Genomic DNA, 144,179 nt, shown 5'->3' with positions numbered 1-144,179 from the left:
AGGCGCCCTTTAGGTGTGATATCATTACAGTTATGCTTTAAAAAACTTTGTTTAGAAATACATGCTGATTGCTTCTCAGCCTTTTGGCTAAGATCAAGTGTAGAAATACATGCTGAAATATTTTGTGGATGAAGTAATTTAATTTCTGGGATTTATTTCAAATTACTTTGGGAAAGGGGAAAGTGGGTCGTGGACATGTATGAAACACAAGGGTCCATGAGTTGCTAACTACTGAAAGTGGGTGATGTCTACATATTGGTTCACCATAGTATTCCTTCTAGTTTTTTTTTGTCTGAAATTTTCCTTGCTAACAAGGCATTTTTCTAATCATTATGTTATCTGTCAAAAAAAAAAAAAAAAAAACCTTCCTTGACTCTATATTTTCTACTTCAAATCCTCTTTCTTTCCTTCATGGCCAAACTTGGAAGAAAACCTGCCCATACTTCTTTTTGTCTACTACTTCCCTTTACAGTGATTCCAGATTTCCTTCATTTTGGCTTCTGTGTTTACCAATTTGGTGAAAGGCTTTTTTGTTAATATCACTGGGTTTGATTGCCTCATTATAAAATCTCTCATCCCAATAAATAAATAAATAAATAAATAAATAAATAAATAAATAATAAAAATTCTCTCATTCCTCTGCTTCTGTTCTCTCTCCGACCACTCCTTCTCAGGCTTCTTCACTGGCTCACTTCTTTTCACCCCTTTCTCTGCTCAGAGTTGGGATTCTCCAGGGTTCTGCCTAGTTCCCTCCTCTACTCACATGACAAACACCCTCAGTGATCTTAGTCATCCCCATGGCTGCTAATCGATAAATACAGTTTACCCATTAACAATATGGGTTTGGGGCGCCTGGGTGGCTCAGTTAGTTAAGCGACTGCCTTTGGCTCAGGTCATGATCCTGGAGTCCCGGGATTGAGTCCCACATCGGGCTCCCTGCTCGGCAGGGAGTCTGCTTCTCCCTCTGACCCTCCCCCCTCTCATGCTCTCTGTCTCTCATTGTCTCTCTCGCAAATAAATAAAATCTTAAAAAAAAAAAAAAACAATATGGGTTTGAACTGTGTGGGTCCACTTATACATGGATTTTTTAAAATAAATAGATTGGAAAAATTCTTGGAGATTTGCAACAATTTGAAAAAACTCACACACAAACTATGTAGCCTAGAAATACCAAAAAAACAAAATTAAGAAAAAGTTAGGTATTATTGTAAGAATACAGGATATAATACATATAACATACAAAATATGTGTTAATCAACTGTTCATATTATTGATATGGCTCCCGGTCAAGAGTAGGCTATTAGTAGTTAAGTTTTCAGGGAGCCCAAATTATGTGTAGAGTTTTGACTGTACTGGGAGATTAACACCCCTAGCCCTTGTGTTGTTGATCCCCAATGTTTCCCTTCTAAATGATTAGCAACATTATTATTTTCGTCAGCTTCTGATCCAAGCCAGAAATCCTATACTCTTCCACTGCATTCACGCAAGGTATCTGTTGTCCTTTCATTCATTCATTCATTCATTCATTCATTTATTCATCCTGCCTGCGGATTCTATTTAGATCATAGAATATGTAATTTAAAAGGTGTATGTTTAAATAAATGATAAAATATATCTGATTGCATCATCTCTAACAATTTATACTTATTCATCCTAGTAAAAACTATTTTGGGGGGTATTTTCCCATTAGGAGAATGAGGGATTGCTTATATTCGGGGGTCACCTTATATTCAGGCATATATGGTATCTGTGATGACCATCCATACTACCTTAGGAGTGAGCTCCTTTTATTCCTCTTGTCTGGATGATTGAAATAACATGTAATTGGTTTCTAGGCTCTTCCACTTCCATAACACCTACCAGAGTTGGCTTCCAAATGTTTATTTTGTCGTCACTCACCTGCTTAAAACTTTCCCATTGCCCAAGTCTTCTACAAAGTAATTTTTATACACTTCTATAATAACACCTGTAATGGAAAAATACTGTGAACTCTTACCTCTAGACGCATAATAGTATGACCTAAAGTGGACAGCTTGGAGGCATGAGATTTCTTTAAAATCCTATGTTTTGTCAAAAAATAAATAAATAAAGTTATCCTTGTGTAATCTAAAATATTAAAATAGATTTTTAAAATTATTATTGAATATTAGTATTATTACAAAAGGATGTGCCAGATAAATTAAAATACTGCCCAACATTTCCATGCATGCTGGGAAACCTTGTGCCAATATTTGAGAAGAATGACCTATAGAATGAACACAAAATTTCTGATTTCATTCACAAGGCCCTCTGTGATATATGGCTCTATCTTACCTTATTAATTTTCTTTCTTGACACTCCCTTCCCATTTTTGCCCCTAGATCACTATGCTCTAAGCACTATAGCCAATGTTAGATCCCTGAATTATTTTATTAAAAACAGAAGGTGCACCTGGGTGGTTCAGTCAATTGAGTGCCCAACTCTTGGTTTTGGCTCAGGTCATGATATCCCGGGTGTGGAATCGAACCCCATGTCAAACTCTGCGATCAGTGTGGAGTCTGCTTGTCCCTCTCCCTCCTCCTCTGTGCCTCCCCCTACTCTATAAATAAATAAATAAATAAATAAATAAATAAATAAATAAATAAATAAAATCTTAAAAAAAAACAGGACAAAAACCCTAGGAGACAAAGAAGAGGGACAGATGAACCTATGTCACCTTCATTCCATGCATGAACTCTTTTGAAAATTTTTTTGAGTATTTTTGACACACAGTGTTACATTAGCTTCAGGTGTACAACATAGAGATTCAAATTCTCCAATATATTATACTATGCTCACCACCAGCATACCTACTACCTGTCACCATACAATGCTATTACAATATCATTGACTATATTTCTTGTGTGTCTTTAATTCCAGTGACTTCATTCCATAATTTGACACCTGTATCTATCACTTTGCTTCACCCATTTTTCTCATGCCCCACTCCCTCCCCTGAAGCAACCATTGGTTAGTTTTCTGTATTTATAGGTGTGATTCTACTTTTTTTATTTTGTTAAGTTAGCCACCATACAGTACGTCATTATTTTTTTATGTAGTGTTCAATGATTCATTAGTAGTGTATAATACCCAGTGCTCATTACAACACGTGCCCGCCTTAATACCCATCACTTGGCTCCCCACCTCCCCTCCCCCATCCCCTCTGAAACTCTCAGTTTGTTTCCCAGAATCCATAGTCTCTCATGGTTTGTCTCCTTCTCTGATTCCCTCCTCCTTCAGTTTTCCCTTCCTTCCCCTATTGTTCTCCATGCTATTCCTTATGTTTCACACTTGAGTGAAACCATATGATAGTCTTTCTCTGCTTGACTTATTTCACTTAGCATAATCCCCTCCAGTTCCATCCATGTTGATGCAAATGGTGGGTGGTCATCTTTTCTGATGGCTGAATAATATACCATTGTATATATGGACCACATCTTCTTTATCCATTCATCTGGTGAAGGGAATCTATTTTTTTGTATGTCTTTTCATTTTTTTTTTTTGGTTATATATATGAGTGAAATCATATGGTATTTGTCTTTTTTTGACTGATTTATTTTACTCAGCATAATACCCTCTAGGTCCCTCCATGTCATCACAATGTCATAATTTCATTCTTTTTTAAAGCTACATTATATATATATATATATATATATATGCCACATCTTCCTTATCCATTTATCTATTGATGAATACTTAGGTTGCTTCCATAACTTAGCTATTGTAAAAATGTTGAAATAAACATAAGGGAGGGAGAAAAAAAAGATGGTGGAGGAGTAGGGGACCCTATTCCAACCAGTCCCCTGAATTGAGCGGGATATCTACTAGACCACTCTGAACACCCACAAAATCAGCCTGAGATGTAAGAAGATATATCTGGATCTCTACAAACAGAATATTGAAGGGGATTGGTTTCAAGGTATGAAGCAGAGAGCCGAGATTCTGCAAGCAGACATCAGAAGATAAATGGAAGGAGGAGGGAGCTGTCAGGTTCCTGCACTGCAGGAGCACAAAAGCCTCCCACACTGAGGACGGGGCACAGACTTACATACTGGTAGCTATGGGGAAAGGACTTTAGGGCAGCACCCCCGGACTGAAACCCAGGGAGGTGGGGCTACACATGCAAACTGGGGGCAACTGGTGGTTTTAGAAGCACAAAGGGCAGAGATGTACCTGGACCTGGAAGCAAGAGTTGGGAGTGCTGCTGAGGGGCACACAACCCAGGACGTTGCAGTTTATAGAAACACAGACAGAAATGGAGATAGTGTGGCCTAGAGGGCTCATTGAAGAACAGACTGCAGTCTCTCTGTTCTGAGGCAGAAAGTTGGAAACAAACTCTTCTGCTCTGAATCTCAGAAGAGATGCAAAAAGCCACCAAGGAAAGCCTCCAGAGCACAAAAGCCCCGCAAAACAGGTTTTCACTGAGCCCGTCCACCTCCATAGGGAGCAGGGCAACTCTGCCCAAACAGGGTTGCCTGAGTAACAGCATGGCAGACCCCTCCCCCAGAAGTCAGGTTGCAAGAGCAAGAGTCCTACAACCCTAAGGTCCCTACAAAACAGGTACCGCTTGCTAAGGTTGTGGTCAATAATTCAGTCTCTGTACATTCTTTCAATCACCCCTCAAGAGAATGAATAAGAGGAGGAAGCCCCAAAATAGGAAAGACTCAAAGATTGTGACTTCTGCCACAGAATAACAAATGGATACAGATATAACCAAGATGTCGGAAATGGAATTCAGGATAGCAGCTCTGAAGACGACAGCTAAAATGGAGAAATCAATAAATGGCAACATAGAGTCTCTAAGGGCAGAAATGAAAGCTGAACTGGCAGAACTTAAAAATGCAATCAGTGAGATCCAATCTAATCTAGATAATCTAACATCTAGGGTAAGTGAGGCAAAAGAATGAATTAGTGACTGAAAAGAGAAATTGATAGAAAAGAAGGATAAAGAGGAAGCCAGGGATAAACAAATCAAAATCCATGAAAACAATTAGAGAAGTAAGTGACACCATGAAACATTCCAATGTCAGAATTATTGGGATCCCTGAGAGGGTAGAAAGAGAGAGGGCTAGAAGATATATTTGAGCACATTGTAGCCAAGAACTTCCCTAATCTGGGGAATGAAACAAACACTGTGTCCTAGAGGCAGAGAGGACCCCTCCCAAGATCAAAGAAAACAGACCAACACGCCAGCATGTAATAGTAAAACTCCGAAATCTTAGAACCAAGGAAACCATCGTAAGGGCAGTTAGGGAGAAGAGAATCCTTACGTACAGAGGAAGGAACATCAGAATAACGTCAGACCTATCCACAGAGACCTGGCAAGCTAGAAAGACCTGGCAAGACATATTCAGGGTACTAAATGAGAAGAACATGCAGCCAAGAATACTTTATCTGGCAAGGCTGTCATTTATTTATTTTTATTTTTTATTTTATTTATTTTTTAATTTTATTATGTTATGTTAGTCACCATACAATACATCATTAGTTTTTGATCTGGTGATCCACAATCCACTGTTTTCTTATAACACCCAGGGCTCCATGCAGTACATGCCCAACTTAATACCCATCACTGGGCTAACCAGTCGCCCCTCCCCGCTCCCCTCTAAAACCCTGTTTGTTTCTCAGACTCCATAGTCTCTCATGGTTCATCTCTCCCTCCAATTCCCCACCCCCCGTCATTTTTCCCTTCCTTCTCCTAATGTCCTCCATGCTATTCCTTATGTTCCACAAATAAGTGAAACCATATGATAACTGACTTTCTCTGCTTGACTTATTTCACTTAGCATAATCTTCTCCAGTCCCATCCATGTTGATGTAAAAGTTGGGTATTCATCCTTTCTGATGGCTGAGTAATATTCCATTGGATATATGGACACATCTTTTTTTTTAAGATTTTATTTATTTATTTGAGAGAGAGAGAATGAGAGAGAGAGCACTTGAGAGGGGGGAGGGTCAGAGGGAGAAGCAGACTCCCTGCCGAGCAGGGAGCCTGATGCGGGACTTGATCCAGGGACTCCAGGATCATGACCTGAGCTGAAGGCAGTCACTTAACCAACTGAGCCACCCAGGTGCCCTGGACCAAATCTTTATCCATTCGTCTGTTGAAGGGCATCTCGACTCTTTCCACAGTTTGGCTACTGCGGACATTGCTGCTATGAACATTGGGGTGCATATGGCCCTTCTTTTCACTACATCTGTGTCTTTGGGGTAAATAACCAGGAGTGCAATTGCTGGGTCATAGGGTAGCTCTACTTTTAAATTTTTGAGGCACCTCCACACTGTTTTCCAAAGTGGCTGTACCAACTTGCATTCCCACCAACAGTGTAAGAGGGTTCCCCTTTCTCCACAACCTCTCCAACATTTGTTGTTTCTTTCCCTGTCCATTTTTGCCATTATAACCAGTGGAAAGTGGTATCTCAATGTGGTTTTGATTTGAATTTCCCTGATGGCTAATGAGGATGAACATTTTCTCATGTGTCTGTTAGCCATTTGTATGTCTTCTTCAGAGAAGTGTCTTTTCATATCTTCTGTCCACTTTTTGAATTGATTATTTGTTTTTTGGGTGTTGAGTTTGAGAAGTTCTTTATAAATCTTGGATACCAGCCCTTTATCTGTAGTGTCATTTGCAAATATCTTCTCCCATTCTGTGAATTAAGGCTGTCATTTAGAATGGATAGAGAGATGCAGAGCTACCAAGACTGGCAGAAACTGAAAGAATATGTGACCACTAAGCCAGCCCTGCAAGAAATATTAAGGGGGGTTCTATAAACGGAAAAATACCACAAGAGGGATATAGAACAGAAATTTACAAAGACAATCTATAGAAACAAGGACTTCACAGGCAACATGATGACAATAGATTCATATCTTTCAATAATTACTCTCAACGTGAATGAGCTAAATTCTCTCATAAAATGGCACAGGGTTGCAGATTGGATAAAAAGACAGGACCCATCCATATGTGTCTATAAGAGACTCATTTTGAACCTAAAGATACACCAGACTGAAAGCGAAGGGATGGAGATCCATCTTCCATGCCAATGGACCTCAAAAGAAAGCTGGGGTAGCAATTCTCATATCAGACAAATTAGATTTTAAGCTAAAGCCTGTAGTTAGAGACACAGAAGGACACTGTATCATTCTTAAAAGATCTATTCAACAAGAGGATCTAACAATTGCAAATATCTACACCCCTAATTTGGGAGCAGCCATCTACATAAGCCAGCTGTTAGCCAAAATAAAGAGTCATAATGATAATAATATGTTAATTTTAGGAGACATCAATATTCCATTCTCAACAATAGACAGATCATCTAAGCAGAAAATCAACAAAGAAACAAGAGCTTTGAATGACACACTGGACCAGATGAACCTCATAGATATATACAGAACATTCCACCCTAAAACAACAGAATACTCATTCTTCTTGAGCACACATGGAACTTTCTCCAAAACAGACCACATACTGGATTACAAATCAAGTCTCAACCAATACTCAAAGACAGTGATTATTCCCTGCATAGTCTCAGACCATAATGCTTTATTTTTTTTAAGATTTTATGTATTGATTTGGCAGAGAGAGACACAACAAGAGAGGCAACACAAGCAGAGAAAGTGGGAGAGGGAGAAGCAGGCTTCCTGCAGAGCAGGGAGCCCGATGCGGGGATCAATCCCAGGACCGTGGGATCATGACCTGAGCCGAAGGCAGATGCCCAATGACTGAGCCAGCCAGGTGACCCTTTTTTTTTTTTTTTAAGATTTTATTTAAGACCATAAAACTTTACAAGTGGAACTCAATCACAAGAAAAAATTTGGCAGAATTTCAAACACTTGGAAACTAAATACCACTCTGTTTAAGAATATTTGGGTCAATCAGGAAATGAAAGAAGAACTAAACAATTCATGGAAACCTATGAGAATGAAAACACATTGGTACAAAGCTTTAGGATATTGCAAAGGCTGTCCTAAGGGGGAAATACTTAGCCATCCAATCCTCACTCAAAAAAATAGAAAAATTCCGAATTCACCAAATAACTGTACACCTTAAAGAACTAGAGAAAAAGCAACAAATGATGCCTAAGCCATGCATTAGAAGAAAAATAATTAAGATTAGAGCAGAGATCAATGAATTAGAAACCAGAAACACAGTAGATCAGATCAACAAAACTAGAAGCTTGTTCTTTGAAAGAATTAATAAGATCAATAAACCACTGGCCAGACTTACCCAAAAGAAAAGAGAAAGGACCTAAATTAATAAAATTATGAGTGGAAAGGGAGTGATCACGACTAGAACCAAGTAAATAAAAACAATTAATAGAAATTATTATGAACAACTCAATGCCAATAAATTAAGCTACCTGAAAGAAATGGATGCGTTCCTGGAAACTTGTAAACTACCAAGACTGAAACAGGAAGAAATTATCAACATGAATAGGCCAATAACCAGTAACAAGATTGAAGCAGTGATAGAAAACCTCCCAAAAAACAAAAGTCCAGGGCTTGATGGATTCCCTGGGGAATTCTACCAAACATTCAAAGTGGAAATAATACCTATTCTCCTGAAGCTCTTTCAAAAAATAGAAACAGAAAGAAAGCTTCCAGACACATACTATGAGGCCAGCATTACCTTAATCCACAAACCAGGCGAAGACCCCATCAAAAAGGAGAATTTCAGACTGATATCCCTGGTTAATATGGATTCCAAATTTCTCAACAAAATCCTAACTAATACGATCTAACAATGCATTAAACGGATCATCCACCATGACCAAGAGGGATTTATCCCTGGGATGCAAGCATGGTTCAACATTTGCAAATCAATCAATGTGATAGAACACATTAATAAGAAGGGAGAAGAGCCATATGATCCACTCAATTGATGCAGAAAAAGCATTTGACCAAATACAGCATCCTTTGATTAAAACACTTCAGAGTACAGGGATAGAGGGAACATTCCTCAAGTTCATAAAAACCATCTATAGAAAACCCACAGCGAATATCACCCTCAATGGGGAAAAGCTGAGAGCCTTTCCCTTAAGATCAGGAACACATCAAGGATGCCCACTCTCACCACTATTGTTCAGCAGAGTACTAGAAGTCCTAGCAACAGCAATCAGACAACAAAAAGAAATGAAATGTATTCAAATTGGCAAAGAAGAAGTCAAACACTCTCTTTTCGCAGATGACATAATACTTTATGTGGAAAATCCAAAAGACTCCACCCCCAAATTACTAGAACTCATACAGCAATTCAGAAATGTGGCAGGATACAAAATCAATGCACAGAAATCAGTTGCTTTCTTATACACTAACAATGTAACTGTAGAAAGAGAAATTAGAGAAACGATTCCATTTACAATAGCACCAAAAACCATTAGATACCTCAGAATAAACGTAACCAAAGAGGTAAAGGATCTGTACTCTAGGAACTACAGAACACTCATGAAGGAAATTGAAGAAGACTCAAAAAGATGGAAAAACATTCCATGCTCATGGATTGTAAGAATAAACATTGTTAAAATGTCTATGGTGCCCAGAGCAATTTATACCTTCAATGTCATCCAGATCAAAATTCAAATGGCATTTTTCAAAGTGCTGGAACAAACAATTCTAAAATTTGTATGGAATCAGAAAAGACCCTGCATCACCAAGGAAATACTGAAAAAGAAAAACAAAGCTGGGGGCTTCATGTTGCCTGATTTCAAGCTATATTACAAAGCAGTGATCACCAAGACAGCATAATACTGGCACAAAAACAGACATATAGACCAATGGAACAGAATAGAGTGACCAGATATGGACCCTCAACTCTATGGTCATCTAATCTTTGATAAAGCATGAAAAAATATGCAATGGAAGAAAGACAGTATCTTCAGTAAATGATGCTGGGAAATTGGACAGCTATATACAGAAAAATGAAACTCGACCATTCTCATACTCCATGCACAAAAATAAACTCAAAATGGATGAAAGACCTCAATGTGAGACAGGAATCCATCAAAATCCTAGAGGAGAACATAGGCAGTAACCTCTTTGACATCGGCCACAGCAACTTCTTTCAAGATACATCTCCACAGGCTAGTGAAACAAAAGCAAAAATGAACTTTTGGGACTTCATCAACATAAAAAGCTTCTGCACAGCAAAGGAAACAGTCAACAAAACAAAGAGGCAACCCACAGAATGGGAGAAGATATTTGCAAATGACACTACAGATAAAGGGCTGGTATCCAAGATCTATAAAGAACTTCTCAAACTCAACAACCAAAAACAAATAAGTCAAAAAATGGGCAGAAGTCATGAACAGACTCTTCTCCAAAGAGGACATACAAATGGCTAACAGACACATGAAAAAATGTTCATCATCATTAGCCATCAGGGAAATTCAAATCAAAACCACATTGAGATACTACCTTACACCAGTTAGAATGGCAAAAATTGACATGGCAAAAAACAACAAATGCTGGAGAGGTTGTGGAGGAAGGGGAACCCTCTTACACTGTTGGTGGGAATGCAAGTTGGTACAGCCACTTTGGAAAACAGTGTGGAGATTCTTCACAAAATTAAAAATAAAGCTACCCTATGACCCAACAATTGCCCTACTAGGTATTTACCCCAAAGTCACATATGTAGTGAAAAGAAGGGCCATATGAAACCCAATGTTCATAGCAGCAATGTCCACAATAACCAAATAGTGGAAAGAGCTGAGACGCCCTTCAATAGATGAATGGATAAAGAAGATGTGGCCCATATATACAATGGAATGTTACTCAACCAACAGAAAGGACGAATACCCAACTTTTACATCAAAATGGATAGGACTGGAGGAGATTATGCTAAGTGAAATAAGTCAAGCAGAGAAATTCAATTATATGGTTTCATTTATTTGTGGAACATAAGGAATAGCATGGAGGACATTAGGAGAAGGAAGGGGAAAATGAAGGGTGGGGAGAAGTCAGAGGGGAGATGAACCATGAGAGACTATGGACTCTGAGAAACAAACTGAGTGTTTTAGAGGGGATGGGGTGGGGGGATAGGTTAGCCTGGTGATGGGTATTAGGGAGGGTACATATTGCATGGAGCACTGGGTGTTATACAAAAACAATGAATCATGGAACACTGCATCAAAAACTAATGATGTACTGTATGGTGACTAACATAACATAATAAAGTAAAATAAAAAAAATTTAAAAAAAGAAAGAAACCTAAGGGAGCATATATATTTTCAAATTGTTTTTTTTTTTTCTCTTGATAAATAACCAGTAGTTGAATTGTTGGATTGCATGGTATTTCTATTTTTAATTTTTTTGAGGAAAGATATTTCATGCAAAGCAATTTTTTTATTTCAATATCTTTATCGAAAATTATATCCCTTTGTGCCTAAGCAATCTTGAGATAGAAGAACAAAGTTGTAGATATCAAAATTCCAGATTCCAAGATGTACTACAAAGATGTGGTAATCAAAACAGTATAGTACTGGCAGAAAAATAGACACATTGATCAATGGAACCAGATAGAGAGCCCAGAAATAAACCCACATTTATATGGTCAATTAATCTGACAAATAAGGCATGCTTATACAATGGGGAAAAGACAGTCTCTTCAATAAATGGTGCTGGGAAAACTGGACAGATACATATATAAAAAAAAAAAACTGGATTACTTACATCATACATAAAAACAAACTCAAAAGAGATTAAAGGTCTAAATGTGAAACATGAAACCATAAAAATAGAAGAAATCACAGACAATAATTACTTTGACATCAACCATTGAAACATTATTTGTGCCAGTACCATACTGCTTTTATTAGTAGAGTTTGTAGTATATATTAAAATCTGGAATTTTGATAACTCCACCTTTGTTCTTTTCAAGGTTTCTTTGGCTATTGGGGGTCCTTTGTGGTTCTATACGAATATGGGGACAATTTGTTTTAGTTCTCTGAAAATTGCTGTTGGCAATTTGATAAGGATTACATTAAATCTGAAGATTGTGGGGCACCTGGGCGGCTCAGTTGGTTAAGGATCTGACTTGATTTTGACTCGGGTCATGATCTCGGGATCGTGAGATTGAGCCCCATGCTGGGCTTCATGCTCAGTGTGGAGTCTGCTTGAGATTCTCTCTACCCCTCTCCCTCTCAAATAAATAAATAAAATATTTAAAAATATCTGTAGTTTGTTTTGGGTTGTATAGACATTTAAATAAAATTGATTCTCCCAAACCACGGGCATAGAATATCTCCATTTGTTTGTGTCATCTTCAATTTCTTCCATCAATGTTTCATAGTTTTCAGAGTACATGTCTTTCATCTCCTTGGTTAAATTTATTCCTAGGTGTTTTATTATTTTTGGTGTCATTGTAAATGGGATTGTTTTCTTAATTTCTTTTTCTGCTACTTTGTTAATAGTGTTTAGAAACACTACATATTTCTGGGTAGTAATTTTGTATCCTACAACTTCACTGAATTCATTTATTACTTCTTGCAGTATTTTTGCTGAAGTCTTTAGGATTGTCTATGCATACTATCATGTCATCTGCAAATAGTGATGGTTTAACTTCTTTACCAATATAAATGTCACTTATTTATTTTTCTTCTCTGTGACTAGGATTTTCAGTACTATGTTGAATAAAAGTGCTGAGAGTGTTTAATCCTGATCATAAATGATAAGTACTCAGTTTTTCACCATTAAGTATGTTGCTAGCTGAAGATTTTTCATATATGACTTTATTATGTTAAAGTATGTTCCCTCCAAATCCACTTTGTTGAGTTTTTATTTGGAATGGATGTTGAATTTTGTCAAATTCTTTTCCTGCATCTACTGAGATAATCATATGATTTTTATCCTTTGGTTTGTTAATGTGGTGCATCATATTGATTGATTTGTAGATATTGAACCATCCTTGCATCACTGGAATAAATCCCACCTGATCATGGTGAATAATCCTCTTAATGTATTATTGAATGCCATTTGATAATATTTTGTTGAGGATTTTGCATCTATGCTCATCAGTGATATTGGCCTATAGTTTCTTTCTTTCCATCTTTCCTTTTTTTTTTTCTGTGCTTTCTTTGTCTGCTTTTGGTATGAAGATAATCCCAGCTTTATAGAATGTATTTGGAAGCTTTTTCTCCTCTTTTTTTGAAATAGTTTGAAGAGACTAAGTATTACGTCTTCTTTAAATGTTTGGTAGGATTCGCCTGTGAATACATCTGGTCCTGGAATTTTATTTTTTGGTAGATTTTTTATTAAAAGTCAATTTTGATACTAGTAATTTGTCTGTTTAGATTTTTTATCTTTTTCTGGTTCAATTTTAAAAGATTGTTTCAAAGGCTGGGAATGTGGTAGAGTAGGAGTACCCTAAGCTCACTATGTCCCAAGGATACAACTAGGCAACACTCACAACAGCTCACATAACCCAGAAAATGACCCAAAGACTGGCAGAACAAACTCCACAACTAAGGTTAGAGCAGAGGCCACATCAAAGAAGGTAGGAAGGGTGAAGACATGGTTTGGGAGAAAAATGGACCATGACCATCCATGGTTGGGAGGGAGCTAAGGTTGCAGAGAAGGTTGAGAAACAGACTATCACATTGGGAAGCCTGCATGGGGAAAATGAACCTCTATAACATTTGGCTTTGAAAGTGAGAGCTGCTGAATTTCATGAGGTCTTACAATGAGCATCCCTAAACACTGGAATTTTAAAACTCAGTGGGCTCAGCTCTTGGAGAGTCCAGAGGGCATTGGGATTCTGCATCCTTGCCTTTAAAGAAACAGCATGACAAGCAGCCCATTCAGTTGCAGTGTAGAACCAGCAGTTTGAAAGATACCTGGGACATATGAGAGTGAGAGTTATTTATTCATCTCAGAGCATGTCCAGAAGAGGCAGCGATCACAGGGAGACCCCTCCAGGAACAGAGGAGCTGGTAGGTACCACTTTCCTCCCCCAAACCCTAGCATAAACACAAGGCCACCTATGGAAAAGAGTGCGGTGCCAACACTTGCTACCGAACTGGATTACACCAAGCCCCCCCTCCCATGCTTAAGTGGATTTGCCCTTTCAAGTCATGCTTGCTTCAGTTCCTGCACTGCAGAGCACCTCCCCCAGAAGACCTATGCAATCTCTCACCAACACCATGTCTCCTGACACTTACACTTTGTAAGGCCTTGGCTCTGGTGGCAGTAGTGGCAATGGGTCTTATTTCACAAGCAGACCATCATGTACATTGTGAAACTGTGCTCCACCCTGCTGGGTAACATATGCTACCCACAACAGACAAAAAGAGCCTCTGAACATGACTGAACTGAAGGAAAAATCAGCCAGGACACAATAGCAGAAAACATGCAGAACTCATAGAAGACACCACCTGAAGTGCCAGGCCCTGGAGAACAGGGGACACTGCACTGCAGGGTACTATAGGACCTCATCTTCATAAAGTCATTACTTTCAAGAGTAGGATATGCAGCTGAGACAGAGTTAGACAAAATGAGACAGAGGAATATGTCTCAAATGAAGAATAGGAGAAAACCACAGCAAGAGTCCTAATTGAAACAGATATAAGTAATATACCAGATAGAAAATTTAAAGTAATGATCATAAAGATACTCACTGGACTTGAGAAAAGAATGGAGGACTTCAGTGACACCCTTAACAAAGATATAAAAAAATAACATATCAGAGATAATGAATACAATTAATGAAATTAAAAATACACTTGATGTAATAAATAGCAAGCTAGAGGAAGCAGAGGAATGAATTAATGGCCCAGAAAACAGTAAAGACAAGTATATGAGCTGAGCAAATGAAAGAAAATAATTATGCAAATTGAGAATAGCCTTAGGGAACTCAGGAACTCCATCAAGTTTAATAACATTTGCATTATAAGGAGCCCAGAAGAAGAGAGAGAAAAAGGGGGCAGAAAATTTATTTGAAGAAATAATATCTGAAAACTTCCCTAATGTGGAGAAGGAAACAGATATCCAGATCCTGGAGGCATAGAAATCCCCCAACAAAATCAACCCAAGGAGGTACACACCAAGGAACTAGTAATTAACAAGGCAAAAAATAGTGATAAACAAACAAACAAAAATTAAAAGCAGCAAGAGAAAAGACGACAGTTACATAGAAGGGAAATCCTATAAGGCTATGAGCAGATTTTTTAGCAGAAACTTCACAGGCCAGAAGAAAAATGACATGATATAATCTAAGTGCAAAATCTGCAGCCAAGAATACTCTATCCACCAAGGTTATCATTCAGAATAGAAGGAAAGATAAAAAGTTTTTCAGACAAACAAAAACTAAAGGAGTTCATGACCACTAAACCAGTCCAGGAGAAATAATTAAGGGGTACACTCTGAGTGGAAAGGAAAGACCATAAATAAGAGTACAAAAATTTGGAAGCACAAAAGCAGTAAATAGATATATTTGTAAAAATCAGTCAAGGGATTCACAAAAGGATATAAACTCTGAAACCATATACCTAAAATGTGGGGGGAGAGATATAAAGAATGGATTCAAATTTAAGTGACTTAATTTATACTGCAAATGCAGAAGATTTTATATATAAATCTAATGGCAACAACAAATCAAAACTAAGTATTAGATATACAAAGAAAAAAGATGAAGAAATACCAGTATACCACTAAAGAAAGCCAGCAAACCATGAAAGAGAGAAAGGAACAAAGGATCAGAGAAAAACTACAAAGGAAAACAACAGAACAATTAACAAAATGGCAATAAATACATATCTATCAATAATTAATTTCATGGACACTTGGCCTGCCTCCATAATTTGATTTGGTTATCATAAATAATGCTGTTATAGTTGTGGCATCTCTCTCTATCTCTTTATATCTATCTATATCTATATCATCTATATGCCATGGAATATTATTTAGCTATAATAAAGAATGAAATCTTGCCATAAGTGAAATAAGTCAGTCAGAGAATGACAAATACCATCTGATTGCACTCATATGTGGAATTTAAGAAACAAAACAAATTAGCAAAAGAAAAGAGAGAGAAGTCAAGAAATAGCCTCTTAACTATTGAGAACAAACTGATGGTTACCAGAGGAGAAGTGGGTGGGCGGGTGGGCGAAATAAGTGATAGTAATTAAGGAGTGCACTTATTGTGATGAGCACTGGGTATGGAATTGTTGAATCACTGTATTGCACACCTAAAACTAATACAACACTGTATGTAAACTTCACTGGAATTAAAATGAAATGAAATGAAATAAAACAAAACAAAACAAAATAAAACAAAATAAAATAAAATAAAAAAATATTAACTTTGAATCTAAATGGACTAAATGCTCCAATCAAAAGACATAGGGTGACACAGTGGGTAAAAATTCAAGACCCATCAATATGCTGCCTACAAAAGACATTTAAGATATAAAGACACATGCAGAATGAAAGCAAAGAAATGGAGAAACATTTATCATGCAAGGTAATTTCAAAACAAGCCAGAGTAGCAATGCTTATCAGACAAAACAGACTTTAAAACAGAGTGTAACAAGAGGCAAAAACAAAGGACACTATATAATAATAAAGGGGACAATCCAACAGGAAGATATAAATAATTGTAAATATTTAAGCATCCAATATGGGAGCACCCAAATATATAAAACACTTAATAACAAACATAAAGGAAATAATCAATAATAATACAATAATAGTAGAGGAATTTAACACCCCACTTCCAACAATAGGCAGATATTCTAAACTGAAAGTCAGCAAAGAAGAGTGGCTTAGAAAGACACACTGGATCAGATGGATTTAACACATATATTCAGAACATTCCATCTTAAACCGTGGAATACACATTCTTTTCAAGTGCAAATGGAACATTTTCCAGTATAAACTACATACTAAGCCACAAGACAGTTCTCAACAAATTCAGAAAGTTCAACGTCATACCATGCATCTTTTCTGTACACAACAGTGTGAAACCAGAAATTAACCACAAGACAAAATCTAGAAAGACCACAAACGGAGGTTAAATAACATGCTGCTAAACAATAAATATGTCAAACATGCAATCAAAGAAGTCAAAACCTACATGGAAACAAATGAAAATGAAAAACACAATGATCCAAAATCCTTGGGATGCAGCAAAAATTGTCCTAAGAGGGAAGTTTATAGCAATACAGGACTACCTCAAGAAACAAGAAAAATCTAAAATAAACAATCTAACTTTATGCCAAAGGAAGCTAGAAAAAGAACAAACCCCAAACCAGCAGAATTAAGAAAATAGTAAAGATTTGAGCAAAAATAAAAGATATAGAAACTCATAAAGCTCCAGTAGAAACCAGGAAGTGGTTCTTTGATAAGATCAACGAAATCAATAAACCTGCAGTCAGACTCATCAAAAAAAAAAAAAAAAGAGGATTCAAATAAACAAAATCACTAATGAAAGGGGAGAAATAACAACCAACACCACAGTACAATAAACAATTATAAAAGAATACTATGAAAAATTATATGCCAACAAATTGGACAACCTAGAAGAAATGGATAAATTCCTAGAAACATATAAACTACCAAAACTGAAACAGGAAGAAACAGAAAACTTGAACAGACAATCACCAGCAAAGAAATTGAATCAGTAATCAAACTCCCTACAGGGGCACCTGGGTGACTCAGTTGGTTAAATGTCTGCCTTTGGCTTATGTCATGAGCTCAGGGTCCTGGGATCTAGCTGGTGGACTCCCTGCTCAGTGGAGAGTCTCCTTCTCCCTCTCCCTTTTCCCTTCCCCCTAGCTTGTGCTCTCTCTCTCAACTAAATAAATAAAATCTTAAAAAAAAAAAACTCCTTAAAAACAAAAGTCCAGGACAAGATGGCTTCACAGGCAAATTCTACCAAACATTTAAAGAAGACTTAATACCCATTCTTCTCAAACTATTCCAAAAAATAGAAGAGGAAGGAGAACTTCAGAATTCATTCTCTGAGGCCAGCAATACCTTGATGCCAAAACCATATTAAGACACTACATACACACACACACATACACACACAAAAGGAAAACAGGCCAATATCCCTGATGAACACAGATGCAAAAATTCTCCACAAATAGTAGCAAATCTAATTCAACAACACATTAAAAAAGATCATTCACCACAATCAAGTGGGATTTATTCCTAGGTTGCAAGGGTGGTTCAATATTCACATATCACTGCTTCTGAATAGCTTTCCTCTTCATGTCTGGGAGATAGTGCAGGGTATACTACTCTGAGTTTGGGGAATATGGAGGGAGGAAGAGCATTGAGAAAAAGCCAGAACCATCTTTAGGATTTGATATTTGTTAAATACCACTCAATTCAGTAGAGAATGTCCAGGGTATGGCTTCTAGCAGATGAAAGGAGAACAACAGACAAGTCACCCCACTCAGATAAAAATGATTTGGTGGAGAGGGTATAAAGGAAGTTCAGGCCTTACCTTCCTTATCAGTCATAAAGACAAACATAAAGTGTCGATAGAGTTGAGTCAATTTCCTGAGGAGGAAGGGAGGGTGTTGGGCAATAATTAATAACATCTGACAAAACTGTTTCTAACTGGCCAGCATGGGTTCCTAGGGTAACTCTTCAGGATTCTGTGTTATGCAGTTCATGTCTGGTTGTCATAGCAAGACAAATGTAATAATAACTATACTTTCCTCATTCAGGTCACTCACTCATCAGAATCCCCCACTCATGGGAAAAACACGTCTTGGCCTTTTTTTTTTTTTTTTGCAAGCTCTACTTCAAAAGGGTTCTCCCTTCCTTTTCTAGGCAAGGTCAGGTCAGCTGCAGGAAAACAACTTCATTATTTCTCTCAGTTTCATCCCTACCCGCCTCATCTCCTCTCTCTGTCTCTGTCTCTTTCACACACACACACACACACATGCACACACACACAGAGTTTCAGTGATGCCTTTCTGTGCTAAGCTGGGAGATTGACATACTCCTACCATAGGTATGATATGGTGTCTAAACAGCCCAGCCTAGAACATCTAAAAAAATCAACTCTGCCAACTGCCTATCATATGCCAGGTATTGTACAGTTTTTAACAGAATCCCTGTTAACAAAACTTGCTTGGGGGATTTTTTAATTGAGATATAATTGACATATTAGTTACAGGTCTACAACATAATGATTCAATATTTGTACATATTGTGATGATTGATAGATATAATCAATCATCATCTTATAGATGAACAAACTGAGGCTTGAAAAAGGCAAGGGAGGCAATGGAACTAGAAACCTATGCCAAGTATCTCTGGTTACAAAGCCATATGCTCTGTGCATTATAACTTTCCATTGTGGAAGAAACAGAGCAACAGGGAGATGCTATGCATGTTAAACTTTCATTTATCTTATTTAATTCTCACAACAAAATGATGAGTTGGCAAGTTCTGTTATCTCTCACTTATGAAGAAACTAAGGTTCCTACTCACTTCCATACACATAGAGTAAAATTGATACACTGGATAGATGACTAGGATAGCCCTATATAAGGTGTTTTAAATATTTGTACAAGAAATGACTAACAACAAGAATGAATAACTGTAATAACCAATCTTACATGAATCTTATAGCCATAATCTTGAGTGAAAGAAGCAAGATACAAAAGACAGCATAGCAAATGACTCCATTTATATAAAATTTAAAAATAGGCAAAACTATAGTGTCAGACAGAAAAGCAAGGAAATTATTTATTATTCTATATTTTCATTTATATTTCCTCCTCTGCTCATTTGCTCCCTCACTCTATCTTTTCCTCCCTCTCTCCCCATCACTCTGTCTCTTTTATTTATATGGTATGTATCTCAAAAAATACATATATTTTTTACTCTATTAGGTCGTAGGGAATGTCCTGGGACTTTCCTGAAAGGAACTTTACAGCATCCATCTTGGGAAACACCACATCCTAGGTTAAGGCATGATGACTGTGAGAAGGCCAAGATGTGGTACACGTAGTAGGTGCACAATAAATAAACGTTCCCTTTATTTTCTTTACTTTGTGGCCCCAGTCAGACTCAGATGGTAACACAAAAAAACATAATGCCAGGTAATTTGAGGGGATATGTGCTAGGTTATTTTTGGAAGGATATACCTTCAAAACCTACAAATCTATCATTGTCAGAAGATGCTTCAGAAAACACATCAATCTGTCATCTGCTTCAAGTTCTCTTTTTTGTGATGTGACAGAGGAAACAAGAAAGGAGGTCTACCTGGCTATAAACTTTTTTAAAAAACAATAGTCTATTGCTTCAAAATCTACTTTATGTTAATTTTCCCTACATTCAAGTCATTTTAACACACAATCACGAGAGTTTAAAGACATAACATAATAACATCGAAGCGAGCAGTTTTTAGTACATATTAAAATAACTTACCTTCTTTGGCTAACACTGTTTGGTACAAGGTACTCCTGTTCTGGTTATTAAAAGACAGTGTAATACAAGAACTGAAAATACCAGGTGACTCCATTGAAACAGATGTGAAGCTCAGATGACTACTTTCATTTGGTGACTGTAGGCAGGTATCAGCTATTGATGTGGCTGTGCCTGCTGGACTAAACTCCCATCACCAATGCAGTAGGTAACTAGAGAAACTTGTGTTTGAAGCCTAGTTTTGTCATGTACAGGCTGAGTGAACTTGGGCAAGTTGCTTCATCTTTCTAGGTCTTAGTTTTCTCATGGAACCCAGCAGGACCCCTGCTGACTATGAGAGAAGGGTAGGTAGAAGGATCCTGCCAACAAAAAGTGAGCTCCTCTACCAAGGAGACAGGACCAAGAATAGTAATTCTTTCATCTCCACCCCTCCACTTCCACTGAGAATACCCACTCAGGATATTCCAGCAGGGCCCAACATCACCATTAGCCTTATAAGGGATGAGGAGAAGAAATGATTAACAAAAAAGCAAGGCCTTCTCCTGGTCAGATTGCTGAGCCTGAGGAAGCAAATATGGATGCATAAAAATGCTTACTGAATAAGACCTATCTATCTTCCCAAGGAATGAGGCAGGCTTTCCTGGGACATGATTGGCTTAGTTATTTGTGCCATTGTAGCAACATAGAAAGCAAAGCAGGAAGGACATTACAAGAAAACTAAACAATAAACCAATCTCTTATGAACATGGATGCAAAAATACTAAACAAGTTTTTATTAAATTGAACCCAGCTTTATATAAAGCAAAATGCATCACAAGCAAGTGGGTTTGTTCTAAGAATGAAAGGGTTGTTTAACATTCTAAATCATTAACAGAAAAAGAAGAAAATTATGATCATCTTAGGAGATACAAAAAAAAAAAAAATTGAAAAAACTCCAAAGCCTATACATGATAAAAACCCTTAGCAGAGTAGAAATAGAAGGGAACTTCTTTAATATGATAAAGAATATATATAAACCTACAGAAAACATCACAATTAGTAGTGAAGTATTGAAGCCTTCCCCCTGAAATCAGGGATAAGTAAAGAATGCCTGCTATCACCATTTTGATTCAGATTTATATTGAAGTTCTAGCCATTGCAATAGAATGAGAAAAAGAAATAAAAATAATAAGGATTAGAAAGGAAGATATAAAACTGTTATTATTCTCAGGTGACATATTTGTATATGTATAAAATCCAAAAGAATCTAAAAACTATTAGACTTGATAAGTAAGTTTAGCAAGTTCAGTCAGTATACAAAAATATTTATATTTCTACATACTAGCTATATATAGAAACTGAAATTTGAAATAATGTCATATACATTAGCATCAAAATTACAAAATTCCTAGGAACAAAAATTATGAAAAAAATTTAAGACTCCAGGGGCACCTGGGTGGCTCAGTTGTTAAGCATCTGCCTTCAGCTCAGGTCATGATCCCAAGGTCCTGAGATTGAGCTCTGCATCAGGCTCCCTGATCAGCAGGAAGCCTGCTTCTCCCTCTCCCCTTCCCCCTGCTTGTGTTCCTGCTCTTGCTATCTGTCTCTCTGTCAAGTAAATAAATAAAATCTTTCAAAAAATGTAAGACTCTACTGAAAACAATAAAACATTGTTGAAAGAAATTAAAGAAGGCCAAAATAGAGAGATCCAGCATGTTCATGAACTGAGAGACTCAGTATTTTAAAGATCTACATACTTCCCAAAATAAATATATTGATTTGACACAACCCCACACAAAATCCCAAACACTAGGTTTGTTGGTTTGTTTGCTTTTTTAACCAAATTTGTCAAACTCATTCTAAAAATCATATAGAATTTCAAAGGGCTAGGAACAGCCAAGGCAATCTTGGCCACGGGACTTACATTATAAACCTAACATAAAGCTCTAGTAAATAAGACAGTTTGGTATACTGGCACAGGAATAAACAAACTGACCAATGGAGCAGAATAAATAGTCCAGAAACATACCCACACATATATAGACAACTGATTTATGATGAAGGTAACACTGCAGTGTAGTGAAGAAATAATTGTCTCTTCAATAAATAGTGCTGTGTCAGTTGGATTGCCATATTGGGGAAAATGTAAACCTGGACCCCTATAACACCATACATGGGAATCAATGTCAGATGTATTATAAAATTAAAGGTTGAGGGTAAAACAATAAAACATTTAGATAAAAAAAAATATGGAACATTTTCATGATCTTGGAATAAGCAAAGATTTCTAAAACAGGACAACAAAAGGTCTATCCATAAAGATAAAGTTCAATAACATGAACTAAATTAAAATCACTAACTTCTGTTAATTAAAGATGTCATGTCAAGAGAAAAAAAAAAAAAAAAACAACTCCCAGAGTTGGAGAAAATATGAACAATATATCTGACAAAGGGCTCATATCCAGAATATGTAAAAAATATCTACAAATTAATTTTTAAAAGACCATCTATTAGAAAAATAGGCAAAGGGGCGCCTGGGTGGCTCAGTCATTACGTGTCTGCCTTTGGCTTAGGTCATGATCCCAGGGTTCTGGGATCAAGCCCACATTGGGCTCCCCACTTGGCAGGGAGCCTGCTTCTCCCTCCCTGCCTGCTGCTTCCCCTACTCATGCTCACTCTCTCTCAAATAAATACATAAAAGCTTTAAAAAAAAAGGGAAAAAAAGAAAAAAAAGGCAGATTTGGAAAAGTCGGCAGAGGAGTAGGGGACCCTATTTCAACTGGTCCTCGGAATTGAGCTGGATACCTACCAGACCACTCCGAGCAACTATGAAATCAGCCTGAGATGTAAGAAGATCTGGATCTCTACAAACAGAGGATCACTGGCAGTTGGTTTCTAGGTACGAAGTGGGGAACCTTGATTATGCAGGCAGATATCAGAGGATAAATGGCAGTGGGAGGGAGCCTGGCCGTGGGGATCCCACACAGCCAATGAGCAACAGGCTCCCACACTGGGGATGGGCCACAGACTTGCAGACCAGTAGCAGTGGGGAAAGGACTTAGACAGAAACCTGAGCGGTGGACTGTGCATGCAAACTGGGGGCGGCTGGCGGTTTTAGAAGCACAAAGGGCAGCAATGTGCCTTGACAGGGAGGCGAGGACTGGGAGCACTGAGGAGGGATGCACAACCCAGGACACTGCAGTTTATAGGAGCACAGACAGAAATGGAGATAGTGTGGCCTGGAGAGCTCACTGAAGAACAGATTGTGATATCTCTGCTCTGAGGCAGAGGGTTGGAAATGGTCTCTTCTGCTCTGACTCTCAGAAGAGATGCAGAAAGCTGGCAGGGAAAGCCACCAGAGAACAAAAGCCCCAAGAAAGCGGTTCCCACTGAGCCCATCCTCCACCACAGGTGGGGCAGGGCAACTCTGCCCAAACAGGGTTGCCTGAGTAACAGCACGGCAGGCCCCACCGCAGAAGACAGGCTGGGAAAACAAGAGGCCAGCAACCCTAAGGTCCCTAGACAACAGGTGCATATTGTTTGGGTTGTGGTCAATAATTTGGACTCTGTACATTCCCTCAACTACCAATCAACAGAATGACTAGGAGGAGGAACCCCCCAAATAGAAAATACTCAGAGATTATGATTTATGCTGTAGATTTACAAATGGATGCAGATATAACCAAGATGTCGGAGATGAAATTCAGGCTAGCAATTGTGAAGACAATGGCTAGAATGGGGAAATCAATTAATGGCAACATAGAGTCTCTAAGGGCAGAAGTGAAAGCTGAATTAGCAGAACTTAAAAATGTTATCAATGAGATCCAATCCAATCTAGATAATCTAACAGCTAGGTTAAGTGAGGCAGAAGAGTGAATTAGTGACCTAGAAGATAATTTAGTAGATAAAAAGGGAAAAGAGGACGCCAGGAAAAAACAACTAGAATTCATGAAAATAGAATCAGAAATAAGTGACACCATGAAGTGTTCCAATGTCAGAATTATTGGAATCCCAGAGGGGGTGGAGAGAGAGACAGGACTAGAAGATATATTTGAGCAAATCGTAGCTGAGAAGTTCCCTAATCTGGAGAATGAAACAAACATTTGCATCCTAGAGGCAGAGAGGACCCCTCCCAAGATCTAGGAAAACAGACCAACACGCCAGCATGTAATAGTAAAACTCACAAATCTTAGAACCAAGGAAACCATCTTAAGGGCAGTTAGGGGGAAGAGATTCCTTATGTACAGAGGGAGGAACATCAGAATCATCTCAGACCTATCCACAGAGACCTGGCAAGCCAGAAAGGGCTGGCAAGACATATTCAGGGTACTAAATGAGAAGAACATGCAGCCAAGAATACTTTATCTGGCAAGGCTGTCGTTTAGAATGGATGGAGAGATGCAGAGCTTCCAAGACTGGCAGAAACTGAAAGAATATGTGACCACTAAGGTGGCCCTGCAAGAAAAATTAAGGGGGGTTCTATAAAAGGAGAAAGACCCCAAGAGTGATATACAACAGAAATTTACAGGGACAATCTATAAAAACAACATCTTCACAGGCAACATGATGAATTAATTCATATCTTTCAATAATCACTCTCAATGTGAATGGCCTAAATGCTCCCATAAAATGGCACAGGGCTGCAGATTGGATAAAAAGACAGGACCCATCCATATGCTGTCTACAAGAGACTCATTTTGAACCTAAAGATACATCCAGACAAAGTGAAGGGATGGAGATCCATCGACCATGCCAGCAGACTTCAAAAGAAAGCTGGGATAGCAATTCTTATATAAGACAAATTAGATTTTAAACTAAAGACTGTAGTTAGAGACACAGAAGGACACTGTATCATTCTTTTTTAAAATTTATTATGTTATGTTAAACACCATACATTACATCATTAGTTTTTGATGTAGTGTTCCATGATTCATTACTTGCGTATAACACCCAGGGCTCCATGCAGATCATGCCCTCTTTAATACCCATCACCAGGCTAACCCTTCCTCCCCCCCCCTCCACTCTAGAATCCTCAGTTTGTTTTTCAGAGTCCATTGTCTCTTATGCTTCATCTCCTCCTCCGATTCCCCCCCTTCATTCTTCCCCTCCTGCTACCTTCATTTACTTCTTTTTTTTTTAACATGTAATGTATTATTTGTTTCAGAGGTACAGATCTGTGATTCAACAGTCTTGCACAATTCACAGTGCTCACCATAACACATACCCTCCCCAATGTCTATCACCCAGCCACCCCCTCCCCCCCCCCCCCCACCACTCCAGCAACCCTCAGTTTGTTTCCTGAGATTAAGAATTCCTCATATCAGTGAGGTCATATGATACATGTCTTTCTCTGATTGACTTGTTTTGCTCAGCATAACACTCTCCAGATCCATCCACGTCATTGGAAATGGAAAGATTTCATTCCTGGAGATGGCTGCCTAATATTCCATTGTATATATATATACTAAATCTCTTTATCCATTCATCTGTCAATGGACATCTTGGCTTTTTCCACTGTTTGGCTATTGTGGACATTGCTGCTATAAACATCGGGATGCACATACCCCTTCGGATCCCTACATTTGAATCTTTGGGGTAAATACCCAGTAGTGCAATTACTGGATTGTATGGTAGCTCAATTTTAAACTCTTTGAAGAACCTCCATACTGTTTTCCAGAGTGGCTGCACCAGCTTGCATTCCCACCAACAGTGTAGGAGAGTTCCCCTTTCTCTGCATCCCTGCCAACATCTGTCATTTCCTGACTTGTTAATTTTAGCCATTCTGACTGGTGTGAGGTGATATATCATTGAGGTTTTGATTTGGATTTCCCTGATGCTGAGCGATGTTGAGCACTTTTTCATGTGTCTGTTGGCCATTTGGATGTCTTCTTTGGAAAAATGTCTGTTCATGTCTTCTGCCCATTTCTTGATTGGATCATTTGTTCTTTGGATGTTGAGTTTAAGAAGTTCTGTATAGATTTTGGATACTAGCCCTTTATCTGATATGTCATTTGCAAATATCTTCTCCCATTCTGTCAGTTGTCTTTTGGTTTTGTTGACTGTTTATTTTGCTTTGCAAAAGCTTTTTATCTTGATGAAGTCCCAATAGTTCATTTTTGCCCTTGCTTCCCTTGCCTTTGGTGATGTTTCTATGAAGAATTTGCTGTGGCTGAGGTCAAAGAGGTTGCTGCCTGTGTTCTCCTTTAGGATTTCGACGGACTCCTGTCTCACATTTAGTTCTTTCAACCATTTTGAGTCTATTTTTGTGTGTGGTGTAAGGAAATGGCCCAGTTTCATTCTTCTGCATGAGGCTGTCCAGTTTTCCCAACACCATTTGTTGAAGAGATGGTCTTTTTCCATTGGACGTTCTTTCCTGCTTTGTCGAAGATTAGTTGAGGGTCCATTTCTGGGCTGTCTATTCTGTTGCATTGATCTAGGTGTCTGTTTTGTGTAAGTTCCATATTTTCTTGATGATGACAGTTTTATAATAGTGCTTGAAGTCTGGAAATGTGATGGCACTAGCTTTGTTTCTCTTTTTCAACATTCCTCTGGCTATTCAGGGTATTTTCTTGTTCCATAAAAATTTTAGGATTATTTGTTCCATTTCTTTAAAAAAGTGAATGGTATTTTGATGGGGATTGCATTGAATGTGTAGATTGCTCTAGGTAGCATTGACATCTTCACAATATTTGTTCTTCCAATCCATGAGCATGGAATGTTTTCCCATTTCTTTGTGTCTTCCTCAATTTCTTTAATGAGTATTTTATAGTTTTCTGAGTATAAATTCTTTGCCTCTTTGGTTAGATTTATTCCTAGGTATCTGATGGTTTTAGGTGCAATTGTCAATGGGATCGACTCCTTAATTTCTCTTTCTTCTGTCTTATTGTTGGTGTATAGGAATGCCACTGATTTCTGTCCATTGATTTTATATCCTGCCACTTTACTGAATTCCTGTATGAGTTCTAGCAGTTTTGGGATGGAGTCTTTTGGGTTTTCCACATAAAGTATCATATCATCTGCAAAGAGTGAGAGTTTGACTTCTTCCTTGCCAATTTGGATGCCTTTTATTTCTTTTTGTTGTCTGATTGGTGTGGCTAGGACTTCTAATACTATGTTGAATAGCAGTGGTGATAGTGGACATCCCTGCCGTTTTCCTGATCTTAGGGGGGAAGCTCTCAGTTTTTCTGCATTGAGAATGATATTCACTGTGCGTTTTTCATGGATGGCTTTTATGATATTGAAGTATGTACCCTCTATGCCTATACTCTGAAGAGTTTTGATCAAGAAAGGATGCTGTATTTTGTCAAACGCTTTTTCTGCATCTATTGAGAGCATCATATTGTTCTTGTTGTTTCTTTTATTAAGGTACTGTATCACATGGATTAATTTGTGGATGTTGAACCAACCTTGCAGCTCAGGGATACGTCCCACTTAGTCGTGGTGAATAATCCTTTTAATGTACAGTTGAATCCTATTGGCTAGTATTTTGGTGAGAATTTTTGTATCCATGTTCATCAAGTATATTGGTCTGTAATTCTCCTTTTTGATGGGGTCTTTGTCTGGTTTTGGGATCAAGGTAGTGGTGGCCTCATAAAATGGGTTTGGATGTTTTCCTTCTATTTCTATTTTTCAGAAGAGTTTCAGAAGAATAGGTATTAATTCTTTAATTGTGTGGTAGAATTTCCCTGGGAAGCCATCTGGCTCTGGGCTTTTGTTTGTTGGGAGATTTTTGATTACTATTTCAATTTCCTTAGTGGTTATAGGTCTGTGCAGGTTTTCTATTTCTTTCTGGTTCAGTTTTCGTAGTTGATACATCTCTAGGAATACATCCATTTCTTCCAGGTTATCTAATTTGCTGGCATAGAGATGCTCATAATATGTTTTTATAATTGTTTGTATTTTCTTGGTGTTGGTTGTGATCTCTCCTCTTTCATTCATGATTTTATTTGTTTGGGTCATTTCTCTTTTCTTTTTGATAAGTCTGGCCAGGGGTTTATCAATCTTGTTAATTCTTTCAAAGAACCAGCTCCTAGTTTTTTTGATCTGTTCTACTGTTCTTTTGGTTTCTATTTCATTGATTTCTGTTCTGATCTTTACTATTTCTCTTCTCCTGCTGGGTTTAGGCTTTATTTGCTGTTCTTTCTCCAGCTCCTTTAGGTGTAGGGTTAGTTTGTGTATTTGGAACCTTTCTTGTTTCTTGAGAAAGGCTTGTATTGGTATATACTTTCCTCTTAGGACTGCCTTTGCTGTATCCCAAAGATTTTGAACAGTTGTATTTTCATTTTCATTGGTTTCCATGAATTTTTAAATCATTTTATTTCCTGGTTGACCCATTCATTCTTTAGTAGGATGCTCTTTAGTGTCCAAATATTTGAGTTCTTTCTGACTTTCCTCTTGTGATTGAGTTCTAGTTTCAAAGCATTGTGGTCTGAATATATGCAGGGAATCATCCCAGTCTTTTGGCACTGGTTGAGACCTGATTTGTGACCTAGGATGTGACCTATTCTAGAGAATGTTCCATGGGCACTAGAGAAGAATACGTATTCTGTTGCTTTGGAATGGAATGTTCTTAATATATCTGTGAAGTTCATTTGGTCCAGTGTGTCATTTAAAGTCTTTATTTCCTTGTTGATCTTTTGCTTAGATGATCTGTCCATTTTCCTGATGGGGGTGTTAAAATCCCCTACTATTATTGTATTGTTCTTGATGTGTTTCTTTGCTTTTGTTATTAACTGCCTTATATAATTGGCTGCTCCCGTGTTAGGGACATAGATATTTATATTTTTTAGATCTTCTTGTTGGATAGACCCTTTAAGGAGGGTATACTGTCCCTCCTAATCTTTTATTACAGTGTTTGGTTTAAAATCTAATTTGTCTGATATAAGGATTGCCACCCCAACTTTCTTTTGGTGTCCATTAGCATTTTAAATGTGTTTCCACCCCTCACTTTCAATCTGGGGGTGTCTTTGGGTCTAAAATGAGTCTCTTGCAGACAGCATATCGATGGGTCTTGTTTTTTTATCCACTCTCATAGGTTGTGTCTTTTGATTGGGGCATTTAGCCCATTTACGTTCAGGGTAACTATTGAAAGATATGAATGTAGTGCCATTTTATTGTCTGTAAGGTGTCTGTTACTGTATATTGTCTTTGTTCCTTTCTGGTCTATGTTGCTTTTAAGCTCTCTTTTGCTTAGAGGACACCTTTCAATATTTCCTGTAAGGCTGGTTTTGTGTTTGCAAATTCCTTTAGTTTTTGTTTGTCCTGGAAGATTGTTATCTCTCCTTCTATTTTCAATGAGAGCCTAGCTGCATATAGTGTTCCTGGCTGCATTTTTTTCTCATTTAGTGCTCTGAATATATCCTGCCAGTTCTTTCTGACCTGCCAGATCTCTGTGGATAAGTTTGTTGCCAATCTAATATTTCTATCATTGTAGGTTACAGATCTCTTCTCCTGAGCTGCTTTCAGGATTTTCTCTTTGTCTCTGAGACTCATAAATTTTACTATTAGATGTCAGGGTGTTGACTTATTTTTTATTGATTTTGAGGGGTGTTCTCTGTGCCTCCTGGATTTTGATGCCTGTTTCCTTCCCCAAATTAAGGAAGTTCTCTGCTATAGTTGCTCCAATATATCTTCTTCCCCTCTCTCTCTTTCTTCTTCTTCTGGGATCCCAATTATTCTAATGTTGTTTCATCTTATGGTATCATTTATTTCTCAAATTCTGCCCTCGTGACCCAGTAGTTGTTTATCTCTCTTTTTCTCAGCTTCTTTATTTTCCATCATTTGTCTTCTATGTCACTAATTCTTTCTTCTGCTTCATTTATCATAGCACTTAGAGTCTCCATTTTTGATTGCACCTCATTAATAGCCCTTTTGTTTTCGACTTGGTTAGATTTTAGTTCTTTTATTTCTCCAGAAAGGTTTTCTCTAATATCTTCCAAGCTTTTTTCAAGCCCAACTAGTATCTTTAAAATCATCATTCTGAACTCTAGTTCTGACATCATACTAATGTTCATGTTGATTAGGCCCCTGGCAGTCGGTACTGCCTCTTGTTCTTTTTGTTGAGGTGATTTTTTCCATTTTGTCATTTTGTCCAAAGGGAATAGATGAATGAGAGAACAAAATGCTAACAGGGTAACAACATCCCCAGAAAATATACACTAAAAAATCAGAAAAGACCTGAAACCGGGGGAAAAGAAAGGGAAAGAAAGAAAAGGAAAATGAAAAAAATAAAATAAAAATATAAAAAATATAAAATATAAAAACAAACAAAAACAAACAAAAGAATGATCAGGCTGGTGCATATCAGTGCCACACACTGGATTTTGGGCATATTTTGGTCCATTAGAAGAAAGTGCCTCCCAAAATCTAAAGAAAGAAAAACTTATATATGTACCAAAAAAAGGGTTAATATGTTGAAGGGATGGAATATGACTGTAAAAATGAAAATTATACAAGATTTTATAAAAGGAATTGATAAGTTGGATGAAAAATGAAAGAAAAGGATTTAAAAAATAAAAAGGAGAGAATGTGTGCAGGCAGGAGACTAGAACAAAGTCATACAGTAGAGATTTAGGGTATATTTTGATCTGTTAGTAGAAACTATATCTCAAAATTTTAAAGAGAGTAAACATATATATATATATGCCAAAAATAATGGTAACTACTATGAAGGGATAGAATATGACTTTAAAAATGAAAAATAAAAAATATTTTTTAAAAAAGGGATTGATAAGAAGTTGGTTGAAAAAGGGAAAAAGAAAAATTGAAAAAAAAATGACAGTTAAAAAAATTAACTTTCAAAGACTAAAGGATCATGGTAAAAAGCCATGAATTCTTTGTGCATTATTCCCCTAGCACTGGAGTTCTGCCGTTCTCATTGATTGGTAAACTTGGTCTTGGCTGACTGTTCTTGCTGTTTTTCTGGGGGAGGGGCCTGTTGCTGTGGTTCCTAAATGTCTTTGCCGGAGGCAGAATTGCCCCACCCTTGCTGGGTGTGTGCTAAGTAATCTGCTCGGGTTTGCTCTCCGGAGCTTTTGTTCCCTGCATGCTTTCTGTATGGCTTTGGATTATGAGAATCAAAATGGCGGCCTCACAATCTCTGCCCCAGAGGAGCCGAGAACTCAGGGGCCCCACTGCTCAGTGATCCCCCAGAGAAAAGCAGTCAATCACTCCCATCTCCCCCGCCTCAGGCCGCACTCCATGCTCACCTGGCCTGTGACCAAGCATTTCTACCTCTGGTTCATGACCCCATGTGGAGTCTCCAAACCCAGCAGATTCCTGTGGTCTGCTCCCGTGCCATTCTTCCTGGGGTAGGAAGGGGAATCTCCCCGGATCTGCTGCTGGTTGCGTCCCTGCTGGAAGATCAGGGGCCTGACTCTGCCACGGATCATGGTTTATGGCAACCGATCTGAGAGCCCACTCCTCAGCTCTGTCTCTGCAGTCGGCCTCCTTGCTCCGATACCTGGGAGCTCTGCCACACTCAGGCACCCCCAGTCTTTCTGTGACCCCAATGGTCCTGAGACCACACTGTCCCAGTGAGGGTTTCACCCCCCACTTAGCCACTGGAGTGATGTCCCTCAGCAGAGCCGACTTCTAAAAGTTCTGATTTTGTGCTCCGCTGCTCTATCACCTGCCTGAAGTGGCCAACTGAGGCACCATCCCCCACCATCTATCCTCCTGAATATAGCCTTGGATTCACTTCTCCGTATGTCCTACCTTCCAGAAAGTGGTCACTTTTCTGTTCAGAGAGTTGTTGCTATTCTTTTCTTCAATGTCCTGTTGAGATTGTAGGTGTTCAGAATTGTTTGACCCTATCTAGCTGAATTCCTAGGACCAAACAAAATCCAGGTCACCTACACCTCTACCATCTTGCTCCGTCCCCAACACTGTATCATTCTTAAAGGGTCTATTCAACAAGAAGATCTAACAATTGTGAATATCTATGCCCCCAGCATGGGAGCAGCCAAATACATAAGTCAACTGCTCACCAAAATAAAGAGTCATATTGATAACAATACATTAATTGTAGGAGACCTCAATACTCCACTCTCAGCAATTGACAGATCATCTAAGCAGAAAAATCAACAAACAAACAAGAGCTTTGAATGACACACTGGACCAGATGACCTCATAGATATATACAGATCATTCCATCCTAAAAACAACAGAATACTCATTCTTCTCAAGCGCACATGAAACTTTCTGCAGAATAGACCACATACTGGGTCACAAATCAGGTCTCAACCAATACCAAAAGATTGAGATTATTCCCTGCATATTCTCAGACCACAATGCTCTAAAACTGGAACTCAATCATAAGAAAAAAATTGGCAGAAATTCAAACACTTGGAAGCTAAAGACCACTCTGCTCAAGAATGTTTGGTTCAACCAGGAAATCAAAGAAGAACTTAAACAAATCATGGAAACCAATGAGAATGAAAACACATTGGTCCAAAACCTATGGGATACTGCAAAGGTGGTACTAAGGGGGAAATACATAGCCACCTAAGAATACTCAAAAAAATTGAAAAATCACGAATTCAACAATTAACTCTACACCTTACAGAACTAGAGAAAAAGCAACAAACGATGCCTAAGCCACACTTTAGAAGAGAAATAATTAAGATTAGAGCAGAGATCAATAAATTAGAAATCAGAAACACAGTAGATCAGATCAATGAAACTAGAAGTTGGTTCCTTGAAAGAATTAATAAGATCGATAAACCACTGGCCAGACTTATCCAAAAGAAAAGAGAAAGGAACCAAATTAATAAAATTATGAATGAAAGAGGAAACATCAAGACTAACACCAAGGAAATAAAAACAATTAGTAGAAATTATTATCAACAACTATATGCCAGTAAATAGAGCAATGTGGATGAAATGGATGACTTCCTGGAAACCTATAAACTGCAAGACTGAAACAGGAAGAAATTGACAACTTGAATAGACCAATAACCAGTAACAAAATTGAAGCAGTGATCCAAAACCTCCCAAAAAGAAAGAGTCCAGGACCTGATGGATTCCCTAGGGAATTCTACCAAACATTCAAAGAAGAAATAATACCTATTCTGCTGAAGCTGCTTCAAAAAATAGAAACAAATGGAAAGCTTCCAGACTCATTCTATGAGGCCAGCATTACTTTAATCCTCAAACCAGGCAAAGACCCCATCAAAAAGGAGACTTACAGACCAATATCCCTGATAAATATGGATTCCAAAATCCTCAACAAAATCCTAGCATATAGGATCCAACAATACCTTAAAAGGATCATCCATCACGACCAAGTGGATTTATCGCCAGGAAGAGGAAGGAAGTGTGGTTCAACATTCACGAATCAATCAATGTGATAGAACACATTAATAAGATGATAGAAAAGAACCATATGTTCCTCTCAATTGATGCGCAAAAATCATTTGACAAAATGCAACATCCTTTCCTGATTAAAACTCTTCAGAGTATAGGGATAGAGGGAATATTCCTCAAGTTCGTAAAATCAATCTATGAAAAACCCACAGCGAATATCATCTTCAGTGGGGAAAAGATGAGAGCCTTTCCCTTAAGATCAGGAACACGTCAGGGATGCCCTCTCTCGACACTATTGTTCAACATAGTACTAGAAGTCCTAGCAACAGCAATCAGACAACAAAAAGAAATAAAGGTATTCAAATTGGCAAAGAAGAAGTCAAACTCTCTCTTTTCACAGATGACACGATACTTCATGTGGAAAACCCAAAAGACCCCACCCCCAAATTACTAGAACTCATACAGCAATTCAGTAATGGGAAAGGATACAAAATCAATGCACAGAAATCAGTTGCTTTCTTACACACTAACAATACAACTGTAGAAAGAGAAATTAGAGAAAGGATTCCATTTACAATAGCACCAAAAACCATAAGATACCTCAGAATAAACCTAACCAAAGAGGTAAAGGATCTATACCCTAGGATCTACAGAACACTCATGAAGAAATTGAAGAAGATGCCAAAAGATGGAAAAATATTCCATGCTCATGGATCAGAAGGATAAACATTGCTAAAATGTCTACCTAGAGCAATCTATACCTTCAATGCCATCCCGATCAAAATTCCAATGACATTTTTCAAAGTGCTGGAACAAACAGTCCTAAAATTTGTGTAGAATCAGAAAAGACCCCGAATCACCAAAGAAATGATGAAAAAGAAAAACAAAGCTGGGGGCATCAAGTTGCCCTATTGCAAGCTATATTACAAAGCAGTGATCACCAAGACAGCATAGTACTGGCACAAAAACAGACATACAGACCAATGCAACAGAATAGAGAACCCAGATATGGACCCTCAACTCTATGGTCAACTAATCTTGGACAAAGCAGGAAAAAAACATGCAATGGAAAAAAGACAGTCTCTTCAATAAATGGTGCTGGGAAAATCGGACAGCCACATGAAGAAGAATGAAACTCAACCATTCTCTAACACCATACACAAATATAAATTCAAAATGGATGAAGACCTCAATGTGAGACAGGAATCCATCAAAATCCTAAAGGAGAACATAGGCAGTAACCTCTTTGACATCAGCCACAGCAACTTCTTTCAAGATACATCTCCACAGGCTAGTGAAACAAAAGCAAAAATGAACTTTTGGGACTTCATCAACATAAAAAGCTTCTGCACAGCAAAGGAAACAGTCAACAAAACAAAGAGGCAACCCACAGAATGGGAGAAGATATTTGCAAATGACACTACAGATAAAGGGCTGGCATCCAAGATTTATAAAGAACTTCTCAAACTCAATACCCAAAAAACAAATAATGAAGTCAAAAAATGGGCAGAAGACGTGAAAAGACACTTCTCTGAAGAAGACATACAAATGGCTAACAGACACATGAGAAAATGTTCATCATCATTAGCCATCAGGGAAATTCAAATCAAATCCACATTGAGATACCACCTTACACCAGTTAGAATGGCATAAATGAACATGGCAAGAAACAACAAATGTTGGAGAGGTTGTGGAGAAAGGGGAACCCTCCTACACTGTCAGTGGGAATGCAAGTTGGTACAGCCATTTGGAAAACAGCATGGAGGTTCCTTAAAATTTTAAAAATAGAGCTACGCTATGACCCAGCAATCGAACTCTTGGGTATTTACCCCAAAGACACAGATGAAGTGAAAAGAAGGGCCATATGCACCCCAAAGTTCATAGCAGCAATGTCTGCAATAGCCAAACTGTGGAAAGAGCCAGATGCCCTTCAACAGATGAATGGATGTGGTCCATATATCCAATGGAATATTACTCAGCCTTCAGAAAGGATGAATACCCAACTTTTACATCAACATGGATGGGACTGGAGGAGATTATGCTAAGTGAAATAAGTCAAGCAGAGAAAGTCAATTATCATATGGTTTCACTTATTTGTGGAACATAAGGAATAGCATGGAGGACATTAGAAGGAAAGGAAAAATGACAGGGGGGCGAATCAGAGGGAGTGATGAACCATGAGAGACTATGGACTCTGAGAAACAAACAGGGTTTTAGAAGGGAGAAGGGTGGGGGAATTGGTTAGCCCGGTGATGGGTATTAAGGAGGACACATACTGCGTGGAGCATTGGGTGTTATATGAATGCAATGGATCGTGGATCACCACATCAAAAAGTAATGATGTATTGTATGGTGACTAACATAACATAATAAAATAGAAAAAAAGAAGTGATGCAAATGAAAAAAGAAAAGTAAAAATAGTCAAAAGACTTGAAAACATTTTAAAAATTTATGCAAATTCCCAGTAAGCATACCAAGAAGCGCCTAATTTCATTGGTCATCAGCAAAATACAAATTGAAATGAAATAGAACACTCTGCAGAATGACTAAAATAAAAAAGATGGAAAATACTAAGTTTTGGTAAAGAAATGGAGCACCAGTAATTCTCATCTACTGTCAGTGGGAGTGTAAATTGGTACAAACACTTGGAAGAACTGTTGATAGTATCTTCTAAAACTGAACGTAGTTATACCCTATTCTTAGGTATATAACCAAAAGAAATGGGTAAATAAGCTCATCAAGAAACCTGTTCAGGGATGTTTATAACAGCACTATTTGTAATAGCCCAATCCTGGAAATTCCCCATATACACAGCAACAGTAAGATGGAGAATATGAATAAATACATTCTATACATGGAATACTCAACAGCAATTCAAATGAAACTTCTGCAGTTACATGCAACAATGTGGATGAATCTCACAACCAAACAAGCCAGAAATGGGTGTAAATTGTATGATTCTGTTCATATAAATCACAAAACAGTGAAATCTAATCTGTGTTGTTAGACGTCCTATCAATGGCTCCTTTGGAGGTGTCTAGTGACTAGAACATGGCACAAGGGGAACTTCTGGGATGGTGGTGGTTTTTGTTTTTGTTTTAATATCTGTTGATGTGTTATACTTTAATAAAGGAAGATAAAGAAAGTGAGGCAGTGTATTAGTTTGCTAGGGCTACCATAACAAATTACCACAAAATTGGCTTAAAACAACAGAAATTGATTTTTTCATAGTTCTAGAGACCAGATGTTTGAAATCAAAGTGTCAGCAGGGCTACACTCTCTCTGAAAGCTCTAGGGGAAAATCTTTTTTTGCCTCTTCCAGTTTCTGGTGGCTGTAGGTGTTCCTTGGTTTGTGGCTGCATAACTCCAATCTCTGCCTCCATCTTCAGATGGCTGTCTCTTTCTCCATGTGTGTCTTTCTTCTGTGTGTCTCTCATAAGGATACTTGTCATTGGATTTAGATGATCCAGAATGTTATTTTCCTTCTCCTCCTCCATCTCCAGAACTTTGGATTTGTTATTCGTGTGTGTGTGTGCGTGTGTGTGTGTGTGTGTGTGTGTGTATGAGAGAGAGTGTGCTGGGAGAGGAGGAGGGTCAAGTTCTGAAGGTACTTTCTCCACTTCCCTTTTCAAGAACCAGCTGCACTGGTCTCGGGGGAAAGGAGGGCAGGGAAATACGAGCAAACATCTCTTAACTTCTCATACTTGTGGTTCTCTCCGTTGGTTTTCTTGGTCTCTCTGGGTAAGTTTGACTGGATACTGATGCCTTCTGAGCTCGAGATTCACCTATGAGTCACTAAAGGGCTTCTCTACTGATTAGTTATTAATGCAAAAGATTCAGCCCCAGTTCATACTTTTCCATCCTCTCTTAGGTGCCACTCCCTCCTGTAAACCCCCTTAATGAACTACCATTAAATCAATGTCTAATATGTACTATGTATGATGCCAAGTACATATTGATGAATATAAAGTTTCCCCAGCAGGGACAATATGACAACTGGTGGTGTTTTGGTGTTGAAGAGTGGATTTTAGGTGGGTCTCAGGGGGCTTTTGAGCTTAATGAGGCTGGTTTTCCATAGGTGTAGGGCTAGGGTGAGGGAGATGAGGTTGTCAGAGGGAAGTGGAAGGAAGTGGTTGGATGGAAGCATACATAGGGTTATTGCTGGAGAATCTTAAAGTCCCTTGAAATAAACCCAGAGGTACAGTAATTTGAGGAGGAGTTAAAGTAGAGGTAAGGGTTCCCCCACTTTAGCTGGAGAAATTTGAATATGTTTGTGGGTAGGGGAGCTGGACAGAAGAAGGAAGGTGAGTGATAAAAGTACAGTGAGAAAGCAGTTAAAAATAAAGTATGGTCCAAAGGGGATAAGGGAGAGGGAAGAGGCTCATGCTCTCCTCCTCTCCACCAAGAGGAAAGACCAGGATGGGTGGAGAGAAAGAGAAAAACTTACAGGCTAAGGGAAAGAGGTGGAAGGGCTTCATACATTAAAGAATCTTTTTTTCTGGATTATAAGGAGAGGGGTCCATTTTCTTGGACTGATAACTAGGTGCCAAAGTAAGGACTTTAGGGAAGATGTAGAAGTTTAGAATAGCTGTGCAGGGAGGATGGGGAAAACCTTTGACTGGGAAGGAGAGAAAATATTTCACTTAGTGCTTTAGAACAGTGGTATTCAAAATTGAATAGGCATCAGAATCATCCCAAACAGATTGTTAAAACACAGATTTCTGGGCCTGCCCCTGGAGATTTCTGATTCATTAGGTCTGGAGTGGGACTAGATAATTGCATTTCAAACAAGTTTCCAGGTGATGTTGATTTTGCTGGTTAAAAACCTGATTTAGAGTTCTTGAATCGATTACTATTTTCTGGCTGTATGATTATGAACAAGCTCCCTGGCCTCTCTATATCTTAGTTTCTCATCTGAAAGATAAGGATGATAATCATAGTACCTCTCTTATAAGGCTGTTGTGAAAAATTAAATTAGTTAAGACACATAAAACACTTAGAACAGGGCCTGATAGTAGCTTGGCAGCAAGGTTAAGTACTCAAGATTAGTCCAAGAAGACTGGGCATTTTTTCTGGCAACCTTTCCTCTCTGCCCTATCCTCATCTCTAAGTTCAGGCCGTAAGACTGCCTTCACCTCACTCCTAGGTGCTAACTGTTTTCTAGGGAATTTCTGGAGGGGCCAGCTCCCTGAGGCTAATTTGTAATTCTGTAGCTTCTACACTTAAGCCTGAATCTACTTTATCCTTAGATCATCTATTAGAATTGCTCCAGAGCAGACTGAGAGCTCCATCCTGCCTAGTTAGCCTTGAGACTTGCCATGACAGGTCAGTTTTCAACTTACTGAAGGGTAACACAGCCAAGGCCTGTAAAGCCCTCCTGAAGAGAGGTCTTGAGAGATGGCTTGAGGGAAATCTTAGGTCCAAACTCTCCCTTGGAGGAATCGCTCTGAATCCAGATAAGCTAGAGGCAGACACTAAAGAGAATGACCATGGCTGTTCACACTCCATGCTGGAAACATTATATTAGTGAAGATAAATGGAAGAAGAGACTGTTACCTGGACGCTGGAGACTGAGTTGACTCTTCACTGTGACCATAAATCTGTTGGCCTGTAGATTTTAGCCATAGGTCCTCACTTTGCCCTCTTAAGCTATACAAATCTCATCGGTTCCTTCTATCCTATGACAGACCTTCAGATATTGGCTGAAAGTGACCACGTCTCCTTGAATCTTCTCAAACCAAACAACACAGTGGTAGTGGAGTGGCAGTGCAATGGGTGTCTGGATGAGTCACCAATACCAAGGAGAATAAAAATGTTAGAACCTGCCCTATTGAAATTAGATAAATCTCATATGATTATGAATCTTTTTTTTTAAATTTTATTATGTTAGTCACCATACAATACATCATTAGTTTTTGATGGGGTGATCCACGATCCATTGTTTTCATATAACACCAAGTGCTCCATGCAGTACATGCCCGCCTTAATACCCATCACCAGGCTAACCCATTCACCCTCTCCCCTCCCCTCTAAAACTCTGTTTGTTTCTCAGAGTCCATAGTCTCTCATGGTTAATCTCTCCCTCCGATCCCCCCCCTTTATTTTTCCCTTCCTTCTCCTAATGTCCTCCATGCTATTCCTTATGTTCCACAAATAAGTGAAACCATATGGTAATTGACTATCTCTGCTTGACTTATTTCACTTAGCATAATCTCCTCCAGTCCCATCATGTTGATGTAAAAGCTGGGTATTCATCCTTTCTGATGGCTGAGTAATATTCCACTGTATATATGAACCACATCTTGTTATCCATTCATCTGTTGAAGGGCATCTCAGCTCTTTCCACAGTTTGGTTATTGTGGACATTGCTGCTATGAACATTGGGGTGCATATGGCCCTTCTTTTCACTACATCTGTGTCTTTGGGGTAAATACCCAGGAGTGCGATTGCTGGGTCATAGGGTAGCTCTATTTTTAAATTTCTGAGGAACCTCCACACTGTTTTCCAAAGTGGCTGTACCAACTTGCATTCCCACTAACAGTGTAGGAGGGTTCCCCTTTCTCCACAACCTCTCCAACATTTGTTGTTTCTTGCCATGTTCATTTTTGTCATTCTAACTGGTGTAAGGTGGTATCTCAATGTGGTTTTGATTTGAATTTCCCTGATGGCTAATGATGATGAACATTTTCTCATGTGTCTGTTAGCCATTTGTATGTCTTCTTCAGAGAAGTGTCTTTTCATGTCTTCTGCCCATTTTCTGACTTGATTATTTGTTTTTTGGGTGTTGAGTTTGAGAAGTTCTTTATAGATCTTGGATACCAGCCCTTTATTTGTAGTGTCATTTGCAAATATCTTCTCCCATTCTGTGGGTTGCCTCTTTGTTTTGTTGACTGTTTCCTTTGCTGTGCAGAAGCTTTTTATGTTGATGAAGTCCCAAAAGTTCATTTTTGCTTTTGTTTCACTAGCCTGTGGGGATGTATCTTGAAAGAAGTTGCTGTGGCCGATGTCAAAGAGGTTACTGCCTATGTTCTCCTCTAGGATTTTGATGGATTCCTGTCTCACATTGAGATCTTTCATCCATTTTGAGTTTATCTTTGTGTATGGTGTTAAAGAATGGTCGAGTTCCATTCTTCTTCATGTGGCTGTCCAATTTTCCCAGCACCATTTATTGAAGAGACAGTCTTTTTTCCATAGCATGTTTTTTCCTGCTTTGTCAAAGACTATTTGACCATAGAGTTGAGGGTCCATATCTGGGTTCTCTATTCTGTTGCATTGGTCTGTATGTCTGTTTTTGTGCCAGTACTATGCTGTCTTGGTGATCACTGCTTTGTAATATAGCTTGCAATAGGGCAACTTGATGCCCCCAGCTTTGTTTTTCTTTTTCAACATTTCCTTGGCGATTCGGTGTCTTTTCTGATTCCATACAAATTTTAGGACTGTTTTTTCCAGCACTTTGAAAAATGTCATTGGAATTTTGATCGGGATGGCATTGAAGGTATAGATTGCTCTAGGTAGACATTTTAGCAATGTTTATTCTTCTGATCCATGAGCATGGAATGTTTTTCCATCTTTTTGCATCCTCTTCAATTTCTTTCATGAGTGTTCTATAGTTCCTAGAGTATAGATCCTTTACCTCTTTGGTTAGGTTTATTCTGAGGTATCTTATGGTTTTTGGTGCTATTGTAAATGGAATCCTTTCTCTAATTTCTCTTTCTACAGTTACATTGTTAGTGTGTAAGAAAGGAACTGATTTCTGTGCATTGATTTTGTATCCTATCCCATTACTGAATTGCTGTATGAGTTCAAGTAATTTTGGGGTGGAGTCTTTTGGGTTTTCCACATGAAGTATCATGTCATCTGTGAAAAGAGAGAGTTTGACTTCTTCTTTGCCAATTTGAATACCTTTGATTTCTTTTTGTTGTCTGATTGCTGTTGCTAGGACTTCTAGTACTATGTTCAACAATATTGGCGAGAGTGGGCATCCTTGACATGTTCCTGATCTTAAGGGAAAGGTTCTCAGCTTTTCCCCATTGAGGATGGTATTCAATGTGGGTTTTTCATAGATGTATTTTATGAATTTGGGGAATGTTCCCTCCATCCCTATACTCTGAAGAGTTTAAATCAGGAAAGTATGTTGTATTTTGTCAAATGCTTTTTTTTGCATCAATTGAGAGGACCATATGGTTCATATGGTTCTTCTCCCTCCTCTTATTAATGTGATCTATCACACTGATTCATTTTCGAATGCTGAACCACCCTTGCATCCCGGGGATAAATCCCATTTGCTCATGGTGGATGATTCTTTTAATGTATTGTTGGATCCTATTAGCTAGGATTTTGTTGAGGATTTTGGAATCCATATTCATGAGGAATATCGGTCTGAGATTCTCCTTTTTGATGGGGTCTTTGCCCAGTTTGGGGGTTAAGGTAATGCTGGCCTCATAGAATGAGTTTGGAAGTTTTCCTTCTGTTTCTATTTTTTGAAACAGCTTCAGCAGAATAGGTATTATTTCTTCTTTGAATGTTTGGTAGAATTCCCCAGGGAATGCGTCAGGCCCTGGACTCTTGTTTTTTGGGGAGGTTTTTGATCACTGCTTGAATTTTGTTGCTGGTTTTTGGCATACTCAGGCTGTCAATTTCTTCCTGTTTCAGTGTTGGCAGCTTATAGGTTTCCAGGAAGGCCTCCATTTCATCCAGATTGCTCAGTTTATTGGCATATAGTTGTTGATAATTTCTAATAATCATTTCTATTTCCTTGGTTTTAGTAGTTTTCTCTCCCCTTTCATTCATAATTTTATTAATTTGGATCCTTTCTCTTTTCTTTTGGGTAAGTCTGGCCAGTGGTTTATCAATCTTATTAATTCTTTCAAAGAACCAACTTCTAGTTTCATTGATCTGATCTACTGTGTTTCTGGTTTCTAATTCATTGATCCCTGCTCTAATTTTAATTATTTCTCTTCTAATGCGTGGATTAGGCATCGTTTGTTGCTTTTTCTCTAATTCATTAAGGTGTAGAGTTAGTTGGTGAATTCAGATTTTTCTTTTTTTGAGTGTTCTTAGGTGGCTATGTATTTCCCCCTTAGGACCTCCTTTGCAGTATCCCATAGGTTTTGGACTGATGTGTTTTCGTTCTCATTGATTTCCATGAATTGTTTAAGTTTTTCTTTGATTTCCTGGTTGACCCAAACATTCTTGAGCAGAGTGGTCTTTAGCTTCCAAGTGTTTGAATTTCTGCCAGATTTTTTCTTATATTTGATTCCAGTTTTAAAGTGTTATGGTCTGAGAATATGCAGGGAATATTCTCAATCTTTTGGTATCAGTTGAGGCCTGATCTGTGACCCAGTATGTTGTCTTTTCTGGAGAAAGTTCCATGTGCGCTCGAGAAGAATGAGTATTCTGTTGTTTTAGGTTCGAATGTTCTGTACATATCTGTGAGGTCCATCTGGTCCAGTTTATCATTCTAAGCTCTTGTTTCCTTGTTGATTTTCTGCTTAGATGATCTCTCTATTGCTGAGAGTAGAGTATTGAGGTATCCTACATTTAACGTATTGTTATCTATATGACTCTGTATTTTGGTGAACAGTTGGCTTATGTAGATGGCTGCTCCCATGTTGGGGGCATAGATATTTACAATTGTTAGATCTTCTTTTGGGTAGACCCTTTATGAATGATGTAGTGTCCTTCTGAGTCTCTAACTATGAACTTTAGTTTAAAATCTAATTTGTCTGATATAAGAATTGCTACCCCAGCTTTCTTTTGAGGTCTGCTGGCATGGAAGATGGATCTCCATCCCTTCACTTTCAGTCTGGATGTATCTTTAGCTTCAGAATGAGTCTCTTGTAGACAGCATATGGATCAGTCCTGTCTTTTTATCCATTCTGCAACCCTGTGCCATTTTATCAAAGCATTTAGTCCATTCACGTTGAGAATGATTATTGAAAGATATGAATTTATTGTCATCATGTTGCCTGTGAAGACATTGTTTTTATAGGTTGTCCCTGTAAATTTCTGTTGTATATCACTCTTGGGTTCTTTCTCCTTTTATAGAACCCCCTTTAATATTTCTTGCAGGGCCGGCTTAGTGGTCACATAGTCTTTCAGTTTCTGCTGGTCTTGGAAGCTCTGCATCTCTCCATCCATTCTAAATGACAGCCTTGCCAGATAAAGTATTCTTGGCTGCATGTTCTTCTCATTTAGTGCCCTGAATATGTCTTGCCAGCCCTTTCTGGCTTGCCAGGTCTCTGTGGATAGGTCTGAGATGATTCTGATATTCCTCCCTCTGTACCTAAGGAATCTCTTCCCCCTAACTGCCCTTAAGATGGTTTCCTTGGTTCTAAAATTTGCAAGTTTTACTGTTACATGCTGGGGTGTTGGCCTGTTTTCCTTGATCTTGGGAGAGGTCCTCTCTGACTCTAGGACACAAATGTTTGTTTCACTCCCCAGATTAAGGAAGTTCTCAGCTACGATTTCCTCAAATACATCTTCTAGTCCTCTCTTTCTCTCCACCCCCTCCAGGATTCCAAAAATTCTGACATTGAAACGCTTCATGGTGTCACTTATTTCTCTGATTCTATTTTCATGGATTCTGAGTTGTTTTTCCCTGGCCTCCTCTTTTCCCTTTTTATCTATTAAATTGTCTTCCAGGTCACTTATTCGTTCTTCTGCTTCACTTACCCTGGCTGTTAGATTATCTAGATTGGATTGGATCTTATTGATAGCATTTTTTTAAAAAGATTTTATTTATTTTTCAACAGAGAGAGAGACAGCGAGAGAGGGACCACAAGCAGGGGTAGTGGGAGAGGGAGAAGCAGGCTTTCCACTGAGCAGGGAGCCCGATGTGGGACTTGATCCCAGGACCCTTGGATCATGACCTGAGCTGAAGGCAGACACTTAATGACTGAGCCACCCAAGCGCCCCCATTGATAGCATTTTTAAATTCTGCTAATCCAGCTTTCATTTCTGCCCTTAGAGACTCTATGCTAATTGATTAATTGATTTCTCCATTCTAGCCATTGTCTTTGCAATTGCTAGCCTGAATTCCATCTCTGAAATCTTGATTATATCTGTATCCATTTGTAAATCTGCAACATAAGTCATAATCTCTGAGTCTTCTCTAATTTGGGGGGTTCCTCCTCCTAGTCATTCTGTTGATGGGTAGTTGAGGGAATGTATAGAGCCCAAATTATTGACAACAACCCAAGCAAGATGCACCTGTTTTCTAGGGACCTTGGGGTTGCTGGTCTCTTGCTTTCCCAGCCTGTCTTCTGGGGGAGGGGCCTGCCGTGCTGTTACTCAGGCAACCCTGTTTGGGCATAGTTGCCCTGTCCCCCTGTGGCGGGGGATGGGCTCAGTAGGAATCAGCTTATTGGGGCTTTTGTTCTCTGGCGGCTTTCCCTGCTGGCTTTCTGCATCTCTTCTGAGAGTCAGAGCAGAAGAGACCATTTCCAACCCTCTGCCTCAGAGCAGAGAGATCACAGTCTGTTCTTCGGTGAGCTCTCCAGGCCACACTCTCCGTTTCTGTCTGTGTTCCTATAAACTGCAGCGTCCTGGGTTGTGCACCCCACCGCAGTGCTCCCAGTTCTGCCTCTAGGTGGGGCACGTCTCTACCCTTTGTGCTTCTAAAACCACCAGCCACTCCCAGTTTGCATGCGGGACCCTGCCGCTCCAGGTTTCCATTCTGGGGGCTGCCCTAAAGTCCTTTCCCCGGCACTACTGGTCTGCTAGTCTGTGGCCCATCCCCACACATGAGGCTGTCGCTCACCGGTGTAGGATCCTCATGGCCAGGCTCCCTCCTGCTGCTGTTTATCTTCTGACATCTGCCTGCGGAATCATGGCTTCCCGTTTTGTACCTCGAAACCAACCACCCATGATATTCTGTTTGTAGAGCTCCAGATCTATTTTCTTACATCTCAGGCTGATTTCGTGGGTGCTCAGAGTGGTCTGGTAGATATCCAGCTCAATTCTGGGGACCAGTTGAAATAGGGTCCCCTACTCTCCCACCATCTTTTCTTCCTGATTATGAATCTTTTATAATATTAGTATCTCTTAATATTGTCACTCACAATGATGACTTTTACCTTTTCCTTATTTATTTATTTATTTATTTGTTTATTTATTTATGTCCAGGCATATCATGTTGCAGATTTTTTTTTTGAAATTAAATCAAGCTAAACAATTCTGACATTTTGCACAAATGCTGCTGTAAAGCCTTCCTATAAGTAGGATTTTAGAGTGAACTATCTAAACCTTCTTTTGCATTCTCAGTGATAATTTTTTTAACCCCACAAGGCTCTCTGTGGGTAAGAAGTAGCATCATGCAGTGAAAAGAGCTTTGGATAGCCTTAGAAAACTCAGATTCAAATCTCAACACTTCTGCTTAAGAGTCTTATACTCATATGGTTGTCACTCAATTTTTATATATATCTTTTCTTTCTTTTTTTTCTTTTTAAGTTTTAATTTAAATTGCAGTTAGTTATCATACAGTGTAATGTTAGTTCATTTTTTTCACTTAAAAAATGAAGCTAATAATCCCCAGATGATTAAAGTGCTCTAGTGTTTGTGAGGTAACCTATAAATTGTCCATCACAGTGCCTGCAATAAGTACACATTCAAGAGATTACATTTCTGACCTTTCCACTTAGTAAAGTGGCATAATAATAATACTGCTCTACTGTGGTTATAAAGATTAGATGAGATTTGTACATGTGTACAGAACTCTAAAGGGCTATACTACCCATTATTTTAAAGTAACTGTATTAATAAATACATGTGTAGAAGAGTCAGAGTTGCACAGCCTTCTGGTCAGTGTGTATGCTGAGCTTCCAAGCCTTTGCCTGTGGAGGGAGTAGAAAAAAGACACGGGTTTGTCTACTTGCCTCAGTCAAAATTACAAATTTCTCTCAAAAGAGGTTTGAGTCAGGGCGCCTGGGTGGCTCAGTTGGTTGAGCGACTGCCTTCGGCTCAGGTCATGATCCTGGAGTCCCGGGATCAAGTCCCGCATCGGGCTCCCTGCTTGGCAGGGAGTCTGCTTCTCCCTCTGACCCTCCTCCCTCTCATGCTCTCTGTCTCTCATTCTCTCTGTCTCAAATAAATAAATAAAATCTTAAAAAAAAAAGAGGTTTGAGTCAGGCAAAACAAACAAAACAGAAACTAGTGACAAAAATTAGACTAATAAGTTTAGACTGAAAGTGTGGGAAAATTAGTTGGGGGACAAAAGATTAATAACTATAGTCATCATTATAATTACCATCCTAACAGATCTCAATTATTAAATTCCTGTATCTGGAACTGGGTTAGAAAGCCCATAATGTTCCTCTTTAATATTCCCAGCCACCTTGTTCCTTTTCATATTTTCTAAATGAGGGAACTGAGGCTGTGAGAGGTTAAAGTACTTGCTTAAGATCACACAGAACACAGAATTAGTAAGTGATAGACCTAGGATCCCAATTCAAAATCCAAAGCCACTTTAATGCTCTGCCATGTCCTTATTTACTGGAGCAAGAAAGCATGATGTGGCATGCTTAGAGTTAGGCTCTGGCTATAGTTCTGGATTAAGTTTGTATTTGGCTGTGTGCCCTTGGGAAATTCACTTAATTTTTCTGGCCCTAAATTGCCACATGTGTAAAATAAGGGAAATCATACCTACTTCAAAAGGTTGTTCTATGGGTAATTAAGATCATATGTATAAAATGTAAGGGCCCCAACCTCACAATGTCATAGAGTGAGATAAGAGAGAATATTCAGTGACAATATCTGAGAATGAGGGATTAGAGATATAGAGGGAAGCCAGGAGACCATGATGTTTTCCAGCAAAAGAAATAGTTTCCCAAAGAAAACAGTGACCAACACTGGGAAAAAAAAAACACTGCAAATAAATTTTAAAAATGAGTGAAAATATTCCTTAAAATTTGTCAGTGAAAGAGGTCACTTGTGACTCGAGGAGAGAAAAAAGAGCCAGACTGCAGTAGATTGGGAATCTAAAGGAAAGTGAAGACATGGAAACAGTGAATGGAGATTACTGTGGCCAGAAATTTGGCTGAGAAAGAAAGAAAGTGGAGGCTGTTATTTGAGGAAGAGGCAGTGTGGAAGAAGGTTTGATTTTATTTTGCAGTGGGAGGAATTTGAACATGTTTGTGGATAGAAGGGCTGGACACAAGAGGGAAGGTAAATACTAAAGATATCAATGAGAGAGAGGTTAAAAAATGAAGAATGGTCCATAAAGGGCAGGGGAAGGGGAAGATGCCCATGCTCTTTTCCTGTCCTCCCAGAGGAAAATCCAGAGTGGCTGAAGAGAGAGACAACATTATAAGCATAAGGGGAGGGGATAGAGGGACTTCATATCTAACAGAATCTGTTTTTTGTTTTGTTTTAGTTTGGTTTTGGTTTTGGTGTTGTTTTGTTTTTTGATAAAGAGGACAGGAGTCCATTTTCTAGACTGACAATTAACTGCCAGAGTAAGGACTTAAAAAAAAAAAAAAGGTAGTGGTTTAGAATAGCTGTCCAGGGAAGATGGGAAGAGCCTCAGATTGGGAAGGAAAGATTCTCCTTTTGAGTGTAATAGTGAATAATTCAGGCATCAGCTATTCTTGAGAGTCTTGCGTCAATTGTCACTAGTTGTGGCTCCATGGACAGGCGGGGATACTAACCACTATATTAACGAGGAGCTGTGGCCCCATGGACAAATTACCTCTCATTTCTGTGACTCAATTTCTTCATCTATAAAATAGGAAGGATATGATATTTACCTCATAGGGTAATTGTAAAGATTAAATGAGGTATTGCATCTAGAACCCTTAGCACAGGGCCTGACATACAGAGTTAATCCAAGTGCTGATCAAGTGTTGGCTGTTGTTAGTATTTTGGGTGCAGGCATGGATGTTCTTTTTTGGCTATCTTCTTTGTATGGTCGCTTACCTGGGGTCAGGGAGTTCATTAACATAATAAAATTAAATTAAAATAAAGAAAGAAAGAAAGAAAGAAGGGTGAATTCAAAGGTAACATTCTCCATTCAATTATTTTTTCACTCATTTATTTAACAAAGATATATTGAACCCTTAGTATACTTTAGGTTCTGTTTTGTATGAGAGAATTAACCAGTCAGATGACAGGTAAGATCTCTGACACGTAAGTTCCAGTGAGAAAAATTAGAATCAAGAAAGAATGGCAATGTGGAGGGGGCTACACTCTGGAAAACCTCAGCATTTGAGGGATAAATGGAGAAGGAGAATCTGGGAAAAGTTATAAAGAAAAGAATGAAACCAGGAGATATGGATTCCTTGAAAATCAAGAGTTAGTAAGGAAAAACAACAACAACATAATTTTGGATGTTTTGGAGAATTCAAATAAGACAGGAAGAAGCCATGGGATTGACAGTGAAGAAATTCATGGATGATCCTGAGGAGATCAGAATGTAGAGTGAATTTAAAAATTAAGAGATGGGGGTAAGGATATGGAAGCAATAACTATGGAAAACCCTTTCCAGAATCTTGGCTCAAAATGGACGAGTTTAGAGGAATGATCCAGAGAAAGAGGGGCTGTGAAGATGCCAGATAAAGCAAAGCAGGGTAGATGGGGGAAGTAAGCACAGATAGAGAGATTAGTCTGGAACAGAAAGGAACTCTCATATAAAAGACAAGAATAAGCTTGAAGGTGGAGGGATCAGAAGTTGTTTAGAGGGATTTAGCCTGGTGCTATTCTATGGTTTCAGTGAAACTGGAGAAGTCTTATCTACTAGGAGTTCTGAATAGGATATATTAGTGTTAGGTGCTTGAGTAAGAGGAGTAAGTTTGAAATAGCCATCTTGGGCAGGTGAAAAGAAAGATGATTAAGGATGAAAGAAAAGACTGTTGAACTAAACTATGACTCAACTGAACTTTGAAAAATCCCTGGGCTAGGAGGAGCTCTTTTAAATGTCCTACATTTCTAATTCAGAAGATCCAAGACTGTATATGCCATTGCCTCAGACATCTATGGCCATGATTATCTATACATATCACAAAAGCTGACGAAAGGGCACCAGGAGCTGATCTTGGTATCCAGGTACATACATCCCTATAGATGCTGGATTCCATAGGGACGGCCCCATATGCTTCAGTATCTCCTGGAGCCTCCAGTCTCTGCTTCTGCTCTCTGTTACTAGTCTCCAGAGGGGCTTTAAAGTCCCCAGTGTGTCTATATCTCACATGAGAGGTCACTCTGCGTGCACTGAAATCTAGAATTAGAGGCTGACCTGGCTTTTCTCAGACACAGCCAAGGTGTGTCAGCATTCCCCTAAGTGACCTTAGGTAACCTCTGAGAGAGCTGAGGATGGCATCAGGGAGCCCTGAATCTCTCACTGGGCCCCAGAATAGCATCTCTGGCCCCAGAGATAAGTTCAGGCTGATTCCATCAGTGAAGTGTAATCAGAGAGACCCTTTACCTGGGAGTATTTGGTTTGGGTGACTCCTGCCCATCTTAAGAGTAGGGAATGAGAAATCCCCCAAGAGATGAGCTGACTGAACCTCACTTCTACCACTCAGGTATGGGGGCCAGAGTGGCTCCCCCATAGACAGCACAGCTGAGAGCCTTAAATCTACTCATCCCCACATCCCACCTCAGGTCCTTGGGGGCTGGTGCTGAGGAAAAGTCCAAAAGACCCTGGCAATTCCATTACTCTATATTAGGGTTTTAGGAAAGTTCTCTCTTATAAAGTAAAATTTGAGCAGAAACTAGGAGGAAGTGAGGGAAGGATCCATGCAGATATCTGGGGAAGAGTTGTCCAGGCTGAAGGAACAAGTACAAAGATTGAGTATAGAGAATGCTTTGAGTGTCGGAACAAACAGCAAAGAGGCCAATGTGGTTGGATATGGTGGCCAAGGGGCAGTGGTAGATGAGATTAGAGATATAAAGGTAGGGTGGTGGAGGTGGGATGGAGTTGGGTGGAGTGTAGGCTATTGTTAAGGACTTTGGCTTTTACTCTGAATTAGAAGCCAGCCATTGGAATGGTTTGGACAGACTTGAGCTGATTTGCATTTTCAAAGGATCACTCTGACTGCTGTGCTGAGAATTGACTGGAATGGAGTAAGGTCAAGAGCAAGACCAATTGTAGGCTATGGCAGTAATCTAGCTGAAAAGTGATGGTGGCTTGCAACAGAGTAGTTGCAGTGAATGTGCTGAGAAGTTGGGGGATTCATAGTATATTTTGAAGACAAAGCTGATCAGTTGTGCTGAGGGATTGAATGTGAGATGTGAGAAAAAGAAGAGGCAAGGATGATTCCAGTGCTTTTGGCTTCATAGGGTTTTTGTGAAGATGAGATAAATTAATCCATATAAAACATTCAGAACACTACCTAGTAAGTGCTTGGTGAAGGTTAGTCACTATTACAATATTATTAGACAAGTTATGGTGGAAGACAGTAGTTTCATACATGCTGCCTAAGGTCACTTTCCAAATAATGAAACAACAGCTTGTGGGCTCTGAAGTTTCCCTGGTACCTTTATCTCAGGCTTCCTCCTACCCTCCAGGAAAAGAAGCATTATGGAGTACAAACCTCTTAATCTGTAAAATGGGGATAGTAATCCCTATCTTGTAGGACTGTTGTAAGCTACAACGGAGCACATTTGCATGATTGATAAATGCTAGGTAAATGTTCCATCCTATCTTTTCTTCAAAGAAGAATTTTGATTATGCTGTCCCCTAGCTAATGTACCAACAAATGTCCTTTCAGCTCAGTTCACTCAGGTAAGCATTACCAATGGCCTAACATGGCTCCCTGTTCGTATACTCAGTTTGCTAAGTAGGATCAAACGAGGTAGAGCAGTGTAGCTGAGAGCACAAAAGTTGGGTAAGCCCTTGAGACTGAGGTTGTAGAAAGGCCCCTAATCCTGGCCTTGAATGATGTTCCTATCTTAGCTGGAAGGGACTTGTGTTTAAAAAATAAAAGCCTGGTTGTGCCAGGTGGGGGAGTGTCCCCAGGCCAAAGGGTCCTTCTTGCTCCCAACTAACATTTCTTCATCTGTGAAACATTTCAACATGTGGGGCTCCTTGGCAACTGCAGTTCAATATATTCAAAGTCTTCCTGGCCTCTTCCATTTTGTCTTTTGCATCCTGGTCCTTTCATTAATTTGTTTTGTTCCTTCTGCTGTGTATCAGGCTCGTTCACAGCCCTGCCATTTCCTAGCTGCTTGACATTGGGCAAGTCAGTCTATGCTTCAGTTTTCTCATCTCCTCACTGTGAATAGTACTAGAGTAGTTACAAGTATTAAACGAGTTAATATATGCAAAATACTGAGAAGAGTGCCTGGCAAATAACAAATGCTCTCTAAGAATTACTGTTAGCTCATGATGCTTACCAATTAGTGGAGGGAAAGGACAGTCATTAAACAAGTAAGCAAATTAATTAAATGATTACAGGTTTAATTTAGTGTCAGTAAGGAAATAAACAGGGTGTGGGGGACAGGGGCTAGACTGGCCAAGTGAGGCTTATATCAAGAAGTGACACTCTGCGGTGAAGACTCAGATCCTCCCTTGACATCACAGATTTTAACTTTAGCTTCACAATTTCTCCTGCTTCCATCCCCTTTTTTCATCATCATAGATCAGCCCCTCAGTAATCTCCTAATCGGTATCTACCACCAGCCCTTACTCCACCAATTCATTTCCTATCCTGCAGTCACACCCATTCTTATTAAACTCTAGGACCTAGAATATCCTTTGAACACCTACTGTATTCTCTTTGCTTTATGAACATTAGCTCACTTTAAATTCACAACTTCATAAAGAAAGTATTATGAGCCTCTATCTGCAGATGGGACAACTAAAGCTCAGAGAGGATAAGTCCTCTGCTAAAGAGCCAACAGCTCGTAGATATTAGAACCAGAGTTGGAATAGAGATGTGTGGATTCTAGAGTCTGTATTCCTTCCAGATGCCTTCCTAAACTTGTATTTTTTTCTATTGTGTAATGACTGTAGACCCAAGGAAATAATGATAGCATATACTTATATAACATTTGCCATGTGCCAGGGGCTATTACATGTATTAATTCATTCAATCTTCAAAACAACCCTATGAAAAAGTGATTACTATTGTTCCCATTTTACAGATGAGGATACCGAACCACAGAGCAGTTAAGTAATTTCCCCAAAGCCACACAGCTAGGAGGGGCAAACCTAGGATTCTAACTCAGTTTACCCTCCTTCTAGGTCTGAGCCCACAGTACCAGTCAAAAGGCCACATTCTGGTCCCAGCTCTAACCAGGGGCCATGTTTGGAGTTCACTTAGGACCTATTCAAAGTCACCTCAGAGCCTATTCAGCCCTTTTTTTTTTTCACCAAAGGCATTGCAGCCTATGTACGGAGACCTTACCCTAAGCTCCCAGCATACAGCCTTTCTGCTCACACCAGGTAAGGCCCCTCAGAGTCTGATCATGGCACATTGCTTGGACCCTGCCCCATGCCTTGGCTTAAGCTTCCTTTCCCTCTACCCATAATGCAACTTGGTACGCCACAATTTTTTAGGCCCCTTCACTCTATTGAAGAGCATTTCCCTTCGCTGGCCATATTTTCTCTCTTATTTTTACCTTTTCTCTGTTCCCTTACTACCCATCTAGCCTGTACCTCATAGTTCAGCCCCTCATTCAGTATTGTGTGCTGTTCTCTGACTATGTCCAGTCTGTCTTATCTTCCCTATTCCTCTGCAAGTTCTTCAGGGTCAGGTACTAGTAACATTCCAATACTTCTCCACTGCTGACTCTGTGATTATAAACTTCTAAACTCCCAGAGTGTCATTGCTGGAAAAAATCTCTTAGTCTATCTAGTACAACCCCTTCTTTGTATAGAGACTCTGGGGCCCAAAGAAGGTGATTCCACAATCGAATTCTCCTTAATTTTGAGTGGTCTTTCCCTTGTTTTATGTCTTCTCTCCTCCTGTCCAAATCCTAACTTTCTGAACAAAGGAGAGAAAAAAAAAAAAAAAGAGGGCCAAAGCTGGGAAGTGGCTTTTCCATGTGTCTGAAAATTGTTACTTTTCCAACACTAATTTTCTGAAAAATTCCAGGCCTGCTAACATTCATGTATAGAACTTTGAAAAGCTAGCGGCATTCTACCATGCAACAGTTACAAGAAAAGAAGTCTGCACGGTGCCTCTGACCACTTGACCCTCTCTCTGTTCCCACAGACCAGGCAAAACCTAACTCCCTGTCTGCCCACAGTCCCTAGAGCTTTTTGATTCCTTCCATAGGAGTGGCTTGGTCTCTGTTTACCTCCCCTTTCCCGCCTCCCAACAGCACTGTGTCTGTCTCAGGGGTGGGACTTCTTTGCATAGCCACGCCTAGACACTCGAGTAGCCTAGTAGCTGCTTTGGGAGCCTCAGGGGGGGGCGGAGAAATAGACGTAGCATAAAAGAAAAAGAGAATGGGTTTAGGCTGTTACCGCTACACAGGGATGTGAAATTAGCCTGAGTGATTGCAACGGATTTCATCTACTGTGAGTGTGGTATGTAGGCTGGGGGCTGAGGGGTGGGGGCTTGCTTGGTGCTATGTCTGGCCTGCGCTGAGGTGTGTTTGTCTAGGAATTCTGTTGCTGAAACAAGATCCATCCATCCATATATTTACAGGGTAAGTGCGGGAACACTCCCCGGCATGACAAGGCTGCTCAGATCTGTGGGACATAGGGGTGGAAGTTCAGGATCAGGTTAGGATGACCCTACTGAGGAGCTACAAAATCAGAATGTCTGTGAAGGCATTCCGGTGGTCTGTCTGTCCATCCATTGGTATCCCGAGAATGCTGTCTAAGGTGCCAGGGACCTGAGTTAATAGCCCAATGGCTTTGGAGGGCCAGTGTGCCCCTGTGTAGGCTTTTACTGGACCTGTATGGCCTTTGGGAACATGCCTGGACATGTCCAAACACCCTGAGCACATGGGGTTTAGAGTTAAGGAAAAGAAGGAGGCTGGGAGCTTAGGGGAGGGAGGGGTTGGATCAGACATGTGAAGCATCCCCAGGGAAATTGAGCTGCCAGCCCACCCACGTGGCCCCTGGGCAAGTCAGGGCTTGTGTAAAGAACACTCGGGCTCTATTTGGGGGCTTTCAGTCTGCCCCTTCACCCACTAGGTTTTTACTTGATCCCTCACTCCTGGAAGCTGAGCCCAGAGCAGTGATATTTTGATCCTGCTTTACCCCAAACACTGGCCAAGGTTAAGGCAGCTGTGAGACCTGGGGGACAAAAAGAGACCTGCCAGCAACCTGGGAAAGCAGAGACTGCAAAGTTTGGACTGATGTTAGCAGTGTTGGCCAGTGCCCTGTCATGTAGGGTAACTAAGGCAAGAGAGTGTAGAGCGTCTTCCCCTGTATCACTCTCCTATCCCCTCCTTTACCCCAATATACCTTCAGTCCAACGTAACAGGCTCACTGAGCAACTATGCTTTGTCACCACTATGTGAGATAGATACTTAAAATGCACTGGGACCTGACAGTTTCATCATGGGTATAAGAACAAATATATATAGCAAAGATAGGCTTTAAAGGTTTAGTCAAAATCCTTTGAGGTTGTCAAATAAGGACCACTTCAAGTTGAACCAGGGATAATCAGAAAGACATTTTTGACATTGTCACAACTTTTAAGGCTCCAGAGACAGACTACTTGAGTTCAAATCCCATCCCCACCATTTATTAACTTGTGTGACATTGGGCAAGTAGAACTACTTCCCCCTTTCAGAACTCTGGTTTACTGCAGGCTAAAATGGAGACAATAATAGTGCTACTTCATCGTTTTTGTGAGGATTAAATTAGATAATCCGTGTAAAATATTTGTACACACTTAGCACAGTGACTGCACCAAAATAAGCGCTCAATAAATGTTAACTATTATTATTATTTAAGATGGACCATGAAGCACAGATAGGATTTCAACAGGTGGAGATAGAAGAGAAGGCAATGGAAGCAGGAAAAACAACAGGAACAACTGTTTGGAGGCAGGAAAGATCAAGACATGTGAAAAGAACACAGGCTGAACTGGATTTTAGAGTACAATTAGGGAAAAGTGGAAGTTAAGTTTGCTGTGGTACATTGGTGACAAATTGGAAAACTTTTGGATGCTAGACTTTCTGTTTAATTGGACAAGAACTGGAAAGCCATTGAAAATTTCTGAGCTAAAGAAAAAAAGTCAAATTTATGTTTCCGGAAGAATAATCTGGTAAATATGAGTCAGCTGGATTGCAGTAGGAAAGCACGAGAGGTGGATAAACCGGATGCAGAGAGGGAATGAGACCCTGGAGCTGAAATGGTGGCTTTGGGAATAGAAAGGAGGTAATACATTTTATAAGACATCACAAAGTTGAATCTACAGAATTATAAGTTGATAAACTATATGAGATTTAAAAAGGGGGAATGAAAAAGAATCAGAATCTCTTGGGACTGGCTTAAGCTTTAAAAAGGTTGTACATTCCAATCCCAGTTCCATCTACTTCTCTGGATGGTACAATAGAAAGTATTTCCACTTTCTTTTTTTTTTTTTTTTCAAGATCTTATTTATTTGGCAGAGAGAGACACACAGCGAGAGAGGGAACACAAGCATGGGGAGTGGGAGAGGGAGAAGCAGGCTTCCCGCCCAGCAGGGTGCCCGATGTGGGGCTTGATCCCAGGATCCTGGGACCATGACCTGAGCTGAAGGCAGATGCTTAACTACTGAGCCACACAGGCGCCCCGTATATCCATTTTCTGAGTTAGACAGCTGTGTTCAAGTCCTGAGTCTGCTACTTATCTGCTGTCTGTGATCCTAAACATATTATTTATCCATCATTCCTAGTCAGGATTGTATTTCTATATAGCATTTAGAAATATGTGTGGGAAGCATGATTTGTTTTTAATTTTTAATTTTTAAAGATTTTATTTATTTATTTGACAGAGAGAGAGAACGCACAAGCAGGGGGAGCAGCAGGCAGAGGAGAGGGAGAAGGGGGCTCCCTGCCAAGCGGGGAGCTCAACGCAGGGTTCAATCCCAGGGTCCCAGGATCATGACCTGAGCCGAAGGCAGACACTTAACTGACTGAGCCACCCAGGCACACATATATATAAATGACTGAGGCACTATGGCATTTAGTGCCAACAACGAAGAGTTGTTCTTCCCACCCACTTATAATACCAGCTGTAAGTCCAGTGAGAAATATTTTTTAAAGATTTTATTTTATTTTATTTTATTTTATTTTATTTATTTGACAGAGAGAGACACAGCGAGAGAGGGAACACAAGCAGAGGGGAGAGGGAGAGGGAGAAGCAGGCTTCCCGCGGAGCAGGGAGCCCGATGTGGGACTCGATCCCAGGACCCTGGGATCATGACCTGAGCCGAAGGCAGACGCTTAATGACTGAGCCACCCAGGCGCCCCAAGTCCAGTGAGAAATATTGAACTTCTCTGAGCCTCAGTTTTCTACTCTGAAAAGCAGGGACAATAGTACTTAAATCATAGTTTTATTGGGAGGATGAAGGGAGATAATCCCTGTAAAGTACTAGCACAGTATCTGACATATGGCACGCTTTCATGAATCATAGTTTTCTTTCACTGCAGTTGACTTCACCTTGAAACATCCTTGTTAGTCTCTGAACACTTCCAGAGGGAATGCACTTAGTAATCTCTGAGAGAGTCCATTCCCTTCATGGAAAGCCTTGACTCTTTAAAAGCTCTTCCTTTTGTTAAACTGAACTCATTCTCCCTATGGTTTCCACTCTGAGGTCTTAGTCATTCTCCCTGGGGCAACTCAGAGCAGTCTCTTTATTCTTTTCCATGATAGTTCTTTATAGATCTGAAGGACAGAGACCCGATTTCCTGCATCTTCTGATCCCAGGTCAAAGAGCCCATTTTTCCTACCATTTCTCACATGGCATGTTGTCAAGTCAAATAAGACTGTGAGGTTTTTAGCTATATAAATTGGGGTGATGGTACCTTCAAAGTGATGAGAAACACTGCATAAGGAGCAGGATGGGTGACTGTGACAAGTTCCTTTTATAATTTATTAATTCTTAAGTTCCCATTATGTGTCAGATATTTTCAAACCCATCATTTCACTGACTCCTCACCCCAACTAGGAAAGGTATAGGTCTTCTTATCTTTATTGTACAGGTGGCCAAACAGGCCAAAGAAAATAAAACTTTCTAGAGATTGTTTAGTTAGTGAGTGTCTGAGCCACAACTGGAAGTTAAATTTTTCTTACTCCAAGGTTAATGTCATTCTTTTTTTTTTTTTTTTTTTCATTTTCCACAGTTGTTTGTATTTAAAATATAGGCTGGGCAATTAGGCCAAATTTGACACTAGAGAAAGAGACTAGAAGAGAATGGGTTATCTACTTGCTTTATACTAGTTATTCTTTCTCTGAAAGACCTCATTTAGAAAGGCTCTTTAAGGGAGAAAAAGTCCCTAGTGCCAGAGGAAAGGCAAGCAATACCACTACCAGGGAGCACAAGCTAGGTCATAAAACCTTCCTTTAGATGTCTTCTTGACCTGCTCTACTTGAATGCCTTTTGCAGAGAATGAAACATTTTTTGGAGCTATTTCTCAGAGCTGAAGCTGGAGGTTGAAGCAGAAACTATTTTTCTCTGCTTCCTTTCTGGAGACTAGCTCCATCTATCAGTTTTCCCATTGGATACGTGACAGGAGGGATGTGACTCAGCTTCACCTAGTCTGAAAATAGAAGGCATTTTTCTGTGTTCATAGGAAATATGAGGATGGCTATAGTTTGTCTTGGATTAGAATTAACTACATATGTTTTCTATGTTCCTCACAAGATTGATTATGATTTCTTAAAGGTAGAGACGATGTTTTATTCACCTCTGGTTTTTCCTCTTGCCACCATGTCCTAACAGAATGCCTAGCATAGAAGGCACTTAAGTATTTTTTGAGTGACCAGAAATCCATCCTTCCCTTCCCAGGGTGACTACAGTTATGATATCCCTTAAGCATCCTAAAAGATATCATGACATTTTCAAAAATAAAGCAATTGTCATGTAACATATATGGTGGAATCAAAGACTAAGATGTCTTCACTTACAGGAGATTGTTAGTCACCATGATAAGGTGAGTAAGCCAAAAGGACCACTTCCCTTCCATGGGCCACATCTTCCTGACCCAACCTACATTTTGGAATTTTTTCCTTTGAGCCAAGTTTAGGCAGTGTGAGTGTGGTGGTGGGCGGGGAGAGAAGCTACAACCTAATTACTCACCAAGTAATTAGTCTTAAACCTGGGTCCACCCTTTCTTTAATTATGGGAAATAGACAAGCCACTAAGCCCTGAATTTGGATACTTGGATTGTAGTCCTGTCTCTGCCACTGACCAACTATGTGACTTTGGGAAAATTTTATCCCTTCTCTGGGCCTTAGTCGCCCCATCTAGTTCATCAAGGAATGGGGTTAGTTTGCCTTGAAGAATCCTTTTGGGATTCCATAATATGTTTTCAATTATCTTGTGGTTTGAAGTTTTAACCAGCTGCCAAAGAGGAAAAACAAAACAAAACAAAACAATAATGGAATATGTGATGCCATGAATGTGAATACCGAGGTACCTATTTCTAAAAAAAAAAAAAAAAATCAAGTAGAGCTAGATGGCATTTCCTTATTGGACAACAGGCAGTTGTGGCTAAGAAGAGTTTTAAACTTCCTTCTAACTCTTAAGATTATAGGATTCTGAAAATTGTCTTACAGAATGTGTGTTTACATACGAGATCATAGGCTTCTTGCTATATGTCTCACCTTTCTCCCATTACCCTGCCAAGTCTTATATTAATGTTTCTTCTTTTTATTGGGCACCCTAAAAAAAGGCAAAAAAATATTTTGGTATCAATATCTCATACCCTATAAAGGCAGGCTACATTTTATGGACTGGTTGTCCCATTTCTATTGGAAGGATAAGTGGACCTGAGCTATACTCTGAAATGCTCATCAGGTTGTATGTCTGCTTCTTTATGATATTTTATTTTCTGGCCAGTGAGGAAGAGATAGTGTGCTTGATTGAATTTAGATTGCTTTGGGAGATAGGGCACTGTTCTTACTGACACCTTCAGAAAGATATAGCTATTCCAGATTGCTTGGTAAATTAGACAGGGTGGAGAGAATGTGAGGCAAAAACAAACAAACAAAAAAAAACAAAACATTAATAGAAATCAGAAATTAGTACCCTTGACTGAGTTTTATCCAGTTCCCAGCCCTGCAAAGAAAACATACCATGAATCCAGTTCCCAATTGGGATAACTCAGCCAAAAGCATATCTTCCTTGGGAAGTGAATAGATATTTATCCCCAGTCCTTCTGGTGGGATAACTAGTTTTTGATGATACCATAATTTGATGGTGTCTGTGGTCATTGGTACATTAATAAATGACTCATTTTGGCTAAAATCACAGTGGAGCAAAGTAGGGGCTTTGGATATTGGCTAAGTGTTTGGCCTGTGGCTTGTCTCCAATTCCCTTTTCTCCCCCGCTCTGGGTGGGATAGTAACAAAAATCATAGCAACTCTCACATGTGTAGCACAAGCCAGAGTTTCCAGAGCACTCTCACATGCATTATCTCATTTTCCCCTTGAACATCATCCAGGGCAGTTTCTGTGCCTTTGCTCCCACTTGGGAAGACTGTTTCAACAATCATTAAAATGATATTTTCCCCTCATAATCAGCCCAAAATTTGCAGGTCTTAATTTCATCCCATTCATTTTATTAATTATATTGCTATATTCTTAGCTACACAGTTCTTTTCTCCCCTTCCCTTAACATTTTTTTCAGCAGTTGCTAAATAAAAAATATTTATATATTTTGTAGCTTTTTCTCCTCAATTTATAGTCTTTTAAGTTATGTTTATCTTTTTAGGTTTGTGTGTTTTTGTTGCTGTTGTTCTTGTGAATGTGTGTGCTCACACATGTTTTGAAGAAAAAGTAATTTAATTCATATGGTTAGCATTTCCTTTTGGCTGAGTGGAAATGACCCAGTTCAGTTGGTTATTAATTCTATCTATAAAATGACAATATGCTTTTAATAAGAATTTTTTTGTCTACCCCAGCATCTTTATTCTTACAGAGGCATTGTCTGTTGTTCTGTATACTGGAATAAAGGACAAGGTAAATAGGTGAGGCTTCTTTAATTTTGCACGACTCCCTTCATTCTACTCTGTTGATAATCCTGACATTACTGGACCAGTTGTTGCTATCACTAACAGTTGAAATTCTTTAGTCACTTTGGAAATGGAAAGAGAAGCCTGTTAAAAACTATAATTACCACCCGTGGTATCTGAATCACATCTATGAAGGTATTATCATCTACTCAAACATTAAAAGAAAATTTACTTTTATCACATGCCCACAAAATAAAGTCAAAATAATGCATCCCCAGTCTTGATGATCCTCCACCGCCCTGTACCAACAGTTGATACTGTCATTCACCTCTTACTTCTTTTTTTTTTTTTTAAAGATTTTATTTATTTATTTGACAGAGAGACACAGCGAGAGAGGGAACACAAGCAGGGGGAGTGGGAGAGGGAGAGGCAGGCTTCCTGTGGAGCAGGGAGCCTGATACGGGGCTCGATCCCAGGACCCTGGGATCATGGCCTGAGCCGAAGGCAGACGCTTAATGACTGAGCCACCCAGGTACCCCTCACCTCTTACTTCTTAAAACTTTTTCCTGTACTACCCTATCTGGGTTTTATTCTTTCTTCCCTGGCTTCCTCTTGGTTGCTGCTGGTTCTTCTTCCTCTTCTAGCTTCAAATATGGATGTCCCTCAATGTTTTGTTCTTGATATTTTTCTTTGTTCATCTAAGCCTCCACCATAATTTACCTATCACCTCTCTCAGAGGTTTTGATTTAATTGATCTAGGATATAGGTATTTTTTAAAAGTCCTCTTGATGATTTTGATATGCACCCATGAGTTGGTCTTTTTATGCATTTGACTTATCTCTAAGCCCAACCTATATTCTACGTATTTTAATTGCCTGCTAGGCACCACCACTGACATTTCTTATCCCCTCCATACTTAAAATGATTTGAAAACCTAAGTATATTGACTTTTTTTCTAACAATGAACTCTCTGTTCACACTCTTCATGTCCTTGAGGTTCTTCTGGTTTCCCTCAGAGTCTTCTCTGACTCATATTTTTCTTTTGACTCTCACATCCATGGAATTGTAAGGTTCTAGTGGTGCTTTTTGTAAAGTCTGTTCCCCTCACCATTACTTTCTTTCTATTATTGCTACCACCCATGTCCTGGCCCTTATCTCTTAAGGCTTGGGAAGTAACCCTGTCTAACCATTCTTTCATAATAAAATAAAATTTAAAAAAAAGTACAATCAGATTAACATTCAGGAAATACCTTTTTGCCAAACAAAGATATTAATGATAAAAAATTAAATTTCAGTGACAGTCTGGGAGGACCTCAATTCCCTATTTTAGAGTTCACTGCCTTGGAAAGCATGACAGATTCATGGGTCTTAAATTCCCTGTGGTTTGGCATTGTTTCTTACTAGATAAATAAATACAGAGGAATCTTTTTTTTTTCTTTGAGCCTCAGGGTTTTTTAAAATTTATTAATTGGTGATAATAATCTCTGGCTTACTCCTGGGGTTATTGTAAGAATCCATTGAGCTGACTGATAAGAAACCTTTTATAAATTGTGAAACCTTTCACTGAGGCAGAAGATTGTGATCATTACTTTGTAGTCTTTAACCATTTACTAATTCAACAAATATTTATCTAGTGCCTACTATGTGTCAGGCACTGTTATAAGTATATGAGATAAAGCAGTGTGATCTCATGGTACTTACATTCTAATTGGAGGAGGAGCAGGCTATAAAGTTATAAATAAGATATATAGGATGTTAGATGGTTATAAGTACTATTGAGAAGAATGAAATAGCAAAGGGGTATAAGAGATATGGAAGGAAGTTACAATTTTAAAGGAATGGTCAGAGAAGCCTCACTAGGAAGATGGTATAATGAACTGAAGAAGATAAGGGAGGGAACTATGTGGATATTTAGGGGAAAACCTGCCTGACTGAGGGAGCAGCAAGTGTGAAGAACTTATAAGTTGGGAACAGTCCTGGTTAGTCTGAGGAATAGGAAAGAGGCCAGCATGGCTGGAGTTAAGAGATTAAGAGGAAGAATAGTAGATCATAAAGTCAAAGTGGTAATGGTATAAGAGGAAATAGGCAGATCATCTCATTGACCATTCTAAGGACTTTAATTGTATTGTGTGAGGTGGAGAGCCATCAATAGATTTTGAGATTGGAAATGACATGATCTAGCATGTTTTAAAACTAACTCTCCACCCTCAACCCCTTTGTCTTTTTTTTTTAAAGATTTTATTTATTTATTCATGAGAGACAGAGAGAGAGAGAGAGAGGCAGAGGGAGAAGCAGGCTCCCAAGGAGCAGAGAGCCCGATGCGGGACTCGATCCCAGGACCCTGGGATCATGACCTGAGCCGAAGGCAGACGCTTAACCATCTGAGCCACCCAGGCGCCCAACCCCTTTGTCTTTATCACCCATTTTTTTCTAAAAACAAAACAAAACAAACAAACAAAAAACAATGGGTAGGCCCCAGTTCACTCCCTCACCAAGTTTCCTTTGAATGTGGGAGAGACAAAAAAAACAACCAACCAAACAACAACAACAACAAACTTTTTCTGACTACACCTTATAGTCAGGCAAAACAGACAAGAACCAAAAAAAAAAAAAAAAAAAAACCCTTAAAGTAGTAATTTTCAAAGTGGGCTCCATGTGAAAATCCCCTGATGAACTTTAAAAATTCCAAATATTGAGGCCACACCACTGACTGGTTACATTAGAATCTCAGGAATGGGGCCCAAATATCAGTATTTTTTGAAGCTCCCAAGGTGCAACCTATACAAAGAACCACTAGTCAAAGAGATTGGCCAAACTCATAGTATGAATGGGGACATTAAGTCTAGCCCTGGGGAGGAACATGCTTCTGATGGCAGAGCTGGGCCTGGGATCATTCACCCTACTGAGGAATGTAAAATTCACAGATAGTGGTGCAGGAGGAAGATAAGATACTTGGTAGTTTGGAAGCAGGTTATAAGCAAGAGAAAGCTAGGATAGGAGTGGCCGTAGGTAAGGCCAGGAAATGAAGGGCTGAGAGCTAGCACCAAATATAAAGCAACATCTGGATTATAGGCCAAATGTCTGGAAATAATGAAGGCACTCATTATTATGAGATTAGAAGTTTAATTTTCAAAGAAAGCAGAGTTCTCAAGGCCAGGCTGAGCAACTGCTTTGATTTTTGCCAGTCTTATGCATGTGGGCCACTAGGTAGAGCCACAGGAGAGGAATGGACAGTGCATGGACCAGCTGCTGTCTTCCTCACCCTCTTTAATACCACACCTCCTGCACTGCTCAGGCAAAGGAAATATCTTCCCTGAAGTCCTGAGTTCTTAATTTAGACCTGTCATCCTGTCCTGTCCACCCGTCCTAGATACAAAGAACATGTTTCACCCCACAAGCATGTGCAAGTTGAGAAGAGCAGCAGCCGCAAGCTGTGTCCAAAGGCAGCTGCACCGGCAGCAGCCTGAGTACCTTACATCTACCAGAAACTTGGCCAACATTGATTATTCAGGGCACAGTGAGCTAATGTGAGGATTATTATTAATGTCAGTCTCATTGCTTCTCCTCTTCCCTGTCTACTTGCATTCTTACTCTTCTAGGTTATTGTTATTATTATTATTTATTATTATTATTTTGGAATCAGGACAGAGGGATGGACAGGGAGAGTAGCCACGTGACAAAGAGACAAAATAAAGAGACACTAGTTATATTGCCACTTGTCAGCCCCTCTGGTTAAATCCAATCAATATACCCAAACAACACTAGATAAATTTGGGTGAAAAAAGTTGAGTGGAAAAAAAATCACAGAGGCACATATCAGAATATTCATAGTCGCTCTTTAAAATTTTAATTTTGGGGCTAACTTAGGTGGGTAATAACTACTGGAATAATACAGGGTAGTTCATAATATAGAATTAAAGAACAAGCTGAAGAACCAGCTTTTTAAAAAAAATTGAGATATAATTTGCATACCATAAAACTCACCTTTATAAAATCTATAATTCACTGGTTTTTTAACATATTCACAAAGTTGTGCAACCATCATGACTAGTTCTAGACCAGTTCATCACCCCAAAATGAAGCTTACCCATTAAACAGTCATTCCCCATTCTCTCTTTGCCCCAGCCCGTGGCAACTACTAGTCTACTTTCTGTCTCTATAAATTGTCTATTCTGGTATTTCATGTAAATGTAATCATACAATATTTCTTTTTTTGTGCCTGGCTTAGCATACTGTTTTCAAGATTTATCCATGTTGTAGCACGTCTCAAGTACCTCATTCCTTTTTGCGGCTGAATAATATTTTGTTGTGTGGTTAGAGATGGACATTCAGATTGTTTCTACATTTTGGCTATTATGAGATACTAGGAACTTTTGTGTACAAATTATTTTAAAGTATTTATTTATTTGACAGAGAGAGAGACCCGGCGAGAGAGGGAACACAAGCAGGGGGAGTGAGAGAGGGAGAAACAGGCTTCCCACTGAGCAGGGAGCCAGATGTGGGGCTTGATCCTAGGACCCTGGGATCATGACCTGAGCCGAAGGCAGATGCTTAATGACTGAGCCACCCAGGCACCCGTGTACAAATTTTTACGTGGATATATACTTTCAATTATTTTGGGTATATACCTATGGGTGGAATTTCTGGGTCACATGGTAACTCTATGCTTAACATTTTGAGGAACTGTAAAAACATTTTTCAGAAGGACTGTACAACTTCATGTTCTTTTTTACATTACATTTTGCATTATATTTGTTACAAATTTTTTGGAAAAGACTTTTTTTATTCAGTGTTTAAGATTTTTTTTAAAGATTTTATTTATTTATTCATGAGAGACAGAGGGAGAGAGAGAGAGAGAGGCAGAGGGAGAAGCAGGCTCCCCAAGGAGCAGGAAGCCTGATGCAAGACTCAATCCCAGGACCCTGGGATCACAACCCGAGCTGAAGGCAGACGCCTAACCATCTGAGCCACCCAGGCACCCTTCAGTGTTTAAGATTAAAAACTACAAGATTTTGCTTGTAGCTGATGAGTAAAAAGAAAAAAGTTAAATTATCAACTGATTAGCTAGTTAAAATGTTTTGACTCAGAATAAAATTATTAATAGATATTCCAGTTACTTTGTGTAGGCTTAAGAGTTCTGGAGCAAAATAGGTCTAAACAAAATATATCATCTGAGAGCATAGGGCTAATGAGTATATGAATTACTGAGTAAGAAATCTGATAAAGAGAGATTGTGGCAGACCTTTGATTCTTTTAGGCTTCTAGCAGTTGGTTACCACATGCAAGGACCCAGCAGCCAGTTATTTCACCTTTTTACTTGTCTGAGTTAAACTTTAACCCACTAAAGCAGGAATAAAAAGATACCTTATAGATCAGTTGGAAAACATAAAGCAGTCCCAATTCTCCAGCAATATATGAGGGTTCCAATTTCTCCACATCCTTGCCAACACTCACTTACCTCCCTTATTTTTTATTACAGCCACCTTAGTGAATGTGAAGTGGGATTTCATTGTGATTGTGATTTTGATTTGCATTCCCCTAATTGCTAATAATGTTGAACATTTTTTTCATGTGCTTATTGGCCATTTGTATATCTTCTTGGGGTGATGTATATTCAGATACTCTGCCCATTAAAAAAAGATTTTATTTATTTATTTATTTTTAATTTATTTTAGAGAGAGAGAGATTGAGAAATTGAGAGGTTGAGCGGGGGAGAGGAGTAGATTCCTTTTTCCTCAAGCAGACTCCCCACTGAGTGTGGAACCCTACTCAAGGCTCAGTACCAAAACTCTGAGATCACGACCTGAGCCAAAACCAAGAGCTGGATGCTTAACTGACTGAGCTACCCAGGCACCCCTACTTTGCCCATTTTTAATTGGGTTGTCTTTATTTCTGAGTTGTCAGACATAACTATATATTCTACATATAAGTATTTTATCAGATCTCTAGAATTTTCAGGGTTTTTCACCATTTACATAGATTGTCTTTTTATTTTTTTTATTTTTTATTTTTTTTTAAAGATTTTATTTATTTATTTGAGAGAGAGAGAATGAGAGACAGCACGAGAGGGAAGAGGGCAGAGGGGGAAGCAGACCCCCCGCTGAGCAGGGAGCCCGATGCGGGACTCGATCCCAGGACTCCAGGATCATGACCTGAGCCGAAGGCAGTCGCTTAACCAACTGAGCCACCCAGGCGCCCTGTCTTTTTATTTTTTAAGCGTCCTTTGAAGCACAAAAATTTTACATTTTCATTAAATACAATTTGTCTATTTTTTCTTTTGTTGCTTGTGCTTTTAGAGCTATATCTAAAAAAACAAACAAACAAAACAAACAAACAAAAAAACATTGCCTAGTCCAAGGTCACATATTTACACCTATATTTTTATAAGAAAAATGAAAAATTATAAAAAAAGATTTCTTATAAAGAAAATTCTTATAAATAAGAGTTTTATAGTTTTGTCCCTTACATTTGGGGCTTTGGTCCATTTTGAGTTAATTTTGCATATAGTATGAAGTATCCAATTTGATCATTTTTCATGTGAACCATTTGTCACAACACCTTTAAAAAAAAAAAAGCTGTTCTTTTCCCATTAAATTGCCTTAGCACTCTTTTTGAAAATCAATTGACCATAGCATAACAACTTTATTTATAATGGCCACAAATTGGAAAAAGCCCAATGTCCATTAACCAAAAAAAAAAAAAAAGTATAAATAAATTATGGCATATACATATAATGGGATGCTAAACAACAATGGTAAGGGACAAATGTTGCTGCACACATGATGGATGAATCTCACAGAAATAACATTGAGCTAAGAAAGCCAGAAACAAGGATGTTCTTGTATTAATTCAATTTATGTGAAGTTCAAGGACAGATAAAACTAATAATGGTGACAGAAGCCAAAATATAAATTACTTGGGAGAAGGGGATGGTACTGACTAGGAAGGGCCATGAGACAGCCAGTTGAGGTAATGAAAAGATTCTGCATCTTTATTTGGATAGTGTTTATGTGATTATATACATATGTAAAAATTTTATAGGCCTGTCCACTTGATTTTGGATGATTCAGTCTCATCCTCTGTGACATTTTAGAAGTGTGTCTAGATGTAGTTATGAGACACCTCAGAGTAACCCTAATTTTCTCAAAACCTAATTATTATCTCTCACCTTCTCTTACAATAAAAAGGCAATTACATCTGCCAGAGGACAACTGATGACCACAGGGACGAATTTGACATAACTTCTGAGTTTGCCCCTGGATAATAACATTTAACCATTATTAAATAGTTTTCCTGTATGCCCTGACTTCAAAACAGTCCAGAGTCTATGTTATTTTGTTCTCTGTAATAAAGACAATTTGTTAAGCTTATAATGAGAGACAATTTATTTTGTATTATAAGCAGTTTGACAAAAACGGGGGGTGGGGGAAAACTGTCTGTTCATTCCCTGGATTCTGCTATGAGGATTTAGTAATAAGCCTGTCTTGCCTAAACATATGTCTCAAAGCCTGTGTTAGAGGGATGTGTTAAGATTCATGACAAATAACATTTATTAGATAAATGGGGGTCTGGAAGTCAAACAAAACAGAGTGTTTTGGACACCCAGAGGCTAGAAGCAGCTGCTGTGGAGATTTCAGATGCCTATGTCAGGAGCTTATCTCAAGGGCAGGGCTACTCTTTGGCTTCTGACAATGTTTTTCTGCTTTTGTGGGTAAGAAAAAGATACAGGGTAGTTGTCCAGACCAGTATGCTGGCTCTGTGCCCATGACACTTAATTCCCTTGTCATAAGGCCTATGGGGCCACTGATAGTTTTGGTCCTTACTAAGAAGGGTAGGTATGGAGGGGACTATGTTTATTGAGGCTGACAACTATGGGCCAGTAATTGAAACAACACAAGAGGTAACATTTTTAGTTTGTGCAAAAATGAATTTTGTAGCCCACTTTCTTCTGAATGAAGGAATGAGGAAGAATGCTCCAGTTGATGGTGAGAAAAGACACATTCAAACAAGAACGCCAGCCAGGATGATTCACCCTAACACCACTGGGGACTTTTGAGGGGAAGAGTGATGGCCTCTCAGGGTTCACATTCACTCTCCTCTCTTCCAACATACATACTTAGGATTTTCAGCACTTTGAATAGCCACCTGAAGTTCACCTTGGTATGAGGTTAAGGAACAAGCAAAAGAATCTCACACCACCTTTGTCTTTGAATAGTGCAAGTCGTGTGTATCAATTACTTGAGTCTCCCTCATTAAATTCATCTTTGTAGAAAACTTTGTACTTAACTCTGTCTTATTTTGTGTAGCTTTTTCAAGTCTTTGTAATGGTTTGATGGACCTTATAGCTCATTTAATCCTCCCAAGAACTATATAAGGTAGGTGAGAAACATACTGTCCCCTTTTTTCAAATTAAGTAACTATGGCCAGAAAAGATAAAGTGACTCATCCAAGGGCATAGGTTAAAAGAAGAAGAGTTAGGTAAGTTGAACAACTAATCCAGTTTGCCTGAAACTGTCCCAGTTTTAGTACTGAAAACCCCATATGCTGGGGAAGCCTCTTAGTTCTGAGCAAACCTGGATAATTGGTTACCCTATACCCAGGATTAAACTCTATTTCCCAGCTCTCAGGTCAATGCTAGTGATACTGCCCTATGCCATGTGTATTCTGAGAACTGTTATCTGAGTAGTGTTTCTTCTTCTCTACACCTTAGTGTACCAGGATATTTCTCCATGGTGGGTCACCTCCCCTCCCACTCTTCCCTAGGGCAGAAGCAATGACAGCTAGTGGCCCTCAAAGGTATTCAAGACAGTTTTGGCAAAAGAAAACCATGTTTCAGTTTTCTTATCCACCCAAACAATGACAATAATCCCTATAGTGCTTACCTCTCATGGTTATTGTGTGGATCAAATAATAATGGATGTGAAAGTGCTTTCTAAACTGTTAATAGCTGGTCACATGTGAAAAATTGTGGTTATCCTCTACCCACCCAGACGGAAGCTAGCTCCTTGTCTTACTCTCTTTCCAGGTCAGCAAGTGGTACAACAAGTAACTGTGTGAACTTTGGCAAATTTTTGGCCTCTGTGCCTCAGTTTCCTCATATGTAAGTTAAGGATAATAATAATGTCTGATATGGTGGTGTAAAGTATTCAATGAATTATTTTTAAATATAAAGCATTTAAAAGAGCTCTGGGCACATGGCCAGGGCTATATAAGCATTAGCTGTTTTGGATTGGCTTCCTCAACCCCTGTAACTCAGAGCCAGAGACTATATTAAGTGGACCCATAAACCAAGTGACCCATAAACCAAGCCACCACTTTCCATTTTCACTAGCTCCCTAGTTTTTGTGTTATGTACCCACAGCCTTCCCACCATGGATTGCCAAGAAAATGAGTACTGGGACCAATGGGGACAGTGTGTCACCTGCCAACTGTGTGGGCCTGGACAAGAACTCTCCAAGGTAAGTACCTCTGGTCAGGATACTTATTTCTGTCACATTCTAGGAACCAGCCTCACAACTGAGTGGGTCCAAGATTAAGAGAGTCAACCCCACCTGTGTCTAATCCAGTCTAGCAGGCAAAACATGGAATCCAAAGATTATGATAATAGCAGTGACAGTGCCAACAAAAAGCCCACCTGACCGGATCAGGGTCAGGGGAGGGTTCCATGAGATAATGGCATATATCAAGAGGAAATAAGGAATGCAGAGGCCTAGGAAGACTATTTAGCATTAGGGAAATCTGTCAACAAAATTAGGGTCCACCCACTTGGGATTCGGGAGCCAGATGTTAGGTCTGATCTGTTACAGAGCTACTTTAGATCAGGTAGCGGAGGAAGGCCTCTCTAAGGAGGTGTCTTCTAGGGACAGAATATAGCTAGTACAGAGTCCCAAGGTGGGAATGAATTAGGCATATACAAGGAAGAAGAAGAAGTTTAGTGCAGCTGATGTATGTTAAGTGAAATAGAGAATGGTACACAATGAGGTCATAGAAGGAGGTATGGGCCAAACTATGTGGAGTCTTAAAATCTATGATGAAAAGTTTTCATTTTTTCCCTAAGTACACCAGGGAACCTTTGGGGGGTTTTGAATAGAAGAGTGACATGATCCTATAAGTAAAATAAAATATAGCAGTTATTTAGCCCACATTCCTATCTCTCTATTTCACAAAGTCCCAGAGACACCAACAAATGCAAGCACCAACTCTAATTTTAACTCCTTATGTGTAACATTCTGTACCACAGAGGAGTGTCCACATGGTTGATAAGGAATCCCAGGACCCAGGAAAGGTCATCAGAGGTTAGATCATGTTGGGCATTGGGATGGACCTGATGGACTAAACTGCTTGGCTTAACATAATCTATTTTCAGTATTACATTGATCTTCATGTTAAAAAGTCTTGGCACTCTCATTAAGAACAATCTCTTACAAATGTTTCTATCATGTACATGACTATTATGTTTAAAGCCATCCATGTTTACAAACCTGAACTTCTCCAAGGGAGAAAAATAGGTCTTTCTATGTATCAAACTGCTGTTACCAAACTCTTAAAACATGATCCATGATGAAATGTACATTTGTGTATTTCAGCACCACTAGAAAGCTCAGAGACAATGAATGAGTTGCAATGTTGTGTTCCTGCAAAAACTTTATATGTAAACAGATTGTACTTGTATAGCAGTCTGTACCTGTAAAGGACTTTCATGTAGATTATCTAATTTGGCTCTTAGTCCCACCAAGGAGGTATTAAGAACGCCATTTTAGATTAGGAAACTAAGACTCGGAGAGGATGCATGACTTTCCCAAAGTCAAAATGGTTCAGTAAAAATAAACATGAGCCAGATAAACAAGGGTTTGAGCCTCAGCTTTGCTGTGGGGAAATTAGTTTAACTCTGACTCAATTAGGATGTGCTAAATTAAAAGTAACATAAAGCAGCAGTGACTTGAACCATAAACACATTTATTTATGTAATGAAGTTTAGAGGTCAGGAGACTGTGGTTGGTTGAGCTGATCAACAATGTTGTCAAGGACCCAGGCTCTTTTTATTCTTCGGTTATCTTGTTTTGTCTTCATGCTTGTGTCCTTTTGGTTGCCACAACTCAAAGCATCACATCTTCACAGCATAGTCAAAGTCAGGAAGAAGGGGCAGGGACAAAGTACCTTGACTTTTATTAGGGAAGAAGTATTTTCTTAGAATACTTCCTAGAAGTATTTTCCTAGAAGCTCCTCAGCAGATTCCCCCTTATATCTTATGGGTGCAAATTGACTGCTGTATTTCTAAACTTCAAGAAAGGTTAGGAAATTAATACCTGGCAAATGGGAATGGGATTGCCATAATTAACTAAGGCCAATCAAGCATCAGTTCTTGAGACTGGTCACCTTGCAACTGAGAATGAAATCAATGTGCTATTAGTAAATAAGAAACTGGGCAATAACTTTTAGATAAGGAGCTAACATCACCTGACACAGCCTTGTATTTACTTTTATTTAGTTTTAGAATTCACTCATATGGATTGTAAACATTACTATAAATAAATCTTTACAGAAAATCAACACTATTTCCTCAGGACATATTTTTAGAAGTGTAATTACCATGCAAAATAATGCAGACTGTTTAGAAATTCTTGAGATATATTAACAGATAACACTTCTGATTTTTTTTTTACTAATTTCCATTACAAATATATTTATTTTCAATAGTGCATGGATTTCTTATATCCTAAAAGCCAAACCACACATGAATAATGCATGTTTCTATAATCTATTAATTTTATACCTTCTTTTGTAATGTTAAATTACTAATTTGAGAACTCTCTTTTAAAAGATTTTATTTACTTATTAGAGAGAGAGAGAGAGAGAGCACAAGACGGGGTAGGGTCAGAGGGAGAGGCAGGCTTCCCACGGAGCAGGGAGCCTGATATGGGACTCAATCCAGGATTCCGGGATCATGACCTGAGCCGAAGGCAGTCGCTTAACCAACTGAACCACCCAGGCACCCCAATTTATGAGAACTTTATATTATTTTACTTTTTTTTATTTGATGGGGAAAAAACTTTTTTTGTGTTTATTATTTACATTTTCAATTTTGTGAACTATTTCAGATTGTTTTACTCTTCATTGTTTATTGTTTATTCTTTAGTAGTTTAAGAAACTAGAGTAGACAGACAGTATAGCAGAATATGGAGTGTTTTTTAAATTTTCTTTTTATTATATAATATTTTCAAAAATCAGAAATGGTTTTGAATTTTGTTTCATTTTATCAGCTGTATTGACAATTTCATCTATTCTCCTCTTGACATAATAATTTGATTGTATATATCAATAAATTCCAAAAATTAAAATATCTTGCATTTCTAGGATAAGCCAATTTTGATTGTGATTTTGGGTTGCATATGCTTTTATGTTTTAAAAGTTCATATTTTATAATACATAAATACTTTTATAGCACTATCAGCATCAAAATTTATATAAGAATTGTGCTAACTAGGGGTGCCTGGGTGGCTCAGATGGTTAAGTGTCTGCCTTCAGCTCAGGTCATGATTCCAGGGTCCTGGGATCAAGCCCCACATCGGGCTCCTGGCTTAGCAGGAGTCTGCTTCTCCCTCTCCCTCTGTCTCCCCCCCTGCTCATGCTCGCTCGCTCTCTGTATCTCTGTGTCTCAAATTAATAAATAAAATCTTTAAAAAAAATTGTGCTAACTAGGTAAAATTAATTAAGAATATTGATATTCTTCTAATTATAAAACAGTTTTGGGGGCCATAATCATTTGAGAGAATTACTTTTGCCTCCTAATTAGGAAAGATTCTCAATATAATATTTTGCATGATACTTTATTCTTTTTTAATTTCCTAGAAAACAACTTATTCATTCAAGAAGTTATTTTTTTCTGGTTCTTTTTAATTTTATTTTATTTTAAAGTGTTATGTTAGTCGCCATATAGTACATCATTAGTTTTTTTTTTTTGCTTCTTTTTAAATTTTATTTTATTATGTTATGTTAGTCACCATACATCATTAGTTTTTCATGTGGTGATCCACGATTCATTGTTTTTGTATAACACCTAGTGCTCCATGCAGTACATGCCCTCCTTAATACCCATCACTGGGCTAACCCATCCCCCCACCCCCTCCCTCTAAAACCCTCCGTTTGTTCAGAGTCCATAGTCTCTCATGGTTCGTCTCCCCCTCCGATTCCCGCCCCCCTTCATTTTTCCCTTCCTTCTCCTAATGTCTTCCATGCTATTCCTTATGTTCCACAAATAAGTGAAACCATATGATAATTGACTTTCTTTGCTTATTTCACTTAGCATAATCTCCTCCAGTCCCATCCATGTTGATGTAAAAGTTGGATATTCATCATTTCTGATGGCTGAGTAATATTCCATTGTATATATGGATCCTGCCACACTACTGAATTGCTGGATGAGTTCTAGTAATTTGGGGATGGAGTCTTTTGGATTTTCCACATAAAGTATCATGTCATCTGCAAAGAGAGAGAGAGTTTGACTTCTTTGCCAATTTGAATACCTTTGATTTCTTTTTGTTATCTGATTGCTGTTGCTAGGGCTTTTAGTACTATGTTGAACAATAGTGGCAAGGATGGGCATCCTTGACGTGTTCCTGATCTTAAAAGAAGTGTTCTCATCTTTTCCCCATTGAGGATGATATTCGCTGTGGGTTTTCTATAGATGGATTTTATGAACTTGAGGAATGTTCCCTCTATCCCTATATTCTGAAGAGTTTTAATCAGGAAGTGATGCTATATTTGGTCAAATGCTTTTTCTGCATCAATTGAGAGGACCATATAGTTCTTCTCTCTCCTCTTATTAATGTACTCCTTCACATTGATTGATTTGTGAATGTTGAACCACCTAGCATCCCAGGGATAAATCCCACTTGGTAGTGTGGATGATCCTTTTAATGTATTGTTGGATCCTATTGGTAGGATTTGGTTGAGAATTTTGGAATCCATATTCATCAGGGATATTGGTCTGTAAGTCTCCATTTTGATGGCATCTTTGCCTGGTTTGGGGATTAAGGTAATGCTGGACTCATAGAATGAGTCTGAAAGCTTTCCTTCTGTTTCTCTTTTTTGAAACAGCTTCAGGAGAATAGGCATTATTTCTTCTTTGAATGTTTGGTGGAATTCCCAGGGAATCTCTCAGGCCCTGGACTATTGTTTTTTGGGAAGTTTTTGATCACTGTTTCAATCTCGTTACTGGCTATTGGCCTATTCAGGTTGTCAATTTCTTCCTGTTTCAGTCTCAGTAGTTTATAAGTTACCAGGAAGGCATCCATTTCTTCCAGGTTGCTTAATTTATTGGCAGAGTTGTTGATAATAATTTCTTAAAATTGATTCTGTTTCCTTGGTGTTAGTCGTGATCTCTCCCTTTTCATTCATAATTTTATTAATTTGGGTCCTTTCTCTTTTCTTTTGGATAAGTCTGACCAGTGGTTTATCGATCTTATTAATTCTTTCAAAGAACAAGCTTCTAGTTTTGATGATCTGACCTACTGTGTTTCTGATTTCTAATTCATTGATCTCTGCTCTAATCTTAATTATTTCTCTTCTAATGAGTGCCTTAGGCATCATATGTTGCATTTTCTCCAGTCCTTTAAGGTGTAAAGTTAGTTGGTGAATTCGGGATTTTTCTATTTTTTGAGTTAGGCTTGGATGGCTAAGTATTTCCCCCTTAGGACCACCGTTGCAGTTTCCATAGGTTTTGGACTGATTTGTTGTCATTCTCATTGGTTTCCATGAATTGTTTAAGTTCCTCTTTGATTTCCTGGTTGACCCAAACATTCTTAAGGTGAGTGGTCTTTAGCTTCCAAGTGTTTGAATTTCTGCCAAATTTTTCTTGTGATTGAGTTCCAGTTTTCAAGCATTATGGTCTGAAAATATGTAGGGAATAATTTCAATCTTTTTTTTTAAGATTTTTTATTTATTTAACAGAGAGAGAGACAGCGAGAGAAGGAGCCCAAGCAGGGAGAGTGGGAGAGGGAGAAACAGGCTTCCTGCTGAGCAGGGAGCCCGATGCAGGGCTCAATCCCAGGACCCTGGTATCATGACCTGAGCCAAAGGCAGAAGCTTAACGACTGAGCCACCCAGGCGCCCCGGGAATAATTTCAATCTTTTGGTATCAGTTGAGACCTGATTTGTGTCTCATTATGTGGTCTATTCTGGAGAAAGTTCCCTGTGTGCTCGAGAAGAATGAGTATTCTGTTGTTTTGGGGTGGAATGTTCTGTACATATCTATGAGGTCCATCTGGTCCAGTGTGTCATTCAAAGCTCTTGTTTCCTTGTTGATTTTCTGCTTAGATGATCTGTCTATTCCTGAGAGTGGAGTATTAAGGTCTCCCACAATTAATGTATTATTATCAATATGACTCTATTTTGGTTAACAGTTGGCTTATGTAGTTGGCTGCTCCCATGTCAGGGCTATAGATATTTACAATTGTTAGATCCTCTTGTTGGATAGACCCTTTAAGAATGATATAGTGTCCTTCTGTGTCTCTAACTATAATGTTTAACTTAAACCTAATTTGTCTGATATGAGAATTGCTACCCCAGGTTTCTTTTGAGGTCCGTTGGCATGGAAGATGGATCTCCATCCTTTCACTTTCAGTCTGGATGTATCTTTAGGTTCAAAATGAATCTCTTGTAGAAAGCATATGGATGGGTTCTGTCTTTTTATCCAATCTGCAACCCTGTGCCATTTTATGGGAGCATTTAGGCCATTCACATTGAAAGTGATTATTGAAAGATATGAATTTATTGTCATCATGTTGCCTGTGAAGTCCTTGTTTCTATAGATTGTAAATTTCTGTTGTATATCACTCTTGGGGTCTTTCTCCTTTTATAGCACACCACCTTATTATTTTTTGTGGGGCCAGCTCAGTGGTCACATATTCTTTTATTTTCTGCCAGTCGTGGAATCTCTGCATCTCTCCATCCATTCTAAATGACAGTCTTGCTGGATAAAGTGTTCTTGGCTGCATGTTCTTCTCATTTAGTATCCTGAATATGTCTTGCCAGCCCTTTCTGGCTTGCCAGGTCTCTGTGGATAGGTCTGACATTATTCTGATGTTCCTCCCTCTGTATGTAAGGAACCTCTTCCCCCTAACTGCCCTCAAGATGGTTTCCTTATTCTAAGATTTGGGAGTTTTACTATTACATGCTGGGGTGTTAGTCTGTTTTCCTTGATCTTGGGAGGAATCCTCTCTACCTCTAGGACATGAATGTTTGTTTCATTCCCAGATTAGGGAAGTTTTCAGCTACAATTTGCTCAACTATATCTTCTTTTTTTTTTTTTAAGATTTTATTTATTTATTTGACAGAGAAAGACACAGCGAGAGAGGGAACACAAACGGGGAGTGGGAGAGGGAGAAGCAGACTCCCTGCCGAGCAGGGAGCCCGATGTGGGACTCGATCCCGGGACTTCAGGATCATGACCTGAGCCGAAGGCAGTCGCTTAACCAACTGAGCCACCCAGGCGCCCTCAACTATATCTTCTAATCCTCTCTCTCTCTCCACCCCCTCCAGGATTCCAATAATTCTGACATTGGAACATTTCATGCCTTCACTTATTTCTCTAATTCTGTTTTCAAGGATTTTAAGCTGTTTCTCCCAGGCCTCCTGTTTTTCCTTCTTTTCTATCTATTTGTCTTTTAGATTACTAATTCATTCTTCTGTCTCATTTACCCTAGCTGTTCGAGTATCTAGAGTAGATTGGATCTCATTGATAGTATTTTTAAGTTCTGCCAGTTCAGCTCTCATTTCTGCCATTAGAGCCTCTACTAGACTCTATGTTGCCATTAATCATTTTCTCCATTCTAGCTATTGTCTTCATAACTGTTACCCTATAGTCCATTTCCAACATCTTGCTTATATCTATATCTATTTGTAAATCTGTGGCATAAGTCACAGTCTCTGAGTCTTTTCTATTTGGGGGGTTCCTCCTCCTAATCATTCTGTTAAGTGGTAGTTGAGGGAATGTACAGAGTCCAAATTATTTCCCACAACCCAAATAAGATGCACCTGTTTTGTAGGGACCTTAGGGTTGTTGTCATCCTCTTGTTCTCCCAGCCTGTCTTCTGGGGGACGGGCTTGCTGGGCTCTTATTCAGGCAACCCTGTTTGGGCAGAGTTGCCTTGCACCCTGTGGGGGTGATGGGCTCAGTGGAAACCTGTGTTTTGGGGCTTTTGTTTTCTGGTGGCTTTCTGCGTCTCTTCCGAGAGAGCAGAAGAAACCATTTCCAACCCTCTGCTTCAGAACTGCGAGATCTCCGTCTGTTCTTCAGTGAGCTCTCCAGGCCATGATGTCTCTGTTTCTGTCTGTGTTGCTAAAAACTGCAGTGCCCTGGGTTGTGTGTCCCTCAACTTCCAGGTCCAGGCACCTCTCTGCCCTTTGTGCTTCTAAAACTGCCAGCTGCCCCCAGTTAGCATGGGTGCCCTTGCTGCTCCAGGTTGCAGTCCAGGAGGCTGCCCTAAAGTCCTTTTCCCACCACTACCGACTACCGGACTGTGAGTCTGTGCCCGTCCCCAGTGCGGGAGTCTTTCACCCACCGGTGGTGCAGGATCCCAACGGCTCCCTCCCCCTTCCGTTTATCTTCCAATATGTGCCCTTGGAATCATGGTTCCCAGTTTCATACCTTGGAACCAACCACCTGTGGAATTCTGTTTGTAGATATCCAGATATATCTTGTTACATCTCAGGCTTATTTCATGGGTGGTCAGAGTGGTGTGGTAGATATCCAGCTCAATTCAGGGGACCAGTTGGAATAGGGTCCCCTACTCCTCCACCATCTTTTCCTCCCCCCCCCAAGAAGTTATTACTGAGGACAATTTGATAGTGTTTATTTTTTTAATTTTTTAAATATTTTACTCTTTTATTTGAGAAAGAGAGAGAGAACGAGTGGGGGGAGGGGCAGAGGGAGAGAGACAAGTAGACTCCCCACTCAGTAGGGAGCCTGATGCAGGGCTGGATCCCAGGACCCTGAGATCATGACCTGAGCCACCCAGGTGCCCCTGATAGTGTTTATTTTTATCCATTATGCCAATATCTGCTTTTAATTGGTGTGTTAGACCATTTATATGTAAGGTAATGATTGATATATTAGAGCATAAGTCTGCCATTTTATTATTATTTTTTTATTTTATGTTTCTTGTTCCTCTGTTTTTTCTTGCCTTCCTGTGGGTAAATTGAACTTTTTTTTTTAAGGATTCCATCTTGATTTATGTTAGTGTTTTGTGTAGTTTTGTATAGACCACTAAGAAAGAGGTCATTCTGGGTACTACAATATATACATGCAACTTAACATTCTCTACTTGGTATCAAGATTTTATTATTTTGTAACATAAATTTCACTGGTAATGGTAAACATACATAGTTAAATTCTATAATATGGTAACAGTGGTGCATTACTCACAACTCTAGTTTAAAAGTAAAATTAATGTAGCAAAAATAACCATACTATTGGTTATGGTTTTTAGTTACACAATATAAAAACATCTACAGACATTCCCCAACTTACAATGGCTTGACATACAATTTTTCAACTTTATGATGGTGGAAAGGTGATAAACACTCAGTAAAAAACTAATTTAAATGTTGAATTTTGGTCTTTTCTTTGGTTATTGATATGTGGAACAATACTCTTTCGTGATGCTGGGCAGCAAGAGTAAGCTGCAGCTCCAGTCAGCCACATGATCATGAGGTTAAACCACCAATACAATTGCAACCATTCTGTGCCCATAAAATCACTCTGCTTTTTTTAACTTTCAGTACAGTATTAAATAAATTACATGAGATATTCAACACTTTATTACAAAATAGGTTTTGTGTTAGATGATTTTGCCCAATTCTAGGCTAGTGTAAGCATTCTGAGACCATATAAGGTAGGGTAGACTAAGCTATGATTTTCAGTAGGAGTATTAAATGCATTTTTTATTATATTTTCAACTGATGATTCATTTATTGGGATATAGCCACATTGTAAATTGAGGAGGATCTGTAAATTGTAATAGCAATAACCTAAAATGTGAGAGGGAGAAGTAAAAGTGTAAAGTATATGAATTTTATTGAAATTAAGTTGTTATCGGTTTAAAATAAGGTGTCAGAAGTTTAAGATATTTTATTTAAGCCTCGTAATGACAACAAGGGAATGTCTTGTTATAATAACACAAAAGAACACAATAAAAATGTGAAGGCATACTGATACTAAAAGACATCAATACACAAATAAAAGACAGGAAGATAAGAAACAGAAACAATGGATCTATAAAACAATCAGAGAACAATTAACAAAATGACAATAGTAAGTATTTACCTATCAGTAATTACTTTAAAAATTGATTAAATCCTCCAATCAAAAAACATAGAATGGCTGAATGGATAGAAAAGCAAGATCCCACAATATGCTGCCTACAAAAGACTCACTTTAGCCTTAAAGATAAATATAGACAGAGTGGGAGTGAAAGAATGGAGAAAGACATTTCAAACAAATGATGTAAAAAACAAACAAAAAACCCAACAAGGTAGCTGTACTTATATCAGACAAAATAGACTTTAAGAATGTTAAAGAGACAAGTTAATTATATAATGATAAAGGAGTCAATACATTGAGAAAATATAACAGTCGTAAATAGTTATGTGCCCAATATTGGAGCACCTAAATATATAAAGCAAAAACAGAGCTAAAAGGAGAAATACATAGTAATACAATAATAGATTGGGACTTTAATTCTCCACTCTCAACAATGGATAGATCCAGAGAATCAATAAGGCAACAGTTGATTTGAACAACACTATAGACCAAATGAACCTAATGGATATATATATAGAACATTCTATCCAATTACAGCAGATACACATTCTTCTGAAGTGCACATGGAATATTTTCTAGGATAGACTATGTATTAGGCCACAAAGGAAGTCTTAATAATTTCAAGAAGACTGAAATCATGCCAAGGGTCCTCTGACCACAATGGTATGAAACTAGAAATCAATAACAAAAGAAAAACTGGAAAATTCATGAATACATAGAAGTTAAACACACCCTCTTGAACATCCAATGGCTTAAAGAAGAAAATAAAGGGGGGTAAAAATTTCTTGAGACGAACAGAAATAGAAACACCACATACAAGAACTTACAGGATATAACAAAAGTAATTCTAAGAGGGAAGTTTTTAGCAATAAATGCCTATATTAAGAGCAAACTACCTAATTCTATGGCTTAAGGAACCTGAAAAAGAACAAACTGAGCCAAAAGTTAGTAGAAAAAAAGAAATAATAAATATTAAAGAATAAATAAATGAAATAGAGAACACACAAGAAATAGGAAAGATTAACTAAACTAAGAGTTGGTTCTTTGAAAAGATAAACAATTTATAAACTGTTAGCTAGAATAATCAAGGAAAAAAGAGAAAAGACAAATCTAACAGAATTATAAGTGAAAAAGCAGAAATTACAACTGATGGCACAGAAATTCCAAGGATCATAAGAGGCTATATTAAAAAGTATATTATAACAAACTGGACAACCTAGAAGAAAAGAGAACAAATCTTAGAAACATACAACTTACCAAAACTGAATTCAGGAAGAAATAAAAAAAAAAAAATCTGAATATACCAATTACTAGAAAGGAGATTAAATCAGTAGTTAAAAAAAAAAAAAAAATCTCCCAATAAAGAAAAGCCAAGGATTAGATGGATTTATTGGTGAATTTTACCAAACATTTCAAGAATTAACACTAATCCTTTTAAAATTCTTTCAAAAAAACCAGAGAGTAGGGGACACTCTCATACTCATTTTACAAGGCTAGCATTATCCTGATTACCCAGAAAAGATTATGAATAGAAAAGAAAACTACAGGCCAATATCTCTGATGAATATAGATGCAAAAATTCTCAATGAAATACTAGCAGACAAAATTCAGAAGCACATTAAAGGGATAATTTAGCATAATCAAGTGAAATTTATCCCTGTGATGCAAGGTTGGTTTAACATTGCAAATCAATTGATGTGATGCATCACATTAATAAAAGAAAATTATTATCATCTCAATAGATTCAGAAAAAAGCATTCAACAAAATTTTACATCCACTGATGATGAAAAACTCCTAACAAATTAGACATAGAAGGAATGTATCTCAACATAATAAAGACCAAATATGACAGATCCATAGCTAACATTATACTGAATGGTGGAAAGAATGAGAAATTTTTCTGTAAGATCAGGGTGCCCACTCTCACCATTTCTATTCAGCATAGTACTGGAAGCCCCTGCTAGAGTAATTAGGCAAGAAAAAGAAATAAAATGTATCAGATATGGAAAGAAAGAGGTAAAATTGTATTTGCAAATGGCATGCTTTTATACTTAGAAAATCCTACAGACTCAATCCAAAAACTGTTAAATCAATGAATTCAGTAATGTTGCAAAATGAAAAATTAACATACAAATATCAGTAACATTTCTACACACTAAGAATAAAATTTCTTTTTTTTAATTTCTTTTTTATTTTTATTTATTTATTTGACAGAGAGAGACACAGCGAGAGAGGGAACACAAGCGGGGGAGTGGGAGAGGGAGAAGCAGGAAGAATAAAATTTCTGAAAAAGAAATAAATTGATCCCATTCACAATAGAATCAAAAGCAATAAAATATAAATAATTTTTTAAAGATTTATTTATTTTAGAGAGAGAGCATGGGGGAAGGGCAGAGGCAGAGGGAGAGAGAGAATCTTAAGCAGACCCTGTGCTGAGCATGGAGCCTGAGGCAGGGCTTGATCTCACAACCCTGAGATCATGACCTGAGCCAAAACCAAGAGATTATGACCTGAGCCAAAACCAAGAGTCAGATACCTAACTGACTGCACCCCCCCCAAAAAAAATAGGAATAAATTTAACTAAGGAGGGGAATGATATGTACACTGAAAACTATAAAACACTGATGAAAGAAATTGAAGAGACATAAACAAATGGAAGGCTATTTAACATTCATGGATTGGAAGAATTCATATTGTTAAAATGTCAATACTATTGAAAGCTATATATAGATTCAATGCAATCTCTATCAATATACCTATGACATTTTTATAAGAGTAGAAAAAACACTCATAACATTTATATTGAACCACAAAAGACCCCAAATAGTCAACGAAATACTGAGAATGAGAATGAACAAAGCAGAGGGTATTACACTTCCTGATTTCAAGTTATACTATAAAGCTATAGTCATCAAAACAGTATAGTACTGCTGTAAAAATAGACAGACAAATGGGACCAAATTGAGAGCCCAGAAATAAACACAAATATATAGTCAATATTTGACAAGGGAGCCAAGAATACTCAATGGAGAAAAGACAATCTCTTCAATAAATGATGCTGGGATAATTGGATAGTCACATGTATGAGAATTAAACTGAACCCATATCTTAACACCACTCACAAAAAATAATATTAAATGAATAAAAGACTTAAATGTAAGACCTGAAACCATAAAGCTTCTAGAAGAAAACATAGAAACAAAGTGTCTTGATGTGGGTCTTTGTAATGATTTTTTTTTCTATATGATACCTAAAGCACAGGCAACAACAACAAACACAAAGGTGGGACTATATCAAACTAAAAAGCTTCTGCAAGGCAAAAGAAACCATCAACAAAATTAAAAGATGACCTACAGAATGTGAAAAAAATATTTGCAAATCATATATTTCATAAGGGGTTAATAACAAAACATATGAAAGCTCATATAACTCAATAGCATAATAAGAAATAGCCCAATTAAAAAATGGGCAAAAATGCTGTACAGACATTTCTCCAAAGAAGATATATGAAATTCCAACAAGATAGATGAAAAGATGCTTAACATCAATAGTAATTAGGGAAATGCAAAATAAAACCACAGTGAGATAACACCTCACACCTGTTAGAATGGCCATCATCAAAAAGACAAAAAATAAAGCCTGGCATGGATGTGGGAAAAAGGAACCTTTTTGAACTTTTGATGGAATTGTAAAAAGGTACAGCCATTGGAAAACAGTATGGAGGATCCTCAAAAACTTAAAAATAGAACTACCATATAATTCAGCAATTCCACTTCCGGGAGTATATCCAAAGGTAACAAAAACACTAACTTGGGAAGATATCTTCACCCCCATGTTCATAGCAGGATTGTTTACAATAGCCAAGATGTGAAAACAACCTAAGTATTCATGGATGAATGAATAAATAAAGACTTTGTGGCACACACACATACACACACAATGGAATATTAAGCCATGAATAATGAGAAAATCCTGCCATTTGTGACTACGTGGATGGACATTGAAGGCATTATGCTAAGTGGAATAAGTCTGACAGAGAAAGACAAATCCTGTATAATCCCACTTATATGTGGAATCTAAAACTCATAGAAATCTAAAACTCATAGAAAAATAGATCAGACTTGTAGTTACCAGAGTCAGGGTGAGGGATGAATAAAAATGATCAGACGGTACAAACTTCCAGTTATAAGATAAAGAAGCACTAGGGACATGATGTGCAATGTGATGACTGTAACTAACACTGCTATATGACATATAAGAAAGTTATTAAGAGAGTAAATCCTAAGAGTTCGCATCACAAGGAGAGATTTTTCTTTTTATTGTATGTGTATGAGAACATGGATATTTGTTGAACCTGTTGTAATCATTTCACAATATATGTAAATCAAACCATCATGCTGTATACCTTAAACTTCTACAGTGACACATGTGTATTATTTCACAATAAAACTGGTAGGAATTTACCGTACTGAGTAAAGTTTTAAAACATTTCTTCCACTTAGGTTTCTTTACTTTCTCCATTTTTAAATACTGCCTTGAGTATCAAATAGTGTGATTTTCTTTTGAACATGGAACGTAATTTATAAAACTCATGAGAACAATTTATTGTTATACCCATATTTTTATTCTTCCTTCCTGTCTCCAAATTCCTTTTAAAATTTTATCATTTCTTTTCTGTTTGAAATTTCCTTTGTTTGAAGAACTCCCTTTAGCCATTCTTTAAGTGTAGATTTACTACCAACAAATTATTTGTTTTTTTGTTTGTTTTTTCTTGTTGTTTTGAGTTTGTTTGTTTGTTTTGCCTTAGAACGTCTTTTTTTCCCCCTTCATTCCTAAAGGGAAGCTTAGCTGGGTGTAGAATTTACACTTGCAACAGTTCTTTTATTACTTGAAAAATATTGGTCACTTCCTTCTGGCCTCCATTGTTTCGGATAGAAACCCACTGTCATGCCAATTGGTGTTGTCTTTAGGTAATGCCATTTTTTTCCAAGATACCTACTTTGTCTTTAGTTTTCAGAAGTTTCATTATAATGCTTACTGTTATATATTTACTTTAATTTATTCTACTTGGGATTTGCTCACCTGCTTGAATCTGTAGGTCTTTTGCCAAATTTGTGAAGTTTCTAGCTTTTATTTCTTTGAATTTTTTTTTCAGATACTTGTTCTTTTATTTTTCTTTTCATGAAATTCTGATAATACAATTGTTTACTATTTTGTTATTGTCCCACAGATCCATTATATTTTCAGTCTGCTTTCTTCCTGTTCATTTTGCATAAATTCAATTGCTCTGTCCTCAAGTTCAGTAACTCTTTCATCTGTCAGTTCTTTTCTACTATTCAGTGAGTTTTTTGTTTCATTTCTTTATTTTTACAGTTTTTATGTGAAAATATTTTATAACTTCTTGCTGAGGTTTTCTAATTCTTTTATTGCAAGATAATTTGTAGTTGCTTGTTGAAGCATTTGTATGATGGCTGCTTCAAAATCCTTGTCAGGTAATTCCAACATCTGACTCATTTAAGTGTCAGTTGATTGCCTTTTCTCATTTACGTGATTTTCCTGATTCTTGTTATAATAGGAGATTTTAAAAAAGTATATATTTTGGATATTTTGATAATCATGTTAAGAGTCTAAGGGTTCTAGTAAATCTTGTATTTTAATAGGTGATCACTGGTTTAGCACATCTGCTTTGACCTACTTTGTGAGTATGGTTCTAATGACAGTTTAGTTTTAAGGGTCTTTGTAGTATGACTTTAGTCTATATAGTTTATCTTGTGCTGCTGTGGCTCTCACTACTCTTTATTCGTGCTGCCAGAGGGGTAAAAGGGATTTCCCTGGGCTAGGCATTAACTGGTGCTTCTCTATTGCAAAAAGGAAGTCTCTGAGTTGTAGAGAGGAAGAACACTTCCCTGGTCAGACTATTTGTTGTTGTAGGATACCATTTGCCAGTGCACCATGGTGCCTGTCTCTAGGTGGGGAAGAAGAATCTTAGACCTAAAGGACAAAGAGGCTTCTTGGACTGGGCACTGGTGGCTTTGAGATCCATCTGGACAGTACCCTGGCAGCTGGGTGTCTCTGATTGTGGATGAGGAGACTCAGGGCTGCAGGTAAGAAGCTTCCCAGGCCAGACCACTTGTGACAGAACCATTTGTGTCTCATGTTTGTTTACTTCTGAAACATAAAATGATAATGCACATCATATAGAGTTTTATGGAGAACATATAAGAATGTAAGTACATTAGGCAGGAATTTTGGTCTTATTAATAAATTCAACTACCTAGTCACAACATCCAGAATAGCATCCTGGCACATAGGAGTTGCCCAATAATTTATTCTGAATTAATAAAATGAGGAGAAGTAGCTGATACATGGTTGATTCTCAGTAAATACTAGTTTGCTCCCATCATTCCGTTCTCTAGTAAGTGAATAAGTGATGAGTCAGGTTTGTGTATACTGATTCCAATGCTGTTGATAATATAAAAACTTGCCTCCTATAAGGAAAATACCTAATGTTCACTCAGGACTTACTACTGCCAGGCATGATGATAGTATGTTATATTCATTCATATTCTGTATCCCTCCACTTCTCCCTCTCCAACTCCCTCTCTCTCTCTCTGATTCATTTTGTTTCCAAGATTTATTAAACTCCACTTAGTTAACATACAATGTAATATTAGTCTCAGATGTAGAATTTAGTGATTCATCACTGACATACAACACCCAGTGCTGATTACAACAGATGCCCTCCTTAATAACCATCACACATTTAAGCCATCCTTCCACCCACCTCTCCTCTGGTAGCCCTGTTTGTTCTCTATAGTTAAGAGTCTGTTTTATGATTTGACTCTCTTTTTGCCCCACTATATTCATTTATTTTCTTTTTTCATTCCACATATGAGTGAAATTATATGGTATTCATCTTTCTCTGACTGACTTATTTTCCTTAGCATAATACTCTCTAGCTCCATCCATATCCCCACAAGTGGGAAGATTTAGTTCTTTTTGATGGCTGAGTTATATTCCATTGTATAAATAGACCACATCTTTATCCATTCATCAGTCCATGGACATTTGGGCTCTTTGTGTATTGTGGCTATTGTTCATAACATTGCTATAAACATCAGGTGCATGTATCAATTTGAATCTGTATTTTTGTATCCTTTGGGTAAATACCTAGTAGTACAATTGCTAGATTGTAAGGGTAGTTTGATTTTTAACTTTTTGAGAAACCATCATACTGTTCTCCAGAGAGGCTGCACCATTTGCATTCCCACCAACAGTGTAAGAGAGTTCCCTTTATCTGCATCCTTGCCAACACCTGTTGTTTCTTCTGTTATTAATTTTAGCCATTCTGATAGTCATGAGGTAATATCTCATTGTAGTTTTGATTGTATTTCCCTAATGTTGGGTGATGTTGAGCATCTTTTCATGTGTCTACTAGTCATCTGTACGTCTTCTTAGGAAAAATGTCAATTCACGTCTTCTGCCCATTTTTTAACTGGATTATTTGTTTTTTGAGTATTAAATTTTATAACTTCTTTATATATTTTGGATACTAACCCTTTATTGGTATGTCATTTGCAAATATTGTCTGCCATTCTGAAGGTTGTCTTTTTGTTTTATTGAGTTTTTGTTTTCTGTGCAGAAGCTTTTTATCTTGATGAAGTCCCAATAGTTTACTTTTCCTTTTGTTTCCCTTGCCTCAGGAGACATATCTGGAAAGAAGTTGCTATAGCCGATCTCAAAGCAGTTACTACCTGTGTTCTTCTCTAGGATATTGATGGTTTCCTGTCTCACATTTAGGTCATTCATCAATTTTGAATTTATTTTTCTATGTGGTATAAGAAAGTGGTCCAGTTGCATTCTTTTTCATGTAGATGTTCAGTTTCCTAACACCATTTGTTGAAGAGCCTGTCATTTTTTCACTGGATATTCTTTCTTGCTTTGTTGAAGATTAGTTGACAGTATAGTTGTGGGTCCATTTCTTGGTTCTCTATTCTGTTCCATTGATCTATGTGTCTATGTTTGTGCCAGTACCATACTGTCTTGGATCACTACATCTTTGTCATATAACTTGAAGTCCAAATTTGTGATGCATCCAGGTTTGCTTTTATTTTTCAGGGTTGCTTTGGCTATTTGGGGTCTTCTGTACTTCAACACAAGGTTTAGGATTTCTTGTTCTAGCTCTCTGAAAAAATTCTGGTGGTATTGTGATAGGGATTACATTAAATGTGTAGATTGTTTTGGGTAATATAGACATTTTAACAATATTTGTTCTTCCAATCCATGAGCATGGAATATTTTTTTTTCCATTTTTTTGTGTGTCATCTTCAACTTCTTTCATCAGTGTTTTATAGTTTTTAAAGTATAAATATTTTGCCACTTTGGTCAAATTCCTTCCTACATACCTTATGGTTTTTGGTGCAATTGTAAATGGGATCAGTTCCTTGATTTCTCTTTCTGCTGCTTCATTATTGGTGAATAGAAGTGCAACAGATTTCAGTACATTGATTTTGTATCCCATGATTTTACTTAATTCATGTGTCAATTCTAGCAATTTTTTTGGTGGAGTCTTTCAGTTTTTCCATATAGAGTATCATGTCACCTGCAAATAATGAAAATGTAACTTCTTCCAAATTTGGATGCCTTTTATTTCTTTTTGTCATTTGACTGTTGAGACTAGGGCTTCCAGTACTATGTTAAATAACAGTGGTGAGAGTGGACATACCTGTCTTGATCCTGACCATAGAGGTAAAGCTCTCAGTTTTTCCCCTTTGAAGATGATATTAGCTGTGGGTTTTCCATATATGGTCTTTATTATGTTGAGGTATATTCCATCAATCCCTACTTTGTTGAGGGTTTTTATCACAAATGAATTTGTGCTATCTTGTAAAATGCTTTTTCAACATCTATTGAGAGGATCATATGTTTCTTATCTATTATTTTATTAATGTGGTATATCACATTGATTGATTTATGAACATTGAACCACTCTTGCAGCCCAGGAATAAATCCCACTTGATTATGTTGAATGATTCATTTAATGTACTGTTGGATTCAATTTACTAGCATTTTGTTGCAAATTTTTACATCCATATCCATCAGGGATATTGGCCTGTATTCCACTTTTGTAGTGGAATCTTTGTCTGATTTTGGAATCAAAGTAATGCTGGACTCATAGAATGAGTTTGGAAGTTTTCCTTACATTTTGGAGGGGGGGATAGTTTGCGAAAAATAGGTATTAACTCTTCCACAAATGTTTGGTAGAATTCTCCTGGGAAGTCATCTAGCCCTGGACTTCTGTTTCTTAGGAGATTTTTGATTACTGATTCCATCTCTTTGCTGGTTATCAGTCTGTTCAAGTTTTCCATTTCTTCCTGTTTCAGTTTTGGTAGTTTGTATGTTCTTAGGAATTTATCCATTTCTTCCAGATTGTCCAATTTGGTGGCATATAATTTTTCATAATATTCTCTTATAATTTTTTTTATTTCTGTGGTGTTGGTTGTTATTTCTCCTCTCTTACTTGTAATTTCATTTATTTGGGTCCTTTATCTTTCTTTTTGGCAAATCTGGCTAGAGGTTAATCAATCTTATTAATTTTTTCAAAGAACCGACTCTCAGTTTCATTGATCTGTTCCAATGTTTTTTTGTTTGTTTTTTCCCTCTACATTATTTAATTCTGCTCTAATCTTTGTTATTTCCCTTCTTCTGCTGTTTTTAGGCTTCATTTGTTGATCTTTTTCTAGCTCCTTTAAGTGTAAGTTTAGGTTGTGTTGTGTATTTGCTTCTTGAGGTAGGCCAGTATTGCTATATACTTTCCTCTTAGTATGGTTTTTGCTGCATCCCAGTGGTTTTGGACCATAGTGTTTTCATTTTCATCTGTTTCCATATATATTTTTTTAATTTCTTCTTTAATTTCCTGGTTGACCCATTCATTCTTTAGTAGCATGTTCTTTAACCTCCTTGCTTTTGTGGTCTTCCCAAATATTTTCTTGTGGTTGACTTTGTTTCATAGCACTGTGGTCAGAAAATGTTCATGGTAATGATATCAATCTTCTTGTACTTGTTGAGGACTGATTTGTGGCCTAGTATGTGATCTATTCTGGACAATGTCCCCTGTGCACTTGAAAAGAATGTGTATTCTTCTGCTTTAGGATGGAATGTTCAGAATAATATATTTCTGGTCCAGTGTGTCATTCAAAGCCATTGTTTCCTTGTTGATTTTCTTAGATGATCTGTCCATTAAAGCAAATGGGGTGTTAAAGTCCCCAATATTATTGTATTATAATCAATGAGTTTCTTTATGTTTGTTATTAATTGTTTTATATAATAGGGTGCTCCCATGTTGGCAGCAAAATATTTAAAATTGTTAGATCTTCTTATTATGATATAGTGTCCTTCTTCATCTCCTGTTACATTCTTTGTTTTAAAATCTAGTTTGTCCGATATAATTATTGCTACTCTGGCTTTCTTTTGATGTCCATTTGCATGACAATTTTTTATCCATCCCCTCACTTTCAATCTGCAGGTGTTTTTATGTCTAAACAAGTTTTTGTAGGCAGCATATACATGGGTCTTGTTATTTTTATCCATTCTGACACCCTATGCCCTTTGATAGAAGCATTTAGTCATTTACATTCCCTAACCCCCGAGATTAGGGAAGTTTTCAGCTATAATTTCCTCAAATAAACATTCAGCTATAATTTCCTCAAATAAACCTCCTGCCCCCTTTTCTGTCTTTTCTTCTGAGACTCCTATAATATGAATGTTCATATGTTTGATGGAGTCACTGAGCTCCCTAAGTCTACATTCGTAATCCAAAATTTTTCTTTATCTTTTTTGTTCAGCTTCATTACTTTATATAATTCTATCTTCTATATCACTTATATGTTCCTCTGCTTCTTCCATCCTTGTGGTCATTATGTCCAGTGAGTTTCTAATCCTGGTTATTGTATTTTTCATTTTGGCCTGATTTTTTTTTACCTCTTTTATCTCTGCAGTAAATGTCTCCCTGATGTCTTCCATGCTTTTCTCAAGCCCAGCTAGTATCCTTATGATTGTTGCTTTAAATTCTGGATCAGGCATATTACTTATATCTGTTTCAATATGATCCCTGGCTGTGATGTTTTCTTATTCTTTCTTCTGGGATGAATTCTTTCATTTTGGCATTTTGTTTAGGTCTCTGTGTTCTTTGTGTTAGGAAAGCCTGTTATGTTTCCTGCTCCTGAGAGTAATGGCTTTATTAAGAAGAGGTCGTATAATATCCAGGGCCTGCCACTCAGTAAGTGTCTCTGGCATGTGGTGTGTGCACTCTGCTGCTGTGTTTTGGTTGCTTTACCCCTCAGGTCAGTCATCTGCAGAGTTTATCTTTGCCTGCTGTGGGGAGTGTTTGGACCTTGGCCAGAGTGTGGCAAGTTTTAATTAGGTGTGCTCTTGTCTGCTTGTTAAAAGAGATCTGATGTTATTTCCTCTAGAACTGAAGCTTTGCAGAACTCTGGTTAGTAGACATGGTGCCTGTGGTGGTTTGTTCTGGTCTTCTGGGAGAGGGGACTTCTGTGCTGGTTGTTGGAAACACTTGCCCAAGAAAAGTAGTAGAAGCAGAGGACAGGAGTAAAAACTTGGTGTAAGCAAATTAGGCAGCAAATGTTGGCCCAATACTCTTTACTGAAGTTGGTTTATAATGAGGGGTGGGAGAAAGAAATGGCACCAGTCAGCTCCTTTGTCCCTGGAGAGGGGAGTCCATGTGCTTACTCAAGGAACCACGTTCAGAGGAGCAAATAATTTCCCCTTATGTATCACAGACACTTTTCAGATTGCTGACTTCATACTGTCTCTGGGTTACATGCCTGTGTGGAGTAGAATAGCACACCTTGGGCTCTACCTTAGCTAGGCCTGTTGACTTTTAAAATTCCACACAAGTGTGGGGACCTACACTGGCCCCCTGGAAAGGTTCTTTACCTGCTGAGACTGATGTAGGTTTGACCCAGAAGGGTAGCCACAACAGAGTGCACGGGTGTGGATTTGGAACAAGCATGCCAAATAGCCAGTATCTGGCTTAGCTGCCCTCAGCAGGTGTCTCTACACCTATGCTGAGTGGAGGGGAGGTAAATGGTGCTGCTGTTTCTTTTGTCCCCAGAGAGGTAATGCCACCTCTCACAGATGTGCTTCAAAAAGTATGAATAGTCACTCCCCATGTCCCTTTGGTAATCCTGAGATCATACAGTCTGGCCGGGGTTGTTTTCCTGCCTCTGCCCCAGGAGTAAGGTAGGGTCCTCAGGTTTCCATCCCAGTCAATCCTGGGGACCTCTAAAACTCCAGGCTTTGAGCCCCACTGGTTGCAAAAACTCATGAAATTCAGCACCTCTTTTTCCCTGCCAAATGCTTTGGGGAAGTGTTTACCTTGTGTGTATCCCTAAGCACTCTGCTGTCTCTCACTTTTCTGTGTAACCGGGGATTCCTCCCCTCCACAGCACCCAAGGTCCATTTATCCCCCAAACCATGTCTCTGCACTTCCTACCTTCCTCAAAGTGGCCTGTTCTCTCCCTGTATTTGTTCATATTGTTCTATCAGTCCTCAGGTAGTATTCGAGGGATGAGGCAAACCACCATCTGCAAACACTTCTCTCTTTCATTCATTTTAGGTTACGTTTTTAACTTAAAATTTTAGGGATTTTTTTGTTAATTTAATTTTGTTTTATAATTATGTAAAAATACAGTATTCTGAAGTCAAATGTATAAAACAAAGCATATTCTCAAATTCTCACTTCTATCCTTGTCCTATCCAGCCTATTTTTTACTTCCTTTTAAAGGTAATTCTCCTCTTGCCTTTTTTTTTCATTTTTAGTTTTATGGTTTATCATTCTATTGTTTATTTCTGTAATATAAGCAAAAGTGTGTGTGTGTTTGTGTATGTATATGAACTGTTACCAAGCTTACCTAACCCACCATTTAGATAAATGATATCATGCTTTTCACTACCTTCATGTTTTTCAATGGACAATACGTTTAGGAGATCATCTATTCCATTATATATATAGTCTGCATTCCTTTATACCTGCAAATTTCTCCACTGTATATGTTTCACAGTTTGTGCAACCAGTCTCTTCTTGATGGACAGTTTTGCTATTAAAAACAGTGCTATGAGTAGAATTATGCACACACCTTTGTGTATTTTTGCAATTGTATCTGTGTGATAGATTTCTAAATGTACAGTTGTTGGGTTGAGGAGTAAACGCTTACACAGTTTTTTGTTTTTTTTTTTAAGATTTTATTTATTTATTTGACAGAGAGAGACACAGCGAGAGAGGGAACACAAGCAGGGGGAATGGGAGAGGGAGAAGCAGGCTTCCTGCCAAGCAGGGAGCCCGATGCTGGGCTCGATCCCAGGACCCTGGGATCATGACCTGAGCCGAAGGCAGACGCTTAACGACTGAGCCACCCGGGCGTCCCACGCTTATGCAGTTTTGTTAGATATTGCCAAATTCCCCTGAGAGGCTGTGTCATTTTATTTTTTTCTCTTTTTAAGATTATAAAGGATTTTAGGGCGCCTGCGTGGCTCAGTTGGTTAAGCGACTGCTTTCGGCTCAGGTCATGATCCTGGAGTCCCTGGATCGAGTCCCGCATCCAGCTCCCTGCTCGGCAGGGAGCCTGCTTCTCCCTCTGACCCTCCCCCCTCTCATGTGCCCTCTCTCTCTCATTCTCTCTGTCTCAAATAAATAAAATCTTAAAAAAAAGATTATAAAGGATTTTATTACATTTGGCTTATACTTATGTTTCCCATAATGTGATTTTTATCATATGGTCAGTTTGTATCCACCATACACCCCAGTACCTCTCCTATTCTTTTTTTTTTACATTCAGTTAACCAACATCTATCACCAACAATATGCCTGTTTCCTTGCAGCTTTAGCAACAATGTTGTCAAACATTTTAGATTTTTGTCAATCTGATAGGTAAAAAAAAGTACAGCAATATACTTTTATTTTTTAATTTTTAAAATTTTATTGAATTATTGGCATGCTATCATTTATCAGTTTCAGCTATAAACCATAGTGATTGTATGTCTATGTGTTATGATTTGATCCCCACAAAGTCCACTTACCATCTGTCACCATAAAAAGTTATTACAATATTATTGACTATACTTCCTATTATATACATTACATCACCATAACTTGTTTATTTTATAACTGGAAGTTTGTACCACTTAATCTGCTTGACCTCTTCCCCACCTTCAATGTCTCCTTCTCTAGTAATCAACAGTTTTTTTTCCTGTATCTATGAGTCTGTTTCCATTTGTTTTTTACTTGTTTTGTTTTGTTTTAGATTCCACATAAAAATGAAATTATGTGGTATTTGGCTTTCTCTGTCTGATTTATTTCACTTAGCATAATACCCTCTAGGTCCATCCACATTGTTGTAAATGTTAAGATTTCATTATTTTTTATGGCTAATTTTCCATACACACCACATCCTTTTATCTATGGATGGACACATAGTTTGCTTCCATAAGCCACATAGCTTGGCAAATATGAATAATGTTGCAACAAACCTGGAGGGTGCATACATCTCTTTATATTGAGGTATTTGTTTTCTTCAGATAACCACACAAAAGTGGAATTGCTAGATTGTATGGTATTCCTATCTATGCTTTCTTTGAGGAAATGCCACACTGTTTGCTATAGTGGCTGTACCAATATACATTCCCAGAAACAGTATATGAAGGTTCCCTTTTCTCCACATTCTTGTCAACACTTATTTTTATTTTGAGGAAAGCAAATCTGATGGGTATGAGGTGGTACCTCATTCTGGTTTTGATTGCAATTCCCTGGATGATTAGTGATGTCAAGCATCTTTTTATGTGCCTGTTGGACATCTCTACATCTTCTTTGGAAAAATGTTTCTTCAAGTCTTGGGCCAAATAATCAAGTTATTTTATTGTATGAAGTTGTGTAAGTTCTTTATATATTTTGGGTACTAACTCCTTATCAGATATATGATTTGCAAATATCTTTTCCCATTCAGTAGGTTACCTTTTTGTTTTGTGGATGGTTTCCTTTGCTGTGCAAAAGCTTTTTAGTTTGTTGTAATTTAATCTGTTTATTTTAGTTTTGTTGCTCTTGCCTGAGAAAACTGGTCCAAAAAGTATTGCAAAGAACAATGTCAAATTGCTTACTGACTGTGTTTTCTTTTAGGAGTTTGATGGATTCAGGTCTTACCTTCAAGTCTGTAATCCCTTTTGAATTTATTTTTGTATGTGGCATAAGATAGTGGTCCAGTTTCATTCCTGTCCATGTAGCTCTCTGGTTTTCCCATCATTCATTTAAGGGATTCTCTTCTCCCCATTGTATTATACAGTTGCCTCCTTTGTCATAGATTAATTGAATGTATGTATGTGTGTGTGTGTGTGTGTGTGTGTTTTCTGGGCTCTCTATTCTATTCCATTGATCTATGTTTCTGTTTTTATGCCAGTGCCACACTATTTTGATTACTATAGCTTTGTAGTATAGTTTGAAACCAGGGAATGTAATGCCTCCAGCTCTGTTATTTCTCAAGGATGCTTTTACTGTTTGGCATCCTTGGTTTCATCCCCTGGTTCCATCCAAACTGTAGGATTCTTTCTTCTACTTCTTGTAAAATGCCATTGGTATTTTGATAAGGATTGCATTAACTCTGTAGATTGCTTTGGTTAGTACACATGTTTTAACAATATTAATTCTTCCAATCCGTGAGCACAGAATATCTTTCCAATTACATGTGTCTTCTTCAGTTTTTCTCATCAGTGTCTATAGGTTTCATTGTACAGGTGTTTCACTTCTTTGCTTAAATTTATTCCTATTTTACTCTTTTTGAAGCAATTGTAAATAAGATTATTTTTTCTTAATTTATCTTTCTGATAGTTCATTATTAGTGTATAGAAGCAAAACCAATTCCAGTGTTAATTTTGTATCCTGTGATTTTACTGAATTCATTTATTAGTTCTAATAGTTGTGTGGTGGAGTCTAGGGTTTTCTATACATATATTTTTATATATCATGTCAACTGCAAATAGTGATATTTTCACTTTGTCCTTTCCAATTTGGATGGTATTTATTTATTTGTCTTCCCTAACTGAGCTGACTAGGACTTCCAATAGTATGTTGAATAAAAGTTAGTGTAGACATTTTTGTCTTGTTCTTGGTCTTATAGGAAAAGCTATTTCACCATTCAATAAAAGGTGAGATGTAGGTTTGTCCTATATGGCCTATTATATTGAAGTACTGTCCTTATGTACACACTATATTAAGTATTTTTATCATAAATGTATGTTGAATTTTTTCAAATTTTTTTCTGTCTTTATTGAGACAACCATATGATTTTTATCCTTCGTTTTGTTAATGTAGTATATCATGTTGATTTGTAGATGCTGAAACCATCCTTGCATTCCTGGAATAAATTCGACCTGGTTGTAGTGTATAACCCTTTTATTTATTTTTTATTTTAAGAAAGGAAGAGAAACTCTTTTTGTTATTTTTTTTTTCTTTTTTTCTTTTTTTTTTTTTACAGGGGAGAGAGAGAGAACACAAGCAGTGGGGAGGGGCATAAGGAGAGGGAAAGAGAGAATCCCAAGCAGGCTCCACACCCTGACATAGGGCCCAATCTAACAACCCTGAGATCATGACCTGAGCCAAAATTAAGAGTCAGATGCTTAACCAACTGAGCCACCTAGGAGCCCTATGATCCTCTTAATGTATTATAGGATTTGGTTCATTAATATTTTGTTGAGGATTTTTGCATCTATGTTCATCAGGAATATTAGCCAATAATTTTTGTTTATTTATGGTATCTTTGGTTTGGGTAGCCTAATAATTCTGACTTTGTAAAATGACCTTAGAAGCATTCCTTTCTATTCAGTTTTTTGGCATAATTTAAGAAAGTTAGATACTAACTCTTCTTTAAATGTTTAGTGGAATTTACCTGTTAAGCCATCTGGTCATTGACTTTTGTTTTTTGGGGGAGTTTTTATATTACTGATTCACTTTTATTGTGTGTAGTCAGTCTATTCACATTTTCTATTTCTTCATGATTCAGTCTTGGAAGGTTGTATGTTTAAAGAAGTTTATCCATTTCTTCTAGGTTTTCAAGTTTGTTGGTGTATAATTATTCATAGTAATTTCTTATGACCATTTGTACTTCTATGGTGTCTATTGTAACTTACTCTTTTACGTTTCTATTTATTTGGGCACTTTCTATTTGATGAGTTGGGCTACAGGTTTAGCCATTTTGATAGGTGCAAGGTAATATCTCATTGCATTTTGATTTGTATTTCCCTGATGAGTGGTGCTGAATACCTTTTCATGTGTCTTTTAGCCATTTGTACATCTTCTTTGGAAAAATGTCAATTCATGTCTTCTGCCCATATTTTTAATTGGACTTTTTTGTTTTTTCGGTGTTGAGTTTCATAAGCTCTTTATACATTTTGGATACTAATCCTTTATCAGATATGTCATTTGAAAATATCTTCTCCCATTTCATAGGTTGCCTTTTAGGTTTGTTGATTGTTTCCTTCACTGTGCAAAAGCTTTTTATTTTAAAGAAGTCCCAATACTTGATTTTTGCTTTTCTTTCTCTTGTGTCAGGAGAAATGTCCACAAAGAAGTTGCTACAGCCAATGTCAAAAAGGTTACTGCCTGTGTTTTTCTCTAGGACTTTTATGGTTTCAAGTCTCACATTTAAGTCTTTAATCCATTTTGAATTTGTTTTTGTGTACAGTGTAAGAAAGTAGTCCAGTTTCATTCTTTTGCATATTGCTGTCTAGTTTTCCCAATACCATTTGTTGAAGAGACTGTCTTCTTTCCATTGGATAGTCTTTCCTGCTTTGTCAAATATTAATTGACCATATAATTGTGAATCCATTTCTGGGTTTTCCATTCTGTTCCATTGATCTATTTGTTTGTTTTTGTGCCAGTACCATACTGTTTTGATTACTAGATCTTTGTCATATAACTTCAAGTCTGGAATTGTAATGCCCTCACCTTTGCTTTTATTTTTCTAGGTTGTTTTGACTATTCAGGGTCTTTTGTGGTTCCATACAAATTTTGGTATTGTTTGTTCTAGCTCTGTGAAAAATGCTGTTGGTGTTTTGATAGGACTGCATTAAATGTGTAGATTGCTTTGGATACTAGAGACATTTTAACAATATTTGTTCTTCCAATACATGTGCATGGAATGTTTTTCCATTTCTTTGTTTCATCTTCAATTTCTTTCATCTGTGTTTTATAGTTTTCAGAATACAGGTCTTTTACCTCTTTGGTTAGGATTATTCATAGTTATCTCATGGGTTTTGGTGCAATTATAAATGGGATTGATTCCTTGCTTTCTCTTTCTGCTGCTTCATTGTTGGTATATAGAAATGCAACAGATTTCTATACATTGATTTTTATCCTGTAACTTTACTGAATTCATGTATCAGTTCTAGCAGGTGTTTTTTTTGTTTGTTTGTTTTGTTTTTGTGTGTGTGTGTGTGTGTGTGTGGAGCTTTTCAGGGTTTCTGTATAGAGTATCATGTCATCTGCAAATAGGAACTTTTGACTTTTTCCTTGATCATTTGGATACCTTTTTATTTCTTTTTGTTGTCTGCTTGTTGTGGCTAGAACTTCCAATACTATGTTAAATAACATTGGTGAGAGTGGACATTCCTTTCTTGTTCCTCACTATAGAAGAAAAAAGAAATAAAGGCCATATAAGAAAAGCTGTTTTTCCCCCATTGTGTAATAGATTAGGTGTTGAGTTGTATAAGTTCTTTATATATTTTGGGTAGTAACCCTTTATCAGATATGCCATTTGTAAATATCTTCTCCCATTCAGTAGGTTGCCTTTTAGTTTCTTGTGATGTAGTTTTAATTTGGTGTTTAATTAGCCTGCCTCATTGGATGTTAGGATATATTTTCTCTTCTTTAATTTTTTTTGGAAGATTTTGAGAAATATTAGTGTTAATTATTTAAATGCTTGGTAGAATTCACCAGAGTAGCTATCTCATTCTGGACTTTTCCTCATTGAGAGGTTTATGATGATTCATTTAATCTCTTTGTAATAGATCTATTGATACTATTTCTTCTTGAGTCAATTTAGGTAATTTGTGGATTTCTAGGAATTTGTCCATTTCATCTAGATTATATACTTTGTTGGCGTATAATTGTTCATATTATTCTCTAATAATCCTTTGTATTTCTGTAAATTTGGTACTATTATCCCCACTTTCATTTTTGGATTTTAGTTATTTTTATATTGCCCTTATTTTTTTTTGTGTGGTATACCTAAAAGTTTATCAATTTTGTTGTTCAAAGAGTGAACTTTTTGTTTCATTTATTATATAGTTTTTCTACAGTATTTTATTTATCTCTACTTTAAGTTTTATAATTTCCTTCTTTTCTCCTAATTTTTGGTTTACCTTTCTAATTTTTCAAGGTGTAAAGTTAGGTTATTGACTTGAGATCTTGTTTTTTCTCTTTGTAATGTAGGCATTTACTGGTTTTAACTTCCCTCTAAGTACTACTTTATTTGCTGTATCCCATATATTTTTGAATTGTGTTCTTATTTTCATTCATTTCTAAATAATTTCTAGTTTTCCTTGTGATTTTTTTCTTTGACCCATTGGTTATTTTAAGAGTGTGTTATTTAATTTCATATGTATATATTTTCCCATTTTCCTTCTGTTACTGATTTAGAGCTTTATTATATTATGGTCAGAAAAGACAGTTTGTATGATTTTGGTTTTTTTTTAGACTTGTTTTGGAACCAAACATATGGTCTATTTTGCAGGATGTTCCATGTGCAATTGAGTATAATGAACATTCTTCCTTTATTGTTTGTAATGTTCTATATGTCAATTAGGTTTAATTGGTTTATGGCATTTAAAGCCCTCTATATCATTATAGTTAGTCTCTATAGATATGCAAACCATTTTGGAAAGTAGAGTGTTGTAATCTCCAAATAATTTTGTAGAAGTGCTATCACTCACTTAAATTCTGTCAATGGTTGCTTAACAAATTTGGGTCTCTGTTGTCTGGTTTATATATATTCATAATTGTATTTTCTTGATGTAGTGATCTTATATTAATATATGTTCCTCCTTAAATATAGATGTTCTTCTTTCTTTTTTTTTTAAGACTTTTTAAATTTAAGTTAGTTAACAAATAGTGTAGTATTAGTTTCAGGGATAGAATTTAGTGATTCATCACTTCCATATAACACAGAGTGCTCATTACAACAAATGCCTGCCTTAATGCCCATCAATCATTAAGCCCATCCCCTCACCTACCCCCCATCTAGCAACCCAAAGTTTGCTCCCTATAGTTAAGCGTCTGTTATGGTTTGTCTCCCTCTCTGTTTTTATCTTATTTTAATTTTCATTCCCTTCCACTATGTTCATCTCTTTTGTTTCTTAAATTTACACATATGAGTAAAATCATATGGTATTTGTCTTCCTCTGACTAATTTATTTCACTTAGCATAATACACTCTGATTTCATCCACATCATTGCAAATGGCAAGATTTCGAGTAATATTATATATATATATATATATGGTATATATGTAGGTATATATGGTATATATATATATATATATATATATGTAGGTATATATATATATGTTTTATAATAGTCCATCATATTCCATCATATATGTGTATATATAGCACCTCTTCTTTATCCATTCATCAGTGGATGGACATCTAAGCTCTTTCCATATTTTGGCTATTATGGATAATGCTGCTATAAACATTGGGATGCATATGCCCCTTTGAATCACTCTCTTTTTATCCTTTGGGTAAATACCTAGTAGTACAATTGCTGGGCTGTAGGGTAGTTCTATTTTTAACTTTTGAAGGAACCTCCACACTGTTTTCCAGAGTAGCTGTACCAGTTTGCATTCCTACCAACACCATAAAAAGATTCCCATTTATTTGCACCCTCGTCAACATTTGTTGTTTCTTGAGTTGTTAATTTTAGCCATTCTGACTGGTGTGAGGTGGTATCTCATTGTGGTTTTGATTTGTATTTCCCTCATGATGAGTGATGTTGACATTTTTTTTCATGTGTCTGTTAACCATTTGTATGTCTTCTTTGGAGAAATGCCTGTTCATGGCAGCTGCCCATTTCTTAACTAGATTTTTTTTGGGGGGGGGGGGCGTTGAGTTTGATAAATTCTCTATTTACTTTGGACACTAGCCCTTTATCTGATTTGTCATTTGCAAATATCTTCTCCCATTCCTTTGGTTGCCTTTTAGTTTTATTGACTGTTTCCTTTCCTGTGCAGAAGCTTTTTATCTTGGTGAAGTCCCAACAGTTCATTTTCACTTTTGTTTCCCTTGCCTCCAGAGATGTGTCTAGTAAGAAGTTGCTGCAGCTGAGGTCAAAGAGATTGCTGCCTGTGTTCTCCTCTGGGATATTGATGGCTTCCTGTCTCACATTTAGGTCTTTGATCCATTTTGAATTTATTTTTGTGTATGGTGTAAGGGATGGTGCAGTTTCATTATTCTGCATGTTGCTGTCCAATTTTCCTAACACCATTTGTTGAAGAGACTATCTTTTTGACATTGGATATTCTTTCCTGCTTTGTCAAAGATTAGTTGACTATAGAGTTGTGGGTCCATTTCTGGCTTCTCTATTCTGTTCCATTGATCTATGTGTCTGTTTTTGTGCCAGTAACGTGCTGTCTTGTTAATTACAGCTTTGTAATACAGCTTGAAGTCCAGAATTGTGATGTCTCCTGCATTGGTTTTCTTTTTCAGCATTATTTTGGTTATTCAGGGTCCTTTCTGGTTCTATACAAATTTTAGAATTCATTGATCTAGCTGTGTGAAAAAATGCTAGTGTTATTTTGATAGGGATTGCATTGAATGTGTAGATTGTTTTGGGAAGTATAGACATTTTAACAATATTTGTTCTTCCAATCCATGATCATAGAATGCTTTCCATCTCTTTGTGTCTTCCTCAATTTCTTTCATATGTGTTCTATAGTTTCCAGACTACAGATCTTTTACCTCTTTGGTTAGGTTTATTCCTAGTTATCTTATGGTTTTTGGTACAATTGTAAATGGGCTTGATTCCTTGATTTCTCTTTCTGCTGCTTCATTATTGGTATACAGAAATGCAACAGACCTCTGTGCATTGATTTTATAACCTGCAACTTTGCTAAATTCCTGTAACAGTTCTAACAAAATTTTGGTGGAACCTTTTGGGTTTTCTACATAGAATATCATGTCATCTGTGAAAACTGAAAGTTTGACTTCCTTGATGATTTGGATGCATTTTGTTCGTGGGTTTTTTTTTTTTTTTTTTTTTTTTTTTGCTGATTGCAGAGACTAGGACTTCCAATATTATGTTGAACAACAGTGGTGGGAGTGGATATCCTCATCTTGTTCCTGACCTTAAGGGAAAAGTTCCCAGTTTTTCCCCATTAAGAATGATATTATTGGTGGGTCTTTTGTATATGGCCTTTATGATGTTGAGGTATGTTCCTTCTATTACTATTTTCTTGAGGGTTTTTATCAAGAAAGGATGCTGTATTTTGTCAAATGCATGTTTTGCATCTATTGAGAGGATCATGTGGTTGTTATCCTTTCTTTTATTAATGTGATGTATCACATTGATTTTAAGGGGTATTGAACACCCCTGCTATCCTGGAATAAATACCATTTGTCTTGGTGAATAATCCTTTTAATGTACTTTTGGATTCCATTAGTTAGTATCTCATTGAGAATTTTTGCATCAAGGTTTATCAGGGATATTGGTCTATAATTCCTCTTTTTAGTGGGTCTTTATCTGGTTTTGGGATCAAGGTAATGCAGGCTTCATAGAATAAGTTTAGAAGTTTTCCTTCCATTTCCATTTTTTGGGACATTTTGAGAAGAATAGATACTAACTCTTCTTCAACTGTTTGATGGGTTTCCCCTTAGAAGCCATCAGGCCCTCGACTCTCCTTTATTGGGAATTTTTTTTTTAACTGATTCAATTTCTTTGCTGATTATGTGTCTGTTCAGACTTTCTATTTCTTCCTGATTCAGTTTTGGTAGTTTATATGTTTCTAGAAATTTATCCATTTCTTCCAGATCACCTAATTTGTTTGCATACAATTGCTAATAATATTCTCTTATAGTTATTTGTATTTCTATGGCATTGTTCATGATGTCTCCTCTTTCATTCATGATTTTATTTATTTCAATACTTTGTCTTTTCATTTTGATAAGTCTGGCTAGAGGTTTATCAGTCTTATTAATTCTTTCAAAGAACCAGCTCCTAGTTTTCTTGATCTGTTCTACTGTTTTATTGATTTGTATGTCATTGGTTTCTGTTTTAATCTTTATTATTTCCCTTCTCCTGCTGGCATTAGGCTTTATTTGCTATTCTTTCTCCAGCTCCTTTAGGTGTAAGGTTACATTGTGTATTTGAGAACTTTATTGCATTTTGAGAAAGGCTTTTATTGCTATATACTCTCCTTTAGGACAGCCTTTGCTGCATCCCAAGGTTCTGAACTGTCATGTTTTCATTTTCAGTTGCTTCCATGTATTTTTCATTCTTCTTTAATTTCCTGTTAACCCATTCATTCTTTAGTGGATGATTTTTAACCTCCATGTGTTTGTGGTTGTTCCAAATATTTTCTTGCAGTTGACTTCAAATTTCATAGCACTGTGGTCGGAAAATATGCATGGTATGATCTCAAGTCTTTTTGTAGTGGTTGAAGCCTGATTTGTGAACCTGTCCATGATCTATTCTGGAGAATATTCCATGTACACTCAAAAAGAGCATGTAGTCTGCTGCTTTTGGATGAAATGCTCTGAATATATCTGTTAAGTCCATCTGGTTCAGTGTGTCAGGTAGACCCTAGTTTCCTTGTTGATCTTCTGCTTAGATGATCTGTCCATTGATGTGAGTGCGGTGCTAAAGTCCCCTACTATTATTGTATTATTATCAATCAGGTTAAGTATTTTATTAATTGATTTATATATTTGGCTGCTCCCAAGTTAGCATAAATATTTAAAATTGTTAGATGTTCTTGCTGAATGGACCCCTTTACTATGATATAGTGCCCTTCTTCATCTCTTGTTATGGTCTTTGTTTGAAAATCTGGTTTGACTGATATAAGTATGGGTACTCCAGCTTTCTTTTGATGTTCATTAGCATGGTAAATGATTCTCCACCCCCTCACTTTCAAACTGGAGGTGTCTTTGGATCTAAAATGAGTCTTTCATAAGTGGCATATTGATGGGTCTTTTTTTTTATTCATTCTGATATCTTATGCCTTTTGATTGGATAATTTATTCCATTTACATTTGGAATAATTATTGATATATATGAATTTAGTGCCAGTGTATTACTGGCACTATTACCTGTAAAGTCTCCGTTTCTGTCTAGTCTTTGTTGCTTTTGGTCTCTCTTTCCCTGTCAAATGGTCCCCTTTAATATTTCTTGCCAAACTGATTTAGTGTTCATGGACTTCTTTAGTTTTGCTTGGAAACTATATCTCTCCTTCTATACTGAATGACAGCCTTGCTGGTTAAAGTATTCTTGGCTGCATATTTTTCCTTGTAGCATGTTGAGTATTTCCTTCCACTCTCTTCTGGCCTGCCAAGTTTCAACAGACAGGTCTGCTGCTACCTTATGTGTCTACACTTGTAAGTTAAGGACCTTTTTCCCACGACGTCAAAAACTAATGTTGGCTAACTGAACACAATAATTAAAAAAAAAAAAAAAAGATCCTTTTCCCTAGCTGCTTTCAGAATTATCTTTTTACCCTTGTATTTTGCAAGTTTCACTATGATATGTCTTGGTGTTGACTTGTTTTTGTTGATTTTGTGGTGAGTTCTCTGTGCTTCTTGGAATTGAATGTGTATTTCCTTCCCCAGATTAGGGAAGTTCTCAGCTATAATTTGTTCAAATAAACCTTATGCCCCCTTTCCCCCACTCTTATTCTGGGGCTCCTGTGATATGGATATTATTTTGCTTTATGGACTCACTGAGTTTCCTAAGGCTACATGCATGATCTAATAGTTTTCTTTCCCTTTTATTTTCAGCTTCATTATTTTCCATAATTTTATTTTCTATATCACCTGTTGCATCAAGATTTTTTCTTTGTCTTTGGCTCTGTACATCTTATTTGTAATATGTCTTATTATGGGTCTCTGAATTTTTCCTACTTAAAGTTCATTGAGCATTGTGGATGTGTTTATTAATGTTTTTCATCAAATTTGGTAGGTTTTTAGCCACTATTTCTTCAAATATTGTTTCTGCTTTTTTATTTCTCTCTTTTCCTTCTGGGAATCCCAATTGTTTGTTAGTCCACTTGTTGATGTCTCTTAGGTTTTGTTTACTCTCTTCATTCCTTTTGTATTTCTGTTCCTCACACTTGATAATTTCAACTGTCCTCAAGTTTGATCATTCATTTTTCTACCTGCTGAGAGCTGCTATTTAACTCTTGTAGTGATTTTTTTCATTCAGTTAGTTTACTTTTCAGATCCAGGATTTCTGTTTGGTTTCTTTTTATAATTTTGATATTACCATTTTGTTCATACACTTATTTCTGATTTTTTTAGTTCATGTTTTTCTTTGAATATATTTAAGATTTTAGTCTTCTACTCTTTGTCTAGTAAGTCCAATGTCTGGACTTCCTCACAAATACTTTTCATCAATTTTATTTGTTTCTTTAAATGAGCCATACATTCCTGTTTCTTTATGTGCTTTGTCACTTTTTTGTTCGAAACTAATCATTATAATGTGGCGTTAATCAGGTTCTTTTTTTCCTTCCTCACATTTAGATTTTTAAAAAATTGTATTTATTAAAAGCTATATTAGTTCATTTATTTAGGTGTTTTTCCAAAATCTTTTTTCAAACACTGTATTCTTTCCCATAGGTGGTCATTTAGTCTGTGTTTATTTAGATCATGGTTAGCTAATATTTTTATTTTATTTATTTATTTATTTATTTATTTATTTATTTATTTGAGAGGGAGAGCATGCAGGGGGGGAGGGGCAGAGGGAGAGGGAGAAGCAGACTCCCTGCCGAGCATGGATCCCTATGTGGGGCTGGATCCCAGGATCCTGAGATCATGACCTGAGCCGAAGGCAGATGCTTAATGGACTGAGCCATCCAGGTGCCCCACTAATATTTTGATAGAGTTTTCCTTGAGTGCCAGAAATTTAAAAATAAAATAAAATAAAATAAACCCACGCACCTTTCCCAGCCTTTGCAGATTGGGTCTGTGCTGAAGCACTCCTTCAACAATTAGCCAAACTTGGCACTCAGCCTATGGATCAGCCCAATGTGTAAGCTTTGGGTCTTCTCCTTTTATAAGCATGTCTCTTGACCTAGGAATGCATGTGCCTTTCTAAATTCCCCCATATATATGGGTGCTTCTGAATCTTTTCATTTCCCAACACATTTCTCTCATTTTTTCTAACCCTTCCAAGATTAGGAAGTCTATCATGTTTCTTTGTTCATAATTTCTTGCCCCAGATATCCGTGGTTTGTTAGTTTGCTTTGCAGCATTTTTTAAAATAAATGCCCGCCCCTTTTCCAGTCTGAATTCTGAACTGAATGAAACAGAAGTGAACACTTCATACCAGTCTTTCAGGTAGCCAACAGACAGGTTAGAACAGTCATACACAATAACTTATTAATAAGTTTTGCTCAATTCACTCTGGAACTAGGGATGAAGCCCTCCCACTAAGAACACAGGCTGCTGCCACTTTAAGATTGCCTCCACTTCAGGGCTGGTGCTGCTCAGGAGACTTGTGTAGTAAAGGCAAACAAAAATGGCATAAAACTTTCTTTTCATTTTCAAGTTGTCTTTTTCTTGGTTCAGCATTTGCTTAATCACTGTAAATCTTTGTTTCCCAGAGTTCTGACAACTTTGATTCTGACAATTTCTGCATACTTTTTTTTTTTTTTAGGAATTATTTATTTATTTGAGAAAGAGAGAGAGAGAAAGAGAGCACATGGGCAGGGGGAGGGGCAGAGGGAGAGGTAGAGAAATCCTCAAGCAGACACCCTGCTGAGCATGGAGCCTGATGTGGGGCTCAATCCTGGGACCCTGAGATCATGACCTGAACTGAAATCAAGAGCTGGACGCTCAACCAACTGAGCTACCCAGGTGCCCCTCTGCATGCTTTTCTGTTACTATGAGGAAATGAAGGCTTGGAGCTGCCACCTCCTCCATTTTTCTGATGTCCTGTCATTTTTAATATATTGATTTCAGCATTTCTCTGGGTGTTACTGTGTACCAGAAAATCACAGTATAAATAAAATTAAAGCAGTTTTAAATATAAAATAAGTACAAAAGAAAAAAAAAAAAACAGGCAGTTTTCTTGGGGCCAGACCTGAGAGAGGCATGCATCATTTTATCCATGTTCCATTAGCTAGAAATTAGGCACCTGGATCCCCCTAACTACAGTGGGGTTAGAAAATGTTGGCTAGTGGTATTCTCAGGAAGAAAGGAGGTTTAGTTTGACAAACAATCAGCCGAATTCTGCCACAACTAGCAAATAGTTAATATCCCCTGATAACTAGAGTTGTATTTTGAGAAAAAGCTATGATATATCAGGCAGGTGCCTTGTACCTAAGTTAGAATGTCAGAGCTGGAAGAATATTTAGAGACTATCTCCTTCAGCCTCTTCAGATGTTGGGGCTTTTGATGCTCAGAAATGGAGAGGGGCTGGCTAGAGTCACATTAAGTCAATATTAGACCTGAGCTAAGAAAGAGCTGGATCACTCATCTCTCCTCTATATCATTGGCATTCAAACATTTTTTTACCATTACCAAGAGTAAGGGATACATTTTTTTTATCACAACCTAACACATACTTGCATATATTTTATCTGTAAAAGTTTTACAATATAATATTGCAGTATTGGTAGTGATTACAGCTATTTGTCAAATATTTCCACCTCCCCACCTTCTAGAACATTGTGGAATTGCATTTTCTTTTACTTGTGTAGTTACTAATAATCAGATGATATGTGTGGTCAAAGACATGTGAGCAAAGTGAAATGGATCATTTCTGGAAGAAAGTAAGAGCCATGGCAATTCACAAAATTCTCTTTTCCCTGATGCTCCAATCATGGCCACACAAAGATAAAACCTCTGCCACCTCGTGTAGCCCAGTGAGAATAATGTAAAACATAACTCCTACTAGACCTCTGGTAGGCAAATAGGGTGAGTGAGAACTAAGCTTTTGTTCTTTTAAGACACTGAGATTTGGAATTTGCTTTTTGCCTTAGCATAACCTAGCCTATGCTGATTGATACTTAGCATTAGTATAAGCACTCTGATATTTATATCATTATTTTGTTTTGTTTTTCAATTTCAGTGCTGATCTCAAACTAGTAAATTTATTTTATGATTCATAAATGTGTTGCAACTTGCAGTTTGTAAAACATTACTTATATGATGTCCATTTGTCCCATAGCTGATCCTCTCTCCAAGTTTCTGTTGAGCAATGTTAGTGATCCCCATCTCTCTGCAGGATTGTGGTTATGGAGAAGGTGGGGATGCATACTGCACAGCCTGCCCTCCCCGCAGATTCAAAAGCAGCTGGGGCCACCATAGATGTCAGACTTGCATCACCTGTGCTGTCATCAATCGTATCCAGAAGGCCAACTGCACAGCTACCTCTAATGCTGTCTGTGGGGACTGTCTGCCTAGGTGAGCCTGCTGTGTGAGACCAAGCTTTCCTAGACCTTTTATATTCCTTGGAGGTCTTTTTCATCCTTACCTCTCAGAGTCTAGTTGGAGTATTCTAACTGTCCATATCATGATGAGCTTAAGCTCCCATGAAAGAGAAGCAGTGTCTTCTCATGATCCGCCTACAAAGTGCCTAGCACATGGTCAGCCACAGATGAATACTTAACAACTTTTTCATCATGCTGGCATGCTTAAGCCAAGGCCCAAGACTCAAGATAAATCTCACTGTAGATTATGAAGCACTTCTCCCCTCTCTTGTAAGACTAATTCCCATTTTAGCTATCGGGTATGGTGAATGGGGAAGGAGGTGGAACATCTGGGACTCTGATTCAGAATCAGACATAGATGCAGAGCATTCATGAGGATTGCAGATGGGTGCTGGCTTCCAGGAGGGCAAGACTTTTAGAAGTTGCTTATGGTCTCAGTAAGGACCACCCCACGTGCATTGCTTATTTTATTACTTTGCCATTCCTTATTGCTCTGACCATAGATTCTACCGAAAGACACGTATCGGAGGACTGCAGGACCAAGAGTGCATCCCATGCACAAGACAGACACCCACCTCTGAGGTTCAGTGTGTGTATCCAGTTCTCTTCTCTTGTTTTCCTCCAACCCATTGAGTGGTAGCAAGATAGGGTAGTAAAGATTTCCCCTACCCCCTGTACTCCTTCCTGTAGAGCAGATTGGCAAGGGAAACAGTTAGATTTGATTTCTTATTTCACAATACATTATCTGCCTAACCCTCTTTACATCATCTGAGAATAATTTAAGTCATGATAATCACCATTCTTCATACCTTATGAGATGGCTGTCTAGGTCTAATGAATTAATAGATTTAGAAAACACTATAAATTATAATATTTGTGCACTTGTAGATGATAATGATGATGATAATATGAGGTTTAAAAGAGTCTCTATTGCTTAGGAATAGTAAAAGCCTGAATGAAGTCCTAGGATCTAGTCTATGCCCATACCACTATCCATTTTTCTATCTATCATTTTTATCTATTTACCATCTATATATATACTCACTCTTTTAAAATTATTGATATTTTTATATTATGAAATACTTCAAATATGTAGAAATATTTAAAATGAAGAAAAATATAAAAATGGTTAGTTGCAGGCACCTGGGTGGCTCAGTTGGTTAAACATCTACCTTTGGCTCAGGTCATGATCCCGGGGTCCTGGGATCGAGTCCCACGTCAGGCTCCCTGCTCAGCAGGGAGTCTGCTTCTTCCTCTGCCCCTATCCCCTGCTCGTGTTCTCTCTCTCAAAAATAAATAAATAAAATCTTTATAAAAAAAGGTTAGTTGTACAACATCCAAAATTAATAAATTTTAACATTTTGCATATTTACTTCAGATTTTCTTAAAAAGAACAAAGATTCCACAGGTTTAATAGAATTCCTTTTTTTCTAAAGATTTTGTTTATTTATTTGAGAGACAGAGAGAGAGATCATGAAGGAGGGGCAGAGGGAGAGGGAGAAGCAGACTCCCCTCTGAGCAGGGAGCTCAAAGCAGGGCTCAATCCCAGGACCCTGGGATCATGACCGGAGCCAAAGATAGATGCTTAACTGACTGAGCCACCCAAGCACCCCTATAGAATTCCCTTTTGAATCCTCTCTGAATTTCATTCTCTCCCTATTTCCCCTGAGGCAACCACTGTCATAAAATTGTATGCATCCTGTTGGTAGGCTATGCTACAGTAACAAACCCCTAAATCTCAGTGACTTAATACAACAAAAGCTTATTTTTCACTATACAAAGACATTCCTCCATCTTGTGACTATACCATCTAGACCATGTGGCTCCTAGGTTGATGGAACAAAGAAGATATGGAAGAGACATAGTGGTTTTTAACTACTTCAGTCTGCAAGGGACACACATTACTTTCACTCATGGTCCATTGACCAGAAGTACTCTGATGGCCTAACTACAAGGGTGTATAGGAAATGCAGGGAAGCATGTGGATAATTGGTGAGCACTATGATTCTACCAAACCCTCCACCCATGTTTTAATACTTGTATTTTTTGGTGATAGATGTTTTATATAAATTACTTCAAGTTACTCACTTTCCCCAATTTGCCTTTTCCCTTCTGGATTATTTATATTGATCCATACAGGTCTTTTAAGTTATATAATAATATTATATCATTACATGATTTATTTATCCTGTACCTTACTGATGAACATTGTAGTTTGTTTCTAGTTTTCTAGGTTATATAACTAGATGTGACATGGAAAGACCATAAAATATGTGTATCTTCAAATAATTATATTAACTTATACCATACCAACAGTATATGCAAGTTCTTCCATTTGGTTCTTTATGTTTTTGCCTTCTCTACAAAGAATTAAAACCAGCTTAGCAGTCCTAACCGGGGAAGGTCCTAGGAAGAGGATAATGGCCTAAGGAAGTTCAGGCCCAGCGTCAGGGTGACTATTGACTGCCCACAGTGACTGACTTCCCCCACTTTCTTGTCTCACAGGTGCCTTCCAGTTGAGCTTAGTGAAAGCAGATGTACCCACAGTGCCCCCTCAGGAGGCCACACTTGTTGCACTGATGAGCAGTCTGTTCGTGGTGTTTACCCTGGCGTTCCTGGGGCTCTTCTTCCTCTACTGCAAGCAGTTCTTCAACAGACATTGCCAGCGTGGTAAGGGTAGCTGCTTCACATATTACATGTATTGGGAGCAAGGCTCTGATTAGCAGAAGAGAGGAATTTTCTGGGGTTGAGAGTTAATGGGCCTTCCCTACAGTGTTGAAAACTTCAGTGGTGGACTATCTGTGGGTGGCAATAGAAAGCATGGGGCTTCAGAGACAATTGAGGCCAACCCTGCAAGTTTATGGAACCTGATTCATTAAGGTACAGGGGTTCATAAAGGAACACAACATCATGAGAAAGATTACTTCCCTTGGGGAAGGAATCTGGATACCTAGGTTCTAAATCAACCTATACATAACTATGCAACTTTAGACAAGTCATCTAGATTCTTTGGGCCTCTTTATCCCCAATCTTTAAAATGAGAGTTGGTGTTGGATTAGTTGGTTTCTAAGTTCTTTTCTAATTCTTCATTTCTACTTATATGTATAGATTCTGGAGCTTGTCAGGAATGGAGGATGAATGGCTGGTTTTGAGACATGACTGTAATAAAAGTGGGTGAGGTCTTAGGCAACAGTTACCAGTATAGTAATATCCCAAATGTGGGTAACTGGGAGCCCAGTTTCCAGAGGAGTTGGTGGACCCAGACATTTTCCCCCAGACAATACTGACACCCAAAGAGGCCAGGCCCAGCCCATAGGAGATTGCCATGGAAATTGCAGATGGAAGGTCATATTTAAAGTCAGGAGTACCATTGTGATCTGTTTTCAGCACAACTCTAGCCATTAGCCAAAAATATGGGACAGAAAGTCCAGGTCACTGAAGGTAAAGATGGGAGGAGATAGGATGATGGGCTGGCCAGCAATAAGCAAGGGGTTAAAGCAGGAGCCCAGAGTACTAAGGTTCAGTGCAGCTTTAGTGTCATTGAGTTACTGAGAGCTAGGCAGAGACATCTAAACAGGAATCCAGGCTAGTGAATAGAGTTTATTTAGTAAGAAAGGGGGAGGATAAAGTTTCTTAGATACACTGGTGCTCAGACTCCTCTTCAGCCCACTGGATACTGGGCCCAAAACAATATCACTTTTTTAACTTCTTTCTATGTGGGAAGATCTCTTTTACATAGACCTCCTTGGGTAAGTTTGGCTTTAGGCCATGCCGGATAATCCATAAAAGGCCTAGCATATAGATTTGGCTTAAGTAGTGGTGAATCTAGCATTTCATGGGCTACAGGGACACAAAGGGAACACTGTTATCCCTTTATGACCCCTCTCAAGCTCTGCTTCTTTCTCCTCTACTATTTGGTGGATCTTGGAACATTGTGGTTCAGGGTGGACCATCTTGTTTCTGACTTTGGAACCAGTTTCTTAAATAAGAAAGCTGTTGCCCAGTCCCTGGGCATGGTCATGAAACATGGGCAGTGAAGAATTTGGTCCCCATAGCCCAAAAAGATGAAGATGAGGCCACATCTGAGAGTTGCTTTTGTCCCTCCTCTTGCCTCAGGAAAGGAGAAATGGGTAACCCGTCTCTGCTCCTCCCCTCTCTTCAAGATAATAATGAAGTACCTTTCTCTGGGGATATGAAGGCAGGTAGCTCCCTCAGGGTCTCCAAAGGAGAAAGAGGATAAGATTTTTTTTTTTTCCATTTGGAGAGGGTGTTTATCAGGAGTCACTGACTAACATGCATACTAGAGTCATATGGGGAAATTAGTGTGTGAATTAGATCCAATATATGGTGTAATAGAGAGGAGTAGGGACTATGGCAAACTAAAGAGTTAGTTGATCTCCTGTCCAAAGGGGAATCTGCTACTCAGCTCCAGGTGGTTCATTCTTTCTTTCCTTCTTTCCTTCCTCCCTTCCGTCCTTCTTTCCTTTTTTCTTTCTTCCTTCCTTCCTTCCTTCCTTCCTTCCTTCCTTTCTTTCTTTCTTTCTTTCTTTCTTTCTTTCTTTCTTTCTTTCTTTCTTTCTTTCTTCTTTCTTTCTTTCTTTCCTTTCTTTCTTTCTTTCTTTCTTTCTCTTTCTCTTTATTTTACCATGGGGGAATATTCAATGTTTTAAGATCTTCTGAATTTTCAGAAGAATCCAGAAATCTGAATTTCTGTATGATAGTTTTAAGCTCTGATGATGAATTCTAATAACAAAATACATACATACATACATACATACATACATACATACATACATACATACTGAATGAATGAATAAATGAATGAATGAGAAAATAAATAAATAAATAAATAAATAAATAAATAAATAAATAAATAAAACAACCACAATGCAGAGGGTCAAACAAATACACATCCTGTGGGCTCTTAGTTTATAACCTGATGCTATATCAGACTTATGCATGAAGCATGTACTACTTTTCTATCACTGCTGTAACAAATTACCACAAATTTAATGGCTTAAAACAAAACTCATTTATTATCTCACCATTTCCATAGATCAGAAGCTTTGTAGGCTTAGCTGGATCTCTTCTTAGAGTCTTAGAAGGCCAAACTCAAGGTGTTCACAGGACTGTGTTCCTTTCTGGAAACTGGAGGAGAGAATCCATTTCCTTGTTCATTCAGAAAGATGGAAGAATTCAGTTACTTGCAGTTATAGGGATGAGGTCCCATTTCCATGCTGTCTGTCAGTTGAGAGCCATTTACAGTTTCTAGAGACCATCTGCATTCTTTGGCCTATGACCCCTTTTCATTTTCAAAACTAGTTCATGTCACGTCTCTCTCATATTCTTTCTGACTCTTCTGCTTTTATTCTTCTGCTTTTAAGAGCACATGTAATGACATTGGGGCCACCTGGGTAATACAAGATAATATCACTATTTTAAGTTCCATAATCTTAATTCCATTTGCAATGTGCCTCTTGCCATATGACACAACATAACACACAGGCATAACACCAAGGGATGAAGATCATGGAAGAAGAGGGTCAAAATCCTGCTGCCCACAAAGGGTTTCTCTTTCTCTGGAGAAATTGACCCTTTTTCTTGATCTACCACTAGGTAGCCTCAATTTGATACCCCAGTGTAAGTGTGTTTCCCAACTGTATCACCTCAGCCTGGTGCTAGGTCCTTAGATCTCCAGGGAGGGGAAGGGGAGCACTACTTCCCGGACCCTGCCCATCTTGTACTCAGGACCAGGTGCTCCACTGAAAGGAGCTCCTGCCTTTGGTTGACCCAGTGGCTTTCTGCTTCAAGTTGCAGGAGGTTCGCTGCAGTTTGAGGCTGATGAGGCAGCAGAAGAGGAATCTCTCTTCACCATGCCACCTGGCCAGGAGACCAGTCCTGAGTCCCCACTGAGTGAAAGCATCTTTGAGACCCAGCCACTTAACCCCATCCTGGATGATGACTGCAGTTCAACTTGTGGCTTTCCCACACAGGAGTCTTTTACCATGGCCTCCTGTGCCTCAGAGAGCCACTCCCACTGGGTCCACACCCCCATCGAATGCACAGAGCTAGACCTGCAAACGTTTTCCAGTTCAGCCTCCTATACTGGAGCTGAGACCTTGAGGGGGGACACAGCTGAAAACTCTGAAGACAGACTGGAGTTCAATATGCCCTTTGAAGTCCCCAGCCCTTAACTCTAGTGAGGTGAGCTGGAAAGGTGGGACAGAAAGACCAGAAACTGGGGACCATCCCCAAGGAATTTTCCTCTGGAATACTGTTATTCAGTAGGGCTAGGGGTAGAGGAAGAGAAAGCTAGAAACACTGGAGGGGCAACAGTGGCTATGCTAATCTTTGGAGTCTGTCAGGTAATATCACATTTCTGGGCCTACAATTGTCAAGGAAGTAGCCAGGTTGACATGATGCTGGTCTTTCTATCCTGGTCTTTTACAAGCTTTCTCAGGGCCTCACTGTCTAATAGTCATATTCAGTTATCTCTGCTCATGTGTACACGCACCATGACACAATGGGAAAATATGTAAGCCTTGCCATCTGGCAGCCTGAAATCTACCTCTGTTCCTTAATAGCTATGTGAACCTTGTGTAAATCTTTTTACCTCTCTGAGCCCCAGGTCTTTAAATCATAAAAAGTAGAGTACTACTCACCTCATAAGTTCTTATAAGGGTTGAGTAAGAAATGTATGTGCAAGCGTCTTTTATAGTGCCTGATGCATTAGAAATATTTAAATCATGTTAATTTTCTTTCCTTCCCCAGCCCCAGTCCAATTTATATACCCCTACATATTGACTACACTTGTCTGATCTAACACCCCTTTGTGGTAAGCAGGTCAGGGTTTGTTAGCCTTGTTTTATAGAGATAGGAACTGAGACAGAGAGGGAAAATGATTTGCTCAAAGTCACAGAGCAAATCAATGGTAGAATTAAGCTAGAGCCCAGTTTGGGGGCTCCATTCCAGAGTTTGTCTAACTTTATCATTGTGACCATTCTATAGCCAATGTTACTTTCTCAGAGGCTTAAGTAGCATGAGACAATATGAGGCAGGAGAGTGGATAGATTCCAACTTTTCAACTAACCAACTACCTTTTAAAACCCTTTTCCATATTTCTGCAGCTAAGATATTGTCCAGGCCCTCTGACTCCCCCTTCCCTACATCTACCTAAGAAAATGTGAACAACATGTAGGTGAAATCTAACACTGCTATCAAACCAGTCAGCTTAGTTGTCTTCAAGGTTATCTAGTCCAACTTCCCTTCCAAGTCCTCCAATCCATGTTTGAGTTCCTTTTGTAATATCCCCAACAAATGTTTGTGTCACCTTTGCTCACATATTTACAGTGTCAGAGAGCTTACTACTGCCCAATGTGTATTGCAGCTATGACTGGTAGATTGGAGCTCAATGTAAAGAAAAACCTTCTGTCTCCCTGTAGTAGCTACTCATGGGTCCTGGATCTGTTCCATGGGCCACACAGACTTCATCTGCTTTCTCTGCCTTGTGATAGCCCTGAAGAGGTCTAAAAATTACATTTCCTCTCTGGAACGTACCACTTTGTGTTTCTCTAGAGAATGTGGGGCTTAAAGCTGAACCCAGCTTCATGAGGAATGGTCTCACCAAGATAGAACAGGGTAGAACTATCATCAACCTAGCTAAGTGATGTATTTCTACTGTTTCTAATGTTTCAACCATTGACCTAAACTATGTGTTTTTTTGTTTTGTTTTGTTTTGTTTTTTTAAGAGATAAGGAGAGCAGGAGACTAATGAGATTGCTCCACAGATTTCTAACTTGTTCTGCTCTCTCCCTAGGTCTCTTGGGCTTCTGGCAACCTTGCCCAGTCATTCTCTCTGGACTCTCCTGCTTTGTTCCTATACACAACAGTAGCAGGGGCCTGGGATGTGGTATCCACAACAGCCAGTACTCTATGAATGGGGCATATCCTATCCCATCCCACCAAAGTGTTGATTCTTTACCACTTTCCCAAGACTGACCTGCAGCATTTATTGCTTCCTTATTATAGCTAGCTTGGAGAGCTAGATTCTTTGGCCATGGAACTACCAGACATGTTCCTAGCTCAGCTTAATTATAGAGAAAAAGGGAGGGGATGTCAATGAATGGGGTAGAGTTTTACTGCTTGCATCTTGGTCAAGTGGACCTGAGGTGGAGGCCTCTCAGTACAGTACAGATATTGATATGTCTACCTAGCACTTTAGGGACAAAATCAAACCCTTCCCCTTTTAGCTCCTTCACACTGCCCCCCTCTATAGTACACACACACACACACACACACACACACACACACCTCTACATGCATTGTGGGGGAGGCCTGACACCTTGATTCCCCACTCATCTCCTAGACTTCTTTGGTTGGGACAACTCTAGAGCTAGCCCATTTGCCAGGGTCTTCCTCCCCACAGATGGGTCTCTTACCCTTCTTTAGTGGAGATTCAACTCAATGTCTTTTTGATCTTTTAAATGGTATTTCCTAAAGTTCCTTTTATTTTTATTTATCTTCCTACTTTTGCCTCTTTTGTCCCTTCTTGGTGCCTGGTCTTCTAAAGCCCAAGGCTAAATCTCTAGATCTCAATGGCCAAACTCACTTCAGAGCTTTGGTCTTTGAAGTGACAGCGAAATTACTGAGGTCTGCAGTGGGGGAACTGAGGACTGAAGGTTCTCACTGAAGCCTGACCTTAGGGCAGCTCAAGGACCATTGGTGCTTTCTTGGTTTAGAGTAGAACAAAATTAGTTTATGAGCCCTCACCACCAGTTTCACATGCTTCTCAGAATAAAGTGGAACTTCACCCTCCAAGGCTGATGGCACAAGACAGATGAGAACCTCAGGGCTGAGATGTGAGCATCATGGATTGTTTTTGAGTCCCTCTTATGTCTGTAATGGGCCACTTGAACTGATGCCCACTCCCTCACAGTGGATAAGATTTGAAGAAAAACAGTTCTCAGATGAGTGGAGTAACTATCTCCTTTCTTTGGGAACAGTGTATATAGCCCAGAATGCTGGATCTAACATAATTTGTAAAAACCCAAGATGGAGAGAGGGCACAGTTATCCTAGGGGTGGAAATGCTGAAATTTACTGCATATACAGGTGTTGCACTTTATAGTTTGCAATGTGTGTTTACAGCCATTATCTCTTGGATCTTTTTTAAGATGTTATTTATTTACTTGACAGAGAAAGAGCACAAGCAGGAGGAGCAGCAGACAGAGGGAGAGGGAGAAGCAGACTCTCCACTGAGCAGGGAGCCTGATGCAGGTCATGACCCTGGGATTATGACCCGAGCCTAAGGCAGCCGCTTAACTGAGCCACCCAGGCATCCCTCATTGGATCTTTATACAAACCCTGAGATGGGCAAGGCAAGGACTACCATCCCCAGTTTGCAGATGAGGAAACTGAGGCCCATGGATGGAAAGTGACTAACCTTAAGTTACTTGGTGATGTAAGGGTGAATAGCAAGGCCTCTCTAATATCTTGAAATTTTAATTTTCTGGAAGACAATATTAAGGAGTAAGGAGATACTGAAAACAACAATCTTTGGCAGGAAAAACGGTGGAGAGACAAATAAGGCTCTTATACCTGGATGTGAATGAGGTAATGTTCTTGCCCATATACCAAGCCTATTCTCTCCCCTTCCCAGCAACTACCCTACCCCTACCCTGCAGCCAGCCTTGATGTACATTCTCTGCCAGGTCTGACCCTAGTGTAAATCTAAGAGATTTTCCATTTAGCACTGTCCCTCAAGAGGTCAAAAAGTGAGAAAGGCTGCAAGGTCAGAGAAGATTCTTTCTACCTGGCTATCTTATTTTATTTTTGCTCCAGGGTTATGAAAAAAGTGGATAAAGGCTGGAGGCAGTAGGAATATCCATCTATTGCCCCCCTCCCCACATTCCACTGTCCAATTTAAGAGTCTCTGATCTTAGTTTGGGCAAAGACTTGAGACTTTTACTTTATTTAGAGGTGGGAGGAGTGCAATTATTTCATCTTTAAAAGCTTCCTCCAGGAAGATTGCAGCTATTGGAGTAAATACGTCAACTATAACTTCAGTACTTTATTAAAGTTTATTTTAAAAAAGTTTATTCACACATTATGCCTATTTTAAAGATGAGGAAAGTGAGGCCTAGAAAGACTAGTAAATTATCCAAAACAATGCATATTTGGGAAAAACAACCTGCCCTATATACCCATCCCCCACTCCCAGACCCAAGTGTGGGTCCCATGGCTGAGTGTATAGTCCAGGGAAGAACAAGTAGAACAGAAATTGCTCTTCGCTATGAAAGGACAGGGAAGGGCAATAGTTCTTTCTCTCTACTAGATACTGCCTAGATAACCCTAAAGGATCACTAAGCAGCTTAGGGAAGAGACTTAGGAGATGGATTAAGGCAGCTCATCCCTGCTACCAGGAAAACTATCTGACCCAATAGTCTGTAAATTGTTGTTGAGGTAACAGTGGTCTTCCATTGAAAAATAGCACATAACTTCATCTGCATCCAGGATATAGAGATTTTTGGGTTTTTTTTGTTTCTTTTCTCTCTCTCTAGTTCTTACCTCCTATGACCAATAAGGTTTTCTCTGCTTTCCTCTTCTGCCAGGTTCCTCTAGACTCATTGCTCTTCCTGGGTCAGCTGGAAATTCTTAGGGCATGTTTGAAGAACAATGTTTCTCCATTGCAGCATAGGGCAAAGCAAGTGATTTCCCAGTGGGTTGATTATCTGGGCCTCACTCTTTATTTGAGGCGTATAACTCTCCAAATCCAGCAGGGAGCAAGGCTGGGTCTTGCTGTTTTTGAAACTTACAGAAAATTTCTGAGCCAAGTTGACCTTCCTTCTGGGGTCTGATTTTCCTTTTTTCTTTTTTTTAGTGTTATCAATTTTTAAAAAGATTTTATTTTTATTTATTTATATGAGATAGAGAGTGCGCACAAACAGGGGGAGCAGCAGGCAGAGGGAGAGGGAGAAGGAGACTCCCCGCTGAGCGGGGAGCCCCATGTGGAGCTCAATCCCAGGACCCTGGGATCATGCCTGAGCAGAAGGAAGACGCTTAACCAACTGAGCCACCCAGGTTCCCCTGGGGGCTGATTTTCCTAAACTACCTCCCAGCTGTCTCCCAGAAAGATCCTCCAATCAACTTAGGGGCAGCTGAGTGGGAGAAGAAAAGAAGCCCCATTTTTTTTTTTTTTTTTTTTGCTTTAGGTCCTACTTATACATCCCATGACCAGAGAGGAATAAGTTCCTTGGAGACTGTATTCTACTTTATTGTCTGATTATCTTTCTGAATCCTGTAAAGCTAGTTCCCATCCCGCAAGTACTTAGTGGTTAATGAAGTGCATTAGGCACCGCGTGCACTTCATCAACAGGTTTTAGCCCTGGAAAAGGAATGTTCTCTACAGCAAGACCTCTGCTTTCAGGATTTTATTAAATGCATCTTTAGGGATAATCATCTATAATCACTGATTAAGGGCTCCTGGGGCAACCCATTGATGAGAGTGCTAAAAGCACCTGAGAAAAAGTAAAATGGACCATTGTACTGGACTGGGAATTAGAAGCAATTGAATTACAAGCCTGCACCAAGCAGCCTGACATCACACAGGTATTAGCAAATATGTATGAGCCAAGGCTTTTGGCCTTGGCGTTTAGGTTCTCTGTTCTTTTATTTCTGGGATAGTTTATTCTTCTCACTGGCTTTAATTAGTCATGTCTATACCTTCTGGTAGGGTAAGAACTAGTACCCAAAGAGAAGATGATTCAGCTTGAGCAGGCCTTAGGTGTTCAAAGGTCACCATGCACCTGGCAGTGGTTCAAATCCAACACTACTGATAGTGACTTTACATAGCAATAATAACAATAATACAATGATAAAAATGACACAGCCCTCTTCACTGTGCCTGTTCTAGACTTTATAATTTATGAAGCTCATTTACACCCATTTCATCCTCCTAAGACCCTGAATTGGGTGTTATTTTATCCCTTTTTAAAGAAGAGGAAGACAGCTCATGTTACTAATTCCCAGAGCAAGGCTTTTTCCACTGCTTCAAAGCTTCCCCTTAACAACTGTTTTAGGATGGTACAGGTACCATAGTGGAACTGGGGCAACATTGCAGGGAAAAAAAACAAAATACAAAAAACAGCCAGGTAGCAAAATCTCCCAGTGGTGTGTCTATAAACACAGTAACTACAAAGCTTAGTGTGAGCCCCACAAAAGACAACAAACTTCCTGGCTGGACTACCTAGCCCTTCTAAAATAGCTTCTTGGCACTGACTTTTTCTGTAACAATGCAGATACTAGCCTTGGTTGCCAGGGTTACCTCAGTGCACAGGTGTGCCAGCCAAGAACAAAGTGCTCATGGTATGAACATTGTGTGATCATCCCAAGCCATACCCAGAATCACCTTTGTTCTAACTTCCTTTTTAAAGTTCAAAAATTGGAGTTGGCAATGGAAATAGGGAAATGAAGTTTTACTTTGCTTTTTAAGGTATCTTACGTACAGGTGAAGTGAAACATATTTTTCTTCTTTGTAATTGCTGTTTGGCCATGGCAAATATCACACTCAATTTTTTGCTTTTGGAGAGTGTTTTTATTTATTTATTTATTTTTAAATGTTTGGAGACTTCAGTTTTTGTTCTATTTTTTTATATTTTTTAAGATTTTATTTATTTATTTGTCAGAGAGCACAAGCAGGGGGAGCAGCACGCAGAGGGAGAGGGAGAAGCAGGCTCCCCACTGTGCAGGGAGCCCCATGCGGGACTCAGTCCCAGGACACTGAGGTCATGACCCCACCGAAGGCAGACGCTTAACCATCTGAGCCACCCAGGCGTCCCTGGAGAGTGCTTTTAAAGATTTCCTTTTCATTGCTTTTAAAGTGTGGACATCTTTCTTTGAGCACCTTGCTTTTATGTATTTTTGTTTTATTGGAGAGTTATTGGTCAGTGGAAGCACAAAGCGCACTTGATAAAAACATTTTCAACATTACCCCGAGCCCACATAATAGTTGAGTTGTCTATATTTGAACTAGCAAAGTAAGTTGTTTTTGTTTGTAAGGGAGAGTAGCTCTTTGCCAAGGAATGGGTTTACTTTTTGGTTCACTATTTCCCTTTCTGTATACCTGGATTTGGATTTTGACAGGGAAGAATCTGGGAGAGCAACTTTCTCCTCCAAGGTTCTCAGACCCAGGCTAGGTAAGAGTGTCAATACTGCAGCACTGTCCCCAACACACAGCCCTACTATACTGGGAAGATAATCTCTCATGCCCCTAACCCCCTGCCCACCTCATTATCAAGGTCTTTGGTGTTTTACACTGAATGTAGGTAAATTTTAATTACTTTTCCATCATAAACTGGTTATTTATATATATTTTGTTAAATCTTAAGCCATATATATGTGTGGCTACTGACAGATGGCAGAGTTCTGTTTTGTTTTTGATGCTCTGGAAATATTTCTTATTAGCCAGTAAACAGAAATACTTCCAAACACCTTCCCCCCCCCCCTACTTTCAAAAAACCAAGATGCTTCCTTTGGCTGGTGTATCTCTGCTCAGTGAGTACAGCAGGGAAATAAGGAAATGTGTTTCTTACAGTGGATATAGCATCATGGGTAGTGGAATCCACTGACTTGTCTCTCATGAGATCTGGTTTATAGTCCAAGATCTCCTTCTATCTTTTTAAATTGTTTATAACATTTATTTTCTCATCTGGCCTACAGATCTACTAAAAATTTTTGTGTTCTAAACTAATACTTCTTAAGCAGGGTTCCATGGCCCTAGGAGACTTGTGCACATGTCTACTGAGGTCTGCAAAATTTCTAGGAGTATGTGTATGTGTGTGTTTCAATTTCAATCATAAAATTTTAAAAATATAAGCATATTCTAACTAGGCCTTCTGAAAATATTTACACAAATATTTATAGAAGCATTATTTATAACACCAATAAAGTAGAAACAACCCAAATGTCTGTCAACTGGTGTATTGATAAACAAATTGTCATATATACATATAATGGAATACTATTCAGTCATAAAAAAGATTGAACTGGCACACGGTATGTCATAGATGAACCTCACAGTATGCTAAGTAAAAAAAACAGATACAATAGAGCACATACTGTATGATTCGATTTCTATAAAATGTCCATAAAGGCATGCTAATAGAGACAGAATGTACATTAGTGGTTGCCTGGGGCTGGGAGTGAGAAAAAATATTAAATATAAATTGGCATGAGGGATCTTATTTGGGGATAAAAATGTTCTAAAATTGAGTTACGATGATTATGGCTGCAACACTCAGTAAAGTTAATAAAAATCATTGAAATATATGCTCAAAGTGAATGAATTTTATAATATGTAAAATATACCTCAATAAAGCTGTTTTTAAAAATATTCTATGATCACTGATTTATGAGTAGACTGGTGTTTTCCAATGTGATTACTTTCCAAATACCTGCATTGCCAGAAATAATCTCAAATAATCTCAATCTTTCTCCCTCTCTCCTTCCCTCCCTCCTCCACCCCAGCACACACACACTCACACACACACACACAGACATACACACCACCCAATTACTCAATTCAGGACAAAAGAAAGAGACAGAACCTGAGTCCTATTCAGTTCTTTTCATTTTGAGCTCTTACACATTACTTCTCGTGCTTTCTCACTTTCATATGTTGTCTCATTCAATCCTCATGACATTCCTAGGTGGATGGTGTTCTTTATAACCTTTATTTTACAAAAGAAGCTCAAACAGATTTAATGCTTTTTCTATGGCTATACATCAATAAGTGCTGTGCTGGAATTCCAGCCCAAATCTGTCTGACTCTGAGGCACAAGCATTTCCCACTATGCCACAGCTGCCTCCCTAAGAGAATCCTCTTTACCCCACTGAATTTCTCATAGTTCCCAGCTTAAGAAACTACATGAAAAGAGTCTCCCTGGGAATTTCTAAGTATAACAAAATAGTGTCAAAATATTATCAGCTCATGATGATCGTTTCCATATTATTAGAATGACCACATTGATTATGCTGTTTTATTGGCCACAATGCTGTCACTGAAAGAGCATCCTAGAAATCTGAGTTCTTATTTCACCTCCATTATTCTCTAGATGGATTAAGATCCTTCCCCCTTTCCTTGGCTTCAGTTTCCCTCTTGGTGCACAAAGGAGATTAGACTCAATGCTTTCTAAGAGCCTTCCAACACTGACAATGTGCAATGAACATGCAAGACCTAGCTTTGCTGTAGACTCACTCTTGGCAGCAGGATAAGGAGGATAAAGAACATAACTGTGGAAATGGTTACTAGAAAACAACTGAATGAATGACAAGGACTTGATTTTTTTTTTTTTTTTAACTTATGGACCTTATTGATGTTTTCCATTCCCTTTAGGAATCAACTCTTTTTAGTCTCCTGACATTTTAACCAAACTTTTATTAAAATGTACCTCTAGAGGGGCGTCTGGGTGGCTCAGTCATTAGGCGTCTGCCTTCAGCTCAGGTCATGATCCCAGGGTCCTGGGATCGAGCCCCGCATCGGGCTCCCTGCTGAGCGTGAAGCCTGCTTCTCCGTCTCCCACTCCCCCTGCTTGTGTTCCCTCTCACTGTCTCTCTCTCTCTCTGTCAAATAAATAAATAAATAAATAAAATCTTAAAATGTACCTCTAGAGATTATCTTCAGATCTTCCAGCTACTTCTGAGAAAGGAAGTTTGCCATAAGTAGGAAGAACAAAGAGACATAGATCATTGTGCATTTTTCTACTCATTCATGTGCTATCTGTAAATCCATATATCTTTTTTTTTTAGCTTTTATTTAAATTCTAGCCAGTTAACATATGCTGTAACATTAGTTTCAGGTGTACAATTTAGTTATCAACACTTACATACAACACACAAATGCACTCCTTAATCCCCATCACCTATTCAACCCATCCCCCCACCCACTTCCCTTCTGGTAACCATCAGTTTGTTTTCCATAGTAAAAAATCTGTTTCTTGGTTTGCCTCTCTTTTTCCCATATGATCATTTGTTTTGTTTCTTAAATTCCACATATGAGTGAAATCATAGGATATTTCTCTTTCTCTGACTGACTTATTTTGCTTATCCTCTAGCTCTGTCCATGTGCAAATGGCAAGAATTCATTCTTTTTTTATGGCTGAGTAATATCCCATTGTGTGTGTGTGTATATCACATTTTGCTTATCCATTCATTAGTCAATAGATGTTTGGGGAGGAGTTAAGATGGTAGAGGACTAGGGGAACCCTAAGTTTGTTCATACCTCAAATATAGCTAGTTATCAAATCCTTCTGAACACCTGAGAAATCAATCAGAGGTCTGAGAGAACAAAAACTGCAAGTCTGCAAGTGGAAAAATGACCAGCTTTTGGAAGGTAGGAGGTGTGGAGACTTGAATCCAGAGCAATGTAGTTGTGGATACAGCAACACAGAAGGAGTATGCTTACAGAGGCTACCACAAAGTATTATAAGCAGCGGAGTACAAAACCAGAACTTTTAGAAGACTGCTACAGTGTGGAATGTGCCTGGCTTAAAGGTGCTCAGGTGGTGAAGCGGGCAGAATCCCAGGTGGGACACCATGGTCTGAGGATCCCCTGGGTTGCAAGAAGAACGGGTGGTGCCTAAGTGCTGCACTGTTCCCAGGCATAGGAGCCTGGAAGCCAGCTGAGAACAGCGAGTCTGGGTGCCAGGTTTCTCCTCTGTATTGTCATAAACTGCAAATTGCTGTGTGGTTGTTTGACCACTTTCTTAGGATGGGTCTGGCAAACAGCAGAAATATGGAGAGACCATCCCTGGGAGGAACAGCATGGGTCCGTGACATGGGAGTCCCTAAAATTTGGACTTATGAAACTTAGTCGCATGACTGAGATAAAAAAACCTCAGACATAGGTAGGGTGAACACAGGGTTCTGATGGAAACCAGGGAAATAAGAATGATTGCTCTTCTGTAAGAGTTCATGGAAGAGTAGGGGGGCATGAATTTTCAACTCCAGGGCTAGAGAGCAGGGCACCACCATATTCATCTCACCCATCAGTGCTGAAAGCCTTCAGGGAACAAAAAAGTGCCACTTAGTGGAGTCTGGAGCCACCGCTTACACTAAGCCCTGCCTCCTTGCCCCCTGGAGGTGCATTTCCACTAGGGCAAGTCCACCTGAGAATCAGTGCAACAGGCCCCTCCCCAGAAGACCAGCACAAACAACTCACTCACACAAAGTTTACTAATCATAGAGGGCTGCAAAACATCAGTTCTAGGGGAAAATAGATCTAACCTTATTTGTACTTTTATTCTTTATTTATTATTATTATTTTTTCATGTATTTTCTTATTTTTTCAACTCTTTTTAGTTCTATAATTATTTTTATTTTTATGTATATACTTTATATATATTTATTTATGTTTACTTTCATTGTATTTTATTTCATTGTACCGTATTTCAATATATATTTTTGCATGCTTTCATTAAAAATAATATATATATAAACTATACACACACACACACACACACAACTAGTTTCTTTTCACAAGCAGACCAAAACACACCCAGGATCTAGTTTTGTTGTTGTTGTTCTATTTTGGTTTTTTGTTTTTCTTTCTTGTTTTCTTTTCTGGACAAAATGATGAAATGGAGAAATTCACCCCAAAAGAAAGAACAGGAGGTAGTACTCACAACCAGGGATTTAATCAATACAATTATAAGTAAGATGTCTGAACTAGGATTTAAAACAATGGTTATACGGGTACTCGCTGGGCATGAAAAAATCATAGAAGATACTAGAGAATATCTTGCTGCAAAGATAAAGGAACTAAAATCTAGTCAGGCTGAAATTAAAAATGTCATAACCCAGATGAAAATCCAAATGGATGCCATAAAAATGAGGATGGATAAGGCAGAGGAATGAATCAATGATATAGAAGATAAAATTATGGAAAATAATGAAACTGAAAAGAAGAGGGAAATGGGGTGCCTGGGTGGCTCAGTCATTAAGCGTCTGCCTTCTGCCTTCGGCTCAGGTCATGATCCCAGGGTCCTGGGATCGAGCCCCGCATTGGGCTCCCTGCTCAGCAGGAAGCCTGCTTCTCCCTCTCCCACTCCTCCTGCTTGTGTTCCCTCTCTCGCTGTGTCTCTCTCTGTCAAATAAATAAATAAAATCTAAAAAAAAAAAAAAGAAGAGGGAAACAGTAATGGATCACAAAGGTAGACTTAGGGAACTCAAGTAACTTATTAAAATGGAATAACATTCATATCACAGGAGTCCCAGAAGATGAAGAGAGAAAAAGGGGCAGAAGGTTTATTTGAACAAATTATAGCTGAAAACTTCCTTAATCTGGAGGAAGACACAGACATCAAAATCCAAGAAGCACAGAGACCTCCCATTACATTCAACAAAGGCCAGCCATCACCAAGACATGCCATAGTCAAATTCACAAAATACACAAAGAAAGAATCCGGAAAGCAGCAAGGGAAAAAAGTCCTTAACCTACAAAGGAAGACAGAACAGGTTGACAGCAGATCTGTCCACCAAAACCTGGCAGGCCAGAAAGGAGTGGAGGGAAATATTCAACGTGCTGGTTGGGAAAAATATGCAGCTATGAATTCTTTATCCAGCAAGGCTGTCATTCAGAATAGGAGAGATAAAGAGTTTCCCAGACAAACAAAAACTAAAGGAGTTCATGAACATTAAACCAGTCCTGCAAGAAATTTTAAGGGGGACTCTGAGTGGAGAAAAAAAAAAGACCAAAAGCAATAAAGACTAGAAAGGAACAGAAAACATCACCAGAGACACCAACACTACAGGTAACACAATGGCACTAAATTCATATCTTTTAATAATCACTCTGAATGTAAATGAACCAAATGCCCCAATCAAAAGACATGGGGAATAAGAATGGATTAAAACAACAACAACAACAACAACAAGATCCATCTATATGCTGCCTACAAGAGACTCCTTTTAGACCTAAAGACATGTGCAGATTGAAAGTGCAGGGATAGAAAACCATCTATCATGGTAATGGGTGTCAAAAGAAAGCCAGATTAGCCATACTTATATCAGACAAACTAGATTTTAAAATAAAGACTGTAACAAGAGATGAAGAGTATTATATCATAATAAAGGGGACTATCCATAAAGATCTAAAAATTGTATATATTTACGCCTCCTACTTGGGAGCACCCAAATATATAAACCAATCAATAATAAACATAAAGAGGGGAAGGAAAGATGGCAGAGGAGTAGGGGACCCTATTTCAACTGGTCCCCGGAATTGAGCTGGTTATCTACCAGACCACTCTGAGCACCCACGAAACCAGCCTGAGATGTAAGAAGATCTGGATCTCTACAAGCAGAATATCGCAGGTGGTTTGTTTTGAGGAACGAAGCAGGGAGCCGTGACTCCGCGGGCAGATATCGGAGGATAAACGGCAGCGAGAGGGTGCCTGACCATGGGGATCCTACACCGCCGGTGAGCAACAGCCTCGCACGCTGGGGACAGGGCACAGACTCACAGACCGGTAGCGGTGGGGAAAGAACTTTAGGGGAGCCCCTGGGGCAGAAACCAGAGCAGCGGGGTCGCGTGGGCGAACTGCGAGCAGCTGGCAGTTTTAGAAGCACAAAGGGCAGAGATACGCTCCGACTTGGAGGCAGGACTGCGGGTGCTGCGGAGGGGTGCACAACCCAGGATGCTGCAGTTTATAGCAGCATGGACAGAAACAGAGACAGTGTGGCCTGGAGAGCTCACTGAAGAACAGATTGCGGTCTCTCTGCTCTGAGGCAGAGGGTTGGAAACAGTCTCTTCTGCTCTGACTTGTGGAAGAGATGCAGAAAGCCACCAGGGAAAGCTGCAAGAGAACAAAAGCCCCAAAAACTGATTCCTGCTGAGCCCATTCTCCGCCACAGGGGGGCAGGGCAACTCCACCCAAACAGGGTTGCCTGAGTAACAGTGTGGCAGGCCCCTCCCCCAGAAGACAACCTGGGAAAACAAGAGGCCAGCAACCCTAAGGTCCCCAGAAACAGGGGCATCTTGATTGGGTTCTGGTCAATAATTTGGACTCTATACATTCCCTCAAACACCCATCAACAGGAGGAACCCCCAAAATAGAAAAGACTCAGAGATTATGATGTATGCTGCAGATTTACAAATGGATGCAGATATAATCAAGATGTCGGAGATAGAATTCAGGCTAGCAATTGTGAAGACAATGGCTAGAATGGAGAAATCAATTCATGGCAACATAGAGTCTCTAAGGGCAGAAATGAAAGCTGAATTGGCAGAACTTAAAAATGCTATCAATGAGATCCAATCCAATCTAGATAATGTAACAGCTAGGGTAACTGAAGCAGAAGAACGAATAAGCAACCTGGAAAACAATATAATAGATAAAAAGGGAAAAGAGGGGACCAGGGAAAAACAACTCAGAATCCATGAAAATAGAATCAGAGAAATAAGTGACACCATGAAGCATTTCAATGTCAGAATACTTGGAATCCCGGAGGGAGTGGAGAGAGAGAGAGGACTAGAAGATGTATTTGAGCAAATCGTAGCTGAGAACTTCCCTAATCTGGGGAATGAAACAAACATTCGTGTCACTGAGGCAAAGAGGACCCTTCCCAAGATCAAGGAAAACAGGCCAATACCCCAGCTATAATAGTAAAACTTGCAAATCTTAGAAACAAGGAAACCATCTTAAGGGCAGTTAGGGGGAAGAGATTCCTTACGTACAGAAGGAGGAACATCAGAATAACGTCTGACCTATCCACAGAGACCTGGCAAGCCAGAAAGGCCTGGGAAGACATATTCAGGGTACTAAATGAGAAGAACATGCAGCCAAGAATACTTTATCCAGCAAGGCCTGTCATTTAGAATGGATGGAGAGATGCAGAGCTTCTAAGACTGGCAGAAACTGAAAGAATATGTGACCACTAAGCTGGCCCTGCAAGAAATATTAAGGGGGGTTCTATAAAAGGAGAAAGACCCCAAGAGTGATCTACAACAGAAATTTACAGGAACAATCTATAAAAACAATGTCTTCACAGGCAACATGATGACAATTAATTCATATCTTTCAATAATCACTCTCAACGTGAATGGCCTAAATGCTCCCATAAAAGGGCACAGGGGTTGCAGATTGGATAAAAAGACAGTACTGATCCATATGCTGTCTACAAGAGACTCATTTTGAACCTAAAGATACATCCAGACTGAAAGTGAAGGGATGGAGATCCATCTTCCATGCCAGCAGACCTCAAAAGAAAGCTGGGGTAGCAATTCTTATATCAGACAAATTAGATTTTAAACTAAAGTCTGTAGTTAGAGACAGAGAAGGACACTATATCATTCTTAAAGGGTCTATCCAACAAGAAGATCTAACAATTGTAAATATCTATGCCCCCAACATGGGAGCAGCCATCTACATAAGCCAACTGTTCACCAAAATAAAAAGTCATATGGATAACAATACATTAATTGTAGGAGAACTCAATACTCCACTCTCAGCAATGGACAGATCATCTAAGCAGAAAATCAACAAGGAAACAAGAGCTTTGAATGATAAACTGGACCAGATGGACCTCATAGATATATACAGAACATTCCACCCTAAAACAACAGAATACTCATTCTTCTCGAGCGCACATGAAACTTTCTCCAGAATAGACCACATACTAGGTCATAAATCAGGTCTCAACCAACACCAAAAGATTTAGATTATTGCCTGCATATTCTCAGACCACAATGCTTTAAAACTAGAACTCAATCACAAGAAAAATCTGGCAGAAATTCAAACACTTGGAAGCTAAAGATCACTCTGCTCAAGAATGTTTGGGTCAACCAGGAAATCAAAGAACTTAAATAATTCATGGAAATCAATGAGAACAAAAACACATTAGTCCAAAACCTATGGGATACTGCAAAGGCGGTCCTAAGGGGGAAATACATAGCCATCCAAGACTCACTCAAAAAAATAGAAAAATCTTGCATTCACCAACTAACTCTACACCTTAAAGAACTAGAGAAAAAGCAACAAACAATGCACAAGCCACACATTAGAAGAGAAATAATTAAAATTAAAGCAGAGATCAATGAATTAGAAACCAGGAACACAGTAGATCAGATCAACGTAACTGGAAGTTGGTTCTTTGAAAGAATTAATAAGATCGATAAACCACTGGCCAGACTTATCCAAAGGAAAAGAGAAAGGACCCAAATTAATAAAATTATGAATGAAAGGGGAGTGATCACTACCAACACCAAGGAAATAGAAACAAATCTTAGAAATTATTATCAACAACTATATGCCAATAAACTGAGCAATCTGGATGAAATGGAGGCCTTCCTGGAAACCTATAAGCTGCCAACACTGAAACAGGAAGAAACTGACAACCTGAATAGGCCAATAACCAGTAATGAGATTGAAGCAGTGATCAAAAACCTGTCAAAAAACAAGAGTCCAGGGCCTGATGGATTCCCTGGGTAATTCTACCAAACATTCAAAAAAGAAATAATACCTATTGTACTGAAGCTGTTCCAAAAAATAGAAACAGAAGGAAAACTTCCAAACTCATTCTATGAGGCCAGCATTACCTTAATCCCCAAAGCAGGCAGAGACCCCATCGAAAAGGAGAATTTCAGACCGATATCCCTGATGAATATGGATTCCAAAATCCTCAACAAAATCCTAGCTAATAGGATCCAACAATACATTAAAAGGATCATCCACCATGACCAATTGAGATTTTCCCCCGGGATGCAAGGGTGGTTCAACATTCAAAAATCAATCAGTGTGATAGATCACATTAATAAGAGGAGGGAGAAGAACCATATGGTCCTCTCAACTGATGCAGAAAAAGCATTTGACAAAATACAACATCCCTTCCTGATTAAAACCCTTCAGAGTATAGATATAGAGGGAACATTCCTCAAGTTCATAAGATCCATCTAAGAAAAACCCACAGTGAATATCATCTTCAGTGGGGAAAAGTTGAGAGCCTTTCCCTTAAGATCAGGAACATGTCAAGGATGCCCACTCTCGCCACTACTGTTTAACATAATAATAGAAGTCCTAGCAACAGCAATCAGACAACAAAAAGAAATCTAAGGTATTCAAATTGGCAAAGAAGTCAAACTCTCTCTTTTCACAGATGACATGATACTTTATGTGGAAAACCCAAAAGACTCCATCCCCAAATTACTAGAACTCATACAGCAATTCAGGAATGTGGCAGGATACAAAATCAATGCACAGAAATTAGTTGTTTTCTTATACACTAACAATGCAACTGTAGAAAGAGAAATTAGAGAAACAATTCCATTTACAATAGCACCAAAAACCATAAGATACCTCAGAATAAACCTAACCAAACAGGTAAAGGGTCTATACTCTAGGAACTACAGAACACTCATGAAAGAAATTAAAGAAGACACAAAAAGATGGAAAAATATTCCATGCTCACGGATTGGAAGAATAAACATTGCTAAAATGTCTATGCTACCCAGAGTAATCTATACCTTCAATGCCATCCCGATCAAAATTCCAATGACATTTTTCAAAGTGCTGGAACAAACAATCCTAAAATTTGTATGGAATCAGAAAAGACCCCGAATGATCAAGGAAATGTTGAAAAAGAAAAACAAAGCTGGGGGCATCTTGTTGCCCGATTGCAAGCTATATTACAAAGCTGTGATCACCAAGACGGCATGGTACTGGCACAAAAACAGGCATATAGACCAATGGAACAGAATAGAGAACCCAGATATGGACCCTCAACTCTATGGTCAAATAATCTTTGACAAAGCAGGAAATAACATGCAATGGAAAAAAAGACAGTCTCTTCAATAAATGGTGCTGAGAAAATTGGACAGCCACATGCAGAAGAATGAAAACTCGACCATTCTCTAACACCATACACAAAGATAAACTGAAAATGGATGAAAGACCTCAATGTGAGACAGGAATCCATCAAAATCCTAGAGGAGAACATAGGCAGTAACCTCTTTGACATTGGCCACAGCAACTTCTTTCAAGATACATCTCCAAAAGCTAGTGAAACAAAAGCAAAAATGAACTTTTGGGACTTCATCAACATAAAAAGCTTCTGCATAGCAAAGGAAACAGTCAACAAAACAAAGAGGCAACCCACAGATTGGGAGAAGATATTTTCAAATGACACTACAGATAAAGGGCTGGTATCCAAGATCTATAAAGAACTTCTCAAACTCAACACCCAAAAAACAAATAATCAAGTCAAAAAATGGGCAGAGGATATGAAGTCACTTCTCTGAAGAAGACATACAAATGGCTAACAGACACATGAAACATGTTCATCATCATTAGCCATCAGGGAAATTCAAATCACAACCACATTGAGATACCACCTTACACCAGTTAGAATGGCAAAAATGGACAGGGCAAGAAACAACAAATGCTGGAGAGGTTGGGGAGAAAGGGGAACCCCCTTACACTGTTGGTGGGAATGCAAGTTGGTACAGCCACTTTGGAAAACAGTGTGGAGGTTCCTCAAAAATTTAAAAATAGGGCTACCCTATGACCCAGCAATTGCACTCCTGGGTATTTATCCCAAAGATACAGATGAAGTGAAAAGAAGGGCCATATGCACCCCAATGTTCATACCAGCAATGTCTGCAATAGCCAAACTGTGGAAAGACCCGAGATGCCCTTCAACAGATGAATGGATGAAGAAGATGTGGTCCATATATACGATGGAGTATTACTCAGCCATCAGAAAGGATGAATACCCAACCTTTACATCAACATGGATGGGACTGGAGGAGATTATGCTAAGTGAAATAAGTCAAGCAGAGAACATTAATTATCACATGGTTTCACTTATTTGTGGAAAATAAAGAATAGCATGGAGGACATTAGGAGAAGGAAGGGAAAAATGGGGGGGGGATTTGGATGGAGAGATGAACCATGAGAGACTATGGACTCTGAGAAACAAAGAGGGTTTTAGTGGGAATGGGGGTGTGGGGATGGGTTAGCCTGGTGATGGGTATTAAGGAGGGCACATATTGCATAGAGCACTGGGTGTTATACAAAAACAATGGATCATGGATCACCACATCAAAAACTAATGATGTATTGTACGGTGACTAACATAATATAATAAAATTTAAGAAATTAACAAAAAAATAATATATCCTCATTAAGAAGAGAATGATTAAGGGAGGAGAAGAAAGAGAAGATGGTTGAGGAAAAAGAAGAGGAAGCAGATACACATATAAACTCTAACCAAATGATGATAACCCATTTTCAAAACTGCTAAAGGTAATGGGGTAGTGTAGCTGCTATGAAGTTGACAGCAAAGGCAGCAGCAAAAGTCTGAAGCCTGGGACTTCCAAGAATCTCCACAGATATCTTGTGTTGATAAGAATCTATTGTTGTTATTGTTGTTGTTTTTAGTTATTGTCATAAGCACGCTATGATGGCACATGCATGAGTTGTGTCTTTACACAATGTCAGCTTTATTCAGTCATAAAGCAATTAAATTACAGTTATAAAGCAGGTTCAAGATTCCAAACTCAATGACATTTCACCATGTGATTAAACTTGGTTTCTTACACAGCACACAGAGCAGGACATAAAACAAACCACGCAACAAACAAGATAACAGAACTGATGTAGGAAGTTAACAAATCAAACGTGAAGTCAGTCTGTGGGCACGCAGTTGAGAGAAGGCCTCTGGTCAGGGTCAACTCTTGGCACTTACTGCTTATTATGTTCAAGCAGTGAAGGATCTTGGTTCTGTTCAGAGATCAATTGGGCAGAGCCTTTGGCAGCAGTTGCCTTTTTTAAGTGGTCAGACATAGAGGGATCATGTCTGAAGAGTCTGACAGTTTGCTGCCAAAATCGTTCCCTTTTTAAAGGGATTTGATTTAATAGGTCTTGGGCCCCTGCAGACCTCCTCTGGTTCTGCTTGTTATCAGTTCTAGTTTGCCAGCTGATGCTGGTCCTAGTGATATCTTGTAGCTGCAGTACTTTTCCTATTTGTGTCATCACATGACATAGGTCCCTGCTTGACACAGGCTCCTGCTTAACAGGAGAGACTCCATTTTGCTCTCTACAGTTTTATATTTTTAGAAGTTATTTTGCTTCTTTGGGGGTGGCTATTGGAAAGGGAGTAGGAGAAGAAAATGAGCAATAGCCAAAATGCTGTAAAACAAAGAGTTTGGAAAAAAAAATGAGCGGCTAGAGAAGAAACATGCTTGAACTGGGTATAATTCCTTCAGAATGAACAGGGTTATGTTCTTGTGGGTCACTGCATGGTAATAACTTCCCAAAAGGCACAGAAGCTATGGCCTACGGCTGTACAATTTCCTTTATGATCCTAAAGTGAGCCATTCTATCCCCTAGGAGGGCATAATGGACAGTCACATTTTGATTGTTACAATTGAATGAGGAAGATAAAAAGAAAAATGTAATCAGTGACAACCAGTCATTCTATCACACATTCCACACAGAGGCCTATGGAGCAGTGCAGAGACAGCTGCTTCCCAGAGGCAGAGGCAGCTGCTTCCCAATCCCCTAGGCTTTCACTAAGGGTAAAAGAGAAATCCAAATTCTGAAGAGAAGAGGAGAGGAGAGGAGAGGAGCAGAGAAGAGGAGGGGAGCAATTATGGGAGGGAATTGATGAATATCTAGAATGCAATGGGGAAGCAGTAGTTTAAACTATACATCAGAGGGGCGCCTGGGTGGCTCAGTCGTTAAGCGTCTGCCTTCGGCTTAGGTCATGATCCCAGGGTCCTGGGATCGAGCCCCGCATTGGGCTCCCTGCTCTGCAGGAAGCCTGCTTCTCCCTCTCCCACTCCCCCTGCTTGTGTTCCCTCTCTCGCTGTCTCTCTCTCTGTCAAATAAATAAATAAAATCTTAAAAAAAAAGAAAAAAATAAACTATACATCAGAGTTCAAAGAAGTAAGGAATGAACAACTAGATAATAGAGAAATAAGAACAAAGGAAAAATAGATGAGTGGCACTAAAGAAGGGACAGGCTAGGAGGAATGAGGAAGTGAGAGAAGGAAGAGGAGGGGCAAAAGGTGGAGCAAGGAGAGGAGAAAAGGGAAGAGGAGAATTGGGAGAAGGGAGGAGGAGTGAAGAGGAGGGGATAATACAGACTGGCAGAATTAGGGGAAAGAAAGTGAAGAGGGGGAGGGGAATGAAAGAGACATGGAAAGAGGGTGGGAGGAAAAGAAGATTTTCCATCCCCTATCCTGGCATCATCCTGACACACACAGTCAGCTATACCCTTCAAAACACCTTAATAGCATTGTCTCCAGATGAAAGGCAATGGCAGAGGATTAGATAATTACTTCTTCCTCTTCTCTCCTGCTGAGTTGAAATCCTCATAGGCTAGAGAGATGTAAACAATTAAATCAACACTGAACACATTACTCTTCCTCTCTCTTCAGGCAAAAGAAAGGCAAAACTATATAGTACAAATTTACATGAAACAAAGTATAATATTAAATGTAGGGGTCAAGAAACATGAAGTTTTTTGGTTTTTTTTTTAATTTTGCTGAGTTAACTTGAACACTTGAATTGTTACTACATTTGAAGGGAAGCTATCACCAAATTACTCTATTTGAAACTTAGGAATCTAACCCAAGTGACATGGGGTAAGCCATTTAACTGCCTTGTCATTTCCTGTAAGATTTCTCATTCTCACTCTTCTGTAAGGAGATAAGATATAACTTACTTGCATTTATAAGGTCCTCTAAATTCCCAGAGCACCCAATAAAATTTCAGGAACTATACTTTATACTCTTCTGGCATTTCCCTGGGAATATTTTGGGCACAATAGGGGTATTGCTCTCTTTTACATTTAAATAAAATACAAGTAAGAACCTCTGGGGGCTCTTGCAGCTCCTAAGACAATGTCTATGATATCAGAAGACAAGTGCCATGGCCAGGTGGGTACACAAAGAATGGAGAAGGCAACAATGGCCAGAATCAGAGATGGAATTCAAGAGACCCAAGTTAAAGTGTAACTTTCCTTTGAGTGATGGAGAAACATCTAATATCTTCAGTTTACTTACAGTCGGGAGAGAGAAAAGGGTAGGAAAGGGGAGCAAGAGAAAAGGCAGAGAAGAAAATGAGAGCAAGTAAGATACATATGGTAGTTCACAAGGTCATCATCCTACAGTTATCAACCCTTCCCTCAATTCCCTCTAATGTGGTTTTGGAGTGTTGATGGGGTCCAGAGCCTATGGCCAAAAAAGAAATCTTGAGACATTTTGGTGCAAAAAGGTGATTTTATTAAAGCACGGGAAAGGAACCATGGGCAGAAAGAGCTACTCCACTGGGTTTGTGAGGAATGGCTGATTGTATACTTTGGAGTTGGGGGAGATAAAGCAAAGGAGAGGTTTCCCAAAGGACTTTCATATACTAAAGAAGACTCACAGGATACTGGAGGTCTGGCTGTTGTCAAGTTAAGGTTGTTTTTTCTTCTAGGAAGGCATTAACATTAAGATAGTTGGGAGTTTCCTGGAGGGATGTTACACCCTGCCTATCTCAAGTATCTGTCAGTGGGCTGCAGGTTATAAGGAGATTCAATTTTATTTACATTTCCTTCTGCTTTGTTGCCCACATCACTATGGAAGCCCTGATGTTAGAGCTCCAGGAAATTGAGTCTACGGGTTTCTGAAAGTTAGGCTATTGATAAGAGTGCCTTTTTCTTGTAAATCACTAAGACATCTGTAAACTGATAGAGACTGTGTCCTGCAGGACTGTGATCTTTGTCAGTTAACCATTTGTTTTTCCCTTCCCTTAGTTTTAAGGCAGCCAGGAGTGCCTGAGAAATATCACACATATCCCACCCAGGAGTCCAGGGGAGTGGCTGCAGGCTGTCAGCTTGTGCTTTGCCCTCAGCTTGCCTTTTGCTCCCTCATCACCCCCACCATGAAAAATGAATGAAATCTAAGTATTTTGGTTCCACCCTATCTCAGAGATTTTGAAGATGGATACTTATTGTGATCTTGGAAGTTTAAACCCTAGGCACTGGGGGGTAGAGAAAAGAAATTTCCACCTCTGGGAAGGGAGGGAGACTGGGTAGCTCATTGAAATATTTGAATCATGGGAATTTGGGCACTCCAGGATTAGGATCCCCCCAAGCAGTGCAATGAGGTGGGGGGAAGAATTCAGTTGGTGATGCTCCCTCTCAGGAAGCTGATTCCATCCATTCCATCCAGCAGCATCTTCTGGATTTCCATGATGGCCTTCTGAATTTCAATCTGGAAGCTATCCCTGAGCCAGCAGTAGATGTAGGGGTTGTAGCAGGAGCCAGCCAGTGGAAGAAAAAGTAGAGACCATCGCAACTTGAGATGGATTCCTTGAATAGCATCAAATAGAGGTTGAGGGGAAGTCAGCAGATGGTATAGAGAAGCACCACAGTCATCAGCATCTTCAGGGTCTGCTTCTTCCCACACTGGTAGATGTAGGTGTGGATATTTATGTCATCAACAGCATTATTTGATGTAGGAAAGACAATGTTAGGGTTCGAAGCCAAAAGCCAAGAAAGAATTCTTGAGACATCTTTGGTGCAAAAAGGTGATTTTATTAAAGTATGGGGACAGGACCCGTGGACAGAAAGAGCTGTAATGGGGTCATGAGGAGTGACCCATTATATACTTTCAAATTGGGAGGGGGTTAGGGATAGCGTAAATCTCTAAGGAATTTTGGAAGCCAGGTTTCCGGGACCTTGAGGGGTTAGGTATTGTTGGGAAAAGTCATTTATTACCATCCAGTAAAACCTTAGTCATGAGACCCTTCAGATGTATATCAGTGGGCCATATGCTTGGGGGATGATTTCCAATGCATGTGTTGGGGGGGTTTAGAGATAAAGGAAGTTTCCAAAGGAATTTTTCCATGTTAAAGTAGACTTACAGGATACTGGTAGGGAGAAGTCAGGCTAGGATTGCCTTTTGCTCTTAGCAAAGTATTAACATTAAGGTAGTTGAATCCCTAGAGGAATGTCACTTTGCCTGTTTCAAGGACTTGTCAATGGGCTATAGGTAGAAAGAAAATTTAATAATTTTTCTTCTGCCTTTGTTTCCCACATCATTATGGATCCACAGCTTCTAGGCCACATGACCATAGACAACCACCAGTACCATTAATGGCAAGACAAAGAAGAGCAAAAATGTACTCAGGTCAGGATATTTCCACATGGATTTTGAAGTGTACAGGAAACTGAAGAGGCAGACAGTTTCTTCAGTTACGTTTCTAGATTATAAGAGTCAAAGAGAAAAAAAAAAAAAAACTTTATTTGCCTTTACCCTGAGTCCCACAGACAGGTATTATATGACAAGCCTTAAGGAAGAGACATATTTATTCTGTGTCTGCACTGGGCCTGAAGACTAGAATTATAAAGTAGGGAGCTTTAAGTTTCATCTTTCCCAGAACTCGAGCATGACATATAGGAAATCCATGGACCCCACACAGAAAGTGCTATGCCTAGCGACCACTTGTCCTGAGAGTTCTTGGGTACTCTCAATACATTTCAATTTGGAGAAATTTATTTTTGTACCCATGTTTTGAAATGGAGCCCCTGTTCCATAAGTTTGTCCATGAGGCTTCCAAGGTCATGGGTTGCTGAAATCCAAACACTGGCCAGCCTGTGTTCCTCTTACCCAATCTCCAGTTGGTAAAGCTTTTGGAAAATGGCATGTGGCAAAGCAGCACAGGTGGTCACAATCCAAATAAGAATGATTGCCTCACATCAGAATAATTTGGGACTTCAGGGGATAGAGCATCACCTGGAAGAAAAAATACCCCAGCCCAATTTCACAATTCAAATTAAGGTTACTTATTAGCCACTCATCAACTGACATTCTTTTGTAAAGGTGCAAAGACTTTGTAAGTGAATGAGTAATGTGCCCAACTAGTTCAGTTGACAAATGAGTGTCATTTTATTTTATGAAAGAGCAACTTTAGTTAGTGTTTAGAGAAATATTTCAGTGGGAAGAGAGGAATCCAGTGGACTGACATCAAAAACTTCTGTCTCTGAGTAGGGCATTCAATGGAGAAAAGGGGTGGATGCCCAAAAGCATGACTTATTTTTCCTTTATCATATATGGATAGGTAAGCATCCCCATATTCCTCCATTCTTCCTCCCACTTGGCTTTCTGCATGCTCCCTTTTTTTTCTCCCTCAACCTCCTCCCATTCTCTCCTTTCCTCCCTCCCTCTCTTCCTCCTCACCTGTGCCCCTTCCCATCTCCTATCACCTAGATCCCTCCAAGGCCCCTTTTATCTGGTTCCAGTCACACCCCCTTTCATTTCCCTCCTTGTCTCTCCCACCTCATTTGTTTTCTGGCTCCCTTTCAAATGATTAACAATGTAACCCCTCCCAGCTTCTTACCCTCTGTCCTACCTCCTTCCTTTTAAATCACTTCCAGCCCTCCTCCCAACTCCTTCTTCCTCAAATCTCTCCCTGTCTTCCCACTTCATTTGCTCAGCCCTCACTCACAGACTTCACAGCCACCTCCCAGACTCAACCTGCCATCAGCCCTGAAGCCACACCCTCATCCGATTCTTCCCTTCCCTCTTTCTTCCCTTAGCTGGTCCTGCAATACAGCAAATTAAAAAAAAAAAGTTATCCAATGGAGAAGAGGAACACTTTTAAAAATAAATCACTTTCTCACTGCCACATCTCTGCTCCCATAACACCATATCAAATATGGTGGCATTTTTATTACGTAAGATTTGATTTGGTAAGGTTTGCATTTTACCATCTTGCAACCCTCCTAAATTATACATATACATTCACATAGATTGTTTCAAGGAACTCAGAGAATATTACTAGATCATTTGTATTCTTAACTGTTTCCATCTACCTAGAAGAGGAACTTACCCTTTCATAAGACCTGAAGAGCCTGGGAAAACACATACTCAATGTTGGTCCAAGGAAATAGCAGCCATGGTTATCATAGTTACATAGGCACAATAGTACAGAGCAAAATGACTGAGGTGTCATGTCATCTTCTCAAACACCAAGGAATTACACAGATAACATACCTGTGATAGAAAGGGCACAGTGAGGCACAGGAACTTAGCCCTGAGTTTTCCCCTCTTACAAGTCCAAAAACACAAGTAAAAACCTTGTTTCACCAAACTGCTGAGATTATTGTCTCAATACCAAAGAAATATTTTCACACTGCAGCTCTCATACCTTTCCCATCTCTTCCCACACAAATGGTCCAGGTTGAAGGCTCAGACCCCAAATCACAAAAAAACTTAACCACCTTCCTGTCCAAGCACTGCTTTTGCACTTTTTTGTACTTCATAATCACATTGTTTGAGACCCAATTGCCCAAATTCCAGCAAATCAGTTATAGTGTACCCTATTACTAGCCAGAATTGCACCCACTCCTCCTGGAATACCATCTCTGAAGCCATGTGACCTAAGTCAGCCAGATTTCCCATGTTCAGGATGTGGTCATGCAGCTTGTGCATCATGGAGAGCACATTATTCCAAATTGAGCAACCCACATCAGATGTGGCATTGCTCATAGCCCACACAACCTGGGAGGTGATGGAGGTGATTAGGTCATCAAAGCAGTTCTGTGCACTTAGAGCTTCTCAGATCAGCTTGTCCCCATAGCTCACAGTGTTGAGACTGGGGTTCAGGAAAGCCCCTTGGGGCAATTCTGTAATCAGGACATCCAGCTTGACACCTCTGAAGAACCTCAAGGTCCTGAAGCTACTGAGTCAGGGAGTGCCTGGGGAAGAGAGAGTGAGGCAGGGTCTCCACCGAGCGCTGGGCCAGTGCTGCTCAGGGTCCAGGAACAAGGAACTGAGATGGTGGGGGGTGGGCAGGGAGGTAGCGCGGGGACACTGGCAAGAAGGAAGGCAAAAAGACCAAACTGCTGTACCGTCTCACAGTGGGCAAGTGTGCAGAACTGAGCTCGGCAGTCTAGCGGGCGAACTCCGCGGGCTCCAAATGCTGTGTAGCTTGAGGAGCACAGACAGCGTCTCTTCCGAACTGGGGACAGCAGCACCTAGTGTTACTCCAGCATGGCTCCTCTTTCCACACAGTCTGGGTCGTTCCAAGTAAATTTGTGTCGCAGTGGATAAATCCGTGTTTCTAAAGCCAGCCGGCGCTGCAGGCAGGGCGCAGCCAGGCTCTGCCACTAGCTCTGAGTCAGTGCTGGCGGCACTTCTTGCAGCTGCCCTTTATAGAAAGTGGAGCGGCCCATATAAGAGACAATGGGAAACTGCAGCTGAACATCCACCCTGTCTATCCAGGCTTGGGAGCCAAAGAGGTTGGCAAAGTCTCTGCGGTTCCGGTCTCAGCCCCCCTCCTTTTGCTGCTTTTCCTTGGCTCCGCCTCCTCCATTTTGCTACAATAGAGAGCCCAGACTTACACGCTCTTCTTTCTGCAACCCCCAAGATCTGCCTTGATCACCTCTCTTTTCCCTTAATCTCCTTTTTCCTTCTGCACCAGTGCCCACAATACTGGCTTAGGAGCTGTGGCACAAGAAACTGAGAGGGGGTTATGGATACTGTAGTAGTGAGTGGACCATGGTCTGACCAAGAAGCCCGATGCCTCATTCGGTAACAGCAACTTTGGTGGCTGAGTGGTCTCCAGGAATGTCCTGCACATGTTTTGAGGTTGAACAAGAGTCTCTATGAGCCCAGGCTGGAGTCACCTGGAAGGGGACAAGTTCAGCATGATGCTGATACTCTGATTTCTCCAATATGCAACCACCAACTTCACAACCATATGGTAGGGGCTCCTGTGCTCAGTGGGTTAAGCATCCCACTCTTGATCTCAGCTCAGGTCTCAATCTCAGGGTTGTGAGTTTGAGCCCTGCATTAGGCCCCACGCTGGGTGTGACGTAGGGTAACTTCATGAAAAAATAAAGGAAGGAAAAGACAGAAAAAGAGGAAAAGAAAAGGGGGGAAAAAGCTGTGTCTTATTTGGATGGCACACAGAACAGGGAGACATAAATCAACAGATGGGAAGGAGTTAATAAATGTTTGCTCTACCATGTAGATCTACCCAAGAGCAGGTACTGAGTTGGGAATTGGGAATTATTGATCTCCAGTTTGATCCCTCTGCAACAGTTTCCAAAGGAAAACTGCCAAGATAAATCAACTGAACATTCAGGGGATGTCTCCTCCAGCCTGGCCCTGAGGATGTCTCCTAGAGCCTGGACCTGGGCTGGCTTCCCAAGGGCCCAAAAGGGCTCCATATTTGGATGTATTGACAGTTAGTCAAAGATAAGACTTTTCTAAAATCTAACTGGATAAGTGCGGAGGTTCTGTGGCAGGGGCCAGAGTAGAAGGCTCAAACAGGCAGAGGCAGACTTCAAGTGTTGAGACATGGCCTTGGCCTCCACCAGCCTGTTAACTATGGTCCTTATCCTCTTTGGCCTCTCTGAGCCAGAATTCCTGCATCTGTCCAAACGGGGCTAGAAATACTTAGGTCCCAGAGAAGTGAGGGTTCCATGTAACAACATTGCTAGATTGCATTCAACAAAGAGAAAAATGATGCAGATTGTATCATACTAGCATCCTCAAACTTTTGACACCATTGCATTCTTTCTGCATCTCAGGCCCTGATGCACATGTGAACTTCTTGACCCACATGTCTTCAAAGCCCATGAGCTACCTGAAACCTTGCAAGACATCTTTAGTCAGTAGACAGAGGAAAGCCTGGTGCTCCTTCCTGCACCAAGTTCATCAGGGGAAGAGGAGGCTTCCTGGCCATCCTTGGGTTTTAAGCACTGTACGGGGATTAAAAGAAGGGGAACTCAATGCAATATCTCTTCTTGAGCAGCTTACAATTGCACTAAAGAGAAGAATCCATACTCAGGAATGGTTAGTAGGCAGGCACAAGATATGCAAACAGTGCTGGAAGAGCAAATAGTGTAGGCTGAGCAGTTGAGGAGGATTTGTAGAAGAGCTAGCATCTGAGCTGAGGTTTAAACTATGCAATGGGCAGAAATTAGCAGAGAGAAGGGAGAGAGGGTGGTGAAATTTGACCCCCCAGAAGTCAGTAGCAAAGCCACAAAGAGGGGAAAGGCTCCTAGCTTGTTCTAGAGACAAGGAAAAAAAAAAAGGTTTTGAGTGGAGAGCTTAGTAGTTGCTGTTCCTATGCATTTCTCTAGTACTGCAGGCTTTTCTAAGGAGTTTCCACAGAGATAGAGTGACTAAAAGTTAAGGAAACTAGTTTTACTATTATTAGTGAAAGAAGGCAGACTCCTTGGCACATTAAGAGCCAGAATAGGTGCATTAGTTGATGTGATCATTTCAAGTTATCTGTCCATCTAGCTTCTGGCTTTGCTCAGGCAAAATGGCCCCCAGTTCTTACAACTTGGCCCCTCTGGAGGTGCTCAGTCATGGCCACTGTAGACCATTCATTTTCTACACAACTACATTTCACATT

General features: G+C 38.8%; 1 protein-coding gene and 2 pseudogenes across 9 annotated transcripts; 2 read left to right on the top strand and 1 right to left on the bottom strand.

Moving 5' to 3' along the window:
* Window positions 1-67: 67 nt before the first annotated feature.
* On the top strand, window positions 68-233 carry LOC118015835 (annotated as a pseudogene).
* A 53,810-nt stretch (window positions 234-54,043) lies between these two features.
* Window positions 54,044-116,616, top strand: EDA2R (ectodysplasin A2 receptor). 9 transcript variants are annotated; one of them, XM_035012293.1, is made up of 7 exons: window positions 54,045-54,151; window positions 70,103-70,199; window positions 108,562-108,740; window positions 109,270-109,355; window positions 111,272-111,436; window positions 114,578-114,970; window positions 116,583-116,616. In XM_035012293.1, the coding sequence occupies exons 2-6, from the start codon at window positions 70,113-70,115 to the stop codon at window positions 114,958-114,960; spliced, it is 900 nt and encodes a 299-aa protein (XP_034868184.1). In that variant the 5' UTR covers window positions 54,045-54,151; window positions 70,103-70,112; the 3' UTR covers window positions 114,961-114,970; window positions 116,583-116,616. The 9 variants fall into 9 exon arrangements, with proteins under 9 accessions (XP_034868146.1, XP_034868238.1, XP_034868184.1 ...); XM_035012180.1 differs by lacking the exon at window positions 116,583-116,616 and adding an exon at window positions 69,767-69,841 and having other exon boundaries at window positions 54,052-54,142; window positions 114,578-115,397; XM_035012255.1 differs by lacking the exon at window positions 116,583-116,616 and having other exon boundaries at window positions 54,044-54,142; window positions 114,578-115,397.
* Window positions 116,617-137,772: 21,156 nt separating this feature from the next.
* LOC118013527 lies at window positions 137,773-143,395 on the bottom strand (annotated as a pseudogene).
* Window positions 143,396-144,179: the final 784 nt, after the last annotated feature.

This window comes from Mirounga leonina, unplaced genomic scaffold (genome assembly GCF_011800145.1).
Source record: "Mirounga leonina isolate KUSES-001 unplaced genomic scaffold, KU_Mleo_1.0 Mir_101283, whole genome shotgun sequence".
In the NCBI taxonomy this organism is placed as follows: domain Eukaryota; kingdom Metazoa; phylum Chordata; class Mammalia; order Carnivora; family Phocidae; genus Mirounga; species Mirounga leonina.
Note: the sequence above shows the minus strand (reverse complement) of the source record. Positions and strands in the feature narration are given on the sequence as shown.

Coding starts and splice junctions, on each gene's coding strand:
- EDA2R (XM_035012293.1), top strand. CDS start 70,113: ATGGATTGCCAAGAAAATGAGTACTGGGACCAATGGGGACAGTGTGTC. Junction 70,200..108,561: donor CTGGACAAGAACTCTCCAAG/GTAAGTACCTCT, acceptor ATCTCTCTGCAG/GATTGTGGTTATGGAGAAGG. Junction 108,741..109,269: donor TGTGGGGACTGTCTGCCTAG/GTGAGCCTGCTG, acceptor CTCTGACCATAG/ATTCTACCGAAAGACACGTA.